The sequence below is a fragment of the Hyalella azteca genome, unplaced genomic scaffold, assembly GCF_000764305.2.
Source record: "Hyalella azteca isolate HAZT.00-mixed unplaced genomic scaffold, Hazt_2.0.2 contig13248, whole genome shotgun sequence".
In the NCBI taxonomy this organism is placed as follows: Eukaryota; Metazoa; Arthropoda; class Malacostraca; order Amphipoda; family Hyalellidae; genus Hyalella; species Hyalella azteca.
Genome location: NW_025943177.1, coordinates 66,284 through 191,035, shown reverse-complemented (window position 1 = coordinate 191,035; position 124,752 = coordinate 66,284). Strand labels below are relative to the sequence as shown.

The 124,752-nt window shown below is 40.1% G+C and overlaps 3 protein-coding genes across 5 annotated transcripts; 2 read left to right on the top strand and 1 right to left on the bottom strand.

Moving 5' to 3' along the window:
- Nucleotides 1-3,149: 3,149 nt before the first annotated feature.
- On the top strand, nucleotides 3,150-20,581 carry LOC108672888 (protein unc-119 homolog B). Its single transcript, XM_018160643.2, has 6 exons — nucleotides 3,150-3,359; nucleotides 11,838-11,915; nucleotides 13,506-13,619; nucleotides 15,090-15,213; nucleotides 16,252-16,424; nucleotides 19,088-20,581. The coding sequence occupies exons 1-6, from the start codon at nucleotides 3,248-3,250 to the stop codon at nucleotides 19,207-19,209; spliced, it is 723 nt and encodes a 240-aa protein (XP_018016132.1). The 5' UTR covers nucleotides 3,150-3,247; the 3' UTR covers nucleotides 19,210-20,581.
- A 1,539-nt stretch (nucleotides 20,582-22,120) lies between these two features.
- On the bottom strand, nucleotides 22,121-65,127 carry LOC108672884 (ras-related protein Ral-a). 3 transcript variants are annotated; one of them, XM_018160638.2, is made up of 8 exons: nucleotides 64,909-65,127; nucleotides 39,423-39,560; nucleotides 38,390-38,693; nucleotides 33,400-33,536; nucleotides 32,573-32,644; nucleotides 31,742-31,919; nucleotides 29,394-29,543; nucleotides 27,042-27,099 (listed from the first exon to the last, which is right to left on the bottom strand). In XM_018160638.2, the coding sequence occupies exons 1-7, from the start codon at nucleotides 64,929-64,931 to the stop codon at nucleotides 29,427-29,429; spliced, it is 969 nt and encodes a 322-aa protein (XP_018016127.1). In that variant the 5' UTR covers nucleotides 64,932-65,127; the 3' UTR covers nucleotides 27,042-27,099; nucleotides 29,394-29,426. The 3 variants fall into 3 exon arrangements, with proteins under 3 accessions (XP_018016129.1, XP_018016127.1, XP_018016128.1); XM_018160639.2 differs by having other exon boundaries at nucleotides 38,390-38,690; XM_018160640.2 differs by lacking the exon at nucleotides 29,394-29,543 and having other exon boundaries at nucleotides 22,121-27,099.
- A 30,712-nt stretch (nucleotides 65,128-95,839) lies between these two features.
- Nucleotides 95,840-112,711, top strand: LOC108672886 (serine-rich adhesin for platelets). Its single transcript, XM_018160641.2, has 11 exons — nucleotides 95,840-96,233; nucleotides 96,563-96,696; nucleotides 97,088-97,247; nucleotides 97,599-97,736; nucleotides 98,309-98,420; nucleotides 98,880-99,084; nucleotides 99,818-99,966; nucleotides 100,479-100,609; nucleotides 101,135-101,318; nucleotides 103,819-104,041; nucleotides 104,929-112,711. The coding sequence occupies exons 1-11, from the start codon at nucleotides 95,952-95,954 to the stop codon at nucleotides 108,908-108,910; spliced, it is 5,700 nt and encodes a 1,899-aa protein (XP_018016130.1). The 5' UTR covers nucleotides 95,840-95,951; the 3' UTR covers nucleotides 108,911-112,711.
- Nucleotides 112,712-124,752: the final 12,041 nt, after the last annotated feature.

Below are 124,752 nucleotides of genomic sequence, written 5' to 3'. Positions count from 1 at the left end.
GCCAAGACCTAGTGTTTTTGCAGTATTTCGACACGCAAATGTATGACGTCACCATTTCAACCATCAATGAACGCATGGAACTAAAACAAAGCTTAATATAAAGGAAAAACTAGAGAAGTGACGGAATTACCTACGATGTTGGAATATACCGCGTTTACCCTACGCATTAAGTTAACATCAGTGCGTTAACATAGTGTGCATTTGAGGCGGTCCCTTCTAGCTTTCTATCGCTGATTGGATTCCAGTGGCTGTGACGTTGCACACGTTCTAGCGATGATTGGATCCCTGTGACAGTACGTTCACTACGTTGGACGCGTTCAAGCGTTGATTGGATTCTTGTGACTGTTACGTTGGATGCGTTCAAGCGTTGATTGGATTCTTGTTACCGTGATGATGCAAGCGCTGTTTTTTTTCAATGAAACAGCTGTGACATCTTGCAGACACTCATCAGTGATTATGATGGACTGAAAGTGGAAGTGTGCTGGACGTTCCAGATTTTTGGGTCATGCTTTCTGATTTGCTATGTTTACCCGTTAATATATTACCCCTCTGGAATTCCACACACAGCATTTATTAAATAAATGCTGGACAGTTACTGTCCAGCACAAAAAAACATTTAGGTAGACACAATTATGACACTTAGAACGCTGGAGCTGGCCGGCAACAACAAAGTCCTTGGACACCCACCACCTAACATAAGCAGCACAGAAACACAGCTCTCTAGACTGGAGAGAGTACACCTAGCCAGGCTTCGCTGCGGCCACCACCCCTCACTACAAACATACGCAAACAGAATAGGCCAGGCAGACACAGACACCTGCCCCTCCTGCCAGAGAGCTCCCCACACAATCACTCACATTCTCCTGGAATGTCCGCTCTGGCAGGACCTCAGACCACACCACCACATAACCTCGACCCTACAGCTCTGGAGCGACCTCCTGTCAGTGGTGTCGTACTTGCGCGAGGGGGGTCTCTCGTTAGTCTCGTAAAATTGAGACCGGGGAACCACAACAACAACAACAACCTCACGGTCACCCAAATCAAAGACACACGTAGGCCGAGAAGCACACGTAGCATACAAGAAAATTGTGAGCGGATAGAAAATGACACATCATTTAAAATTTTAAATTAACCCTCTACCGCCGTATGACACTCTCCGGGGACATAACTTTCAATTTAACCCTTTTGACAAGATGTTTCAGATTGCGCATGTGATTTCTGCTTCAAATTTGACTGTTGACTATGAGATAAGAAACTAATCAAAATTAAGATTATGCTAATTCTCAGTTGATTATAAAGGCCTGACTCCTGAAAATCTTTTTCAGGGTCATCACACCCCAAATCGATCCACAGAGGATCGATTCTCACGCAAAAAATCGATGGATCCTCAAAAAAAAAAAAAAAAAATCTCACGCAAGAAAGTCGTTGACGGAAAAATCAATTGAAAAATACCTGTGTTTGCAGGGAAGTGAAGGTAATTTACCTCATCATGAAGTTACGATTAATGCCGTTTCGGTAACGATGGAACTGATTGTGAGTTCAAACACTATTCTTGTATAGTTGATGATTCAAATATTCATGCCAGTTTGCCAAGTTTATCGCTAAACATTGGGGTATTATTGCAGATTAACTACATCCAAAAAAAAGTGTTTTTTTTTTAATTATATGTTTTTTGGGGTGTAGATTACGAATCTGAAATCCATTTTTGGCGGTCGGCATCGGAAAACCGATTTTTTTGCAATAATACCGATCACACGTAGCGCACGACATCTTGAATGAAACTTACCCGTTGCACTGCAACGGGTAAAGAAGACGAAAATGTTACCCGTTGCACTCTGTTACGTAACCCCCATGTTAGTAAGTCGCGAAAAAAATCGGTTTTCCGATGCCGACCGCCAAAAATGGATTTCAGATTCGTAATCTACACCCCAAAAAACATATAATTAAAAAAAAAACACCCTTTTTTTTGGATGTAGTTAATCTGCAATAATACCAACATTGGTAACAGTATAACTATAAGTCACGAGCACCTTTGGGGCCGTGTCCAAAATTGACTTGTGTTCACTCGTATACGGTATACTGTACACGACACGTGGTGCTGCAAGTAATTCTAACTTTCTATCGGCTGTGCATCCTGTTTTAGTTTTAATGCGAACATAAAACCTGCCTTATATAGTGTAAGTGTATCATATCATTGAGGTTTAGAGAGCACAACGAGTTTTCACCTGTCGGAAGAAGACTTTTCATATAGTCCTGTAACTACCTCATTGTATCCCTGCAAGAGAGACTTCCCAGTAGAAAAATTTCTTCTAAATAAACTATCTATATTGTGTAGTATGCTCGAGTGACAGTTTTAAGCTATAAGTTGTGAAAACTTGTACTGCTCAAAACAGGCTCATAGTCGCAACTAATGGCATTGCTCTTCCATGCAGATTGTAAATGGAACACTTTCAGAATTGTATTACTAGGTTTCTGTTTTTATATATTCAAGGCAGGGAGGAACAGTGGTAAAAGTTAAGGAGGACTATAGGATTGGAAGAGCGAGTTGCGAGTTCGATCGCAACTTCATGTGACAGTTCTGGTCTAAATCGGTGAGGTAGCAGGGTGGCTGAGAATAGCGAGATAGAAGAATACTTAGAATAGTGGGTTTGAAATCCTACCAACATGTAAGAATTCTGCAATGTCTAAAATCGGTGACAAGCCTGAATGGGCCTTTTCTATGCTGAAGGAATAATTCCTATTCCAGAATGATGATGGCGCTCATGCATTAGCACAATTTAACCTTGAAAATTTCATACCATCTCAAATATTTTTATTAATTGTTGGACTACCTTGTACCGTTGTGTTTGTTGGAATCCTTCCAGTATTTTTTATACAATCATATTCATTTTAATCGTAGAAAGAGCAGACATCGCTGTAATCCATTCGAAGGTATATCATATGAATGACGTTTATTTCGAGAAGCATGTGTTGGAATGTGTCCAGTTTTGAATATACATGTTAATTAAGGTAGAATTAAATTTGACCTGAACAATTTTACGTAAAAATTGTATTTCATTTGTAAAAAGGCTGTTTAAAGTTGGTTTACGTTTCCAGCGACCGTGCTCTCGGTATCTATTGCCGATGGGGTTCGAGCCACACTGTTGAGATTCCAAATGAAATCCAAACAGTGCCGACAGTGTTGCTCACGCTGGGTTATGTGATGGTGTGTAGCCTAAGCGTTCGTACGTTCTAAACTCTCGCAACAATGAGCGTTTTGACTGCGGATGCAGAAGGAAAGAAGTCTGGTGTTAGAGGTGCAAGTTCGAGAAGAGATGTACCTCTGTATGACAGTGGAGAATCCATGATTGATCGTCAAGGTATTTAAACGCCTTTAATATCACTTCATGTCGATATCTAGCCTTGCTAACTACTAGAATGCTTATTCTAAAATCGAATTTTTCTAGCGATTCATGTTGGTATATCTTTTTAGTCACCAAGCTCGTATACATGACTGCTAGGATGCACATATATTACAAAGTTATATTGATTTGTGTGTGATCACTCATTTTCCTGCGCGTTTAATTTTTGTTTTTCTTTCCCTTTAGGTATAATCTAATTAGTATGATTATGGAAGTCAAAAATTGCATTCAAGATTATTAAATTAACACCGACTAGATTCTAACCAACCCAAAATCGTAAAGATATTCGACCAAACGTATCAAACAGTTCCACGTCGACAAACGTGATCAATATGTCAGAACTTCACTGCAGCCGCTGACAGGCGCTCGAAGAATGGCTGTAATGTTACGTGAATGGTGGAAGTCACGAACAAGCAACGATTTGTGGCCATAAAAAGATATTTAAGCTTGTTATAAATCATTACACTTTTCTTTTACTAGTTTATAATCAATGAAAATATTAGTTGAAAGCCGTTCGTATGGCGTTGGCACTGAGCTGATATTTTTTGTTGATCTTTGCCTAATTTGATTAATTATGCTTGGCACCACCCTCTATGAACGCCTGATCTTTTCTACGTTTCTTGAACAAGTTAACTAGTAAATTCTTTTCATTGATTCGAAAAATTAATTGCAATTGGTTTTACATTTCATTGCTCCTTCCGATTGGCTTGAAGGTATTTTTTCGACTGCATATGCTGAATAAAGAATAAAATCAAAATATAATGACAACGATTAATAATTTTTTAAGACTAAAATGGTGAATACTTAGCAGCTTTATGTGATTTTGTTCAAATCTTTATTGTATCATTCAATTGGATAATTTGGATTTGTAGTGACTGCTGACGACAGGAGGTAATGGCTAATGGGACAGAAACATTTGGGTCGGACGTGTGAGTTTATTATAACTTAACACTCCGCGTTTGGGTGAAATGTATGGAATATTCTTGTATTTCCGAAGGCAAGTTTGGCTGCAGTGATGTATATGTAAGTGACAATCGTGTAAGGGTGTATACTTAAATTAAGCACGCATATTGAGTAATTCATACGAATCTAAACACTCTTGGTCGTAAACTGCACTCGTAGTTGGTAAACTAATTTGCTTCTAAATACTTGAACTATAAGACGACGCAGAGTCAGAGGTAAATGCGTTTCAGAAATCTCTTCTTGCGCTTGGCTTTAATACGAATTGAGACTATTTGGACGAGTCTGAGGATCAGTAGCAATGTAGCATTTTCTTGCAGCTTCAGACGTAGCCTTGCATCTAAACTAAACTGTTTTATAGATACAACAGATTTGGCGTAGTCGTAGATAAGCGACGACTGTTGTGGTCACATCTGATGTCAGTCACGCAAACGGAGACGCTGTCCACGCTGCGCTGAAGGTGAAAGTTAGCTAACGCGTGTTGTACGGCTTTGCTGTCGCGATTCTCAGGTTTTCTCCTCTAATGTCGTAATTTTTAAATTTTCCGTGGAGAACATTAGTGTTGTATTTGGTTCATACTGTTTTTTTAGATTTGAATTGTGAAACTTTTGTTTTAAATAGCCCGACTATTTTGAAAATTTGTTACGGCAATATTGTGCACTGATGCCTGGACTTTCATTGGTCGACAATGACGCTATTCGTATTGACTTGAGACTGAGCACGCGTCAGTGGACCTGACAGTGCTAAGATCATGAATGGATGCAGTGGAACTGCAGTGCTAAGATCATGAATGGATGCAGTGGAACTGGCAGTGCTGAGATCATGAATGGATGCAGTGGAAATGGCAGTGCTGAGATCATTGTGAATGCAGTGGAAATGGCAGACAGTTGGCAGTGCTAAGCTAATAATTATGAATGCAGTAAAGCGATTTTAGCTGCGTGTTTTCGGTCGAGCCAGTCATACTTTACTTTTGGATTTGTCTTTTTAGCGCATTTTCTCATTTATGGTAAAAATACACTATTGTGCTCGCCATATCCGTCTCTCCGTCCGTCCGTGACTTCACGTTTTCCTGGACGAGAAAATGCGCTCTCTGTCACACACTGCTGTGAGTACTGAGTTATATTTTTTTATAATTGAAAAAAGAAATTTGAAAAGTTAGATAGCAGTAATAAATTATTTGCGTGGTGAGGGCGAAATATCGTAAATTAATGAATCGAAAAGTGGAGTCACGAAGGCTTTCCTATTTACTGCGCCATCAGCTACCTAGTTTTATTTAATCATGAAGATCACGACTACGCCTTTCAGGTAATATAATTATTGACTGCACATATGTTGTAGGAATCTCACGACGAACAATAACATACGGCTGCTGACAGACAATGCAAGTGAAACGCAAGTTTCTGCTCGGCGGTTAATCGCCGAGTTTCACGAAACGTCGGCTAAAGAGCACCACAATATGTATGCTATATCTTTTTCCGTGCACTCTGTCCTGCGTTCCCACGTGGGAAGATAATTTGCATGTTCACTTAAAAAAGCAGTTTATGAGCAGTAACGGCATGAAGCGTGGTAGTTCAACTGAGGGTTCACTCTCATTCGATAGTTGATACCTTGTCCAGATGATAGTTCTTTTTGATTGATGAATGCTGCAAGACTCATCGAAGTTGATTGCTGTATGCATGGCGTGTCGGTCTATGTGTAAAACTACTACAGGCATTCAAACTTTTCATCGCTCTGCGACAGTATCTGCAATGGACTCCACAAATTAGCTTCACGTTATACTGCTCACAAATATTAAAACAATGTCCAAATTTGACCTTCAGTTAAGCTCGACTATGGCGTAACCGCGTTTGTGTGGTGCAGTAACTGTAGGCAACTGCGTCTTGCCTTAGTATCTCCTTGTTCTTCACGAAATTATTTATTCTGTTTATTCTTTATTCATCATCACGTTTTCGGGTTGAAGTAAGACAGCTGACGGTCCTTTGTTTCAGCAGGATCCTGTATCTCGACATAGATTCGATTTCTTTCTTATAGAATCTATTTCTTTCTTAAATTTCTCCCAAGCTCCTGTTTATAGCTTGTTGGTATGCAAAGAACAATCCGTAAGTGGTGACGCTATCAAGTATATGCTTACAGTCTTATTACCATACCGCTCTCAAAGAAGCTGCTGCTGAAGCTTTTAATTGGTACCGAATTACTTTTTCATGAAGATATGGCGCCGAGGTTATTCACGCTTGCAGAACAGGATGGGAATTGTCGCCACTCCTAAAGCTTATCTTAAAAACGCAAAATAACGCTTGCGATTTGTGATCTGATGCCCCCGATTTAATGTCATTCGACAGTTTCGTGGCAGTCATAATAATTTTGAGTCTAAGTTCTGACAAGGGCTTCTTATATATCTAATTTTGAACCAAAGGATTTATACAGTTAAAGCTACTTAATGAGTAGATAGTGATAGATAACTTAACTTTGCAGGGTGAACATCTAGACTAATCATTTTGCTTTCATGGGCGTCTCTATAAACTAACAGACATCTATTTTGCAGACCAAGGACTTCTGTGTCTAAGATCTAGATTTCTGCTATTGTTAACGAAAGCCTGGTTATTTTAATTCATTAAGAAACGGGCCTGCAGAGAATTCAACTACCGTAAAATGGGGTAACTTAGACCATTTTTCTTTTTTTTACAAAAACCCCCACAACTCAAAAACTATTTGACATAGAAAAATTTTGTCAATGGGCATTAAAGGCCTAATACTGAGGCTACATAACACAATAGAAAGATTTAAAAAGTTTGCATATCTAATAGGTTAAAAAATTAAAAATGTGACCCACGAAAAAAAGCTATTATTTAAAGCCTGCCAGAGTACCTCCTGGAGTTATTTGGAGTTATTTTACCAAAAAAAATAATTGATTTTACCACCCGGTCTAAGTTACCCCAAGAGCTGGGGTAACAAAGACCATCACTTTTTTTTGAAATTACATAAAGACTATGAGAGGCAGGAGCCAGCAATTTATGGTGAGTGAAGCTAGAGTATAGACCTGTATTTTGCATGTTTCAATTCAAGTTTAATTTAGCTAGTAAGAAAATGGCATCATTTATAAGAAAAAAGTGGTCTAAGTTACCCCATTTTACGATACATGACTATTTTTCAGCCATTTCCCAGTATAGACCCGCTTCGTGGTATGACTCAGAAGCACCTAATATACAAGTGCAACTAATATAGGCATTCTTGCCGTGATTGGATGTACATTGTGCACATTTGCGTGCTTTGTTGTTGATGCTATCAGATTGTTTTGATATCAAAATGATGAAGCAAATCGCGCTAAGCTATTTTGAAGAGACGAAGCCCCTGCATCTATCACCACGTAGCCATTGCCTTTGTCGATAGTCACCTAAACACTGAAAATCTACGTAAAATTCTGCTGCCGATATGAATATCATCGAGCAAAACTTCGATAAATTTGAATTGTGTAAATACATAGGTATATTTTTTTAAAGGTACCTATCAGTCCTTCTGTGGCTTGCACCCAAGCATTTTATGCGACATTAGTGAAATATTAGATGCGTTGCAACATGTTCATTGTCTTGAGAAAACCTGTTTATTAATTTATTTTGGACCTTGTCCAAATCTGTAGGGATCGTTTAATTTAGTCACTGTGTGATTAAAATTGATGGTTTCATCAATTAAAAATTGCTACTGGTTGAAATGGCTGTTTCACAGTCTTCTATAAAAATTGTAAAAATATTTTGTCATTAATGTCAGCTGAAGGGTGTTGTACATCCTTTGACGTTATCGCCGGAAACGCAACAGTAGGTCGAATTTTCACTCGGCCAACTATTAAAGCAAAAGTCTATCGCAGCTGTTATTTCTAAACTTATAGAAGTATTTTCGGTAATATTTTAGTGTGTTTAACAAGGCACAGAATACCACTTGCGCTCACAATTCGAAGGGATATGAAACGCAAGTGTTAAGACTTAAGCGTATATAACTATAGTGTGAATACTGATTGCCATCATGTCATCTTCAATTTTGAGTTGCGTATTTATAACATCACCTCCCTAATCACTTACGGAGACGATAATCCTTAGCAAATAAGATTAATTTGTATATAGTTACCGCGGGGATGCCTTTCTCTCGGTTAATGATCTGCATACCGGTATTTAGTTTTGGACACTTACCGGCTTGAGCAAATGCTTTGGCAGGGCGCTCCCGGAAAACTGCTGTACTTAATTAGAAGCTCGTGCGTTTGCCCGTAACGATTAGCATGCGATTACATAGTTTTCATTTTTCAATCGTAAATTTTGAGACAGTCGTTTTTTCCTGTGCAAAATAGCATGACATTTGATCATGGCTATTATTTATTTAGGTGCATATTAGGGCAGCTCATTGCCAGGCACCGAGACTGGGCTGGAGGGTACCTGTGCCGGGGTGCAGAAATATGTGTATTTTGCCCGTGTTGAAGTGTTGAAAAACATAGTATTAAACATTTATTTTTAGTTGATAATCTATATGAAATGAAGATCTACTAATAAAGTCGCGTATCGCCCCGGAGTAGAAAATGGAAAGTTCACTGAAAACGTCTCTCGAACAATTGTTGATCAAATGATAGGACGCTGGCTTGATAGGACGTGGAATGGTTTTCTAATATTAAATAATTTAGTATAAATGCTGGCGTCAATTTATGGTAAATCATCCGTCGTCTTTCGGCAAGCATTGTGCGACACTTTTACGGTAAAATCTGCGGAGTATTGCACGCGCGACTCCTAAGCGGCCAATAGTCTGTAGGGGCTTCCTTGAGTCGCAATACTAATGTCACGCGGTGTGCTGGTTAGTCTGGATAAGCACTTATTTTTAGCACACGTTTAGGGTTTCATGCACGTTGAGCCGGAACACGTATTGCTCCTTTATGTTTAACTAGTAATATCGATTGCTAGAGAGCAGCGACCGAGTTTCGTTCGCCCTTCTGCTCCTCTGGCCTGAGTGATCAATAAGCGGCCTGCACGGTCGGCAACCATTCACTGCTGGATCATAAGGTCAACTACACCATCCTTTATATATTTTTAATTAAAATTACTGATCGCTGTATTAAAAAAAATATCGAGATAAATTATAAAGTATAATAACTTCGACTATAAAGAGAACACTTTGCTTTTATTAAAATGTTAGTTAATTTGTGTGTTTTTGGTAAAAGAATACCGCTCTGGTAACAAAAATAATATTTACAATTCTAAAAATATATATATGTATACACGAGTACTTTCAGCGGGTCGAGTTACAAAAACAAGTACATAAAATATGTAGGGTCTGTTTTATATAATCAACTTTTCGTCCTTCTCGTTTTATCTAAAAAGATTCCAGTTGATAGCTCATTTAATTGCCTGACTTTTGCAGCTATTTATGTTAAATTCACACAGATAACAAAGCGCAGTCAACTCGGGGAACTGCTGAGATGGATGCAGAGAATTCAGTTATTAGTTGAATTTTGGTTAAAGGCAATCATTTCCAATATGATGTTTGTAACGCCGCTGTGTATGAATGCCGTTGTACTCTAGGAAACCATGTGTGAGGTTGCGCTGTGAAACTAATATTGCAATAAAAAAATTATATTGGAAATGGATCTGTTTTTGTTCAAAAAGAAAAAATGGCAGCATAGATTTGATTGTGGATCAACACCAGACTCTCAAATACGGTGTAAAATGCGTTCCACACGACCTCCATATGTCACGCAAAGGTGCAACTGCGTTGATCTTACTTATTAATTGATCTTAATTGTTTTGATTAACACAGTCAAGGCTGTTTTAATTGATCTTAATTAAGACAGCCTTGTAATTATAGTTAATATAAATAAAGATTTTAGGTATTGCTGAAGTCCTTGTTGACTCTGCTTTATTTGCTAACTAATTGTTCAGCTGTCTCTGTCAAGAAGCATCTTTTCTCATTTTCTGACTTTGGGGTAAAAATACCGCATTCAAAATAACATTCTAGCCACGTTTATTCTGAAAAGAATTAGATTCTGGCGCGCTTAAATAACCCAAATCCTGCGTCTGCGGGGACATGATGGTTCTTCTCTTTTAGTGAGTCTCAGTGGCCGAGTTTTTTATGTCCTCTGCGACGGTGTTCGTTCTTATGCCTCTGCATCTTCCAGCCCGTCCTCATAAAGTGCTACAACGAGCTATACGATGACGTCTCTCTGCAATTTGTGCGACCTGGAACGTGTTCGCGCTTTATGCTTTCTGGGCCCGCAGTTGCGGACTCGTTTGGAATATTTTCTGGGTTTTCCCACGGCGGATTATTGGTTTTTAGTTTGCTACCACAATCTTGAAAAAATGAGGCGCGCGAAATGTCTGTTCGTAGGATTCATGTTCGTCGTTTGGTTTGTGCGGTTTTTTAAATGAGGAATGAATGTTTCGTTCCATGAATAAACTTACTCGAGGAAGTATTTTCCATAAAACATACAATAAAAAAAAATCTCCGGACTTTAGTCGGAAATTTATTATTTAATCCTAAAATTTACACTAAATTAAATGAAAACAAGATCATAAAGGATTGCTTGCTATTTTGGTTTGTCTGCAAGTTTAGTTTCTTAATAAACGTTACGTTTACAGTGTAGATCATAATGAGATCGTTGCAGTTTTGCATCGTGCAGTTATGACATGTATTCTACTGTATATACTATTATAATATTTCCTTAGTGAACTTTCTCTTTGGTCTACGCCGGAAACTCAGGAGTAAATTGAGCACGATAGGAGGCCACCATGTAGAGGTGTCACGTTTTTTTTAACAGTGCACGTTTATGAGACGCGATTCACAACACATGGATTGCGCTTGATATACTCTTGAAAACAAGATTAAATTGTTCGTCAAATTTATTTATGTGTCCAGTCTCTCCTAAGTTGAACAAAGCATGGCTACATGCCCTGTTGATTTGAAATTTGATTTAGACTTTTCGACATGAATTTTCATTCAGAAGTTTCCGCTTAGTCAGTTTGATAATTTTAATGTTTCTAACATTCTTGTAGAGAAAAATTGAAATACAATTTTCTGTGATTTTTTTAAAACTTTTTCACGCTTGAATTATAATTCATGTACATTAATTGTCCATCCGTATTGCAGAAGCAACACAATCGTAGAATGAGCCGCATACTAGTAGTTAATCTGATAAAGCGTATCATCAAATAGACTCCCATTAATTATTGTTCGCTCGCTATGTTACGTAAATTATTTTCAAAGAAAAACTTGTTTGAATGTAGAAATTTTGAAAGAAAGGCCAGGTCATTTCAAATTTTATTTCTGATTAAAGTCTAAACTTTAAGACTCTCCATTCATATAAATCAGTAGGTTCTGATTTACACGTTATCTATTCTAATTATATACGTATTTTTTTTAGAAATGATTTGTCATTTCTAAAGTATTTTTTTCAGAAATGATTTGTCATTTCTAAAGTATTTTTTTAGAAATGATTTGTCATTGTTGCAGGTGTGACGGAGGAACAGCTCATCAGCAAAGGGCGCATCACTCCTGAAGACGTCCTGGCGCTGCAACGCGTCACTGAAGGTAAGTGGCTTTGTTGTCCCGCGCCATCACGCCTCAGAACGCTCTATACGTCAGGCAAAATACCAACATTATTCAGGTTATTCATTATTATCATTGTTATTATTCAGGTTATTGAGTGTGGCTGCATTCTGATGCATGGTTCTTCCCATACTAAAACGAGTTTTAATTCACTCATCTCTTTTGAATTTCGAAATCGACTTCCTTGAATCAATTGTTGCTTTTAGAATTATGCGTGCACGAAAACCTGCCGTTACAATAATTTACGATCAATGGATTAATTAAATCTCGAATAACCTAAAACTCTAGAAGTCAAGAAATTTCGCACTAAACATAAATCAACACATTTCGGTGACCAGCTTCATCGCGGGTTTTTTAAATTAACACGTGAATGAAAATTTGAAGTACGGTGGAATACCGTACGAATACGCACTGTAGATGTATACGGACGAATTGGGTGGATGCACGTGAAAATCACCGTACGATTTCTCCTGTCGCGTTGCTCGGCTACTCATGTATAGAAGTTTTGTTACGTAATGCCGACGCAATTCGATGCGCACCATGCACGCACATGTATGTATACTGATAATTTTTGCCTACAGAAATTTCGTTAATTTTCTTCCAATACGATAGTTTACCGGTATTTTTTGGGGGGAAGACGGAGTTATTAATATTTGCTAATATTGAATATTATGTTCATATTTCCCTGTCATGATCCAACGGGATGAAATAAATGGCTTCGAAAGATGTCTTCCTGGGATTAAGAAGGTCGAAGTTCCGTATTCGCGTGGCAAGATTGCCTGGTCAGCAGTTCTTTAGAAATGATCAGGGCCAGGCAGACGTTGCTGTATGCATGATGAAGCAGCCGCGCGCTCTGCTCAGCCCATCAAAACTGATGCGATTGAGTTCCTTGGCTGCCTGAAGGTTGTAAACTTGTAATGTACAGATCTGTCCAAATTATCGAGAGAGAACCTCGAACGTCTTCTTCTTGCTCAACGGATCCTATTTAATTATTCTGTTACACTATTACAGGGTTGGTAATGAACAATGTAGCATGTGTATATCCAGGAGCATCGATTTTTGTCTTCTGGTCTATAAAGTGGAGTAATTAAGATATGCTGAAGTTTTCATCAAGCTATCAATTAGTTACTAAATTAACTTTCCGCATAAAAATCTCGAATTTTTTATGCTAGGACTGTAAATACACCATGACATCATTTAGGCTTCGCGTAGGTACCCTTCTTGTTTTAATTTGTTGACGAACCTCTCTTCTCAAATGTGTCAAATTCTAGAAAGTTTTGAACGCTTTTAATGGTTTGTCCTCTTTTTTAATGCCTATAAATATTTATTTATTGCCTATTGCTTTTATTATTGTTATTATCCATCAAAGTAAATAATTCTACCTAATTTACATTGAACGCGGTTATCATATCCCTTATCTGTATTTTTAGCGCATTTTCTCATCTATGGATAAAAAGGCGCTATTGTGCTCGTCATGTCCGTCCGTGACTTCACGTCACGGACGGACGAGAAAATGCGCGCTCTGTCACTCACTGCAGCGAGTACTGATCAAAATTTTTTAACGATGTCCAGACTACCTCTGCTCGCCTGACGCCAATATCTACGACATCGACTTCACGCGCTTCAAGATCCGCGACATGGAGACCTCAACTGTGCTCTTTGAGATCGCTAAGCCGTCCGTGCCTGGTGAGTAATCGCTAAGCCGTCCGTGCCTGGTGAGTAATCGCTAAGCCGACCGTGCCTGGTGAGTAATCGCTAAGCCGGCTTTACCGTGCGTTACCCTTAATCTTAACTGCGTTCGCGATTAATATTTCTGGCACATTTAATTAGCACTGTCTTCTCGTAGTGAGTGTATTGTTGTTGCTCCGTGTAAGAATAACCTTCCCTGTAACATTTATTAACGAATGGTAAGCGTTTAGTTTCATAAGAGTAAGCACGTAGTCGGCACTCGTTAGGATCGGGCACGCGAGCCCGCTCATCAAGTCGGTCCGACATGATTAAAGGTTTAGTTCTGTGCTAAGAACTTGGTGGTGGGGCTGAGACCTTCTGACCTATTCCACCATCGACTGACCTGCATCAGGGTGATGCGTTTTACCCTCATTATTTTTTACGAAGTTCTGATTTTATTTATAGAAATGAAAGTCGGAGGAGCAAACATGTAGCTAAAAGTTGCCGGAATATAAATTGAAATATTGAGATATCTTTAATGACTATACGTTATAAACAATAAAATCTAATAATCAATTGGCTTATAATGCCAGCGGGTAGTTGAAAAACGTTCCTACCAGTAAAAAAATTATTGGGAAATTTAATGGAATTGTAGCTTCAAATGAAGAAGTTTGTGTATATCTCATTTGTCAGACTGCCATTAATAATAAAAAATTGTACAATTGAATACAACAAACTTTCAGAATTGAATTTCCTGCCTATTATACTACTTTTAGCGAATTTTAAATTGCAAAAATTTTGAATTTTTTTGAAGCCTTAATCAAAACTTGCAAGTATTTGGCGCTACTTCTTGCAACGTTCGTAGCTATACGATTTCCCTCTACTTTCTACGACGATGGATCATATTCAATTGTGTGTTTCTGCAGAATTGGCAGTGTTTGAGTAAATTCCGAGGATTTATCCACGATCTTGTATCGGGCGAAATATGTACGAGATAATAATGCAAATTTTACACAGCGATAAGCCTGATACTTTCTAAAACAAGGAATCGAGTACAAATGAGTTTGCAATTAACTAATTTTCATTATTCATTGCTGTATCATTAGAAAAATAATTTCTTTCACGTGGCTCATGTTTCTAGTGAAGATTTGTAGCGCTTGCATTGGAATACAATCTGTTAATATTGCTCTCAGCTTAACTTAAAACTTGAAATAAAACACATTAAACTTGACGTTTAATGGGTCTTATCCTGCATACGACGTTTGCTTGTTACATCCTTGCAATATACGAGTACATAGATCGATCACTCCCGATCAAGTCATTTTGCATAGTTAGCATGATTCTCACCTGCTCTGCATTGTATTTCGTGTCTGTATTTAGTTGACGCAATTTGATCATATTGTATCCTTGTATTACCTATCCGATCCTCTATTCAAGAAGATCAATTTACTATATGAGATCAGGGTACTACATATGCACACCCAACAGATGGGGACTTGTGTGAGGGGGACGAAGGTGCCCCAGAGGAGGAGGAAGCTGACCCCAACGCTGGACGCTTCGTGCGGTATCAGTTCACTCCGGAGTTCCTCAAACTGCGGACCGTCGGAGCCACGTGAGTTGCGTAGTTCCGAGTCCTGAGTAATTAACCCAGTGACGTATGTGATGATGAGAGGCTGTTTATACTTGCCAGAATGAAGAGTTGCAATGCCGAGTATTATTTCTTTGCCCAAACAATCTGGAGTTACAATTTTTATATAACTGTTTTCTTTACCTCTCAGAAAAATATAGATCGAGCATATTTGTTCTATTCTAATTCATAGTCTGCGCCTTGTTTGTGTTTGTGAATAATAAGCACTGCAACTAATTTTATTCACGGTTGCTAATACTACTGTTAGAACTATCGAGCTGAATTATTTTAGCCTTGTAATACAGCAGGTTACGTCGAAGCTCCACTATCGTCGCTCTTTATTGTTGTTTAATTATGAAATTGCCGTTCCTTTTCTACATTGCTCTTAATCGAATTAAAATTAAATAATATGTGTAGTGAACAGTGGTTCATCACGAGTTTCATATTTGTTATTGAAGATCTGATCCATCAAAAATGGACTAAGAATCATCCTATTCTCCCTTCCGTTTTTGTTGTTGAATACTGCGAGAAAAAAAACGCGTGTGCAACTCTTTATAGCAAAATTATCCCGTTATTAGGAGCAAGGGCTGCTTGTACTTTTTTTCTGGTTAGTGCTGCGCCTGAATTAAGAACATGCAGTTTATCACAACCAGACTTCACGGGCATCCAACTCTCGCGTCTTCTTATATGAATCCTAACCATCAGTTTATTTTTACTTGCAGCCCACCTTTTAGTTTGTTGCATCTTTAAATTAGCGATATACGTACTTATGTTATATTTTATATTTCAACGAAGTTAATCTTAGACGCAGCTTTTCAGAGCTGTCAGCCGATGCTATTTTGATGCTTTTATATTTTTTGTCTGGCAATGTTTTTAAAATTAAATCAGCGGTTATTGGTGCTAACTTGAAATCAATCGTACTTTGTTGACCTATTATCACCAAGTACATAATATTTCCCTCCGACTAAAATATTGATGCATTTTGTGCGGTGAAATTCATGGCCGGATTTATATATTTTTCAGTGTGGAGTTCACGGTGGGCTCTCGTCCGGTGAACAAGTTCCGCATGATCGAGCGTCACTATTTCCGAGACCGACTGCTAAAAATGTTCGACTTCGAGTTCGGCTACTGCATCCCGAACTCTCGGAACTCTTGCGAACACATATACGAGTTCCCTGCCATACCTCCGGATCTCGGTGAGGAATTTTTCTTGTAAATATTCAAAATAATGTCTCTTTTTGTCACATTATGAAAATTTGCTGACTGCCCTCGTTTTGATGAAGGTTCGTCAAAATTTAGAGTTGTTTGTTTAATAAACTTGTTCGTATAACTCTGTCGCACGCTGATGTTAGTGTTGCACGCTGATGTTAGTGTTGCACGCTGATGTTAGTGTTGCACGCTGATGTTAGTGTTGCACGCTGTCAGTTTCTTTTCGGTCGCTATCGTAGCAACGATCGATTGCGTGCCTTGGAGTCCGCTGCTCATCGACTGGATGAACGTGCGCTGCGAGCTGCCTAGGGTAGCGGTGTGTGAGTTGTGTGTGACTGTGTGTGGTAAGTCGTGTGTGACTGTGTGTGGTAAGTCGTGTGTGGCTGTGTGTGGTGAGTTGTGTGTGGCTGTGTGTGGTGAGTTGTGTGTGGCTGTGTGTATCTGTGTGTGATGAGTTGTGTGTGGCTGTGTGTATCTGGATGTGGTGAGTTATGTGTGGCTGTGTGTGTGTCATGTGATGCTACCTGCGTGTGAGTCATGTGTGACTAGCTGCAAGCCATGAGTGGCTCTGTGTTATTATTGTGTAGCTAGTTATGTGTGTCATGTGTACTCGGCTGTGTGTGATGTTCCTCGATCTCAGTTAGCATCTTTACAATCCCCACAAAAGCGCAGCCGTAGGCTACAAATCTAACGCCTAAACTAGCCCTCTGTTCACCTGCAACATGCAATATGCTCGTCCTCGGATCTAAGAAACCGCAGCTCACGCTAGAGCGCCGTAAACCTGACCAATTCCATGTCAGACTGGCTTACTTTTTCACATAAACCCATCACGGCCTTACATCCTCGCTTATCTCTCTACTTTCCCGCACCCAAAAATTTTCGGAATCTCCGGAAATTTCTGTTCCGACAATTTTCCAAATCTCTTTGAATACGATGAGAATAAAGTTAGAGTTTGAACTGTTGCTCCTACAATTTATTTATTATTTGTGGACTATATTAGGGCATTGAATGGGTGTTTTTTCATGTCTTTATTTGTATAATAAAGCAATTTTCACATCACCAAACTCACTCTGCAGGTACGAAAATGTAATTTACGAGAAAAGTTAGCCCTACGATGGAAGCTTGATGTGAATCCAGTTGAGGAAGATGTCGGCTTCTTTTGAATATAAATGCAATCGATAGATTTAGTGAAGACAAGTTGTTATCTCGCTACCGATCCTACCCATGGACCATGCAAGAAATTATGGCCAATCATGAAGCGAAATGTTAATGCGTTTGGTAGACTTCTCCCGCTGACACGTCAATGGCAAAGGTCACACAAACTCTTAAAGGCCGTTCCTTCTTTCCTTAAACAAGAATAGATCGATGGCGACACCTAATGTGACAATCCTGAGGTAAAGCAACTTCAAAAAATTCGGTGTCCATTTTTCGTTGTATCGAATACACTATAATTATTGCTTCTTGTCAGGCTATTATCTAGGGTCAGCGTCACGCTCTGTGTTCCGATTAGAGTCCAGCAACCACCAATTTATCTTGGGTCTTCATTTTCTTTAAATATAAATGATTTTAGTTTGTGTAGAGTAGGTAAACTTCGTAACTAGGCTAGATATTATGCACCCGCATTCTGCACCCTTGTTCACTGCTGTTATCGCGCGTGCACCTGCTTGCTTATTTACCCATTTTGTCATGCATGCACCTGCTTCTGTTTACTCGCCCCCGTCCCGTGCCACACCTTGTCATGGTAACACCTGCTCGCTCGCGGCTGCGTTCTCTCATTCTGCTGAGTGCTCCGCGGGCTCTAAGTATTAAACATATTTTTGCGAAAGAGAGTTCGCTGCACCCGACACAAACCTCCCATGTGAACTAGCATGACTTCAGTATTTAGTCCTGCAATTTGCATGTGACCCTCACTGCCAGTTAGAGGTACATTTATTGGCTGTATAAACGAACGTCTCGTGCTTGCAGAATCTTGCGTATCTTAGCTTTATTAACGTGGAAAATCTTTCGCTAATTTAAATATTAAGCGTAGTTTCCGTAGATTATTTACGAGTGCGATATTCATTTATTTCTCATTTTACTGATATTCTGGTACACCGGGTACTCTTTTTCTGAAAACTTAATTAATTTTGTGTTGCAAGCAAAATTTCGTTGTGAAACACTTGGCAGAACGCATCTGGAATTTATTCAAAGCAGAAGTAGCCAAGACTAAGTAGCTCAACAGCTGAAGCGATTGTATTAGGTTCTCATGAAGAGCCCTTTTTATTTATTCTTGAATGACTTGCGGCATTCGTTATTAGGAATCTGTTGTATGTTCAACTGATTAGGCGAGAATTTAAAGGGACATTAAATCAACTCGTGCCATTTTCTTTCATGCCAAACCATTTTCGTGTGAAGTATTTGGGGCGGTCAAATATAAGTCGCCATGTCTTTGATAAAATTCGAAGCAATTGTTGCCTATATAATCATAAGTAATTTTGCATCTTTAATTCGGCATCTGGAAATTAAAAAACTTAGGGCATAACATAGCAGCTGTCAAAAACTCTTGCAACCGTTTTTAAGAAAACAAAACTAGTATTGCCGCCATAAGATTTAATTTCAAAAAGGAATCTCTTTCGTATTGAACAACAGACTATGGATTTTGTTTGTGCAGCTCAAGATATGATCGACCATCCATTCGAGACTCGGAGTGACAGTTTCTATTTTGTGGACGATGTTCTGATCATGCACAATAAAGCAGACTACGCCTACAACGGAGGTCTGCAGCAGCCATGAGTCACAGACATTGGGTGTCTGCAGCTGCCTTGAGTCACCCACAGTGGGGTCTGCAGCGCCTTGAGTCACCAGTGGGGTCTGTAGCAGCCTTGAGTCACCACAGTGGGGTCTGCATCAGCCTTGAGTCACCAGTGGGGTCTGCAGCGCCTTGAGTCACTTTCTGCAAGTGCTCGTGTAATAAACTCCGGCACAATTTCTTCTGTAATAATGTTACGTGTGGATGATTGTGAAAAATATATATTGCGATACCTTGAAGTTGGCCCATCGTATTGCCTATCTTATTCTGCGACACGCTAACCGATGAGAAGAGTATTATGGATTTTATAAATGAAGATATATTTTTTCGGATATATATTCACCCGTTAGTCGGTCTTTCCCTCCGTGTAGTTAAAAAATACGAATTATACAGGACTTAGGTCCCAAAAATACCTCCCACCAACTCTCAAATTATTTGTCACATGATTAATTATTATTCAATGGTTTTGTAAGGTTCTATTTATATAAAAAAGGTAACTATTATGTTGAAACTCACACGATGAGATCTTATTGCATTTTAAAGAGAGATCTTATTAAGCATATTAAAGAGATGAGGTCTTATTGCATATTTTTGCGGTAAACTAAAATTGCCTACGTATTAAAATTAAATTAATTTAGGAGAAAAATCATTTTAACCCTGTATGGAGGGCTTCGAAGAACAAATCGAACAGTTTGGTGGAGCCTGTATCGCTATACGTATAACAGTGACGTCGACAATTTTCTCGTAGAGCTGTTCAGCCAGAACCGCGATAATTCAAGTGGCTTGTTATTGTCTCTACTGTTTCACTCGTCTTACTTAGGGTAAACTTCATTTATTGTCAACAATAGTAGTGTGTAATATCCTGATACTTGCTCTGGTATTAGGACCTGCTAATACCAGAGCACACGATTAGGACCTACTTGCACTGCACACGATTTGCAATTAATGCACGCTAGCGGACTGATAGAAAGTAGCCGAGTCGTTCAATTTATAGTAATTCAAATAGCGTCAGATGATTTATTTTAGAATGATCGCTTGATTTCGATATTTATGTTGTACAAGTTGGGAATCGTTTACAGCGAACGTGCCTGGCTGTTATGTCGCCCTCATGGACATTGTGTTTACGCTGCTCAAGAATTACTGCCGTCGGCTATGAATGTCTGTTTCGTTTCTGCACGTGCACGTTACTTGTCAACTTTCGCTGGTTGCGTCGAAATCTTTGCGGAAACCTTGTATTGTATAGAGCGCTTTACTTTTAATTGTTTGTAGTAATCGACCCATGATTGTTACTTAAGCTACAATTTATTTGCTTTGGTTTACTGATAATCCTTTCTCAAAATAAAAGAAATAAATTTGTCTTAAATTTTACGAAAGATTTATTCATGATATTTGATGTTTTGAGTTGATTATCCAAGAGTCGAAAAAGTTGGATGGTCAACTTAAAGCGACGAAAATGTTATGGTTCTATATTTATTGAGCTCGCTTTAATTCACATCTCAAACAAGCGACAATCCTGCAACATATGATCAGCGAACATTAAATGCATTAATCACGTATGATTGATCTAGGATTCACAATCCATGTCACTGAATTTCAAGGCAATATGAATGAGAAGGAAATGTGATATTTGACTTAAATAAAGAAAATACATTTTATTTCGTTTTCAAAAGCTCACGATACATTTGTTCCTACATTTGTCAAATACCTTTCCAGAAATAAGTTGTAACTTACAATGCACATCGTTGATAGTTTTGAATTACGGTGCTGTAGCCATGGTTGCAAGTTGGCATATTTGTATACGTAGTATGTCCGGCCACGTGTTGTTGTAAATCGATAAGTAACGCAGTGCATTACAATAGTTTCCCCGTTCATTTGCTATTAATTGATCATCGGTGCACTTGTACGCGCACAACAGTTGGGAACAACTGGTTTATGGGTTTAAAGTTTTGTGTCAGTGTGAATTTGTGCTCTCTTTAAAAACATTTAATTAATCTAGCCTTAATCGATGGGTCCACGGTAATATAAATAATTCGAGACATAAATTAGAAGTGAGGAAGTTAATATAGCTATGAATTCATTAAGCCACGATCTTGTAAGGTAAAGAAGAATAAAGGCATGAATAAAATGGTGTTGTCATCTCCTCTGTAAGACTGTAAGTTAATGATAAGGGAACCTTTTACGAGTCGAAATATTTGTACTGGCTGCATAAACTCGTTGGTTGCGGCTCCGTTTGATCGCTACCAATAGCGAACCCACGAAACGATAATTCGTGTTGCTTTAGGAAGCTCGGTTCTATATCAATATCGAGGTATAAACACTTAATGACCGACAAAAACGGTCTATTACCTCGCTGCGATAAGCTTCAGCTCTCCTGCTCTGATAGGCACTCGTGCTTAAAAGAAGGTCGTAAGTAAATTTTCGTCAAAAAAGAGAAGTAGAACAAAGAAGATATTGCGCCGCAACAACCTGCATGTCCCACGACACCAGCATGCACACTCGCTGGCCCACGGAACATCGGCGCCATGGGCTGGGCCGCTCGGCTCGACGCAGACGCAGCACTACGCAGCTCTCCATGACGCAGACGCAGCACTACGCAGGTCTCCATGACGCAGACGCAGCACTACGCAGGTCTCCATGACGCAGACATCCTATGGAGTCGCAACGAACTAAATAATTTCACATGAAACGAGTGGCTGTTATTATGATACCAGGAAGACGCAAATAATATTTCTGCGCACGTATAATATCCCAAATTAGAATAAAAATGTTCTCTTACAAAGAACACTTACGAATGAGAAGCACGAAGTCAGAAGGAGAGGTTAGCGGCCATAATGCGCAGGCAAGGCTCGGAGAACAGATGCATGAATGTAAATAAAAGGATATCGAGAAAACAAATGACGTATTTACACATTTATTCCTCCACTTTTTGATATTAGGTTCAAAATGGCAATATAGCATAAAAGACACAAGCAACACCATTACAAATGCAGCGTAACACACGTAAAAAAGTTATTCTCCGGCCCCGTAGCAGCGATGTTTCCAACAGAACAGATTACAAGCTATAACTGAGAGCTATATACCTGCACGCTGTGATGGTATAAGCTATATCTCGTAGCTGAGAGCTATAAAGAAATAAAATAAATGAAACTTTATAAGTTGAAAGCGCAATACCAGAGACTTCCAAAGGTTCGGGAATTACTTCTATAAAAACATCAATTCCTGTGGCAAAATGACTTGTAAAACGGCTTGTTAATACGTCCGAAAGGTGTGTTTTTTAGTTATTCTAACACATACAGCCAACAATTAGGCATAATGGACAGATAATAAACGATTCATAAAATTATATAAAAAATAAAAATCGCATACGGTACCAGCATTAACTGCCTGACTCTGAATCACGACTACGAAACATGAATGAAACTGAATATCAATGGGCGCTCAGGCTAGCGAGTATCGCGCGGTAGACAAGCTAGCTTATTTCCTCCCATTTCCTCGCTCTGTACTAATTGATGAGTCAACTATAACATAAGGATATATATAAAGGTATATGGCTTCAGCCAGTTCATAAACAAGCATACGCCCCTGTAAACATACGAAAAACAACAGAAGATTGTTGCGTATATCTGACATGTATGCGTTTGAAACCTAATCTTTGCTGGTAATGCAGGTGAATGAGCTACAGGGTCTAAACTCCAGGAACGTTGATAACGTGGACTGAGTTTTATTTAAAGCATCGTGGCACTTACAAATGCTTCCAAAAATAGGATGGCGAAAAAGCTGTGCTTGTTCAATTGAACTTAAGGCACCGGAAAATATCGATTATTACGTAATGAACCAAACAGACCAAGGATCTGCATAATTGTTATGAGGACATAGATTGAAAAAAACAGAGGCGTAAAAAAACAGTACAATAATAATCTCCAACACATATGTTCAACCTGTTAGGCATCCTAAAAACACTTGCAGTTTAAATAATATCAGATGGCTCTTGCAACACGAAAAATAGAATCGCAGTTAAGGGCTAACTGAATGAAAAATTACAATTGGGAAATATCAAATCCTTGATTGTCAACATATTTCTGAACAAATTTCGACTGTGAAACCTTACTATTATGATGAAACGTTGTTACGTTCAGAGGAGATGGTTGTACAATTTCATGCAACAACGGAGGAGAATCTCGGCTTCAAGTAGGCAGCAGACAGAAATAAAAAGATGACTAAAAAGTGCAGCAGTCATTATGAAGTTTCAGTTGGAAAATTTCCGGCGAAACTTTCAGAATTTAGGATTTCCATTTCTTCCAGATTAGAGCCCAAATAGAATTAAAGAATGCGACCAATACATGGGTACGTAAACATGGGCACCTGCATGGGTTCACTCATCAATATTAATATATTATAATAAATAAGAAGATAGTTAAAGCTCAACACCAACGCCAAAATGTCGCTCGTAAAAATGTTTGCACCATCACATGTGCTTCGATTACACGAGTCAGCCCTCGCTACTCACCGCTGGGGCATGCCAGACTTTATCGCTTTATAATAATCTTCTTTAACATTTTCTGTTATATGACTGGGTAAAGTGAATAAACATGGAAACAATTGGTGGCGATGGAAAATTTTAAAGTCGAAATTAGCTAAACAAGCGTAGGATTAAAGCAGAGGTAGAGCTCGGGACACTCGTGAGCACGATTAGTGGAATCATGGAATGGTTCATTAATGGCAACGCAGAAACGACGAGGAAATCGAGACGCCATGAAAAACTTAAGATTTTGGTTATTTCAAAGGATACAAGAAATTGTTCAGGATCGATGAGTGGTATCCATGGAGTGATGCTAGCGATTTGTTCACCACTAATGCACTCCATTCGTGCAAGATCGTGTACTACTTTTCCACGGACCCAACATAGGAAAAAATTTTTATTTTTCAGTCGAGAAGATCAAGAGAACCCTGGCAATCTAAGAAATACAGCAGCACAACGTAGCTCTGATGATCTAAAAAATGAAGCCTAATTATGAGCAGCGAGTCAAATGAGGTAAATGTGCCGGAAACCTTACACTATAATAGTTGGTTGAACATTTACACCTAATGTGAGCAACCGCGAGTTGATAAATGTATACTTGTAGCGGCTTTGAGTTAACAGTTGCTATTGTCCGTTAAGAAAATGGGTCGCGCGTGTCTGCAGGTTCGGAATAAAGAGGCTAAGAGAATTAGTAGTAAATACATAATCACTATTATGAGACAAATACTAGCAATAATCAGATCTAACTTGCACCTCAAAACCATGTAAGTTCCATCATGAAGCAGTCATAAAATACCACATTACAGCAATGTGTATTAGAAAAACCTTAGGTCTTACTTCGGCAAATGAAATTCAACAAGAAGATGGAGCTGGAAAAATCATGGCTTCAAATAACTAAGAAGTTACGGAATAAACTATGATATTAGCGAGCTATTGACTTCTAATGATTGGGGATTTGGCTATAATATCTGATTCTTTTAGACGGGAGATTAGACGTTCGTGTTTCGGGCTCAAATGTAGAGCCTAACGTTGTTTTCCTACATTTTGCATACGTTTACACAAGAGTTTTCCGCTTAATATTCTAATATTTCGCAATGCACAACTGGAACATTCACGTTAGAGGAACTGTGCAATAATACAAGTCGGTGCGTAACGATATTAATAATAAATAGTATATATATTACAGGACGCGAACGTACACAATATATTTACAAGGCAGATGCCGCGGTCTACAATTCACATCAGGCAAGCAGATCTCCCAAGACTGTTTCAGAGAACTGGAACTTGCGAACGGAACTAAACAAGTTCAAGGTCTCCCGCTTTTACTTGAACAAGCAGAGAACTTCAAATCAACAAGCTCCTAGGAAAGTCGATTAGCTGAAATTATAACATAACGTTAAATGGAAAATTATTCTCTATGAGCCGATTGGCGGAAAGAACTAATGGCAGATGATGTTTTCTAGTATATGGGGTGGAGTTACTGCAACCAGACTGAAAAATATCACCACGAGTCCTGAATGTTAATATCTACGGCTACTCTTACATGAAATTTGCACTGAATAAACCATCCTCTTCAGCTCTCCCTCCAGCCCATGGCTTGATACTGCAAGATGTCTTCAACATTGCTTGCTTCTAGTCGCTTAGTAGCAAGTGCCATCCATAACTACTGATTTTTACGCAAGCCAAGTAACATCTACAGTTCAAAAACTCCAGTGGAACTTTAATATAGACTACTTATTGCCTCTCGAAATGGTTTCAAATGCATTGACAATTTTACTCGTAGATCTTTGCATGGTTCCCAATATCTTTCTAAAGAGTCAGGTCTGCGTGAAATTACGCTGCGTCCACAGCACCAGCAACAACTCTGGTGTAATTCAAACCAAAAATGCGGCGACAGATACAACAAAACCTCAGGACATCTTACGAGTTAAAAACTAATAGAAAAACGAACTTCATATGGGTGACTTAGGGACAAAATATACTAAAAATCAATGTAATTCAAGGTAATATAATATACATACAAGTCCATGCAAAAATTTCCTCGTGTAATAAACTAATCCAGTATCGCAGCTGCGGCAGTCATGACATCAACATAAGGATGCAGCCTCGGTAGGAGCAACACAACACAAAAGGATCTTCATTACACAAGTATGAGTTTAGGATACCTATAATGTTGGAGGAAGACAGGACAGGGCGTTAGAGATGTGTTAGTCAGAGTGAACCTTATTATTAGATATGTTGATTCTGATAGCAGCCTCTCTCCCACGTGAAGTGTTTACTGCATTTCAAAGTGTTTTTTAAATGGTTTAACATATTTTTTCGATTTGGCATAAGCTAGCTAACCTAAAGACCTGTAACGTAAAAAAGTAACTTCGCGATAACAAAAATTATTTCCTAAGAAGGATGCTTGATCAGGAAGTATGTGTGGCATCCCCGTCAGCCGACATGTGATTAGCTCAGCAAACCCAGCCCTCGAGAAGCACAAATTATTGTTCCAAGAAATCGCTGGATTAAAAATGGATCAAGTCGATGGCAGGCATTGCACAGTTACGATCATTTAGACTGGCTAATGGAAATGTTAAGGCAAAGTCGATGGTTTGTTTCAGTTAGGCAAACATTACGAATCATGACAACGAAGTCTGTATTACGTTTGAAAAAATTTCACCTCGAGGAAATAGTAGTTTTCTAATCTGATACAAAGCGGCAACACTTCATCAATCGATCAAAGAAAAGAACTACAAGATCAGTTGTACTTTAGAAAGTGAAAGCACCAGAACTGTCAATCGCAATCAAGAGCATTTGAGGCAGTCACATTTTGTAGCACGTGAAAGTACTTGTTAGGTGGCAAAATGATAACAATTATACAAGGGAATATAGCCTGATGACGAACAGTCCCTGAAAGAAACGTAGAACAAAGTTCCTCCATTTTAAACATAAAATTCAGGCAAGGCGCTTTTCTCAATGAATGGCGCGATTGTATTGGCGCTAGCACAAACATGATTTAAACGCGACAGATTAATGATATAATGTAGTATGATTTTATTAGCAAAAAAAAAAACGTTGTATCTCTCAAGGCAGTTTGTGCCATATTTATCGAAAATAGTGCTAGTTCTCAATAATGAAGTAATAAAATTACAAGCATCCTTAACATTGCAGGAGGAACAATAATCTTTTCTCGTAGCTTCTTGCAGCAGAAAACAGTGATAAGGAAGCAGCAGCAGCAGCAGCAGCAGCAACAGCAGCAGCAGCAGAATTACGAGACGCAGCAGCACTTGGTCTTCTTGCTGCTCTCCTCCGCAGGCGCCTCCGTCTTCTGCTTGCTGCGGGAGATCATGCGGGCGAGGTCGTAGAAAGCCTGCCAGCCAAACCCAACATTAACGTCATAACCGTCGTATAGATCATGTCAAACCCAGCATTAACATCATAACCGTCGTATAAAAACTATATAGATCATGTCAAACCCAGCATTAACATCATAACCGTCGTATAAAAACTATATAGATCATGTCAAACCCAGCATTAATATCATAACCGTCCTATAAAAACTAAAAACTATATAGATCATGTCAAAACCAGCATTAACGTCATAACCGTCCTATAAATCATGGCATCAAACAATTGACTTCGAATATCCCGTTAAGTATGATTTATTAAGCTGATAAGGCGTACAAATCTAACACGGGTATAGGAAGTCAATTATAGATGATTTATAAACCTAATCAACTTAACCCTCTACCGCCTGACATAAGTAACCGGAGCAATATTGTCACAAGCCTACTTCACAAAAAGGATACGTTCTAGTGAGCGCAAAACGGTTGCCGCCACGTACAACAACTTTAAAATGTTCTCTGTTGCGTACAAACGTCCTCATGTTGCTACACTCAATAGTTTACATATAATTTAAGTCGAAAGTTAAGTTCCCGGAGAGTGACATCCGGCGGTAGAGGGTTAATATATCATACTTAACGGGTATTAGAGGTAAAATACCCGTCAAGTATGATTTATTAAACTAATTGACTACAAATACCTGTTAAGTATCATTTATTAAGCTTCTGCCAGTCAAACGCGGACATTAATTACACCAAATGGTTGTCACTTCATAGCATTTCTCACCAGCGTTGCAGACACCGGGCTTCGACTGTTAGTGTATTTAGGTAGCATGCATATTTTACTGGAATTTTCAGATTAATAGACTGATTTCTTCAACATAGTGTGGGGAAGATGATGTCAACAAGCTGTAAAAAACAAATAAAATAATTCTTAATAAGAATCGGTTCAATATCTTAAATACTACATTCTTAATACAACCACATAACCAAATGCGGAATAGCATGCAAAAGCCACACATATGTGAGACAAAATAAACGCAACTCGGAATAAATTAAACATTAAAGCAAGTTCAGAACACATTAATGAGTAGGGAAAAGGGTTCTTGCGTGTATAATCACATGAAATTAAGCTTTAAAGCAATCAGCCGTTCGTCATAGCAAGGGCCAATTTTTAGGAAATCCGTGATTAATATTAAGACAATGACATGAATATTTACAGTAGAAATTAAAAAGTATAAAACAACAGATTATACCAGAGATATGGACATTTAGAAAAAAATCGACGAATCTATATACAGCTGCTATTTGTCCAGGAATCATTAAGAAAAACGTAGACGATAGGAGCAACAAAATAATGCAAGGGAAGAAAACAGAGCTCGGGGCAAGAGGACTGATTAAGAAGACGTCAACAGGCACGATGAGTGCGCGGGTTCTGTTGGACGCTCGTACGAAGCATCATCGGAGAAATGCGTGGCTGGTGGAGCTTGGGGACGGCACGGTAGATTGTAATACGAGGCTTTGATGACACAATTTATGTTGTACTTTGATCTGCCCCCGAAAATGTTTTACACTATTCCAGACCGTAAGCTACAACGAACAGTAGACGCATCGATTAAATAGCGGATGCAGCACTTATCCATGCCGAGTTGAGAAAAATACTCGAGCAAAAAAAAAAAAAACATGCAGTAAAAACGCAAATTTGCCGCCTTAATACGAATGCAAACATGTTTCCTGTAATAACGGCACGGTGTGTCGGTCTACAGGAATTTTTGTTTGCAATGCCTCGTGCTCCTCTGATGAGGGTTGACAACAAATCCACGGCAGCACCAGAAGGAAAGCGTTCTAACTTAGCTAACGAAACTATGAGGATGCAGCACTACAGCATTAGCTACACACGGGGGCAGTTACAGCTACATAACCAAGAGATTGTTCTGCATACGAAGAGTTACAATGGTACAAGATGGATGGATGCTACAGGCGGTACAAGATGGACGGATGCTACAGGCGGTACAAGATGGATGGATGCTACAGGCGGTACAAGATGGACGGATGCTACAGGCGGTACAAGATGGACGGATGCTACAGGCGGTACAAGATGGACGGATGCTACAGGCGGCACAAGATGGACGGATGCTACAGGCGGCACAAGATGGACGGATGCTACAGGCAGCACAAGATGGACGGATGCTACAGGCAAGGCAAAGTTCTACACAAGACATGCAGAGGTGCAATGATGATGCAGGTCGCAGGTTGCTGCCTATTCTGCAGTGCAGTGCACTTGGTGATGCTGAAAGTGAAAAGAGTGTGCACGGTGATGTACCTGGCATTGCAGTGGGTGCAGTGCTGCACCATTTTAGAGTATGGTGCACTTGATCTTTTTCCGCTTGGCGGGGTCTTTGGTCTTGCCGTTGGCGGTCTTCGCGGCCTCGAGCTTGCGGGCGCGGATCTCGCGCATGAGGTCGAAGAAAACCTGCACACCCCAGCGGGGGGAGGGATGAGGAAAAAGGGGAGGGATGAGGGAAGAAGAGGAGGGAGGTGGAGGAAGAAATGGAGGGAGGTGGAGGAAGAAGAGGAGGGAGGTGGAGAAAGAAGAGGAGGGAGGTGGAGAAAGAAGAGGAGGGAGGTGGAGAAAGAAGAGGAGGGAGGTAGAGAAAGAAGAGGAGGGAGGTGGAGACAGAAGATGAGGGAGGTGGCGGAAGAAGAGGAGTTGAGTAGAAAATAAAGAGAAGGGAGGTTGGCAAGATGAAGGAATCGATAAAGGACGCAGAAGTGTCATGAACATGAGGGAAAGAAGACTGAAATATGAGGAGCAGAGCAGAAACATGATATGTTGATGACGATGATGAGAAGCAATGGCGCGGTCTGAGCTGCAAACATGACACTTTATTGATGAACGAGGGAAATTACGAAATTTGAGGGAGGGAAAGTACGTAGGTAAAAATTCACTCTCCAGACACGATATAGTGTCAGATGCTGAGAGGCTGGCAACTAGACTTCGGTGATCATTTTTCGGCTGGAAGCGATGTCCTTATTTGGGTATCAGGAAAAGGGCACGGAAAAAAATTGTCTCCCGTTATAACTCCATGTTATACTTAATAAAATCAACACTAGTGCACCGAAGAGTAAAAGCACGCGGAATCGGGCTCAGTAACATTAATGCAGACCGATGATGTTCTGCCGTTCACCGCAATGCACACGGCAACTTACAACAAGAGCGCGCGAGATCAAATATAAGAATAAAAACGAAGAGGTTCATTATCTTCTGAAGACAACGCTGAGTCAACGCTCAGGAGCCCAGCTACTCTGCCATGTCTATACGACACAAGGCAGAATTAAGTAAGATTGAAAGACTCCACCGTGAGACGGGAAATGTTGAATGGGACATCATCATACATGATGAAAAGTGCATGAACTCAGGAGAATTGTAGTTATTTTTAGGAAAGAAATGATTTATGAAGGACTGGAGGAAATTGGTGATAAGCAATGAAACGTCGAAAAGGTGAGATATTTAAAAAGCTGATAAGGTTAGAGAAATATACAAAGAGTTGACGGGTAGGAGGAAATAGCAAAACCAGGAAAAGAAAAATATGATACCAAAATTAATAGAATAAAAGACAATTCTCTAGCACGAATCTAAACACGATAAAGTAGAGAAATTAAAAAGCCTACATAATAATTACAATATTAAAGACTGCTGGCCAATCACCCTGAAGAAAAACCTGCGCACCCAATTAAGAATATTTTTGCCTTGAGCTTCCTGAAATATTTACTGCAGGAGTTTTGGCACACGCAGGAAAAAGCAGCAAACGATAACTAACGTAAAGCGAGGACAAATAATCACAACAACGAAGCCAAATCAAGGATTATACGAAACATTTTGAGGTAATGATCGAGCTGAAATTTAAGTCAAGTTATTATCCAGTTAACAAAAATAAGGAGCATTTGGCCATTAATTTGATTGAATAATATAATAAATAATTGACCTCACCAAATGGAATGCGACAGAAGTGGAAACCTTAACACCTTTAAACCTTTATGTAAATGTCAATGAATACCGTGAGATTGAAGACCTAAAATTATGCCCAATAATAAGGATAGGTCAGGCTGAGGAGAAGACCTCAGGCACCAGAAAATCTTATGGCAGAACTAAAGCAGGTAATAGTGACTGTGTTGTGCATATATGTGGGTTAGGTGCACCATAGAGACCACCACGCCGTGAGTGTAACACAACCAACACATATGCACTAGTACCATATGAGTGCCGAAACATCATCATTACATTAAACGAAGCCTGAGAAGCCCAGCTCCTGTATTTATACATGGATTTCCTTTGATCATTGCAGTACAGGTGAACTTAATCGAGGCTTCACCAGACGCTTCCTTGCAATGCCAAAGTATCCAACCCCCTACCTGTGCACCGATGTGCTAGCATCGCGTTCACTGAGAAAATTAAAATAATCACATTGTCCAAACAGTGACAATAAGATTCTCTCAACTTTCCTCCCCACTGAACCAGCAAACAGTGGAAGTAGCACTGAGACGCCCTTTTACCGCACCAAACTGCGTCAGGATGACCCATGAAAGAAGATCAAAGAGTGCACCGGGGGCATGAGTCGCAATAATTCCTCGGAGTATACGCGAGGTGTTGACGAGCCCTGAGCACGTTACCTTGTCGACGTTCTCCCTGGTTTTGGCGGAGGTCTCGACGTAAGGCACGCCCCATTGCTCGGCCCGCGCCTGCGCCGCCTCCACGGAGACCCTGCGTCTGGATGCTCCCAGGTCTGCCTTGTTGCCCACCAGCAGCAGCGGGATGTGCTCGTCGTTCTTCACGCGCAGGATCTGCTCACTGGGGGCAAGGGCTTGAATTGACACGAGAGTGAAGGTAGGGGCGTGCATGGGCACGAGAATGAAGGTGCTCTTGTACTCTTGGCTTTCTTAGAAACTAAAGTTCATAGGAACGAAAGTTCATAGAAACGAAAGTTCTTAGAAACGTATGATGAAATTTGAGTAGAAGGCCATAGGATGAAGAAGCCAGTTTTTTTACTGGATTATTACGAAGAACAGTATATCATGGCATTGTTATACGGAAATGAGTTGGTGGTACATTCGTGAGGCTGGACAGTTTTCTAACCTCAGAATTGGCAAGACTGAGTAAATAGGTAAGGTTTTACAGTTAAGATAATTTCAGTTGCAGTTAACGAAAAGAGATTGTTACTCGACATGACACGACAGAAGAAGTAATCAGAGAGAGGGTTCCAACATGGATGCTTTCATTACAGTTTTCCATCCACACGGGCCAACATGGACTACCTTTGCGTAATATTGGAAAAGCTCGTGTCAAAGAGCTTTGTCACGGAAAAGTCAACTCTCTGCACGCAACCATTGATATCAATGTTTTCCTTTATGATTTTCACTAAATTTTTATATTCTGCAGGACATTTCCCTACCTAAATATTTTAGACTAGTTCAACGGAGTACCTAGCTAGCATTGATACTGACCGGAACTCCTGCGAGGCTTGGAAGGAGTCGTCTTCTGTTATGGAAAATACGCACAAGAAGCCTTCCCCCGATCTGCCCAAAATTGCCGTTGTGAGCGTGCGATGATGACACGGTTTACAAGCATTGTCTTACCTAGAATCTAATTTGTATCATATAAAATCTGCTATATATCAAACAAGGCAAAACAATTTGGTGTAACCTCAACGCCAAAGTGCACAATCAGGATTTATTGTGACATTTTGGCCAGGAATTGGAGTAACTCTGAACTAAAAATTCTGCACTGATGAGTAAGTTAACCGAGTTAAAAAAAGTTAGATGGATCACCAGCTTGATTTGGCAATGTGAAAAAGTTTATATGAGAAGGCTAAAGTGAATATAAGAATAAATAAGCGCAAAATTTGGCCATAAAGTGTCAATATGTAAATAAATGTCAAAGTAAATAAAAATAAATTAAATAAATCAAAGTAAATAAAATAAAATATTTTATGGCCAAATAAAACAATTTGGCCATAAAAGTGTCTCCGTGTGTCCTCAGAGTATTAGAATAGGCTCGCCTCAAGTAAGCAAAAGATTATATTATAAAGTCTATATGTATTGCTGAATAAATCTGGTAATAGGGCGACATGAAATCCGTTGATGGTCAAACAAGACAATAATGAGGCCCGCAGGAGAGAAATCAACTTCAGGAATGAGGCTTTCATTATAATTTTTCAGGAACAGGGAAGGAATGAGGCCCGCAGGGGAGAAATCAACTTTAGGAATGAGGTTTCCTTCCAATTTTCCTGAGGCCCGCAGAGGAGAAATTGGAAGGCCGTGGAGCAGCGCACCTGAAGTAGTTGTCCCTGATGGCGGCGTAGTCTTCTTGGCCCGCCGTGTCCAGGATGTCGATCTGCACCTCCTCGCCGTCCAGCACGACTTTCTTGCGGTAGCTGTCAGCCTTCGTCGGCTCGTAGTCCTCGACGAACTGAAAATTTACAATAAAATATAACATCAATAAAGACAAACATTAAAAAATTAAAAAACTTTCTGTGTCGATAAGAAAATTCGTCGCACTGATCTATCTTTGTCGGGTTGACGTTCAATATGTCTTGCCGCCCACCCAAAAAGGCCCATAAAAACTTTCCTTTTCAATTTCATGGGTTCCACACCGCATCGTAATAGTTGAAAGAAATGTCAATTTTTTTGTGACGTAATGTTATATATTGGCAGGCTGTCCATTGGGCTATTGGCAGACTATACAGTGTCTATTGGCAGAATATGAATTGGCTATTGACTGACTGTCCATTGGGAAAGATTTTCAAATTGCATAGCCAGAAAAAAAAACGCAATAATTGACACAACTAACGCCTTACATCAGCCTGTACTTGGGACTCATTGGGTATTGTTACTCTAACAGCTCCAAATTAACAACGCAGATTATGAGAAACGTTCACCCTGTATTGACTAGCGGATGAGGATGCATAGGCCATATACAGCGAACACTGGCAAGGGTTTGTCAGCGGAATCTCGTGTTTCATTAACAGGCATTTTCTGTGTAATTCATTCACTATCGAAATACGCCTTACTTTAGCATGCCATGAGTTGAATGCTGGTTTCACGCACGACCAATCAATTAAAAGTAGCAAGTGAAAGTACTCTAAAGCACTGACCATCCAACAGCAGCTAAGCTATAGACAAAGAGGCCAAGTATGCTTGTATTCACTTGACAAATTCCATCATCTGTTTAGCAACTCACAAAAATATTTCTAAGGTTTGAAAAATGGCCTGGCCGCGAGCGTTTGATATGCATAGCAACATTATTCCTGATCAATATGCCACATCCCAATTACTAGCGAGTTTTATATGCACGGCGATATGAGCAGATCAAGCTTTCCTCACTCGATGCACTACGCCACTAAATAACAACTCGCTCGTGTTCTTACAAGAAACTGGAGCGCGCCAGGGCATTGCTATACAGCAGCAGAAAGCTCGCGGGTGAGGAGCAGCTGCTATGGCTACAGCGGTTAAAAAAAAGAAATAATAATGAAGCTTGACTGGTAGTCATACAGCCAGGGTAGCAGAACTGTACAGCAAACACTCAAGTGTCAGTGCAGTATCACAGCAAAGACAAACCCCCGACTGATGCAGGGAATAATCCATGGTTCTCAGCAAGTCAAAACTTGATAAGAAATAATAAAAGCTGAAAACATCCCACTATGACGTAACGATGACGCCTTAAATCAGTGGCGTTATTTTAATATAGAATATCAAAGCCGGAAAATTGTTGTCATATGGCTGGTTAGGTATGTCTTCAGATTGCTACAAGCAATATTAATAGCAAGCATGTAATCGAATTAGATCCCTTCGTTTGAATCAACGAATAAAACTAACTCTCGCAGCCGTAAATGCTGCGGCGCAGTCACTCGAGTATAAAGCTCTAGTCCAGGCCACTTCGGCGCCTATAAGTTTTCAATCGATAGATAATTTAGTTTTGCTAAAGTTAATAATACGATTTATTTTTGACAAAATGTGAAACGAAGTAAATGGATCATGCAGGCGGTCCCTCCACACGTAGGATAGCACAGGATGCTCAAGCAACAGCTAGTCCCCGGAGGCCGTATAGCTGGCAGCACGAGCGGAACGCTAGATAGCGATGAGCCTGGAGATACCAGGTATAGCTGCTCGGACAGACGAAATTTTATTTCCTCAAAGATCTTCCTAACATATTTCTTTCGAACAATGGTCATATTTTGTGCCGTGAAAACTTCAATAATAAAATTTAACACTGATAATGAGTGACAATGTTATTAAGACTTTATCCACATTAAAATTAATTTTCACATTCATAAAGAATCGATTGATGCAAAGAGCGATAAAATTTAGTTACTTGGTAGATGACATATAAGAAACTCACTAAATTAGCCCGAGTTGAGATGCAAAGTGCGATCCAAGTTTGTTCAAGCGCTGAAAATAGCTCACCAAAGTTACTGTAGCATGAGGCTGCAAGACGAAACCTGCCAACGATTTCCACTTGAGTGAGCTAGTATTTCACGCAAGCTATTTCGATTCAACAAATGCAATATAAAACAACAAGAAGGAATTCGAAACCTCGTAGATAGCCAACACATAGGATAAGTCCATGCAGATATTAACATATAAGAAGAACTGAAGAGGCTTTTTTTCATATTAAGATGCACTTCATGTTACTAAAATATCGGAAAACTCGTCTTGCTATCGAGAAAAGCACTTGTTTAGGAAACGTGCGTCGCAGAATAGTAAAATTGGCATTGAGTTAGCTAGAGAATGGTTAAGTTAGTTAGCATTGGCATTGAGTTAGCTAGAGAATGGTTAAGTTAACGCTGACGCAGCACCGCGCAGTCTTGCAGAGCCTCACCACCAGCCAGCGGGCGGCGTTTCTAGTGCACAGGAAGCAGCGTTCCAGATACACTTACAGGCACTGAGCAGGAAGAAATTTGCAGCAAGAGAACAGCCGAGGGGAAGAAGAGTCTGTTACATGGCTTCCGTACTTAGTGAGAATGAGCACACGACGCGAGAAAACAATGCTGATAATTATTGTTTCATCATACAATAAAAGCCCTTTACACAAAATACGGTGTCGAAGTATTCGAAATAATTCACAATGTGACAATTTACACACCACATTTGAAGCGCTATCGAGCAGTACGATATTATCGTATAGTGTACATGAGAACCAAATTACATAAATGCTTATCGCATTTTGTTTAATTTTGAATATACGATAGTTTCATGAATACCCCTAATTTTTGCACTGCCAAAAGCATCTCAAGCCAATTTCTAGCACTGCAAAAGGTTAATTTTTAAAATATAAAGAAAATATGAGCGTGTATAACTAAACGTGCTCCTATATTCACAGATTAATTTGAGTGATTGAAGCAGACCGGAACGTAAGCAGTTCGCATTTTGTCATAGTGATATCCTTTTCATTTACCACTGATGAAGGCACTACATTTGAATATTGATTTCATTTATCATAGATGAAGGCACTACATTTGAATATTGAATTTTCATTTATAATAGCTGAAGGCACTACATTTGAATATTGAAACGTCTATCAAGATTGTCAGTCAGTGGGCGCCTTGGCAGCGGCTCAGCAACTCTAGCCCCTCGCCACTCCACGCGGCGCTCCAATAAACTTTCACTGCGCGAGAAGAGAGCGTATCTCTGATACGGAGATGAGAGGAGCTCTGGGGCGTGACGCGCATCACTGCTAACTAACTTCCTCCATTCATGGTGAAGGCTACATTATATGACTACATAATATGACTACACTAGATGACTGCTACATTATACGACTACATAATATGACTGCTACATTATAAGACTACATTAAATGACTGCTAAATTATACGACTACATTATATGACTGCTACATTATACGACTACATTATATGAATACATTATATGACTGCTACATTATACGACTACATTATAAGAATACATTATATGACTGCTACATTACGTTTATGACTGCTAACGAACTTACTCCATTCATGGTGAAGGCTGCATTATATGACTACATTATATGACTTCGTTATATGACTACATTATATGACTTCATTATATGACTTCATTATATGACTTCATTATATGACTGCTACATTATATGACTGCTACATTATATGACTGCTACATTATGTGACTGCCAACTAACTTCTCCCATTCATGGTGAAGGCTACATTATAATTAGCCAAGTGACGCTGCACTCAAGTGTTAACATGAAGCTGAAGTCGGTTCATCATCTAGATGAATAAATACTTCTCATTCATCGTGAGGAGATGATCTCAATACAAAAATGGATATAATAGCGGAGATGATCCATTTATGGATACCAATAATACTGCAGAGAAATTTCCGTAGGAATTATGATGTCATCGCCGTGTTAACAGCTGCGCGTTACATATATAACCCAGTGAGCAACGATAAAGGATTGGCAGTAGGTAATGCCACATGAACTGAAGTAGCAGGTAGTGAAATAAATTTGTTTGAGTTTGTAATTTAGTGCTCAAGCTAAAATAAATGAGAGTGTTATAATCGGGTACTTCTCATTACTTTAGCAAGAATTCCATTGCGGTGAAGGCAGCTTTCGTCGCACAGTTCTGGAGACGCTCGCTGACAACGCGACCGACGATGCGTTAGAAGCTATACGCATGCAGAATCAGAGCGTAAAAAGCAACGAGAAATATCGCGAGTCGCCAAATAAAGCGAATAAAGCTTCAGTTCGCACAATATTGACGCATACACAAAGCCTGGTCAATGACTTGCTGCCTAAAGTTCCACCGATCGAGGGTTGCATACATTATTTTTATGTTATTATAATTATAAATTATCTGCCCCCTAACATGCAACATATGCTAATTATGTTATATGCTGACCCTCAGACAGGATCAGTCAATACGCAATCTAACGTAATTAATGTGGTCCTCTCGTCTCAAATAGTTAGGGTGGTTTAATTTAAATAAAAAAAATATCTGTCGGAGGAGGCTGACTATGTTCAAAATGCGACGATCGCGTTACGCGAAATAAACAATATCTCCTCATTTACTGGGTTCAATAACTCCCTCCGCACCAGCAACAAAAAACTTCAATAAAATCGACCGACATTGCTCTGTCTAAGGGGCTAAGTGGAAACACGAAGAACGTCCGAAGTTAAGAAATACTCGTAAATTTCTTGGAGAAATTATACGCTACTATGCAAGTTCACACAAAATTACGGTAACCACAAAGTTCTGTGGAAGTAAATATATTATGCAACACGTCAACTTTTAACTCTGTGCAAGGCATTAAAGGCATCCTCACCTCGTCATACATAAACTGCAAGGTGAGCGCCGACTTGCCGACACCTCCCGAGCCGACCATGATGACTTTATGCAGCGCTGGCGGGGCATTGCTTTTCTTGCCCCCACCGGACATTGTGGCGGTTTTGCTGTTGTTGCTGGGGTGTGGGGAGCTGTGTGGTGGGGACTTGGGAGCGTTGTTGTCCCCAGCTGAAGGTTCAGGACGAAGAGACTCAGGCAGATACTGTGGGATGGTTTCCAGGAGCCACGTAGTCGCTCGCACTACTGGTGCCTTGACGGCGGTGATGGCTTCACACGCCCACCTGCTCCAATTATTATCTTATGTTATATTATATCATACTATATTGTATTATATTATTACATTATATTACATTATAAGAAAACCGCGACTGAAATCAATACTAATTATAACTGTTTAGACATCATATATATCATAGAAAAGCTTTATCATTCAAGAAGGTCCGTCACAGAAGTCATGTTTTTGACATCCTCTCAATGGCTTATGGTCAATTCCAGTCGTACGAATTATAACTTCGAAAAAAATTTATTTTCGCGTTTATAAATTCACTTTCATGGAAGGCGTCCTTGACAAAAGTGATATGGCCTGGTGTGATATAGTTTATAGTTAATCGATGTCTGATCGCTTGGCCACGTTCGTCAGGTGATCGTCATTACGGTGCGAAGCGGAGTTATTAAAACCTGGCAACCCATGTATTGAAATCCAACCACAAGAAGCATTTCGTAGAATTCGGCCCCACTTCAGAAAAGAATGAAGTTGGTTGCTTTAGCAAGTATGAACGTAGCTCACACACTGTTAGAAAAAAAGGTCCCACTGGCGTTCTAGTGGCCGGTCGCCCCGTGAAAATTAACTGTTCCGCCATTTTTTTCATATGTTTTACGGATTTCTAGTGTTAAATTAGAATAAATACAGCGACACGGTGTTTCTTTTCACGTGCCGACCGGCCACTGAAACGCCGGTAATACCGTTAACGGCAATTTTTCCAACAGTGCAACATATTCATAGTTGTACTCACTTGTGTACAGGAAGAGGCGAGGGTTCAGACCGGGGGGGAGGTGAGGGGTAGTACACACCAGGTGTACGGCCGCTGTACTTCGTCGAACTCTTGGCGTCGTTAGGGTCACCCGACACGCGCACCACGCTACGACCCGAACTGCTGGCCAAATTATCGGGGAGTTGAGACATGTTGCATGATCGAGACAAGAAAACACGGTAATGAGCACTGCGGTCATAATGAAATGGGAAAATACTTTTACTCGGACATGTTGTTGCATCATCGAAGGCAAGAAAATGCACTGCGTGTGATGTACACTGCGAGTTCCATTTGTACTGAAAAAAACAATTGCATACAAATAGTCGCGGCTTGCACGCATTCACATTAGAGTGTTATTGTAATGTGCAAACGTGCAATTTGATTAATAAAAAAACTAAGCGGTGGTCCTCAATTCCAACAAAATAATATTTTATAGCCACAAGCAGCTATACTGACACTGGGAGCGATGAAAGAATATTAAAGATGTTCACTGCAACATATATTCCTATTCCTATGCAACTTAAACCTATAGTGAATATTCGCATGTATTTACTGAACCTACACACGAAACAAGTTATGCTTGATGTTGCTCATACTCTTAACGCAACCAAGAGAAGGCGCTGACGAGTGCTGATTTCGAGATAATCTCATCTGGTAAGACGCAACCCTGCATGGTAGTACCTGCCTACATGCCCTCCCTATCTAATGGGCGATCACAATTCATTTCCTTTTCTTAAACGTACGAATAAAAGACTTTTAGCCTGAATATGCTACCAAAGCAGATCATGCGGCAATGGCAATGTTTTTTTTTTATCGCCAGAAAGATCTTAGTTTCTACAAATGTCAATATGACTGTTAGTTCAACTGTTAACTAAGCAGCGCTTGTGCGAGAGATAGGATTTGTGAAATATATTGTCAGGTGATTACTATCTGACGCATGCACAAATTACATCATAACAGATCATGATTATTTTGATGGACGTGAATGAGGTTCCTTACCGGAAATATACGAAAGATGATCACAATGGCCAGCTGAATAATCACACGTTTCTATAATGTGTCCTAGAACCACTAAATATGACGGCATCACTTCACAGTTGCTTAGGAACGCCTCCAGTTCCCACGGCTTCGTGGCAAGCACTTTCACTATAACATCGTCCACATACACACTGGGGCCGACCATCTCCAGCCTCGTTACAAGTACGGAAAAATAGGTAAATTCAAGTAAAAAACAATATATCGAGACAAAAGTTGTCAAGGGGATGAAAAAAATACAAAAGATTTCTGTCGCCAGTGACAATTGGCTAGAAAATATAGTCTGCTCTGAATATGCAGGCCGTGTTCAAAGCATTGATGGTATGTGATGCATAGTTTTCCTTGCTTGCGTTTGGGCGTCACCTGTACTCAAATTATATTCCTTATAATAACTTTAGTGAAAACATCAGGTAAATTAATTATGAACTAAGAGTTTCGTTCAGTTCCCATACTCGTAATCTTAAACAGCAACAGCTTGGAAGGTTGGTTACTCTTACACACACGTGTTCTTTCACTGAATTAATTCAAGGAAAGAATCACACAAAAAAACGGATTTATAGCAAGTGATAACCTGAGTGACAGCTCTGACGGGTTCGAATAAGAGTAAACACTTGTACATGATCAAGTATTAACACTTGTACATATTTTTAATTCTCACATCCACGATCATGATGAAATTACAGCGACATCAGCCGCGACATTGCCGACAAGAATTGCAGGCGCGCGGAGCTAGCAGAGCAGGACGCAAGGATCATTAATATAGGCGCAGTCGATGCACATCTCATAACCAACCACTGAACCGTTAGTTCGGCGCAGCTGGTGCACATCTTACAACCCACTAGTGAACCGCTGGTTCGGCGCACGCGACTAACATCTTACAACCCATTGCTGAACCGTTGGTTCGGCGCAGCACCCACTATGAACCGCTGGTTCGGCGCACGTAACTAACATCTTACAACCCATTGCTGAACCGTTGGTTCGGCGCACGCGATTAACATCTTATAACCCATTGCTGAACCGTTGTTTCGGCGCACACGGTGCACATGTCACACCTTGCGGTGCACATGACATCAACCTTGATGAAGGTTTGATCGTGACGAGGAGTGCGGCTTGCAGAAGCATGAGAGGCTATTAAGAGCATGACAAGACAAAAGTGTGTCGAGAAGCCGATCATTGGCATGACAGAACACGAGCATTGTGCCGAAAAGCCGACAAGACAGTTAAAGCATGCAGACGATTAGCAACTAGACAAAAAGACGATCAAAAGCACGGGTAAAGTCAGAGTCAAGACGAAGACGATTTCTTGCATTCCCAGCAAATTTGTCTTATAACGAGATAATTAATTTTCGAGAAGAATGATTATGTAAAATGGCGCAGGCTGCTGCAAATCACTAGTACATTTCCAGTTATACGCTCATCAATGCTATTTCCATACAATCTATCAAAAAATTAAGTTGCCAGGAGCCCGGCAGTGCCACTCTCCACTTAGTCTCTATGTCTGCTAATAACACTATACTCTTGGGTGATAGTAAGAAGTGTTCCAGAGAACGGGCGCGAAGAATTAAGGGCGGCGTGGAGTGCCTGAGTCGCAACCTTGGCATGCCGTCAGGATCCCACGCTGTCACAAAAATGGCAACACACATAAATGCATCTTGGTGCACAGCTACACGAGGGCTAAATGCATCTTGGTGCACAGCTACACGAGGACTAAATGCATGTTGGTGCACAGCTACACGAGGGCTAAATGCATGTTGGTGCACAGCTACAGGAAGGCTCAATGCATGATGGTGCACATCTACTTGAAGACTAAATATACGAGGAAATACAGCTGCACGAGACGTACGTTGAACATCAACTCGTTACGTACCATATGACAGTTATAAGGTAAAATATACAAAAGTTTAATAGTATGTTCGAGGCACATGTAATAGTAGTTGAATGTAATAAGCGTCGCCGCCAGACTCGAACAAAAATGCAAGTATGAGTTTATACATGCAAGTATGAATTCATTAATTGCCGCAGTCAAGATGCAGCGGCCTGAGTTCATAATTGAAATAGATGAGAATAACACAATTAGCAAAGTTACCGCATGCATGTCACGCTACCTGTTCTTTGCTTGCACTCGTATGCTTCTGATAACAACAAAGACTCACTGCAGCGCTTTTGGATCAGAAGAGAAGAGGTGGATGAGATCCACTTACTGTATTGATGCCTCGAGTTTGCGTTCGGCGATGTTGAATAGCGTCTTATAAAACAAGTCATGAAAGCAAAACTGATGTAAATAAGCACCCACGAGTTTACACGCCCGCGCTCGTCGCGAGTTTTCACGCCAGCGTTAATTAAATGACCAGTATAATCTTAGAAATTCTTTAATCAATATAGAATCGTTACTAAATATACTGGTGTTAACTGAGAAAATCTGTATTTTCTTTGTATTTGGACGTTATGCATCTGCAACAGTGGATCCAGTAAAGACTGCCGCAGCAACTTCCCCGTCACGAGACCCGATCCGATAAATCTTTCACCGAGCCGATGTGCTTACAACAATCATTCTAATGAAGTATTGAGCTCCCACTACTAATTTACTGGGAAAATTGAGGCCTTCACTGCTGCTTACAGCTGCTGTAGTCACTGCACAGTTGCTGCAGTCACTGCACAGCTGCTGCAGTCACTGCACAGCTGCTGCTGCAATCACAGCACAGCTGCTGCTGTCACTGCCCCACGGAGGCAAGCGCCGCATCTCGCCCCAGGCACGCGCCATCTGATGACCGCTCTCAGCGCGGCAGCTCGTGGTAGCCCTCGCGCTCATCAATTTAACGGTTCCCAATTCCATACTATACAGTGCTTTTAATTTCAAGTTATCATCTACAGTTGAGCAGCTGGCCCAAAGGAGGGCAAATAGACGGAACACGTCCAACGTTACATCCGACGACGACTCGGAGACGGAGGACGACGAAGGCGGCGCATCAGCGTGACTGGGGACTAGGAAGTCCCGAACTCATCATAAGGCTAAGGCATAAGGTTAAGTATTAATTATATTAAATTTTTTCTACTACGATCGTGACAATTTAGAGACTTGCCTATGAACTTTCATTACCGTAATTGATTCTGCAGGGATCGAGCGTTTTTCCAAAGTTAATCCCAAGATTTTACTCCTTTAAAAAAGAAGACTTGTCTCGTAAGTGTCATGGCGCTCTTGTCTTGCGGCAAAACCTAATGGGAACTTTGATCGAGATCAGCTTCCTTACGAAGCACCAACCGTCACCAACACAAAGCAGCTAAGCTCCACCGCAAGTACTCACATAATCACAGCTACTGAAAAACACCGAGATAAAGGCAATTGTAGCTTCGATCAAGGAGACTACACGTAATTAACTGCTATACTTAACCTTGGCCGTTAGCTCTCACAAATGTCGCTTAGCGCTTTAGTGTCAAGTATTTACGCCCTGAGGAGAACAGCATTACGACTTGACGAAACGGTAGCACCTGAAAAGGTCAAATTAAATGACACAAAACGAAATAACTTAGGAATTTGTCCGTAGAAGACCGAAACACTATTCTTTATTGTTAAGCTAAACCGTTTCATCAACTTGAAAAATAAGTGTAGCTTCATCTAGCTCAGGCGTACACACTAGATCAAGTCAAGGGCTATAACATGACGTATGCAGTATCATCGGCCGAATTTCTCGTTGCTCGAGCGCTGACGCAATCAAATAAGCGAGTTGATGGAATACAATAAATTTCAAATAGAAATTACTTCAAGGAGTCGCAGTGCCTTTAAACACTTATAATGGAGAGTCTATGGAGAGAGCCCAGTCTCGCAGACGTCCTGGCATCAACAGGGATGGGATGGTGCTGCTCAACACCCAATGCTGCAGGAAAAAGTTGGTATAATGTAGGAAATAATATAAATCAGGGATAAAAAATAATCGGCTTAATGGATGAAATAATATAAATCAGGGATAAAAATAGTCGGCTTAATGTAGTCGCGGTCAAATGTGCTCTATTTCTGCTGGCAATTCGCAACTAAATGCACGGTTGTGGTCTTGACACAAATATCTTTGGTGCATTACAAGCAGCAGAGCGATCGTATTTTAGAGGCGACAGTGAACAAATATCGGTTACTTCTCGGTGTTGAGGAGGCAGATATAGAGGTGGAGCAATCACGCCAGGTCTTAATAGTGAGAAGCCTTCGCTCCAGAGGCTCTGTGTCTCTTAATAGTGAGAAACTCTTGCCCCAGTGTCGCTTAATGTTGGGAAATATCAATGATCTCTCCGACTCCCTTTCACAGTTTTTCTTTCCCGTGACGCCATCGATTGTTCATGATCCCGCCTGGCGCCCCGTGTATCACGCTTCTTTCATGATTCCTAGTTAAGTGATCCGTCAAGATACCGATCAACTGATCCATCATTAAGATGCCGGTTAATTGATCCGCCAAGCTCCTGGTCAATTGATCCATCAAGCTCCTGGTCAATTGATCCATCAAGCTCCTGGTTAACTGATCCATCATCAAGCTCCTGGTTAACTGATCCATCAAGCTCCTGGTTAATTGATCCATCAAGCTCCTGGTTAACTGATCCATCAAGCTCCCGGTTAACTGATCCGTCAAGCTCCTGGTTAACTGATCCGTCAAGCTCCCGGTTAACTGATCCATCAAGCTCCTGGTTAACTGATCCGTCAAGCTCCCGGTTAACTGATCCATCAAGCTCCTGGTTAATTGATCCGTCAAGCTCCCCGATGATCCATGAAGCCTCGGCTTAATGTCGTTAGTCACTAGTGATTCGTGGCCAGTTCATGAATGCAGAATGTATAATAAAATATACATTAACGATAAGCAGGTAAGAGATCAATTATCAAAATAGTATTTTTGCTTGGTTGGCACTCATTCGAAAACGCGTTTTACTTGCATATTTTAATTGAAACATATTGTTGGGACTTCCAGTCTGCATTTCTATAAACAAGACTCAAAGTGTAAATGTATAGATGTCATCTCTTTGCTCACCCAGAGGCGACTAAAGACTTTTCTTGTCTTATCATTTCTTTTTCACAGCGAAAGACTGGAAATCAAAATTAGAAACAAGGAATTCATATAATATTCATGATAAACATCACACACTCTGAATTATCGCACCAAATATCTGAACACAACAAAAAACTTAGTGAAGGCTGAATAACTTATTTCCTGGTATCCTCGCGTATGATTTTGTATCCTCGATAACCGGAAAAAGGAAACGGAGGAAATTTAATTATTTACATAATATGCGTACATAATGGAATTCATCTCCAAGTGTCCCTCAACGGACGAATTGTGCGTTCTCCAACACGTAAATTTTACGGAAATGGTCTTCGGCGGTTAGACAGTATCCCGGAAGAAGTTAATTATTGAGAAAACAAAATTTTAGGCAAGCACACGTAGCTTTAAAGGGTTAAGAAGTCAATGCAAATCGATTAAAGTAGTTGAATGCATTTTTAGAGAAAAATAATTAATTTACTGTAATGAAATATTTATTAGGGCAAGAGAGAGAGTTGCTTCCAAGATTGCCAATGAATCTAAGTGCAGCACAGACTCAAGAAGCAGACCGCAGGATGACTCTAGGCTCTGTTGCATTTTATGAACAGGAATTGAACCCGTCATCCGGCCTCCAAGATTTGTTTACGTCGCTCGAAAAGTCTAAGAGTGCCGTTCAAAAACAAGAAAAAATCTTAACGACGTCCATACAGGACATCGTTGGCCAAAGCGACCCGCAATTAAATCCTGATAAAACGAAGGCCAAATCATTCGTAAGAGAACAAGCGGCTTAACAAGGAAGAACAACGTTTGAATGTTGTGACAAATATAGACTCGTGGAACACTAGTGCGTACCAGATGATATTGCCCATTGCTTCTCAACTACTTAAAAATTAGGCGCAAGTTACTGGAAGCTTGGTATGCATATCAAAAGTTTCATTTTGATGTGAGGGCACTTTAGGCTACATCGCCGACATCATGAGAACTTCACATAAGAGAATAAAAATAGAGAACTGCTAATAATATCAACCAAAACTCAGACTTAATTAGGTCAAGATGAACGAACACAAATCTAATTTTAGATCGGAAAAAATCAAAATAGATTGGACTCGAAAAAGTATCTGCGAGAAATTCGCGAAAAGAAAGTTGGACATGAGAAAAGAGCTCAGCGAGAAAATAGGCCAGTCCATAGGGGGAGAAAAAACGGGATCTTCTATATCACTCGCTGGCGACGGAACCTGCAGGCTTTTATTGAATGTGGCATGCCTTCAGTATAGAGTGATCGGGTCCACGGACCCATGTCGATTAATGAATGAATGCAGCCTTCATTCATGAATGCCTTTAATGAATGTCGCATGCAGCCTTAAGTATGGAGTGGTCGTGTCCACAGACCCATGTGTGGGGTTCTTTAATGAATGTGGCATGCAGCCTTCAGTATAGAGTGGTCGTGTCCACAGACCCATGTGTGGGGTTCTTTAATGAATGTGGCATGCAGCCTTCAGTATAGAGTGGTCGAGTCCACAGACCCATGTGCAGGGTTCCTGCCTCGTGATTATCAGGAAGCACAAAACGCAACGTCGAGACTCGAGTCAGACCATTTTAGTATAGAGATATTAAAATTGTTCTTCCAGTTACTGGAGAATCGTGAGAAAAGCACGAAAAGAACGTACCTAAAACTGACAGAGTGAAGAACCAATAGGCTAAAGTTAATTTCGATCATGTTTAATATCGGCTGAAAATTTAATTTATTGTCCCGAATATTAATAAGTTAAAAATCGAGCGCCAAGCAGACAAGGAACAAATTTGGCGCACCTATTAACTGAAATGAACTCTTGGAATTGCAAGTAATTTCAGGTAATTCTCACCAAGCTCGGCTTATTTTTTAGCACGAGATGATGAAAGCACTGACGAATACATCTGTCATTATTGTGTTCACATTTCAAGAAAAGCAAACAGGTACGAAAAATGTACATTTTCCTCTTGATATCAAAAATCTGTGTCGATACTGGGAAAAAGTTACAGTTTGTATGGAGCCCAGGAACAATGAACGACAAGAAATGAACTATCTGCGAATGAAACAGAAGAGTATGCAATCTCTGAGACATAATTGAGTGGTAGGAAGGAACAATGCGCGCGTCACGCTTCATAATTTGTCCAAGAAACAAAGGTTCCCACAAGAAAAAGCCAATACAAAGCGCGTTTTTCTACGTCTTCAATACATTTTCTTCGAACTGAGATGAAGAACTGAGCTGTTTTATTGATAGAAATGAGCTCCCATGCTTGAAACAATTGAGATGTTTTTACCGAGCCTGGAAACACACTTCTCATAACTTTCTAGATGAATTCTTGTTTTTGAATGAATTTTTCTTTTAACTAGAAAAGTTGACTCTTCGTAATGCACTTTAGAATGCATTAGAATGCAAAATTATTCTTTTTAAATGCTGTTAACGAATGATCGAAAACTTTACCACATAGAGGGTGCAACTTTAATTGCATGGGTGAAGACTTTCAGTAAAAATACACAAGAAAAAAAGCGAAATCCAGATGCAAATTCGATAAAAATATATTAATTCAATTTTATTTGCGTTATTGAAATTGTTATAAGTTGGGCAGTTGGAAAATTGTCTCGTGCAAATCGTCATTGTATTGCTTAATAAATAAAACCGCCACGAAAATTAATCGACACAGCGAGTCTACGGTCCAAGGAGTTAACCAAAGAACAATAGATGCAACAACCAAGTGTAAACTGCAACAATAGATGCAGCAACCAAGTGTAAACTGCAACAATAGATGCAACAACCAAGTGTAAACTGNCTCAAGTGAAACATTCAACAATAGATGCAACAACCAAGTGAAACATTCAACAATAGATGCAACACTCAAGTGAAACATTCAACAATAGATGCAACAACCAAGTGAAACATTCAACAATAGATGCAACACTCAAGTGAAACATTCAACAATAGATGCAACAACCAAGTGAAACATTCAACAATAGATGCAACACTCAAGTGAAACATTCAACAATAGATGCAACAACCAAGTGAAACATTCAACAATAGATGCAACACTCAAGTGAAACATTCAACAATAGATGCAACAACCAAGTGAAACCTTCAAGTTCAAACGTGAAAATGAGAGGCCTTCTTCACAGGCAAACGTTAATGCGAAAAATAAAACATTCGAAATATGGATTTTTAAAACTCATTTATAACAATCGATTGCACAGTTTTTGACTCACATGCACATTTTGCGGAAATTTAAATTCAAACTCATCTATTTTCATATTTTTCAAAATAAAGGAATAACAAAGTTGCCGGGCATTGTCGAAAAACGTTAATTTCCATCTGTTCCTCAATTTGTACTCAACGAGCCCATCTTTCGTGAACTCTTCAATTATGTACAACTTTTGCATCCAAATGTTGCAGCACATTTCTGACGCAAATGTAACAGGCAAAACCAGTGAAGCTAGGCGAGGTAGCGAGTAGTTCATCAAAAACTTGCCTGCAGGTGTGAACAAGTACGCAAAGTGAGTGTTAGACGCAAGTCACGGCCAACGCTGTGGTCGGTCATAAGACAAGGCTGCAGCTCGGCGTATCGACGCAATCAAAGCAGGCGTCACGCTTATATACACTCGAGTGTATGTGCATTACAGGCACACTATAAGAGTGTGCTCTGCATGCTTCAACGCGCGCACCAATGTAAGATTGAAACGTGCATATGCAGCTCAGGGATCTTCTCTTAAAAAATAATGTTGGTAGAAGAGAGAGAGTTATTTTAACATATCGCGTATATAATTCCGTCGTTCAATATTTTCAAGGTTAGTGTAGCCCCACTGTATGATAGTCCAAAATTTAACGTGGTAAACACAGAAATATACGCTGAAATATTAAGAATATGCATTTACGTCAATTTAAAATAATAGCACCGCACCTGAATTCCGAGCAATGAAAACACTCTACCAATAAATACACCACCTATGAATGAATTTTTCATACAGCTTTTTTAAAATATAGCTCAAAAGACTTCGACTATAGGCCGAGAATACACCACCAAAAAATACTTTAAATACACCTCTAAAAAATAAACTTCGCGTACACTACCAGACTGAAATTACATAAGCGATAGACTTTAAATGCATAACAATTAGACTTCAAATACACACTCCACTATTGGACTAGATAACGTAAACATTTCACGATTACAACCACAGTTAGAAACAAAAGACCTACCTCACAAAAATTTCAGATATACTCTCAAAATCACAATTTTCAGAAGTCTTATACAAGTGAAAATTTGTGAGATGTCCGTGTGTGCGGACAGTTCTGACCACGATGAATGAGCCGCACAACGCGAGCACAGGCCAGGTCGTTTGATACTATGAGGAGAGCTTCATTTTTGTTATGAATTTGGTTGGAAAAAAATCATTATTTGCGCGAGTCTGCTATACAATGCATGAACATGAGTCATGATGAGAGACATGAGTTCTGAGTAATCTATCTCGCTCCATCCCACGTTTTACACAATACGTTAATACAGCAGCTACATCTTCATCTAAATTGAGACTTGTCAACATCCCGGGATGTCGTAGATAAGCAGTACACACAAAAGACCTGAGATTGTTATCAGCCCTTCATGCAGGATACAGCGTTAGCGGCACTTTCATACTCCTAATACGACCAAGTCATACCACTTATTCAGGGTTCAGCAAGAGAATGTGACTGTAGGAATGAAGCAAAAATTTCAGGAATTACGGCCTCGTCAAAGGGCAAAGATAGTTCAGAGGATGACAAGGAGATTTATCAATTAAGCGATGTGTAACTTGTTTGATGTTAAGCGAGCAATTAGATTTTAAACAAAATGTTAGAGTCTCTTTGCTATTTCAGCAGAATCACGATGGTTCATAAGGTAAAAATAAACCAAGCCTAGAAATGTGCATGAAGTTTTTGAATGATATGCAACAGCTGCAATTTCAAATTTAGATCCAACTGTTCGCATAGAATTTCGCCCTGATGTCGCTATGTCCTTGTAATTTTATTCAAAGATTGTTCATTAATCAACCAAACTAGAACTCTAACTCGCTTCGAGTACCCATGCATCCAGGCGTCTTTCTGTAGCAGTAGCCTTATTAAATTAGAAGTTTCCCCGCTCGCACGCAAGGCCATGTTTACCTCTTAATTTGATTGCTTATGTTGCAGACTCAAATCCGTGACAACCTAAACATGATTAAGGACAACAGAATGTTGTCATACGGAAGCTAAGCTTAGCAGAAGATTTAGACTGAGCGTAGAAAGCGTGCAGCGGTCATGGATAATAGGGTCAACAATTGTGGATTATATTGAATGAATGAGCACAAAATAATGTGCGAGTGGATCAAAGAATGAATACGATATAATTAGGAGCATTGATTTGGTCTCTTTCACAAATTGAGAAAACTTGAGTAGGGCCGAAGCCTAATAATAACAAGCTGGTCTCCTTTTGAGAGGCTTCAAGAAATGTAAATGCACGTCGCATGCACATTGCTTTACCTTCGTGTTCACATAAGTAAGGTAAGGAAGAGTTATTTAATTAGTTTAAATCATTTGTTCTTACAAGGCAATATAAGAAAGCATTACTGTCGAGTGAAAATGACACTCAGCGGAGAACTGTTATCGGTTAAAATTTTAAAATAAGGCTCCACGAATTGTCAATGGTTAGGCCGACATTCTATGATCCGTCGAGTCTGCCGTTTAATGTACGTTATCTGCGATACTGCAAAAGTGATGCAAATGCAGTCAAGTGATGCTAATGACGCATAATATCATCCTACTGATACATACACACCATAGATTCTACAGCTGATCCAAGGTAGTACCATACTTTGAAATGCCTGAAGGATATCACGATTATCAGTGGCAAATATAACGTGCCAGCACTTAGCAACATTCACCTGTCACAATAATATCTAGTTCTTCTAATCATGAAGTTTTTAAATGATATGCAGCAATCCAAAGAGTGTTTAGGATAATTAATCATTGATAACAAAGACGTCTAGTAAGAGTACTAGAAGTAATGAACTGATAGCAGTGGCATCCATGTGGAATGTCAGCAGTGGAATGTAAGTGACATCACATGATATCACAGTCAAGATGGCCGGTCCTCGTTAGCTATTTTAAGAACCTTAAAGGCAATAGTGTTATGCATGAAAACAAATTACGTTGCTTGATTTAAACTTTTACGAGGGTTTTATTGCGGTGTTGAATAACTAGTGTTTTCAGGTTACTCAAGAATAATTAAATGCAGATGTGACAAAATACCGAGCGATTTGATGTAACACATCTGGGCCCATACTTTCAAAAAAAGTTAAGAGATCCTAAGTTCATCAGCCAATCATTGACGGCCTTTCAAGCAAAACCCACCTATAATAGACAAGAAAACAGAGCGTAAGTACTTACGTTCACTTAGCTAATTTTAAAAGTATGGCCCCATGTCGATTGTGGGCAACTCAGCAGTGCCGTATAACGCCCGCGTTAGCTACAATGGCAGAGGGGCGACCACATACGCAAATGAACACCGCATGAACCCGCTGCCCGATTATAGGACGTGCGCGGGAGTAAGACAATCCTGGGAACAAGGTTGTGTTGGCAACGAAGGAGTAGGAACGCTGCAGTACTGCAATAACACTTGCCTGCTCCACAGCAGCGCAGAGAGCAGGAACAGCAGCAGGCGTCTCAGGGAGACAATACAGGGTAATTAGGCGTGAGAGTTTCCCTACGACGCGTGTCATGCGGTGCGTCGAGCGTGGCTGTAGAAAGCATCTTATCTCTAGAGAGCTTAGATAGTCAGAAAGATTTTATACAATTGTGATCTTTCATTTCATTTCTCCAAAGGAACCAGAGCATAGATGATCTTAGTTTAGAAAGTAGCAGGTTATTATTAAAACTTAACGATACTATCCAACGAAATCTTTTATAGAGAATATCAACTTTGAGAATATCTATATCAAGTTTGCAGCTACATCATGAACCTACTGTAGTTTACGGTGGCCAATCTAATGACCGTATTTCGTCCGATCTCGTCGAATTCTAACAACCTTTTAACACTTCTATACTCGTTTCATGTATTGAAAAACTTGGAATGGTTTGAACGACCGCAGCCAGTGTACGAGGTCTCGGTCAGGTTTGGTCATCGGCAGCTCGACCCCCCGCGCGGGGACTGCAACGAACATTAAGTAATTATCTCTTCGCAAAACAACCACAATTAAACGCATGAACAGCAGGCGGCCTCTTACTGCAATAAAATTATCAAATAGGCAAGCACGAATGTCAAGTTAATGAATTGGGACAATTACCTCCCGAAAACCTCAGGAGAAGTTAAGAACTACCTCAAATACTTAAATTAGTTTTAATAATTATGGCCAAAAATCGCTCATTAAGGTTTCAAAACGATCTCAAAACAAGACACCTCAGGAAAATTCACAGAAACATCTATCACGAAATATATTTTGATCGCTAAACCATAAACGCTGTCATACGTTTCTTTTGCCGATAACTTGGACGCTTGTCGGTGGTGACAGTTAACGATTGGACAGACTGGACTACTTTCTCCATAAAATATCATGCAACGAAGTGACCAACATATCACTACGTGCATGTTGTCAGGACACGCACCCCGCCCGAACCTTGGTAAGAAATTCAAAAAATCCAGAACGGACACAAAATTAATGATTCCAAGGAACGAACGCGCGTAAGAGCAACGTGAACGTGCGCCGAGTCCGCATCACGTGTTAGAGACGTGACGCGCGTAAACTCTATTTTAAAGCAGCTAATTGCATAACAAAACACTTCTAACAGCTTATTACTTATTTATGTCGTTTCAGTTATTCATTGAATGTCAGAACGAAAAATAATACACGAAATTTGATGCGACTAGATAAATAAAACAAAGTCCACGAGAAAAATTTGAAATGCACTGAGGAAGCAACTTAAATGAGAGAAGGAAATTGAATTTACGAATGAAATAACTCCTATAAAGGAACTATTGTTGATTAAACTCGCCGAAGCGGGCAGATAGAGTAATGGGCTGCAGGTACAGTACATGAGAAGGCCTGGTCTCGCAATGGAGTAAGGGGATGTACAGTACATGAGAAGGCCTGGTCTCGCAATGGAGTAATGGGCTGTACAGTACATGAGAAGGCCTGGTCTAGCAATGGAGTAATGGGATGTACAGTACATGGGAAGGCCTGGTCTCGCAATGGAGTAATGGGCTGTACAGTACAAGACGCAATGGAAAATCTACCGCAATGTAGATACAAGGACTTCCTGAACCTCAAGTAGCGGCGTGCCGAGGTTCTAAACGCAAACCCATGCTTGGCATGGGACGACATGCATGAGGTTGATGTGAGGTGAAGTAAACGGCGTGGATTGAGGACATCTTCTGTCACAGAGCTTTGAATAAATATGCTCCTCAGTTTAACCGGTACTTAACAGGGAGTGTGACATGCAGAATATAATATAGGATAGCAGAACTATCCACCCTCCCTACTACCACAACAGCAGCTTCTCTATACAAGAAATCTCAGCTCTAATAACCTTTCTTGGCATTGTTTGCTGTTAATTGTTGACATTTTGACAACCTGCGGCAGAGTCTCAGAGATAAATAAATATCCTGGAGACAATTCTGCAACAAAGTTATAAGAGAAGATATGATACTGAATATTTTGCAGAATAAACATACAGGGATAACGAGTACGTTTAGCGAGACCGGACACGGCTTGCGATGGCGGAACAACCTGCACAGGGCCCATACTTTCAAAAAAAGTTAAGAGATCGTAAGTTCATCAGCCAATCATTGACGGCCTTTGAAGCAAAATCCACCAATCATAGACAAGAAAATAGAGCGTTAGTACTTACGTTCACTTAGCGAGTTTTGAAAGTATGGCCCCAGAGGTTCGTTAGAATAAACGTGTACTGTGTACAATGTACATGCAAACGAGCCCAACACACACCTCGCTTTGTAAGCCTGCAAAGTATAAGCAACGAAGGCAATTCGTAGCGACTGCACCTTTATCTCTTGAGCGCAAATAAGAGGCCCAGATAAATTGAAATGCATCATTTATGTAACATCGTACAAAACATTTCAAATACAATTAGAAACGCAATAAAAAACAAAACAGGTTCATTTCTAATCTTGGCGATCTGGGATTGAATAGTTCAGGTCTAATTTAACGATTTAGTAACCATAGCGTTAGAGATTTGAGAAATTTTTGCGAAGATTAAGCTTGATAACAAAGTATCATGTGAGAGGCAAGCCATATACAATAGAAAGCTATAGTTCAAAGGATTGCAGATAGAGCAGAAAATGTTGAGGGCAAGAAATTATCAAGAAATAGGAGGACGCACTGCGGCTGCACACTTTTGGTATAGCACGAAAACAAATATCCAAGAAAATGCAAGACGAGCAGCAGTGACCGCACCCATCATGTCCATGACGGGCGCCGCACGCCTCGCCGCAACACCGACCGCAGGACCAGGGCCTATACTTCCAAACAGCTGGCCCATACTTTCAAAAAAAAAGTTAAGAGATCGTAAGTTCATTAGCCAATCATTGACGGCCTTTCAAGCAATATCCACCAATCATAGACATGAAAATAGAGCGTAAGTACTTACGTTCACTTAGCCAGTTTTGAAAGTATGGCCACGGTCACCTAGGGCAGTCTTCAGAACGATGGCAATAATGTTACCAGTAACTCGGGTATATACATGAGTACGAGGCGAGACCATATAAACTGTCTCCATGGATGATTCATTACGTATAACTTGTATAAGAATGATAATTGTGCGAGAATCTGGAATTCACTATACCAACACATGCAGCAGATGAGCCACATTAGATAACACCAGCAGGCTATGCGGCAATAAGATGCGGCCAGCGAAGAAATAAAGTGCCCATACCGCGGACACCGAAGAGTAAAGCAGCAGCAAGATGTGGCCAACGAAGAGTAAAGCAGCAGCAAGACGCGACCTACGAAGAGTAAAGCAGCAGCAAGACGCGGCCAGCGAAGAGTAAAGCAGCAGCATGAGGTGTGACCAACGAAGAGTAAGGCAGCAGCATGAGGTGTGACCAACGAAGAGTAAGGCAGCAGCAAGACGCGACCTACGAAGAGTAAAGCAGCAGCAAGATGTGGCCAACGAAGAGTAAAGCAGCAGCAAGACGCGACCTACGAAGAGTAATGGCCAACGAAGAGTAAAGCAGCAGCAAGACGCGGCCAACGAAGAGTAAAGCAGCAGCAAGACGCCTCCAACGAAGAAATGATGCGGCATCCCCAAACGGAGCGGGCTGGGTGGAGTGAGTCATGGCATGGACTTGTGTCGTGCATGAGTCATACAGCTCGAGCGCTATACATTGCATGCTAAACGTGATCACCAGAATTGAGGTGGTCTTTATGTAAAATGTTTCTGCCTTCAAACCCAGAATAAACACACATTTGAGTTTAAAAGAAATAAGGATCAGCGAAAATGGCAAAAATTATTGGTTTTACCCAAACGCGGCTGGCTACTTCCACCTACTTACTTTACAATGGAATTTAAAATTGATATTAATAAAAAAAACGACAAGCCTCAATTCATAAAACTACACGAAACATCCGTCCAAACACCAAATGCTTTCTCGATAAAAGTAGGTAGAAAAAAATATCAAAGCAATTCAAAATTTCACAAATGAAAGGAAATATTCTAGACTTCTAGCTTTGCACGTGAAATGTACTCAAATTCATGCATGGTGCAGCAGAGCTGCATGACTTCTATGCCTCGCTATTTGCCACACTCGCCTGTTCACAAGCGAGGAACAAACAGCCAGAGGTTAACAACCAGTGAGCCGTGACCTCCACTTAAATGAGACTATCGTTACAGCCATTACAGTACAGCCGCTGCACGGTCATTGCAGCAAGCCTGAGTTCTGAAGCTGCGTAACTGAGGGCGGGTATATAGGAATCTACGACCGAGACTACTTATGTTTCACATATATTTAAAGCGTACCTATCATATGTATTATATATATTTGAAGCCTAACTATTAATTATTCGAACAAGAGAGATGAACGAAGTTTGTATCTCAAACTGAAGTTATTCAGAGACAAGAAACCAATCAAGATTTGCGCACAAAATCAATTCAGTTCTCAACTGCAACTCAGCGTTACTTGTTCTAAGCTTAAAGTCGCAAGTTAAATGCAGTTCCAGCCTCAAAAGATAGTGGCAAGCTTACATTGGACGAGCAAAACTGAGATCACAAGAGAGTTCTCCTCTGTGGTACTGCTTCAGAAGGACCCATTGGTACTTCAAGTACCAAAGTCATGAGTCCATCACAAACTATCCTATTCAGGGAAAACTTTATCTCAACCTCACCTGTGGCCTCAATAAAAGTAAGTAGTTGAGTACACAAGTAAAAGTACACAATAAAAAGTAGTTGAGTTCGTGACTACATCAAGCAATCACTGACGGATTTAATGACTCCGTACACGAGCAAGTTTTCATTGTACGTCCCTGAAGCTTATCTGAACAAGACAACGCTGCAACCATGCATGACACGATGTAATCACGAAGTGTCAGTGATTGCAAATTTGTCGATAACAATTTCACTATATACCAGCCAGCAGTATGGATTTGATATTGAAGGATAAAGACTTGCGTAGACTTGGCGTAGACAGAATCATTTCCCAAGCTGAACATGAAATTCAAAATTAACATAAAAACCGTTTTGTCTAAACTCACGTTGAGTGAAATGAAGGAACAATATTCCTCCGTTATGCTCATCTTACATTTGCTCTGAATGGAGTAAATTAAAATATCATGAACTTTAAATGCAGTTCGACCAGCAGAAGAATGATTCTACTGCAATTATGAATGAAGTGCAATAACTAAGAAGCGGTTCAAGGCATCCAAGAGCACAAATGATCCGGACTCGATGAAGGTCGAAAGCAAAATACCAGGCACGTTACTCGCATAAAACACGAATGTGACTAGTGGACATGATAGTGACTGAAACCAACAGATATTCATCATCGAACAATCCAAGAATCTTAAAGAATGCATCAATGCAGTGTAGCAAGCGTACACAGCAACAGCATGTGACATGTTACGGGGGTGTTAACACGACACATCTTCACCATAAGAGGCTCTCGCGACACTCGAGATCAGAAGTCGGCTGTTTAACATAAAGTAATATAAAACAGCTCAGTCTTTCCATGAACGTTTTTTACAAGTTAATACGGCTGTCAACAGGCATTGTGAATAAATAAAGCTGCCTACTATTGACACTCGCCCTAATTGGCAGGGCAGCAAATAATTTTGCCCTAGTGTTATGTTGTAGAGCCGCCCACACTCATGAACTGCGTGAGGTGACGGGACGATTCTTTCAGTAAGTAGTGAGGTCTTGCCACTGCTATGCTGACTGTCGCTGAACTGCATCCGTTTGGGAAAATCAAGTGCAACAAACAGTAGTGATGTTTCAAGCATATATGTACAACGTAGAATTTACTTTTTGAAATTTCGAACGGTACCTACACACTATAATCATGATCAGCTTTTCGGTTTACAAAAGTAGGGGTTTAGTTTGAACCGAAATTATTCAGCGTCAGTTGAGCGTATGAGCGCCCTGCAAGCTCGACCTCGGCGTGAGGCGCGACACGACGTGTCGATCATTTTCCTCCAGAGCGTGAACACTTTCAAGACCAGAGACGGCATTTAAGAGGGAAATGAGGCAGCGCTCGAGCCAACTACCGTGTAATTCTATGGTAATGTCGAGGAAATTGTGAAATAGAAAGTGAACAGAATATTGAAGCGAGATGCCTGTCAGCTCGTGCGCGTCCGGCGTGGTCGGAAAGAAGAGTATATCAATCAAAGATGAACAGGGTACTTCAATGTGATTAAATAATACAAGAAACATTTTTTGCGCAAATAACTCGTCCCTAACAATAAATTAAAAAAATAATAATGAAAACAAAATTATTTAGGACTAAAATTGGGACAGCACAATAAAGGCCTACTGTGCAGCACAGCGTCTCCGTAGGACCATTTTACAGAGCAGTAAACAAGTACAGACCAACAGCACAGCTAAGCAGGGAAGTTGAATTAAGTCCACAAAATATGATGCCTTTCCTCTGTCTGCAGTTGAAACCTCGTCGTAGTCGTAGGAACAGAGGGAGAGGATAAGTCGTAACAGGAAAAGTAGTAGGAGGAAAAGTCGTAGGAACTAATTTCTTAAGTAATAGGTTTAAATATAATCAACCAAGTCACTCAAGCACAAATCAAGATATGTCTGAATGGCAAATTATCTGTGCGTAATACCATGGGTCTAACAAAGTTAAATGTATCAAAAAAGCAGGATATTTTTATAGAACGCATACGTGCAGAGTTACTGAGTAACCATGTTTGGTACGTCAACAATGTTCCGAACGGAATGCTGTGTCAGGTGACAGAAATAACGATCCAGCATCATAGTGCTGCCTGCAGCGGCCTCTGAAAAAGCTTACAACGCCAATCAACTGAATAACAGGTGAGACTGATAGCACGTAACAGCCTGATTAGCTCTTTCCGGTCAGCCTTGTTGACCAGGAATTGAAGCCTGAACATTAACGCGGTACAAGCGCGTATTTTGCTGACATTGAAACTGCAATTGTTAGAAAGATTCATTATTGCCTTCCTGGTAAGTCAGAAAATCTAAAAGCAAGTTGCATTTCCTATCACACTGCCAGCCAGGCAGAGTTCCTCGCAGAGGCATCGACGGAACAGAATTCCATAGCCTTGACAGATGCATTATTAAGGAGTAGAATACATCTTCTTTTTCAATTGAAAAAAATTGAATTTCATGCAAAGTGTAAACTGACAAAAGCGATAAACAGCGCAATAGCTTGATAACCTATACATCCTTTTCTTAGCCAAATGAAAACGCAAGAATGGTCAAGTAAGTTCAAATACAGATACTATCCAGTTTATATCATCATTCCTTCATAAAAATTGATGAAATTTAACCCGATTTCATATAAAGATGAATTTACGTCACGAGGAAAAGGTGGAATAAAGTAGGCTTGTTCTGAGGGACGTTATTTTTCGGTATACCGTTAGTTTATACAAATAAATGAAGGCCATGACGATTCTTTCTGATTCACAGGTATAACGTGGTTAATTTAAAATACAAAACTTTCTAAGAGGAACTGAAGAGTGCCTCACATCAAATACTACACATCACTAACCTAACATCAAAATCAATTGTTAATGTCGAACAGTAACGGATAATAGAGGAAAATAGTCGCCGAGGTGGGAGGTCATAGGTCAGACGCGCAAGTCTAGCTACGTGAACTGGAGCGGGAGACCAATGGATGTTGCACCTACAGAGATTTGATTTCATCAAGCGAGAAGGCTTGAAGATTGCATTATAGTAACAGCTGTGGAGTGCAATATACAGGCTTTACCTTACTACCACCACACTATACAATTGCCTAAGCACTCAATGAAATACAGCACCCGAGCGGTTACGCGCTTCGTTTAATGGGATCATACAATGGAAGTTGTTTTGGGTAATCATTTGGAGTAAAAAACATCAAAATAATGGAGCCGGCAGTCTCTAACATATTCTAAAAAGTTAGTGTGTAACTGTTTGCAACAAATTATGTGTTGAATAGAAAGACAGCTACGGATAAACTCTAGAATGCATGGGCGGACAAGGTTCTACACTCATCCCTAAGTAATTCTAAGCTTGGTCAATTTTGGTCTTACATGCAGAGTTAACTACAGTCACACAGTCATGGCGCCTCAAAGCCGAGATTGACAGCGAGATCAAAATCTGGTATAAACAATATAAAAAAATTATAGGGACGCGGCGCAAAAGTTATTTCTTGAAGCAAGAACACCAAGACAATGCGTGAATAGCGTGTGTTGCTCGTGAATAACGTGCGTTGCACGGTGGGAATCCTTTTCCGTCTTGATAAAAATGGTAATCTGTATAAGTCTCAATTATGTCAAAAGTATCGTTTGCAAGTGATGATTCATTCAATTCTATACAAAGCGGTTTTTTCACACAGCAAGAGGAAGTGCAACTTGTGGATGTTCTTAGACGGATACAAGACTGTTGCACACATAAGGCAAGAGAAAATACATGCAACCAATGAAATTTGAATTTAACATCTGAATTTCTCTATCCACCTGAACAGTCTAAATAAAAGACAATTTAATTCTATAGCAATATTCAGTTACAAAAGCTACAGACAAGCTTACAGTGTCGCAATGTCCTACGTGCACGCAGCAGCACCCCCCAATATCCGTTACTGCGCGTCACGAACAAAAATTGACACCGAAATCAGTACCCTGTAATTACTTGCACTATAGAGAAAATACAGAAGGATTGGCAACGCTCATTTATAATGGACAATTATTATTATTAGTACGTGCCTCTAAGAGTGAAATGGCAGTCTAAAAATAAGGCGTACGTTCTGTTTGAAATAGTTCTACGGTGTCGTCAGAAGCGAAGTAATAACCTCAGAGCACCTGTATACGTGGCGCTCAGAGACGAAACGATTTTCGAATTGTTTAGCATAGTGGGTAAAACTATCGGAGCTACGAGTTCCTTGCATGAATCGCACCAGAGTGGTTCCAGTTAGACGGTTTTAAAATTGAAAGACAATATTGAGATTACACGCATGTAATTCAAGGAAAATTCAACCCAATTATTTATAGTTTATTCATTGCTCAAGACTTGTCCAGTTATTCGTGCGAATCGTTAATTCATAAATCAAGTCACAATCCAAAACACAGGAAAGAGCAAAACAGTGAAGGAAGTTCTTTGTACAAACAAAGACTTTTTCTCGTTCAGATTAACGCCAGATCTGCGCCTGACTTGCTCAGACAGGCAAGTTCTTTGTTATCGTCAAGGTAAGAATCGAAGGCGAATTAGAAGTGGCCATTTAGTGAACGCTAATCCCAAGCCGTTCGATCAACCAAGCAGAAAAACTACGTGACCTCAAACGCTGCAGGCAACGCAGCATACGAACAATTTCCCCCCTCCTTATCATGCTACAGATTAGGCGTTCACAGATTTCAATCGGACGCCATGAGCATGAAGGCTCAGTAGTGCAATGGCTATTGCTGTTACATTGCAGTCAAGTTGCTCACCTCTCAAGAAGCCTCGATTGATTGCAAATCATTGAAATTGCTGGGTTTCTTGTAAAAGGTTGTTCATTGAACTGTACCTATATAGTTAACCGAGTTCTAACGGCTCGTGCAAGTACTAATACAAAAAAAATTCGCTCGCGCTGCCCATTGAAAAAATAGCTTTATACACGTACAGATAGCAATTATTGCCTTATCAAATATACGGACACTCAGAGAAGTTCGCAACTTTTCAGCCCTCAAATTTCAGTACAAATTTCAGTACAGCTGAACCAACAAATTTATCGTACACGGCAACACAAAACGATTCCCTTTAAATTGCAGAGCTATTAAGCGTTCATCTCTTCACACCCCCTACTAATAGATGGTCAAATTGAGTGCGTATGCAGCAGTTCAAAGCTCAGCCGCTGCGAGGACAAATAGCAACAGTATTTACAGTCACATAGCACACGGCAGATGAGCGCGGTCTTGACGCACTTTTAAAATGCACTTTTATCGAAGGTGCATCACGCACGTTATTAGGAGATCTCTACCCAGCAGGAGTACACAGGGTTTTTCGGTTTCGACGAAAGTGCGGAAGAAAATAAGAATCTTGGTAGCCTCAATATCCGACCTCACAAATAACACATCACATGAATGTAACAATCGGAATTTTTTCCAGCTCCAGAAAATATTATATTTAACTCTGTGGAATCGCACGTACATCTCCCCATCGATATCATATTTCAGGCTTGGGATACGTGGATAAGCAAGACGACTGCATAGAATTTATTAATGAACTGCCTAAGCGGCTTCACTTCCAAAGTATATGAAGCTATTATATTTGACCAGGAGCATTAGGATGATGAATGCGATGAAAGCAGGCATACAAATCATAAGTACACATAATGCACGTGATCTACAAGAGCCCGCATTCGATTTAAATTCGCCAAACCGCAGCAGGTGAAGGTTGCGTCCAAAGCTGTAGGAGGAAGAGTCCAAATTAGTATACAATGGTGACTATCCCTGCCAGTAATGCAGGAGAACAGGGTTCGATTTCCAGCGTAGAGGGCAAATTTTTGAGCCATTGTATCTCAGTGATAACGATACCGAGATGACAAGAGCTAGCCATGAGTTCCAGCTTTAGACATGCAGCTCAGTTCATACCGCAGTGTCGCACGATAAAGACCGAAAATGGTTCATCAATTCGGCAGCAAACGGAGCCTAAAATGAACTCCTGGAACATGTTGCCTAGCGATCCCTAATAATATTTTCTCACGAAGGTCGAAGAGGGTGGCTCTTTAATTGTTGTTCCTGCCACTGACAGTCTTGAACATGCAGGTGGACGAGAGAACATAGCTCGTTCGCAGTCGAGGCATATTTTGTTATTGACAAAAGGTTCAGAAACCGAATCGTTTTACGGGTGTGCTCTTCAACTTAAGCAACACATGAGAGATATTTCAAAAATGCCTTAAAAATAATTAGATCAGTTAAAGGAAAATTTAATTATAAGGACACCTGCTGTAGTTTCGCTTTTATTAACTCTGCGAAAAAGTAAGTTTACCTTAGGCACCTGGAATGTTCAGGCAACTTAAGACACGAATTTTAGTTTCAAGTGGGTTTCATACCTAGACATTAAATTAATACGACTCATAATTCACTCAATGTGGTTCTAAATGAACGGTAGCTCTCATAAATTATAGACGGCAAAACTCTCACAAGTATCGCGCCCATTATTCAGGGAAACCTTAATTGCACGCAAAGCAGATAAGTCAACATGAAGCAAGCACACGGCATTGCATTTATATATAAAACAAAACAAATTGAGCAAACAACGGCAAATCTCTAAAAACAGTTAAGAGAGCGTCAATAACAAAGATTTTTTTCAATTTCTAGCTACAAGACGCAAATTGCCCATTAGCTTCACGACGAGAAGCAGATGACCACACATCGTCACGCTTATGAGCGACTCGACGTCTGGTAAACGCGACAAGAAAAGCGAGAGCACTCATATGATGCATGCTAGATTTCTGAGTCCAGCGAAGCTTGCTGGATGCCAGAAAATGCAAGATGCATGCTGGATGCCAGGGAATACAAGATGCATGCTGGATGCCAGAGAACACACGATTCCTGCTGGATGAGTATGCAGAGAATAAAACGCACGGCAGATGCCAGAGCCCACAAAATTAATGCCTGAGTTAACATGATTGCACTATATGCAGATTCTCCATCAGAACACAAGACGCGTTCACAAAATACAACAAGAGGATCTCAACACGCTGTTCAGGACGGTGCGCTCTAGTTCGCGCGCAATCTCACTGTACAGGCGCTTAACGGTACACAGTTTGCGCTCGTCAAGATGTACAACGCTTAACTGTCAGGCTCGAGGCACGCATAAATAGCATTGAGCTACAATAATAATCGAGGTGTGTGTCGACAAGTCGAGCTTGTCATGAGATCAGGCAGCTGTTGTAAGAGCCTTATTACTATGTGTAACGTCAACGCCTTATTCGTCCTGTTTCCGTGATTCACTCATCAGAAGAAGTTTTATCAATAGTAGCGGCACATTAATGACTAAATGCTTTTCCCGATACCATACATAAAAAATATAACTCAGTACTCACTGCAGTGAGTGACAGAGAGCGCATTTTCTAGTCGACGAAAACGTGAAGTCACGGACGGACAGACAGACGGACGGACATGGCGAGCACAATAGTGCACTTTTTCCATAAATGTGAAAATACGCTAAAAAGGTATAAATTGCTAAAATCAATGGGTATCTGCTATTAGCATCGCATGTATGCAAGCGAATAAAGAGAGCAGCCAGGGTTATATTTCTTCGCAAGGTAACAGACTCGCTAGGCAGACAGCACAATTAGCAAGTGCAGCAGCGTTACCGTGCAGGTAAATGCTAGGTGGCCAGTGATCATTATAGCGGATAACTAATTAGCATGCTCGAGCATCAGGCTTGGTTGCAGCGCAGATGTCATCACCGTCACAAGTAGCGAGCTTAAGAAAGATCCGGTAAATATTGAACTTCTTCTTGCGAATTTCAAGTCAAAAACTTCGGTCAAAAAGTGCGCGTATCCTTAACTTCAAGACTTTAGGGTTCAATGACATTATTAGCGAGCGTCATAAACTTATAGATTACAAATGTGATGATGTTTGCACATCGGTTGCATCATCTTCCTTACGAACAAAAGCATATTAACCAGTAGTTCTTGCCGTGATGGGCTGAGACCGAACTATAACGCTATTATCACCGCAAATTTACCACAATAAAATATTCTGTGTGCAATTAACCCACCTCATTTTGTGAATGTATTTCATTTCTTCTAGGACGCGGATTATTAGAGCAAAAGCTGATAATTAGCAACAAGATTCGTTGCACAGAACTTTCACATCCTATTAGGCAAACATTTTTTTCAACACATTTGTAAACGTATAGGATATTGACGAGTCCAAAGAACGTTGGTCCAAGTCACGACAGACGAAGGAATCTGAGCACGCACCTCTCACCATGAAGTCTGACAATGCACTGACATGACCGACCCGTATACTATAGCCCCATGTATAAACGCGCCTTTACATCGTGCTACGCTACGGGGTTTGTAGGCGTGACGATGCGCGCCAAAGCCAGGAAGATACAACAGTAGGTGAAACAAAGCCATTAAATGTCACAGGAAATGAATTATTTACCTATTTCATAAAATGAATAAAAAATTCATAGGCTCAATAATTATAGAATGAGTCACGAGGTTTATTATTACGAAAGTAACAAGCCTTCAGACGAGGTCATAACAAGGCAACATTTCAGCCGCACTAACCACAGTAAACTATCAACACTGAAGACGATACTGGCAACTACGGCGCATATCGTAGAACAAACCATGGCAATCTTGGTTGCTTAACAAAACCAAACAATCACAACACAAAACGTAGATGAAATGATAGGCTATCATGAATAAAACTTATAATGACAAGACATCGAGTTTACAATATCAGCTTTCATTGCTTATTGACATCTCTTTACACCAGGCGAGTATTTTTTGTACACGTTTTAATCAGCCGAAAACATTAGAAAACACACAGGAGGGACCAGCGTTCACAGTGCCTGAGTACATATACGTACGTCGAACATTCCAAGAGGTTCCCACTAAAATAATGCAATTTACGGAAGGGTTGACCAGGAACTGTCTTCTATTTGTGCCACCTGATAAGACATTTTCAACTGTCCAAGTCCATCTGAAAAACTTAACAATAATATTAATAATTCTTTACAAGTCATAATGGAAACAGAGAGCACGTCGACGATCAGCTCGTCAGTGACATTGCGTCGGGTCGACGGCCAGCGCTGATGAAATGACGTCAACCGTACTCCTTATGACATCATCCGTACTCCTTGTGACGTCATTGCTACGCATTATTACGTCATCGATACTTTTGTGGTGTCATTGCTACCCCTTATGACGTCGTAGGTATACTTCTTATGACGTCATCGGTACGCATTTATATGTCATCAATACTCTTTGTGGCGTCATTGGTGCTCCTGATGACGTCATCGGTACACATTTAGGACTCTTTCGGCAATGGCAGAGTTCCTCCGTTTCCACTTTACCAAATTTTTCATGCCACAATATGTACATTGCTTACAAACTAAGAACAGACTTACACAGCTTTATACTAATTTTCAAACACACTGGAATATTTCTTTGAATTGTTGTGAATATTATGCAAAAATAGGTTGAATCAAACATGAAAAATGTCTCCTTCAATAACGGCCGCTCGAATTCTCCCTTGATTAGCCGTTTACCCAACACGCGCAACAAACACTGAATTCTCCGAGCGTTCGCAAGGTTCCTGCCAATAGAATAATAGCAGCCGACGTTCATGAGCACTGTTCGTAAATCCAAATGGTCGCGGGCAAGTGTTTATAATAACCGGAATGCAGTATTCTAACGTTTGGAAACCGTGTACGCAGAGAAGGCTTGACGGTGTACATGAGACGAGAACAGCAATTTTAACTAACCATCACAGAAAAAAATATAACTCAGTACTCACTGCAGTGAGTGACAGAGAGCGCATTTTCTCGTCGACGAAAATGTGAAATCACGCACAGACGGACGGACAGATGGACAGACAGACGGACATGACGAGCACAATAGCGCCTTTTTTCTATAAATGAGAAAATGCGCTAAAAAATAAACAATTTGATGTGCACCAAAGTAATGAATGGTACGCTGTTCTGCTCATAGAGCAAATGCGGCACAGCAGCCATATACGGCACAGCGCCTTCCTATGCTACTGGCAACACCGATCTGTTGTTCGACAGAGACTTCGATCATAACGAATACATCAATCAATAAAATAACTTTTTTGGAATCAGTAGCTGATACTTCGATTTTGATTTTTCTGGTTTCAAAATAACATGTAGTGCTGATATTTAGAAATAGTTGATCAAATAAAAAAAATAAAATACTTTCGTTGATCAGAGGTAATAACGCCGGCCCGCTGCACGTTAATAATAATTAGTGTTAATAGATATTGAAGCCCAGTAAATGGCGTTTACATTTCTGATGACCACACCATAAACGGTCGGCCAAACGTTGTTTTAATATTAAACTTCCGGTACCATGCTTAATACGGCCGAGTGCGTGTATAGCCTGCGACACAATCGCCTTCTAGAAATCAAGTACCGATCAAGGAAACGGAAACTTTTCAGACGTTCATATGAGCAAGCATTTGAAGGTCGTGTTGTGAAGTTATGATCCTGCCGATGTATGTGACAAAGAATTGCGAGGGGAGCATTGTTTCGCGGCAAGTCTCCAACGCAATTTTCTCGGTAACTTGGCGCACGAAGCCAAAAGAGTCAAGGACGTAGCGTAAGCGACGATGAAGCGAAACTAAAGATCTGCGCAACTTAATCGAAGGAGACGATTGTGCAGCAACAAACCTTTGCACCGAAGCGGTGACTTGACGCAGAAATATCGGTGTGCACAACCGCGCAGTGGCCACCGCAGCAATGCATATATTGTTAACACTGTTGTTCACATAATCATCTCAAACATTCCTGGACTCATCATTACAAGAATACCAATAATTTATGCGCACGGAAAGAACTACCAGCGACTCTTAGTCCAATTTGGCACATAATCCGGTTTGTTTTTGGTAAATAATGCATGTCGGTTCAAAGGTCATTTCAATCAAGGCAATGAACGTCTCCAAAAAATAACCGAGATGAATTACAATTAAACCATGAAAGTTGTTTTAAAACAGGAGCATTTATGAATTAATATTCGAATGAAAGGAGCGAGGTCAACACTCCGAAAAGAGACGGCCCGTTGACAGTAGTTTGAAGCTGCTACTCGAATTCACATTCACAATTCTTCTTCTAAATATAATCGATTTTAAATTATTTATACTCCAGCTACGCTTACGTTTCCATTCAAGATGGGAAATGAGAAATGAGTGACGTCAACGTGAACGGAAAGGCGAAAGCTTCATCTGCGACACAATCATGAAGAAAGAATAACAAAGTCGCCACTCCAACATCATTACAAACTTTCCTTCTCGGTGAGTGAATTACGGTGTCGTGCAGAAGCGCATATACCTAACAGGTTGCACCGTCGCCACGAACAGCTGGCATCGTCGCCAATAACAGACGGAACATCAATAACAGTTTAATCGATTAGATTACCAGCTTGAACATGGGACAAATGGCTCCTCTCCAAACCTGCTGTGTGCCTTGATTGCAGAAGCAAATATTAACGAAATTCTTAGAGAAATCAATTTATGGCGATGATTGCAGCGGCAAGTGTACCATGCTAACCATTATTCTGTAACTGAAAAATACGTCACATCCCGGCTTCGATTCACACGGTACTTGAGGACGGTACTACAAGTTTCGAACAGAAGGCTATGGACAGAAATTGGTTGTCCGTAGACTGGCTTAAGGGGCTGTGCTTAAGACAACTGATGGCCAATGGAATAATCTAGAGCTTCTTGTTTCAGCCCTCAATCATGAAGCAAATTTTTTTAATAATAAATTTACGCACTATACTTATCGATTGTTCAAAGTGAGAACAATCAAGTCAAGGGCACCAGTTCGACGGAGCATTCAGATAACGGACAACAGTATGGGTTTGGCGCGGCGATAAGCTGCCTAGCATAATCTCAGCTTACTGGAGTTAAGGTTGGGGTTGGGGTGGTGGATGATGGCTTACTAATTGAGGTTGGGGGGCTAGCATTTGTGTTGGAAATCGACTTTAGCAAACGAACACTTCCGGGTTTGTTAATACCTGCTATGAAAGAATATTTTGCACAAAATGTAATTGAACTTTTATATGTTGGCAGGATCTGTTAATAAATAAACATATTTGTATCATAACGAGCACTGCAAAATCCCCAGAAGGCTATTAACACACAAAACAGGAGGCTCTCAAACCAATTTACTTCGAGTCTTACAAAAAATATTGATAGAGCAAATGGCCGCCATCAGTTCACGTATCAAGCGTATGTCCTGGCAAGTCAATCGTAAGTTTGGTAATGCACATGATAACAAGATAATGTTTATCCATCTAAACACGTGACTCGTCAGCTGAAGGTGAACGCACCAAACACCTAATAACAGTAACATTGACGGACAATATTCACTCAAGAAAAACGTAGCAGAACATAGGGCCTCAATAGCTTGAATTCACTCGAACAATACGATCTTCGCAAGCAGCACACCACCACAAAGACGAACAAGAAACTCATTATATTGGAACAGTTCCGCTAGGACTTCTACGTAGCAGATGGCTTAGTATAGTTCAACAGACAAATAATAAAAGCTTGCAATAGCGTGTCCGTTCTCGTGCTAGCAGGATATACATACACAATCGAGTCTCGAGTTCGCTTTCTTAGGGGAAATCAAGATCGCATTCAGGCGCATCGAGTGGACTGACGTACAGAAAATCGGCGCACTGCATGAAATAAATGAGACCTTGTCTAAATAGCGATGCATTTTTGCCCTTCTGAGGGTAAAAATATCCCTCAGAAGGGCAGGGTAAAAATATCCCTCAGAAGGGCAGGGTAAAAATATCCCTCTCTGTTTTACTTGGAAAAGGGAATATCAGTGCTATGTACATAAAGCTTCTCGCTATTTGTACAATATATCACATTCATTTAACTGACAGTAGGGCACCATGAGAGAGCCGATGTAGCCTGTGTTCGGCTAAAGATATTGGCCGATGATATGACGATACAGAAACAACAGCGAAGTGGCCGAGCGCGAAATGAGGAGGATGGTAGCTTATTCTGCCGCAACGGCGCATGGAGTAACGTTACAACGGTGCAGTGCAGTGACGTTACAACGGCGCAGTGCAGTGACGTTACAACGGCGCAGTGCAGTGACGTTACAACGGCGTAGTGCAGTAACGTTACAACGGCGCAGTGCAGTAACGTTACCACCGCGCATTGAAGTGACGTTACAACGGCGCAGTGCAGTAACGTTACCACCGCGCATTGAAGTGACGTTACAACGGCGCAGTGGAGTAACGTTACAACGGCGTAGTGCAGTAACGTTACAACGGAGCAGGGGAGTAACGTTACAACGGCGCAGTGCAGTAACGTTACAACGGCGCAGTGCAGTAATGTTACAACGGCGCAGTGGAGTAACGTTACAACGGCGCGGTGGATTAACGTTACAACGGCGCAGTGCAGTGACGTTACAACGGCGCAGTGCAGTGACGATACAACGGCGCAGCGGAGTAACGTCACAACGGCGCAGTGCAGTAACGTTACAACGGCGCAGTGTGTAACGCTACAACGGCGCAGTGCAGTAACGTTACAACGGCGCAGTGGAGTAACGTTACAACGGCGCAGTGCAGTGACGTTACAACGGCGCAGTGCAGTGACGTTACAACGGCGCAGTGGAGTAACGTTACGTTAACGTTAGTGGAGCATATAATCTAAATGCAATGCAAAGAGTAGCGCTAAGGCAGGAACTCTGACGCTAAATCAACAGCGCCAAGCTACGCAGCAGCAGCGCGGCGTGACGCCCCAGGTCGCGGCGATGGACGCAGGAGATGCGCGCGGCAGGACCAGTTTTTGCTGCGCCCTGCAAGGGCAGGGAAGAGGCGCTACGGAGAGCGTATTCTCCAGTCTCTGTCAGGAGACCTGGGTCACCCAGCCTGGTCATCGTGGAGGTCAACTACAGACGATATTACTGACCTTTTAGACGCCTTGAAAAATGGACTCTTCTAATACACCAGTCAGCTTGAAGGGAAGATTTCCTGGTGATCCAATGGATTTTCGAAGGAACCTCGGAACAAAAATGCAAATAATCAACAGAATTCGACATCGTTGGCCACTCTGCAGGATAAGCTAGCGTCTGGATGCTCTTACTATGACTTTAGTTGAAACAATAACAAACTGAGTTCGAATTCGAACAATTGACATAACAGGTGAAGGTGCATGATTTTAGGAAGGTTTGTTTCATTATTCGTTTGTGCATCAGCTCGGTCATTCATTAGTTTGTCCTCGAATAGTCTGCATTATTTAAAAAATGTACTTGAATTGTTACGAGCTTATTCCTAGCAGGTCATAACAACAAGCTTTTCATAGTAACGCTTTACGAAGCCTTCGCGGCACCGCACCACGCGCTGGGCAGGCAGATGCACCTCACCCTTTGATCTGATCAAGTAAATGTCAAGGGGTGACGAGAGGCGTGTCAAGAGACCCTCGGCGTGCGCATCATCTTTGCATACAAGCACAGACAAGATCTTCAAGGCCTTAATTAATAGTCGAGTGGAAATATCAGTGTGGGCTATTTCTGAAAATGTTGTTTGTATAGTCTGTCGAAAAGTGGAAAGAGTTGACTAGGGTCTCGGACGAGATCGACTCGACCACAGATGACGAGGGAGAAGATGAGCCCGCGCCATATTGTTGCATGATTAACGCTTGGATTCTAACAACGTTCGTTAATTTGAATGAACACTCAATTGTCTCTTAACAAAAATATTGCCTACGCTTAAGGAAACTCAATTTTTAAGGCTAGTACATTCACATTTTTTTTTACTGACAGAGCTATGCCAGTTCCTAAGAAAATAAACCTTGAATTGAAGTTACATCGCAAACTGCATACGTAAACATCCATGGTAAGAAGCTTCTCAACGTCAACCTGCATGGGACGACATTACATGCGATCCATGACAAAAAAATATTTCCTAATCACTCGTGCTGCAGCCTGCATACCGGAGGGATGAACGTATCAAAGTGATTTGAAAAATTAACCTAGTAATTCTTTTGCGAATCCTAAAACAAGTAACATAAATTACTAAACATTCTTCAATTCAACATAACAAGTAACTTTTAGTATCACCACCACCGCAGCGGCAGTATCACCACCCTTGGCTTGCGTCAGACACAGGACTGCTGCGCGCGCTACAGCGCCTCGGCTGACGTATCAGCGCAATGCGTATGTCGGTGCTGATCATTAGTCTTGCGCAAATGAACGGAAACGGAGAGGTCGTCTAGAAATGAGTATAAAAGGTAAATGGGCAGTTCGTTATTTCAGCGTCGAATGTGGAAAACAGTGATCGAAATATAGCTATGATCTCAAATCGACATGGAGGAAGGTGCGAAATAGGTTAGGAAGATATCGCCGTGCATTAATGTTGATAAGACTGCAAAGACTGCGATCACTCGTCGCAAGTTGCATTTCAATTGTGCAAGCGGTGAAATATATTGAAGGAGTATAGCGGCGTTGGGCTACACGGATGCCGCAAGTTTGCACACAATCGTGTTCTTGTGCAAGCCAAGTCCTTCTCTTGCCTCACTCGTCCTCGTCGCCCCCACACCCGCTATTGTTCTACTGCTAAAAATAATTATTGGTGAACATACAGCAAGCACACCAGCTCCTTCGCGCAATACATCACTTACACCACTTGATCATGGCTCCTCCATGTTACACATCACATACTTCACCACTCTATCAATATAATAACACATAATCAACATTATAAACTTAGCACAATATCAGCCACACTTCATGTAGCTCCTGTTCAACGGTTCCTAGTCTTCACGAATTGCACATCATCGCGGCTCAACGGCTACAAGTTCCGTTTCGTTACCGACGCAGCAGGCATTCGTGCGAGGGCAGAAGCGCTCAAAAAGGTCACCACCTTCCAGAGTTGAGCACCAGTCACTTGTTGGCCTTGAGGAGTAGTCACGCTCAGTACACTAACAAGGCAAGTATTGGGCTACTGAAGTTCTAGATCCACGGAATAGATGATGCTTCGCAGTGTTGCTTGCAAAATATTGAAGAACAATGTAGCCATGACGAATCGCAGCATCAGTAAATTATTATTTATTCATTTTCGAAGCTGACGTGTCAAGGAAGCAGGTAGTTGCGCTCTCTGAGGATGTTGGTGCTAAGAATAGCGCAAGACTGGGGGTCCAGTATTGAGGGTTAAGAAAATTCAGTGCTGGCACCGCACCACAGGCTAGAATCGGGTAAATATTTGCTTCTGAAGAAAAGGAATACTTAATGTTTTTTATATTAACTAGGCTTTGATAATTTTAATGATTGCTGACGCATGTTGTCAGTATTTTCGGTAGCGGTTCCTCGAATTAAGAAGACGAGACGAGACAGAAGGTTGCAAGCCAGCGGCTGTTCAGCGCTTCATCGATGTCATGGGCAGTCGTTCACGAGACACTTCCTATGCTTGACAGTTATTAGATCTCTGAGCGATTCGGCCCCATTTAGCGATGTAGCGCAATCGTCTTGTATTTAGCCCACAAAAATGTACACCGTTCATATGAATAACTGACTACCTATAAATACTAACAAAAAAAGATATCGTCTTCCATCAAAATATTTCTTTAACTGCATTAAAATGCAATCAAAAATGAAAGAAAAAGTTCACTTTGAAAATCGTACGATGTAAACAACACGCATATCTTTAAATTGAAAATTGATCGAATCTTGTTTAATAGAGAAACAAAGAGCCAATAACTCAACATAAATAAAAATTATTGAAAGAATTAATAAAATTTCACCGCAGATGCAGAGTAGAAACTTGTAGCAAGGTAGTACAAATGAATATAACTTTAAAAATCAGTGAGCATTGGCACTGGAAAACTGTACTTTTATGGTAATTCAAGCATGCTATTAATGCCTAAATATTTTAAACCGAGTTAAGCCACACCAAACAGCAACAGATGTTCATCTGCCACAATCTGCATTACAAAATAAACTACACCTTCTGGCAATAGATATTCAACTACCACCACCAGCATTGCAAAAAAAGCTACACTCTTCCAAATGTTTTGTTGGTGGTCTTGTAGTAAGTCATGTCAAACTGCACTATCAATGCATTCCTTCTAAGACCAAAAATTTAATAAATAATTTATCACATGCTCAGCTGCCATGAAAGTGCCGAGTAATGTTCTTGTTGCTATTTCTAAATAAAAATGAGAGTTGTGCATGATACAGTATATGCACTTGGCAAATGAGCTCAAGAGCTTCACACCAAAAAAGTTGGAAAAGTTGGGCTGAAGCCACCAGCACATGACACAAAAAAATCCTGTGTGTGCAGACATTATGTCGCATTTGCCTCCAAAGATTCAACTGCAGCCTGACAAGTAGATTTTTTCACACTAGTCTACTAAGAACAGGATAAAAGCACAATAAATTGTCCACAAGCATGAACTCTCTTATCTAATTTACCATTGCTTCTGCCCAATTTCACAGGTTTCAAGAATATTATGAATTTGGGTCTGTAATATTTTAGTGAAAAGTAAGACTTTCAACCTTGCACCATTGTAGTCTAGTCAAACAATTCTTGAAAGGCCAGTAAGTTGATAAGTTACAATACAGAGTCTGTTTTCCTAAATTAATTTACGGTACATAATGACAAATGAAAATTTGTTTTTAATTCAGTTGATTAACCCAAAACCAACTATGCCCCCAGCCATTGGACTATCAGCCAGTAGGCAGGTAGAGCTTCCTTTCCTAGAAATGCAAGACAGGAGGACCATCCATGTGACATCATATTGCTTGGGAAACAAATGTGACATGAACGTAGAAGTTGTACCAGCAAGTAATATTTTGTCATTGAATAATGAACAACCTTTAAATGTTTAAGCAATCATGTTATTATCGTGCAAGATGTCATAAAAAGTACTTAGCTATTTATGGTTATTGAATACATTTGTTTCTGATATTGTAATTTTAAAATGTGGAGATGAGTTCTTAATACGAAGTTTCATATTTATAATATTCAAATGTATTTTAGGAGTGTAACTCAGCAGTAAGGGATGAAGCACCTGCTTGCATATCCACATTAGATGAGGAAGAAGCAACTGCTGCATGCATATTGTCTATGGGAGCCAAACTAGAAAATTGAGCAGAAAACACCCATGAGCATATTAATAAAAAAAAAACAATGTGCAAGAAACATTTATCCCTGTCACATGGCTCTTGCCTGTTTTTGTATAAAAATTCAGAAAAGAACACATTTTTGCCTGCAATTTTATAAAATCAAGCCAAAATGATTGTTTTTACCTCTGATTTTTGAAAAATTCTGCATAGTATTCTTAATTGGTGCAAATGCAACCACAACAGATATAGTCAAATGGGGTAAGACAGGATCGCAGCCTTCATGGGGTAAGAAAGGACCGGCCCATTGCATGCATTCTAATTGTACTGAATTTAATTTGACAAAAGAATATGTTAGAGCAATCATTGCCTGTCATTTCAGTGTTTGTTTCAACCCTCTTCTGCAAATAATTAATTTTTGATTAATTTTCAAAGAAAACCTATGTAGAGAAGGGTCACAAAATAGTTAACCCTATTTGGGAAATAAGCTGTGTCTGGTTACAAAAAATTTTTTGGCCAGGTTTGTGGATGTAGGCAGGTAACCTCAAGTAACAAGCAACTTTTGAGACATACTAGGCATTCCTACCTGCTATCATCACTGCCTGACAACTATTCTAAAATGGGGTAAAAAAGGACCGGACATGGGGTAAGACAGGACCACTAAATGATCCTGTTTTACCCACAAGTGGTCCTATCTATCCCCACAAATGGTCCTGTCTTACCTCACAATTGCCACAAACAGTCCTCTTTTACCCCATAGTTAATCAAAAATAGCTTTTAAATGAATATATCATTGTGCATAGGTATACATGGAGTATTTTGGTCAAAGTATTCATCTTCTGCTTAAAATGACCATTCTAACTTGTTAGCTTTTTTAATTAGATAAATTTCGCATAATATTGTGAATTGCATCATGGGGATGGAGAAAATAGGGATGTCTCTTCCCATTATAGTGAGCTGCAGAACAATGTGCAAGAGTGGTTGGGGAAAAATCATTGTGTGAAACATAAAAAATAATTATCACAATTTTGTGAGAGGGCATGGGCTATGTTTGAAGAAGTGCACCACAAATGCAGTTAGCAAGAAAATGCATGACGTCCGACTCTTGAGGTATTATCTATTGGTTTTATTACCAATTTGATAAATTTTCAGACAAGGACACTAATGGAATATACATGTAGCATTTGGCAGTGCTCTACAATGAATCAAAGCCAACCCACTATTACTATGCTTAACAAAGTTTTCTTGTGGCAAAAACTCCAATGTGACTGATATTACAGTTGACTTCCTGCAACACAAAACAGTAACAAGTGGTCGTTTAATCAAATAATGTGTTTCTAGATGGATAATATTGAATATCAGATTTATATTTTTACTAAAAACCTTGTAACATAAGAATTACCTGTTGGTCCTTTCTTACCCCAGCCTGATCCCATCTTACCCCAATGGGGTAAGATGGGACCAGCTCACTTTTTTTAATCTGTACAGAAAACTGTGTTGTATGCAACAAGTCTGAGTTGTAGCGTTGAAGCCCAATGCATAACCACACCTTATGACAAGTTTGGGATTTTTTAGTTATTCATGGTATAGATGCTACATGCCTGTTAGTGATTTCGGTCCTGTCTTACCCCATCTGACTATACAGTAAATACAGTAAAATAATTGATGTAGGTTTCCAGGCTTTATCCTTGCAGTGAAGCACGGCACAACATAGTTTGAAGACGCCAAATGCATTGCTTCAGACTCCAAGCTGCAATCAAGACAGATGGCAGTCACAATTGTCATACATACATCACAAATTACAATCAAAATGGTTGATGCTCAATGATCGGCACATACATCCATCATCCATGCATTACAATCACTAAGACCAATTCACTCTAATTGGCAATGAAATACAAGCTTTACAATTGCTATAACCAATGCTTGATGATCAGCACAGACATATGTGCATCATGATTATGGTTGTTGCAAGTGACACACAAGCAATCAAAACAAATAAGAGATACATACAATGATGGTAGTGTCAAACTGTCAATAGATTGATCAATAGTTTGTGATCAGTCATGGTCACCAATTTAAGTTTAAGATGGCTAATGGAAAGCTTGGAAAGATGCTGATATCTTGAGGCTTGAGCTATATGATCATACTGTACAGTACAGCCTGGGGGCTTTATGATTATAGATGCAGTGAAATTAGAAATTTTTTTATAAGCCAGAAAATAAAGCCGCAATAAAATTAAAAAACTTCTAGTACCCTTACAAATCCCTTCTTGGTTATTGCATGAGAATCTCAAATTTTATTACTCTAGTTCCAATTTGGAAAACTGGACAAAAATTTCTGAAAATTATTGTGATAACAATCATTTCAAAAATTGATTTATATAAATCTTGGATAAAATTGGTTTTCTTATTTTTATTAAAGAATTTAGGAAATTGCCATTGCATCTGATGAAATTGGCCAGGCTCACTGGCATTTCTGTCTGACTCATGGGTGGCTTCTGTCCAATTTTTCACTTATGCTCGTCGCTCAGTCCTGTTTAGGACCCTAAATTTACTTATTGGATCTGCATAGTGTCCAATCTGGATTTCTAGTATATTGGACAAAATTTTCTGAAAATCATAGGAAAAAACTGTTATTCTAGGTAACAAAATTCAAAAAATTACCAGCAAGCCTTACCATTTTTCTTATTTTTCATGGAAGAAATTAGACAAGGGCTCTAAAAACAGGTGAAATTGACATCATTCATGTGTTAATGTGGCTTGCCAACTTTTGCAGTCTCTCCAATTTTGTTGTTTGGCTTTGAAGTGGAGAGGAATTATAGACTATACTAGTCTTAGGTATAGACTAGACTCTAGAGCACTGAAAGAATTTTTCACTCTAAAGTTAAATCTGTAAATTTATTTGAATTTAATGGACAACTTTTTTAAACTTAGTTTCAAAAACTCAATTAAAAACATATTCCAAAATTGTCCCTGTAAATTGAATTTTATTTTTGGAATGAATAAGAAATCAAGAATGTTTTTAATTTTTTTAGGCATTTCAAATTCCATCTATATTTTGGCACAGGCACACTGACACATTTTATGCACAAGAATGACAAGATTGACAAGAATATTATTCAACAAACCCTAAAATTCCAGGTTTGTTCATCATACAACTTTAGCAACATTACACATAACACATCATGTACGACTAGGTATTAGGTAATCAAACGATTCGACATATCTACTGCTTCATGGTAATTGTATTCTAGTAATGTAATGAAAACTCACCTGAAAAATTATGTCACTCAGAGACAAATTGAGATTAGACGCATAAGGTGCAGTTCCATCAGCTGATCTTAAATTCTTTTTAATGACGTTTATAAAACACAAAGACACTTTATGTTTTAAACTGAACGACAATTGTCATTTATTTTGGGTACAGGAATTTCGAAAACACACCTTTTTTCATTCGTCACCGAGGCGATAAATTCCTTGTTTATTACTCACTGTATGGAAACAAATGGTGTTGGAGCCTCTATAAGTTAATCTAGTCTGACTTTCTGGATGTTGTCAACCCTCTGAAAGCAAACGTTGATCGAACCACATTCAATTTTTTTGCAATACAATGGTGCAATAATAATTTATTATTAACAAATTTTCAAGCTATGCCGCATGAATGGAACCGGTAACTACAAGTAGCTACTCCTATCTCCCTTTTATTAACTTGCCTATTTGGAACAGATGATGATAATATATTTTCTTAAAAATGCCGTAAATGACCTCACTCAATCCACTTGTCGCACTTGGAGTGTGTTATGTAATCTTAAATTCTCATTTATTATTGCAGAATTATTCGGTTACAGTTATCCGTGGCGTGCTTAACTTGAGCTTAACGAAGACTAGCACTCAAGCAGGCGTTTACCTAAAAAAATAGTGATCAGAACCTTGATCACAAAATTCTGTTCTTGTGTTGTAAAATCTCCACCACCAAGCAATATGGGAATTGTCAAAGTTTCATTGCTCAGCAGAGTGTGCATCCTTAGCCGATATTCAATTCTATAACTGATATCAACTTAAATATTTTTATCATTATTCACATTTACAGTTTTAATTCAGACATAGTGAAAAATTTTGCACGTCATATCACCACTACTGAAGACATCGACAAAATAAAGAGGTGTAACTCAAGTAAAATAATGTCATCAACGGGACAACGATTATGATGTAAATTAGATGGATTCTGAGTTTATTTATGTCCTAATAATGGCCTAATACTTCTATCACATGTTTAAAAACGCAGTTAAAATGAATGCTACGAAGGCAAACGATCAGAGTATACTTTTATTATTACAACACTTCTCTTTAACTTCGCTTCTTGTTGTTTGTCTGCTACAAATCTTGTAGTCGAAATTTAATATACATCTACTTATCCTATAGATCTGAAATCTTGCTCACATGTGTAAAGTTGGAGACAATGCATGAATCAAATGTCAAAATAAATTAATATAAAAATTAATTTTTTTAATTTAAAAAAAATTGAAAAAATAATTTTGTCAGCTACAAATCTTATAACTGAATATTTGACACACTTTTACCTGTCTAATTGATCTGAAATTTTGCACACTTGTGTGGAGTCAGAGGCAATGCATGAATCAATTAACAGAATAATTGATTTAAAAAAATTATATATTAAAAAAAATGAAAAATTAATTTTTTCAATATTCGAAAATTAAATGAGAAATTCATTGTACATCTGTAAGATTGGAGACACTGGATTCTTTGGAAGTGTTGTCTTTAAAAAGTAATTTTTAAACGTATATTATTGATGTTACTGACGAAGCTATTTTCTTATAATAATAATAATGGTGATAATAATAATAATAATAATAATAATAATAATAATAATAGTAATAGCGGTTTCAGCGTTTAGTCGACTGTAGGCCTGTCGTCGATTCTTAGCATCGCAGAACATTCACAGCTTGTTGCGGTCTCGAACTCGCAACTCACTGCTACAATTCTGCTGTGCTTAATTAACCGCCCGGCCTCCTTGCCGATTCTGACCAGAAACTGGCGCACAGAGCTGGGATCGAACCCGCGCCTCTCTGCTCTAATCTTGGTACTCTGAACTGTAACCACTGGGCCACCCATAGAATAGAATAGAAGTGTCGGCGCTGAAGAAAAAGGCCCATGGCCAGTTGCCGATTCTTGAACTTTTCGTGACTTGATTCACAAGGGATCCGGCCTTTGGAACCCGATCTTTCCATAGCTGACGATTGATTGAGATAGCTGCTGGACTTATTGCCTGGTCCGTAATTTGTTAGGCATTTTAAGACTGAACATATGATCCTGCATAGCTTCGTCTAGTCTGTTTTTGAAGATGTTCATACATGAACCACATGAACTTTCCGAGCAGCAAACAACAACAATTTGAGCTTATTTCCTGAGCCGTAAATCTCACAGGAGGGAGCTGATAGGAGCTTATAGAGTAAAGGGGTTAGGTTTCGTCTGAATCTGTAAGTTAGAATTACCCCACATTCTGCCCCGCATAGCACGTAACTCGAAAATGAATTAGGAATCTAAAAATTTTCACAGATTGAAACGACCAGTAGGCAGTTTTGAATTTTCCTAAGCGAATCTTTTTTAGGCCTGATGAATTTTTTAAGGCCATCAGTCCCGGCCGGAAACAGTTTATGCATGAACTGATATTTGTCGGAGTTAACTTTATGTTCTAGTGAAGCAGATGCTTCAGTTTTATTTACGAAATTACTTAGCACCATACCATAATCAAGATTATGCTTTTTGTTAAGAAAATCCTAGATATAATATTGTAATCTAGTTATTAAATTTTGGAGACTCTATAATGAATATTATTTATTATTATTGTTTTTATTATTATTATTATTATTCTTATTATCATTATTATTATCATTATTAATATTATTCTTATCATCATTATAATTTAAGTCTTTGTCCCTCAATTAAATAATTTCATGACAATACTATAGCTTTTTATTCGCGATGTGCGAAATCATTCATCAACCACGAATTCATTTCATGAGCCGCAGAGAGTTGTGCCTAAGTCGTATTACGGTATTCGGACACCCTCAGTAAGCAGCTCTAACTAAATTCCAAGGATGAAGCATATGAGCGTAGAATAGATAGTATCAGTGATACTTCACCTACTTTTGTCTGGTGCTTTCATTAAAAAAAGCTAAATCTTATTCAGGAATTCCCTTTTCGTCGCTGTTCTACTTCAACCGTATGTTACTTCAACCGTAAATACATATTACCGTATATTATTCAACACATAAAAACACCCACTGTTTTTATGTGTACCCAACACTGTTATAAGTGTTGTTCCAGGATGTTTGTTTAGGGAAGTATGTTGCCTATTGCTGATTTGAACCATGTTGCCTGTGAATTAGCGTGTAACTGGGTTCAAGTAGAGTCGAGTCAATTTAGCATAGTGGATGCTTTCCTCGCATATTACCGCATGATTTCGCTGTTTACAAACATTTTATCTTAATTTCTTCACTCTCATATTTATTTGCTAGGCCGCTAGGGTCAGGCGCTTCCATCTATTTACTAAGTTACCATTATTTAGTTAATTCTATTTCTTCTATCATTATACTCGAAACTTTTGAATGACACATCACAACTACTGAAGGCATTGATCAAACAGGAAGGGGCAACTCAACTAACAGATCGTCCGGTGCAGTACGGCAGTAATGATGTAAATGGTATTGACCATCATAATTATTTATTTACAATATTAATAAAAAATAACCCTATACGTACTACTCTCACAGGTATAAATGTTCAGTCATTTGACATCTTAATCACAAGTGAAAGCTAGAGAATCGTGGAGCTGGGTGGATAGCTAGAGGACAGCATAGCCCAAGTCCACAGTGTCATATACCTTCCGAGCGTAACGCAGCCGGGCATCTTCACGGCTTTTGACACAAAGCGCTCACCACAACAGCGCCGTTCAGTCATAGGCCGGAGCGCATACAGGCCGGAGCACAACTGGCCGGGGCGCAACAGGCCCTACCGCAACAGCTACTCCTAACGTAACCTAACCTAACCTGCGCCGCATGTTGCGGTAGGCCCTGTTGCGCTCCGGCCAGTTGCGCTGCGGCGCTGTGGAGCAGTGGCTGTGTTGTGCAAAGCGGATTTACTGTTAGCCGGAGTTACCCACAGCTCATTGGTCTGAGGCTATGTGTAGATATTGCATGCTGATGGTTGGCGTTGGGCCCAGGGCCTGTTTACGAGTCAATTTTGTTACCCACGGCTGCGCTCCCGTGGAGCAAATCTTGACGACAAAAGCGTCTGCCACGTTACACCGCAGCCCGCCGGGCCAATCATGAACTCGACCGACGTGAATGTCGCGCGGGCGCTTCTAATTTCAAGGGAGGCTTTTCAGGAGGCCTTCAGACTCCTAAAAAATTCTAACCGTCCCATAAGTAATTTTATATTCATTTGATAAAATTATTATTAGTAGTTATTACAAAAACCTCGGCATATTCGATATTATGCGGCATGTATTGAAGTTTAAATAATTAGTCAAACAAACAGTCATTATTAACTTATGTATGAGGTATTACGTAGAAGTATTTCACACCCCCTCCTTAAAGCCGTGAAAAAATCCCTGTCTTGCCTGGTAAAGTGGAGGCTCGAGCGCGAAGTCTCGCTGGGCGGAGGAGATCCACTGCTTATAATTTGGGGGGACCAGGACGAGCGGAAAATTCTTGTGATCAATGTTGGAATGAAAGTCTGTAGGTATATAAATATCCGCACAACAATTAATTTTGTTCAGGTTCTGGAAATACCATGGATTACGGTCACCCTAGCATATTAAAATAATGGATTAATATGAGATAGTTCGAAAATATTTATCTATTTTACTGTTAGTTTCTAAATTTCGAAATTCTTCGTCTTCAGGGTCGATTATGCACAGGATTATTATTTTGGGGTTTTTTTATCCCCATCACAGCATCACCAAGTTATATGACACTGGAAAGACCAGTGGGAGCCACGCGGCTGAGTGAACACGTCTCCGTTCCTGCCTCCAGGACAATTCGAAATATCCGTCATATTGCATCACTCTGCTTTGCTCGATCACAAAGAATCAGACAAAAACATTTAAAATAACGGCTAGATAGGCTAACGATAATAACACAAAGTTTGATGCTACTGACGAAGTGTTTTCATTCTTTCGTCCTGCAAAATCTCTAATGTTGCAAATGTATGAATCTACATTAGTTAGCCATACAAATTTTTCTTGTCGTCAGTATATCTAGACCGGTCATCACAAAGAATCAGATGGAGGTATGGTTTGAAAATTTGATGATGTCTTTTAGTATTTTTGAGGTTGAAAAGCCACGACGAGAAAGATACTATAATAAGATAGTTATATTATGTAGAGCTGGAGAATGACTCAGCGAAGTGCTGTTTCAAATAGGTAGACCTGTGGTCTACCTATTTGAACCTATCCTTTATCACCTTTATACCTATCTATGGACTACCTACCTGAAAGGACCTGGTAGACCTGTGCTTTCACCAGAATTCACCTCCACGGCCCCGTTTGCCTGCACCCAAATAGGCTCCATTCGGCCTGTATAATGAGTCTCCAGCCCTCTACAAAAATTCTTGAGTCCCTCTAAATAGTTTAATGTTCATTTGATGAGAATATTATTCTTATCATTATTAATTTCAACAAATTCAATATTATGTGGTCCGAATAAAAGTTTAAATAAGTAATCATATATCAAGTCATTCTTAACATAGATATGAATATAAATATGAATATAAACCGCCGAGCTTGCACAGCGGTTACAGTTCAGAGTACCAGGATTAGAGCAGAGAGGCGCGGGTTCGATCCCAGCTCTGTGCGCCAGTTTCTGGTCAGAATCGGCAAGGAGGCCGGGCGGTTAAGCAAAGAAAATTTGGAGCAGTGAGTAGCGAGTTCAAGCCCGCAACAAGCTGTGAATGTTCTGCAATGCAATACTAAGAATCGGCGACAGTGTTATTATTATTATTAATATTATTATCCTGTTCTTGAAACTTAGCGACGGCCCTGCCCCCGCCTGTTAAAGTGGAGGCTCGAGCGCGACGTTTCGCTGGGGGGGGGGGAAGATTCTTTGCTGATTATCTGGGGGGTTAGGACGCGTGAAGATTACTAGCGAGCAATGTTAACTGAAAGTCTGTCGGTAAGTCAAGTCAATGTCCGTTTAACCGGTAATTCAGTTCAAGTTCGTAAACAATTATCTTTCCCCCGTACACTGACATATTATAATATGAGGAGAAGGTTGAGAAAAAATCCGGGTTTCTCTTTGCACTAGCATATGGAAATATGAGCAGAATTAATAGGCGGTAGATCTAGAATATTCATCCATTTTATTGAGTGTCTAAATTTTGAAATACTTCCTTTTCGGCGCAGGTTATGCACAGGATTAATATCGATGTTGGTGTCTTGGTCACCCCTACCATATCACCAGGCATTTATTATTATTATATTATTTATTTTATATTATTTTATATTATAATTATTATATTATATTATATTATATTATTTATTTTATATTATTATTATTTTATTATATTATATTATTTATTAGACACTAGGAAGACCTGGGAGCCACCCGGCTGATTGACCGGGTCTCCGCATCGCGCATGGATGTATCGCGCGCATTATATATATTATCCCAGGGCATTGATAATATATAATTATATTGCATTGCAAATTTCAAGCAGATCCGCTCAGTTTTGAAGTACTTATGAGTTGTTCAATTGCCTAATAATGTCGTACATTCGTTTTAATTGAAAACGAAATAATGTAAAAATCTGTAATTTTTTCTATCGCAGAGTATTAATAATATATACTTATCTTCCAAATTTCAAGCAGATCCGTTCAGTAATGAAGGACTTATGAGTTGTTCGGTTGAGCGAAAAGTCATGTTATGCGTTTGAGTCCGCAGGCGGGTCCGGAGAACTTTCGATTCGGTCACAGAGACTCAAGCCAGTATTTACTTGAAAAGAAGTGACCATGGCCGTGATCACAAAATTCTGTTCTTTTGTTGTAAAATCTACGCCGCCAAGCAATATAGGCACTGTCAGAGTTTCAATGCTCAGAACGGACTGCATCGTTAGCTTACTTTAATTTATATAGTGGGTGCCATCTATCAAATTTTTGTTATTATTTATGTTAACACTTTCAAGTCCGACTACGTCAAAACTTTTGCATATCGTATCACCACTTCTGATTTCGTTGAAAAAGTATAAAGGTGTAACTCAAGTAAAATAATGTTATTAACAGGACTACGATTATAATGTAAATGAACTGGACTCTCAGTTTATTTATGTATAGTAAGAAATAATGGCCTAATCACAGTATCACAGGTTTAAAAATTCAGTTCCTTGGCAACGTAATCACAAATAAATATAACACATCATACAACAAATTTTAACATTTATGCCTGCCCCGTATATATTATGTGGCCTGAACCAGGACATGCGCAAAATTCTGGCGATAAATGTTAATAAATAAATAATAATTAATTAAATAATTAAATTAAATAATTAAATAATTAATTAATTAATTAGCTTACATTCTGACGCATCTAACGGTACCAAAACCATCTCTGTACGTTGATTTATGCGTTCACGACAGATCGCGAAAGGATTAGGGGTGGTGGAGTTCCTTAACATTTAATATAGGCCTAAATTACCGGTAGCACACTTAAATAGCTAGTCTGAACACGCTGTGCTTCATGCCGCCTGCAGTCATATGGGATGGTTCTCGTGCCGTCGTTCGCACCAGCCTTGACAGAAATTAAGCTCCAATATCGTGTAGTCTTGCAACCTCACACCCTTGAATGTCTTTTTCGAGGCGCACGCAACTTTGTTGGGCCCTACTGAAAAGTTAACTTATTGTCACTGCAAACCTATCTCCTCCTAGAGTTTTGAAGCTACAGCAATGAGACATATACCATTCGATTCGCAATTGAATTATCTAGATATTCGTCGTAGCTTTTTTTCCAATTTCGTTATAGTTTTGAAAATATTTTGAAAAAAGGGGGTAGAAAAAGGGGGAAATGGAAAAATTTTCGAAAATTTTGCGAAAAATACTCCCCCATCCACAAAAATTCGAAATTCGAAAAAAGCTACGACGAATCGATAGATGTGGTCCTTACGCATCGAATGATATGCGTCTCAATGTTGTAGCTTCGAAATCCTAGGAGGAGATGGTTTTCTACAGTACCCCCTTTTTCCGTTTTTTAAGAATTTCACGTTTTCTTCATTTTTTTCGAAAAATTCACACGAACAAAAAAGTCTTAGAATTCTGTTTTACATACAGTGGGGGGAAATAAATATTCGTACACTTGAAAAATCGTATTTTAATGTATGTAAGTACACAAACTGAACAGGAGAAGTGATTTATATTATGTATAGAGCGCATTGTATTCAAAAATAGCATCAATAGAAATTAAATCTCAATGCAACGAAAATTAATGCAACATGTTAACTTCTTCGGGTCAAAAAAGTATTCGTACAAAACAACTTTTGCCTAATATTCCACACCAGAACATTCCAGAATGTACTAGAAACATGTAGCACGTTCCAGTAATGTAATCAGTAACCATAGTTAACGTATTTTGCAACTACCAGATCATTCTGCAACTGCCCGTAGTACAAGAAGGTCTCAAAAATGGCTAAAGGTAAAAATGCATTGTTTTTTGTTGCATTGAGATTTAATTTCTTCTGATAGTATTTTTGAATACTATGCGTCTCTATACATAATTTAAATCACTTTTCCTGTTAAGTTTGTGTACTTACATACATTAAAATACGATTTTTAAAGTGTATGAATATTTATTTCCCCCCACCGTATCAGTACCAAGTGTCAAAACGATCCGTCTGTAAACAAAAAAGTTTTTTCAGCACCCAGACGCTCCCCTTAATTGTAAGTCACCCGGTAAGTGAAAATCCGTACGACCAGTAATTTAGTTATGTTTCGAAAAATATCAAGGTTTCCCTGTTCAGTAGTTGATTAATAAGCGATAGCTTGATAATACTTATTAATTTTCTTACGAATTTTCAAATCTTGAAATACATAGTTTTCAGTGTAGTTTATGAACAGGATTAATATCGATGCGTCTTTATCACCCACACAGCTTAGCCAAGTTATAGACACTTGGCGAAGACACATCGCGAAGTTTTAGACATTTTGCTTTCAATTGCTTGTTGAGGGAAAGATGTTGCCTATATAATCAGCCTAGTTGGCTATTGGTGATTTGAACCATATTGCTTATGGATTAGCGTGTTACTGGATTCGAGTAGAGTCGAGTCAATTCAGCATAGTGGTTGCTTTCCCCGCATTACCCCATGATTTCGTTTTTTCAAACTAGTACTTCAATTTTATTTTCACGCTCGTATTTAATTACTAGGGTCCGAAGCTTCCACCTGTGTACCTAGTTACCGTTTCTCTAATTTTTTATTATCATTATTATTTTAATACTCGAACCTTTTGCATCCCATATCACAACTACTGAAGAGAGTGATAAAACATGGAGGGGCAACTCAACAAACAGATCATCCTGTACAGTTCGGCAATAATGATGTAAATAATATGGACCATCAGAATTATTTATGTATAATAATAAAAATGACCTTATACTACTATCACAGGTATAAAAATTCAGTCATTTGGCATCGTAATCACAAGTGAAAGCTAACGAACCATGGAACTGATCCTGACGACAAAAGCGTCTGCTACGTTTCACAGCAGCTCGCTTGGCCAATCATGAACTCGACAGGCGGAAAGTATACACTTTCCCGCTTTAAATTTCAAGAGGCTTTTTAGACGGGTTTCAGACTCCTGCAAAAAATTTGAAGACCCCATAAGTAATTTTATTTTCATTAAATAAAATTATTATTAGTTGTTATTAAAAAAACGTCGGCATATTCGATATTCTGCGGCCTGTGTCATAGTTTAAACAATTAGTCACACAAACAGATATTATTAGCTTATGTATGATCATTAATTTTAGAGGTCTCTTACACCCCTTCCTTAAAACCCTGAAAAATCCCTGCCCCGACATGGTAAAGTGGAGGCTCGAGCGGGGGTTCGCTGGGCGGAGGAGATCCACTGCTTATAATTTGGGGGACCAGGACGAGTGAAGGATTCTAGCGATCAATGTGTAAATGTACGTCTCTCGGTATGTAAATATCCGTACAACCAATAATTTTGTTCAGGTTCTGAAAATACCAAGGATTACCTAAACCCTAGCATAGTAAAAAATGGCTGGATTAACTGGCGATAGCACGATAATATTCATATACTTTACTGTGAATTTTTAAATTTTGCAATTCTTCGTCTTCAGTGTAGGTTATGCACAGGATTATTAATAACGTGTTTTTTATCGCCATCACAGTATCGCCAAGTTTTAGGACACTGTAAAGAATTAGGAGCCTTGTGGTTTGTGCCTGAGGGAACAGGTCTCCGTTCCTGCCTCCAGGACAATCCGAAATATCTGTCGTGTTTCATCACTCTGTTTGTTCACATGGAATCAGAAACAAACATTTAAAATGACAGCTGGATAGATTAGCGATACTAACCCAATTTTTGATGTTAAGGACGAAGTGTTTCCATTCTTTCGTATTGCAAAATCCCTATTGTTAAATTTGTGTGAATCTATTTAAGTTAGCCATGATAATTATTCTCGTCATCAGTATGCCTAGACCGGACATCACGTATTATCTATTCGTAGTAAGCTTCATAATTCAGTAATTGGCTAATTGCTTTAATAATTTTGACGCTGAGAAGCAATTAAAGGACGTCTTCAGAATGTAAAAGGTATATTTCGTCGAGAGAGGAATTGACTCTACCAAATGCAGATTCAAATATATAAAGATGTGATGCTTCGAATCACCGACATGTGGAACAGCCTCCCCGATTACATCGTTGGCGCTCCAGGTATGAACGCGTTCAAGAACAGACTAGATAAAGCTATGGAAAAATATATGTTCAGACTTGAAATGCCTAGCACCATATCGAACCCGGTGGGAGTCGAGTAGCCATTTCAAACTATCGTCAGTCATGAAAAGATCCGGTCAAATGACACGATTTTAGATCTTCTGTGAACAAGGCACGAAAAGGAAAAGAATCGACGACAGGCCACATCAGGCCTACACTGCAGCGCCGAGATCACTATGTTATGTTATATCCTATGTGCTTTCACCAGGATTCACCTACACGGCCTCGTTTAACTGCACCCATATGCTCCAATCGGCCTATTTAATGAGGCTTCAGCCCTCTAAATAATTTAATGTTCATATAATGAAAATATTGTTATTAATGTCAACAAATTCATTATTATGTGGTCCGAATGTAAGTTTAGATAAGTAATCATACATCCAGTAATTCCTAACTTTGATACCAACATAAATCTTAGAGTGCCGAGTGGAGGATTAGAGAGTGCCGAGTGGACTCTTAAGAGAGCCCTGCACCCGCCTGGTAAAGTGGAGGCTCGAGCGCGACGGGAGGAAGAGATCCTTTGCTGATTATCTGGGGGGACTAAGACCTGTGAAGAATTCTAGTGAGCAAAGGTAATTGAAAATCTGTCGGTAAGTCAATGTCCGTCCAACTGGTAATTCAGTTTTCAAGTTCGGGCACAATCAAGTGTTATCTGCACAGTAGCATCTTAAAATGCGAGCAGAAGGTTCAGAAAAAATCCAGGTTTCTCTTTACACCAAATGTAAAGTTTACTTCAGTTGTAAATGAGTAAATGCTAAATTAACCCGACCTACACGCTGCTATGAATTTTTCCAGGCCTAATCTTATTAAGATCTGATGAGATATTTAAAGGCCAAGAGAGCCTGCTGAAGAAGGTTTATATGTAAACTGACAATTTATAAGAGCCAACTCAATGTTCTAGCAAAACATATGTTTACGTTTTACTTTAGGGAATTACTAAGCACCTAACCATCATCAAGATGTTAGTTATTACTAAGAAAACCGCAAAGATAATAGCCTAATAGGTATGGTGAGAGCCTAGATAATACGGTGGCCCAGTTGTGACATTTCAGAGCAACAGCATTGCTGCGGGGAGGTTCGGGTTCGATTCCAGCTTCCTGTGACAGTTCAAGTTTAAATCAGCGAGGTGGCCGGACACTTATTAGCTCAGTGATGGAGCAGTGAGTTGCGTGTTCGGGAGCCGCAACAAGCTGAGGAAAATTCTGCGCTCGGCGACAGGCCAATAGCCTAATCTGCAATGCTTATATCGCTAATTTGTATTTTATCATTATTATTTTCATGATTTTAATCATTATTATATCAAGGAAGCTCAAATAATTATTACATTCTAATAACTCTACATACGATATTCTACTGCAATTGTAAAATTTCTTTGACTCTTAATAATTAATTTAATGACAATATTACTTCTAATGTACATGCAATCCATGCATGCAATAGCTTCTCACTCCCGTTGTGCGAATTTGTCGGTCAATCGCAAATTTAATCCACGAGACGCGGAAAACTGTGCCTAAGTCGTATTACGGTATTCGGACACTCCTAGTAAACAGTTGAAAATGGCTTCCATGGGGAAAGCATATGAGCCTAGATCGTCTCGGCAATTCTGTACCTACGGCCGGGGCTACGGTCCTCTTATTGGTTGACCTTAGTCGCTAATTAAATGCTTATCTAGACACCACAAAAAGAAGTGATGCGTTTTATTGGCTTGAATTTTATTTTGTGCTTCCATTGAGAAAAAGGTTGAAAAATCTAATTTTGCAATTCCCTTTCCAGGTTTTCCATCGCTTGTCTAGCTACTTGTAACTTGTTCTTCTCCCTTTAAACTACGCCACTTCGGTAGTTGACAACGTTAGTTCAGTAGTAGTGTAATGTAACTTGTGTTACTGTCATTAGTTTTGTGCAGGAGGCAGCAGCCAGGAACTTATGTTGAGTGGTCAGCTTGGCGCTTGCTGATATTGACATCAGACATGAACCACTCTGCCTATTTCAGGCTATTTGCTAGTGGATTTCCTAGTGTGCATGTGGAACTTGATTAAAGTATGGCTGGTTAATCCGATGTCAATTTATTCAATGGACTCTTTCCTCAGGCTCCCCGCTCCAATCAGGATTATCTGTCTCATATAGTTGGAAGCTAGTATGGAATATATCTACTTGGCGAGCCGCGACTGAATTTTTCGAGCCGTGGTTTTATGGATTTGCCAGCCGTGATTCCATTTCTACGAGCCGTGATTCTATTTCACCAAGCCGTGAATTCCATATCTCGGCCATGAAAAGCCATTTACGAGGTGCGAATGCAAATTTATTTACAAAGTTTATGCACGTGCATAGTGGCAAACCAGAGCTTTTTTAGAATCAGTTCATTTTTAATTTTTTCATTTACTCAAGATTTAAACCAATTTCTTAAGTATTATAATGCTGGTATCCAGGATACTTTACTAGTCTACTTATAGGACTCAAAAATGAACTTGAGGGAGAGTCTAAAAAACTCTCTGCTTTGCCACTATGTCGTAGTGAAGTGTTTTGAGAGTCATGTGAAGGCAACAGAACTTACGTAACACATACGTTTTTTTTCATAGTTTTTCATTTCTCGATGCGTCCTTAAAGTGTCGGAATATATCGCGTTTACGTTACCCTACCTATATTGTGGTTTCACTGGTTTGCAAGTGCCAAGTGAAAGCAATCCTTTCAACAGTGATTTTGATGAATTATGGTGAAAATAGGCAGTTTTTCTTATTTTTCATAGAATAATGTGGAATAATAATATATGTTTAAAAATTTCTTTTTAAAGACAACACTTCTATGCTACCTAAAGAATCCAGTGTCTCCAATGTTACAGATGTACAATGAATTTCTCATTTTATTTTGGAATATTGAAAAAAATCATTTTTCAATATATAAATTTTGTTCAAAATTATTTATTCTGTCAATTGATTCATGCATTGCCTCTGACTTCACACAAGTGTGCACAATTTCAGATCAATTGGACAGGTAGAAGTGTGTCAATTATCAGTTATAAGAATTTTAGCCTACAAAATTATTTTTTAAATTTTTTTAATATAAAAAAAAATTAATGTTAAAATAATTTATTTTGTCATTTGATTCTTGCATTGTCTCCAACTTTACGCAAGTGTGCAAAATTTCAGATCGATAGGATAAGTAGAAGTGTCACAAGGAATTTAAAAGCAAAGAAAACGCCAAGAAAATTCACCATATCGATATTGAAAACGTTTCGGAGTCCAGCTCCATCATCAGTTCGACTAAACTAAAAATGAATAAAATCACTTTAAAAGTCAAAATTCAAAGACAGACATAAAACCTAAACAAGACCTAACATTATATCTGAATAAACAGGACTAGTTATGAACCTGTCTCTTATACACATCTAGATGTGTATAAGAGACAGCNAATGTAATCGAGTCAGGCATTGCCAACCTGGTATCAAGTTTTGAGCTCTGGGTGCTATTGGAAGCACAGCAGTTTCTGCTTTAGCGCATTGTCTCAATTGTCACTGCGGTGGAAGGTGTTATGTAGTAGGCATTTTGATCCATTTTCTCATATAAATGTGAGAATATATTACCTTTCCAGAATTCCACACTGGCTTGCATGACCTAAAGATTTCAATCAAAGTACCTAAATAATGTGTATTAATTCATTGACAATTTGTCTCTAAGTTGAACACAACAAATTAACCATCAATCATGATGTTACTGTAATAAGTAGATCAATCATGATGTTAATAGAATAACAATGCTTTATAGAATCTATACTACCACGGCATCTAAAAATTAAATTGCTCAGCTGCAGTATGCTGAAAGGATTGCTTCACAATCTAGAAAAGGAACAAAGCCAGAAAAGCATTGTTACTTCATGTTTTTCTCCATATTTATAGCTGTCTCTTATACACATCTAGATGTGTATAAGAGACAGGAGAAATGTTGAAATAATATGCGTTTAAAAATTAATTTTTAAAGACAACACTTCCAAAGAATCCAGTGTCTCCAATCTTACAAATGTACAATGAATTTCTCATTTAATTTTCAAATTAAAAAATTAGTTTTTCAAATTTTTTTAATATATAAATTTTTAATATATAATTTTTTTCAAAATTATTTATTCTATTAATTGTTTCCTGCATTGCCTCTGACTCCACACAAGTGTGCAAAATTTCAGATCTATCAGACGGATAAAAGTGTGTCAGATATCAGTTATAAGATTTGGAACTGACAAAATTATTTTTTCAATTTTTTTAATATTCAAAAAAAAATTTTTTTATTAATTTTTAAAATCTTTTATTTTGACATTTGATTCATGCATTGTCTCCAACTTTACACAAGTGGGCAAAATTTCAGATCGATAGGATAAGTAGAAGTGTATTAAATTTTGATTACAAGATTTGTAGCAGACAGACAGACAAACAGACAGACAAACAAGAAGTGAAGTTAAAGAGAAGTGTTGTAAAAAAAGGATATAGGAATAGATAAAATTAGTCATATTCATGAGCATTTTTATCTAATTAATTTTCCAGTAGGCAAGATGAAATTCTAGGAATGTTTGTTAATATATTATTTTCAAAACACCTTGGCTGCGGCTGGTTATTTGGTCCAAAAATTTAGGTAAGATAGAAAGGAAGAAAAATGGAAGGAATTGAAGTTGCACTTGGAAGAATGAAAGTTGCATGCAGGATGACATTCTAAAAATTATGGCTCATATGTTCTTTTCAATCTACCTCCACCACTTTTTCAATCCACCTCCACCACTTTTTTAATCCAGAAATTTTAGATCTCCTTGCAGCGGTCTAAACCCGTCGTGAGGCTCCTTGCACTGGTCTAAACATACTCTGCTCAGGAAGAACAATCTGACTACTTAAGCCCATTGCAACTCCACCTAGAAGCTTTGTAATTGATTAACATAAAAAAAATGAAGATTTGAAATGTGAAATTGCTTAATTACTTCTGTTGGTTGCATGATGCCGTCAGTGATTGAAAAAATTATGTTGACTTACCTCATTGGTTGCTCAGTCATGAGTCATCTTTCCTTGGCTTCTCTTTTGAGCTTTCCAGTTCATGCCACTGGTGCAAAAGAATGTCAACACTATCACCATCAAAAAATGCATAATATCGCTAAAAAATATGCACCATATCACAATGAATAATATGTACACTGCAACAATCAAACCTCTATCACAACTTCACAAATGCTACACAAATTCAAATCTCTATCATAACTTAAGTCTTAAGCTTGCTGTCAGCTACGTCAGCAGTCCTGCCCATTTTGACTCATGACGGCTGCTGCTAGAGTGCTAGCTGCCAGCCACCACTAGCTTGTTTGATTGCCAAAGGCACGCTTCTCACCTAACTTCCTGTTGACTCTTCCTTGCATTTCTGGATCTCCTCTCATTGATTTCATACATATAGATGAGCAGAGTGATTCAAATTATGTTAATAAGTTATATTGGTCATTTTTTAACAGTGCAATTAATACAGTTTGCAATCATTTCTTATGAATTAATTTAGTGGCCTCTTGGATGTCAGGAAGACAATTTTACCTTCATTCCTCTGATGCTCAATTTTTACTGGCTGTAGCTGTAGAATTTAACTAAATTTAAAAAAATATTAAGCTTAAATTAAGTTGAAAAATTAATTACAAACTTTAAATTAAAAATTAAATTTCATTAAATTAAATTATTTAATGCACCTCATGGTACATGCCAAAGTGCTCAATGATTTATTTTATGTAATAATTACTGCTGCTCCTAAACAACAGATATTTTCTAAAATACACGATACATTTGAAAATTTGCAATGGGAGACGAAAGCATTCAGTTCTAATCTGAAGTGAAGTTGTTTAGACATAATAGACAAAATAGGGCAAAAATCTATGGGGGTTCAAATTTTGAAACAACTTTCCATCATTTAAATCTCAGTGTAGAATGTGGATCAAATTTATTTATTGTAGAATCGAACTTGACATTACCAAATCAAGGTGTGGGACCCTCCTCTTGGCGATGGCATCTGGTCATATGTTAACATCAAAGCAAGATGTTGCCATGCGCCACAAAAGATTTTCAGTTTATCCCATCATTTTGTGATGTTTCAAAAACTTTATTGGTGTTGGTGAAAGCGTGAGAATTTTCTGTGAAAATTGACATAATTTATTTTTCTCTCTAGAACATATTCATTGCAAAAATTTGTCAGATACTGATAAACAACTAGTGAATGTAATCGAGTCAGGCATTGCCAACCTGGTATCAAGTTTTGAGCTCTGGGTGCTATTGGAAGCACAGCAGTTTCTGCTTTAGCGCATTGTCTCAATTGTCACTGCGGTGGAAGGTGTTATGTAGTAGGCATTTTGATCCATTTTCTCATATAAATGTGAGAATATATTACCTTTCCAGAATTCCACACTGGCTTGCATGACCTAAAGATTTCAATCAAAGTACCTAAATAATGTGTATTAATTCATTGACAATTTGTCTCTAAGTTGAACACAACAAATTAACCATCAATCATGATGTTACTGTAATAAGTAGATCAATCATGATGTTAATAGAATAACAATGCTTTATAGAATCTATACTACCACGGCATCTAAAAATTAAATTGCTCAGCTGCAGTATGCTGAAAGGATTGCTTCACAATCTAGAAAAGGAACAAAGCCAGAAAAGCATTGTTACTTCATGTTTTTCTCCATATTTATAGAGTTTTGAAGGGAACTGTTGTATCTACTCAAGCTTGAAAACTGGTTTAAATTGGTTAACCTAAGACATTTCGTTTAATTTATCATTTGAGTTCCATCAAATGCTATTGATTTTATTCCACAGTGACTGCTCTTAAAATAACCTTATTTCTTTCCAGCCTTAGCTAATTCATTATGTCTATTTAACTGAAAATTTTTAGTGACTCTAAATTGGTCTACTTAATCAAATTCAATTGATAATAATCAGTGACCTTCAAAATCTGTAAGCAATGAAGGCTCCTGCTCTGTGCACTAGTGTCAACAGTGTTGTTGGTGCTGCTGCTGCTGTCACTTTGGCTCAAAACTCAACTTCATCTTCATTTAATGGATCCAGTAAAAGCAACAGCAGTAATAATTGTGCCATAAGCAGTAATATAAACAAAAGTAGCAGTGATGATCCCAACACTAATTGGCAGCATGAGATGCTCATGGAAAGACTGCGGACCAAAGCTTCTGCCTCACTCCTACGGCCATTGCTTGATTCGACTAAGAACATGCGGCAGTTCATCCTTGTGAGTTTTTGTCTAAATAAACACATCCCTTGTGGGTAATCAACATGAATTTCATATGATGAAATTTTTGCCTCATTTTGCTAATAATCAAATTTCAGCTGTGTAGATAGGAAATTTTGCATTCTAAATTTTGTAGCAAATTTCCTGGAAATGTAGTATATATATCTAAAGGCATTGAAAGGACATTTCTTATTCTTGTTTGTCAAGCATCAAGAATCTTAGTCTATGTCTATACCTACTGAGCAAGAGTTCAATTTTTACTCACAGCTTGTGCAATAGAAAAGTAATTTTTTTAATGTGATGCCTGTAATTAAAGACACATATTTCAGAACAAGCAACACCTCATGGATGGCAGTGACCGCATCAGTGCTTCTTCTTGCCTTGATGACCTCCAGCAGAACATTCCAGTTACATCACTTGAAGCAATGGTTGAGAGACTGGAGGCCACTTCCCGCCAGTTGGGGTTAGGAAAATTATTTAAATTCCTGTAAAGATATCTTTTGACACCACAACACATATTATGTATCTACCCAACCAAGTCTTTTAATAGGTACAAGGTCCAATGTGGGACATTAGTACAGATTTTGACACTAGTTGTTAGGATTAAATAATTGTGTTTCTTTTATGTGAAGTGCATTCATAATAATGAGTGATTTTTCAAAATGTTAAATTTTAAATTTTTGTTTGTTTGTTAGTAGATGATGCAATAAAATTATATTTCCATTTCACTTGGCTATGTGATCTTGCACATACCATTTTAGTTTGAGAAAATGTGTGGTCTAATTGTGCAGATAAATTACATTTTTGCTAACCTATATTTCACCATTCAACAATTGTATTTGTTTTTCTTTCAGGTTGAAATTCACCGCTTCACCTATTGCCATTGGTGAAGTGTACATATCATGTGACATGTTCTATGTGGAAGTCCTGCTGGATCGCGGTGGTGCCACTAGAGATGTTCGGGTTGAGTTTGCGGGAGAGTCCACCAATATTGATAATTCTGAACCTGGACAAGTGAGTTATTTCTCTCGCTGCCCTTCTTATTTACCTATTTACTGATTAATTTTTAACAATAATTAAGATTTGTATTGGCATGTGGAACTTTTAAATAAAAAGTGAATATAGTTTCCTGGTAGTGGCGTTAGGTAATTGCCATCATTGATTGGTAAAAGATCAAAATGCAGGGGAAAATGCTTCTTTAAAAATGGTGTGACCTGAATAAGCCAGAGTTTCATGAAGCAGTGATGAGTATTCAAAATAGTTGCCATTTATTTTTTATGTTTCCTTTAAGAGTTATGTCATGAGTTATGTTAAGTTTATTATATTTCCCTTTTTATTTTGTATTATTACTTTGTTATTTCACAGTCATGCCCTGAGCTGATAGACTGCCTGAGTCGCTGTGACTTCAAGGAGTTCACGACTCATCTCAAAGGCTTCCTTGCCATGTACACACTCAGCACCAGTGACAAGAAGGCCAAACTCCAGACCCAATATGCCCTGAAGGTGATTAATGCCTCCTACCATCTTGATTATTTATCTTGTTGTTGTTGCTCTAACGGTGATTAATGCCTCCTTCTTCTTGATTATTTATCTTGTTGTTGTTTCCCTAAAGGTGATTAATGCCTATCTCTTGATTATTTATCTTATTTATGTTGCCCTGATGGTGATTGTCTTCTTGGCAAAGTTGCTAAGTAAACAGAATTTTTTTATTAAATCTCTGGAATTTCAGACATTTTGTGTTATAATGTGTGTGCATGTCAGGTATCATAAAAATAATTTTAATTATGCATATGATTCATGGTGAAATCTGTAAGCAGTTGAAAATATGCTAGTCAAATCTATTGTTTGCTATTTAGTCTCTTCAGCCATTAATGATCATGAAGATTCCTTTGATGTGAGGTTGGATCATCAATCCTCTTGCTACTTTGGTTGGCAATCATTGTATGCTCACTAAAACCTGGTTACTTCAATTTTGCTGACGTGGTTTCAGTATCTATTAGAGGCTGCCTTTTGGGAGGAAAACCATGACCAGTTTGAGCTCTGCAGACGCTGCAGCTAATGTATTATCTCTGCAGGCGCTGGAGACGGACTTGTCAAAGCTGTTTGCGTTAGCTGAGGAGACCATCGGGGACCTGTGTAAGCTGGTGCTCAAGAGCCCTGTGGGACTGCTGCTGCCGCGCCGTGGAGGTGCGTTCTTTGTTCATTCTCTTCATGATCATATATGTCATATTTATTCTTCCATTATGGCAAGTGGAATATGCCCACACATGAATTAATAGTGTTATTTTATTGGATATTTTTGACTGGTGTTCTTTTCAAGCTTACAAATATTTATTATATAATACTATTGTTGCTTAATTTCTCACACCATTAAAGTTTTTGGACCTTCCAGAGGAAGAATACATTTGCAAGTAATTAGTTCTGCATTTGCTAAGTGAATGAAGAATTGGTGCTAACTTCGGCATAAATTTATGAATTAATTTCAGTTGTTCTAGTAGAGGTACAAGCCTTCTCTTCTTACAGTAACCCGCAATTATCTTCAGGCTGTATGTGAGTATGTCACGTATGCCACACATTCCCGTTGTGTACAGCAATAAGCGTTACAGTGCTATTCATATTCAATGCCATTCATATTCATATTGACAGGTCACAGCATGCGGCTGGTATACTTCATCTCCCCGTATGAGCTGCTGGACACTCGAGCTGGACGGTCACTGCCTCTCACACCCAGCACTGTGCGCACGCTCGAGTTTGGGCAGCACGCACAGCTGCACATCATCAGCAGCACGACGCTGCACAAGCTTCAGCACACAACACTCATGCAGACCACCAAGGGATCTGATGGCAAAACGTACGTGTCGCGTCAGTCAGAGAACTTCTGGCCAATTCTTGTTACTGGCCGCGAGTAACTGCTTGTGAATATATTTCACTCACAGGAGTCTTGATGTGGTCTTGTTCCCTCCCTGCTCACGTGCACCTTATTTCAGTCTCGTTTCTTCCCTGCTCACGAGCGCCTCATTTCAGCCTCGTTTCATCCCTGCTCACGTGCACCTCATTTCAGCCTCGTTTCCTACCCACTGCCTCTCCCAGCCTCATATAAGCATTGCTCTGTGAGGCTTCATATGCACGTCCACGATTGTCTGTGGTTATGTTGCTGACATGCTAGTGCTCGTGACTCTGCTTTTCTACCGTTTAAAATTATCAAAAGTTTCAAGAAAAAAAATATTGTATACACCAAAAGCAGTACCTACCACAATGATTTTCCACTGTTTAGCACAATACTGTTAAGAGTTAGTCTGTATACGTCAAGTTTCTGCTCCCTTCTCTCGTTGGTGAGTCACATGATTTGTGGATGTAGCTCCATGATATTATTAAGTTTTAATCTGATTTCCAGTAACCAAAACCCAAAAAACTTGTGTTTGCCACGACTGTTACCTTGTGAATATTTTGCGCAATGTGGAAATTTGTGTGAACTTTTGACCAAGGACTGCACTACAAATTATGTGTTGTTGCTTCTAATGTGCTAGTTGGCAGGTTCGTATGAATATATAATGTATGGTTAATAGCTGCTCATATGTTCGCAGCTTGCCATCGTTCTCTGGCCTGACATCAAGCAACAGCACAGCCATGCAGTCCGTGTTTGCTCTGAAGCTCCCCAAGCCTCTGCCTCTCTCTCTCACCCTCGCCAAGTGCATCGCTGACATCACCGGCATCACGCTGCAGGACATCACTGGTCTGTGCTGCAATAAATGCTAACTTTCATGCCTCTCAAAGCGGTTCCACTTATTCAATGTTTTTATTAGTGTCATGGTCTCGTCTTATGTATGCCATTTTTTGTACGTCATGAACTTCCTGAAATAACCCTAATCGATGATATCTGATCGCAATCACTCATCAAATATTCTTTCTAAAACTTTTGCAAGTCTAATGGTTGTGCAAGATCATCAGTTTGAATTGTTTAATTAAAAGTTAAGACTTAGGTTTAGCTGATACTAATTTTAAAATCATTGCCTTCTATTAATTTTGCCCATGTAAATTTTTGCCCTTCACGTGGTTTTGCCAGAAAATTACTCTTTTACCAAGTTGCATCCCATTTGAGGTTTTTGCTATAGCTATATGGTGGCACACAGTAAAGACCTTTTTCTGATTACATTAAGCCTTAATTTTGTAGATATATCGCTTTTAAAAAAATAATCTTTTGCCGCTATTTGCTGGACAATGAATTATAATGCTTAATGCGCGCAGGCACCGACGTGACGGAGGCCGCAGGTGCCATAGCCAACAGCTGCAGCTACAGGCAGCTGCTCGAGCTGGTCGTCTTGCAGGCTTCAGAGGACAAAATATCCCCTTCCTTTCTCGAGAAAGGATTGAATGTTGTGAGTATTTCAAGCTAAAATCTTTAATAGGTACACTCGGTTGCTAATGTTGCAAATAAAAACTGTACCAATAAAATGAAAACTAATGGGATTAATTGCAAATATGAATGAATGATAAGCTAATATTGTGACTCACCTTGACAACGATCAACAAAAAAGACGAGTTTTGGGATTAATTTTAGTTTCTTTTAAATGGTGGCCATAAAGTGTGTCTTAATTCAATGGAGTTGTGAAAAGTTTTAATGAATACAAATGAAAAATTTACCGCTGGTGGACCATAAGCATTTTCCACAGACTCTGATTTATGAAGGTTAATGATATGGAATACGATAATTTATGTTGTCAGTCAAGTGACTTCATTTATGAAGTGTTTGTGAAGCTTCCGCCTGTTACTATTGAAATTTACAATGCTTCTATCTATGATTTAGGAATTTAAAACAATGATTTGGCTAATGAGGCTGAGGCTCACTTTTAACTGGACAGCATTACAACTTAACAAACTCATTTTGCTGTCACTTGCCGCAGACGCTGCCAGACCAGCAGCATTGCTACTACTTCCCCACCCAAGGCTGTCACTTCCCCGGCATGCTGGTGAACAGCATCCCCTTCACCCACCCCACGCACATCACCTCCATCCTGGTGCTACTACGCGCCCAGGCAGCCTTCAACACCCTTATCGCATCGTGCGTGCGGCCCAACAGCAAACAAGGTCCTGCTTAGCCTTAGTAGCTCGTAGTAAATTGCAGTGAATGATGCACAGCGCCTTATATTAAACTATAGTGCGCCTATAACACCGTGGTGGTAAACGATGCACAGCGCCTCATAGGTACCGTATTCAGCTATAGTGCGCCTACAACACCGTGATGGTAAACTATGCACAGCGCCTTATATTCAACTATATTGCGCCTACAACACCGTGGTGGTAAAAGATGCACAGCGCCTTATAGGTACCGTATTCAGCTATAGTGCGCCTACAACACCGTGATGGTAAACTATGCACAGCGCCTTATATTCAACTATAGTGCGCCTACAACACCGTGGTGGTAAAAGATGCACAGCGCCTTATATTCAACTATAGTGCACCTACAACACCGTGGTGGTGAATGAGCTCAGCACCCATTGTTAATTATTAAACCACTAAGCTTCTGCAATAAATCAAGTACAACGACCAACATAGACTGCCCACCGATCATTCTAGCTACTTTTACAACTACCTACTAAGATGCTCTCTCATCTAAAGTGTAGGTCTTCGTACGCATGTCTTGGCTCCTCTCAGTCCTCTGTAATCATAAAAGATTTTTGATCATCATCATCAATGTTCCTGATCGCCTTACCACGACTCGCAGTAGCTGACTTTTAGTCACTGTTGCTGGGTTAACTTGCTACGTTGGCAGAATGCAATAATGTAAGAGAAGAGGCGACGTATCGTGCGAGTGATCTCTTCTAAGAGCCTCGCAGATACTGTTTTGCTCCCACTTATTCCTTCTGCTCGGTGCGATGTTAAGGCTTCATGTTCATAGCCGGTTCACCGCGCTTGCCGTTTGACGCGTTCTGGCGCAGGAATTTTGATCTGACATAGGATTTCGTGATCGAGTCCTTCTCAGCTGCGGTGCTAATGACTAATGGCTAGACGTAGAAGCTACCAAGTGCAACAGATGTGTCACTACCTTCTTACGTACCTATCTATAGCTTCCATGTTGCTTACCGTTTTGTACAAAGCTCGATTCTGGATTGCCTGTGAGTTCAAGCTACAATATTGTAATATCTTTATGTATATCAGGTTACCAATTGTGTTGAGAACAGGATTCCTTTATGCCCCCACGATGTCTCTGTTCCTTTTAAGCTACTTGCAGTAGTATATTTTACTGGCGCTTTAGCAGTTGAGCTATGCGTTGTTGTTTCTCTTCAGGGAGGTCTTCTGACATTTATCTATGTTTGTCAGAAGTCCTATGGGATTTTGCATACCTAGGGGCGTGGTTCCTGAGCGCTCACCACGAAGCTCGCGGTGTCTGACTGCAGGTTTCAGTTGTGGGGCAAAGTTGTCATGTAGGCAGGATTCCTGACATTCCACGTGTCTGTTTCTCTCGTGCGGGCGGCCGACGTCTCGTGTAAGTGACCTCTTGTAGGAGTGTCATCGTTTCTGTTGCTGTTCACCTGCCCCCTTTCAGAGGCTAACGTTGCTTGTTTCGAGCCAGCTTCAGCGAGCTGGACACTTGAGACCTCCCGCCCCTTGTGGGTGATGAATTATTATAAAAAATTCTCAATAATCGAAACCTTCCGTCTCGCTTGCGGTGTTTAATTTCGACTTCAGGTGCTAAATACCCTGATAGCTGGAACGCTTGTAAGCAGTTATACTCGTTTCTTACGCCGACTATCATGCTCGCTCGGGGCTCCGGTGGTGGTCGAGAGAGGGTCACCGTAAGAGGAGGTAGATGTCCAAAGGTAGGGAGGGTGGCCACACGTCTGCTACCTCCACTGGATTGAGGAGACGCTGAGGGTCGTCGAAAAAGGAGAGGCAGACAAAAACGGTATAAGACGACAGGGAACTGCAGTAGCCCGAACGAATCTGAGACCGCGCTTAGCGTTAGGATCGGGAGCAGCGAGACCTATTCTGAGGCAGTCGGGTAGAGCATCCAGGACCACGTTGTCCTTGGCGGTCGACGCAACGCGAGTGGAGATCTTTCTACAGAGGGACCTCACTCCCACTAGGGGTGGGGGGTCTCCAGTGCCCAGCATGCTGAAGCTGTCAAAAAAGAAGTAGCGTTAGTATCTCAAAGAGAAGTGGCAAGTAGAGACAGATGAATAGCAACAGAAAATGGCGCTCGAAGAAGAAGTAGCGTACACGAGACGACGGCCGCCCGCAGTAGAGAAACAGACAAGATGAATGCCAGGTGTCCTGTCAACATAACAACTTAATCCCTCAACTAAGACTCGCCGTCAGAAATCGCGAGCTCCGTGGTGGGGCGCTCACGAATAAAACGCCTAGGAACGGGAAATCCAATAGGATTTAGCACAGATAGCCGTCAGAAGTTCACCCTGAGGGACCTTGAAATTTATTAATTATCTAGTAAATATCTCGTTACTCGTAGCATTCAGCGCGTGACTGTTGTTCCTGAGTCATTCTGTTATAAACCTAAACTTATAAATGTAATTTATGGTGTATTATGCATAAATTTCTCCCTATACTAATTTAAGGATACTCTGTGCAGATGCTGATTCAGCATATATGTTCGAGGTGACATCATTGAGTCACGAGTTTATCTCGGTGACATTCGAGCATCCCCAGGACGAGAGCACGGCTACCGCTGAGATTGAGCTCACAGACCTCTGCAATATTCGGTGCCGTCTTCACACGCTCGCCGCAAACCCTGCCAATGGAGCATCAGAGACTAGTCTCTGCTCCGATGAGTTTGCGACCAAAGTCTTGCAAAGGTTAGAGTTTTCTTAAGCCTTACTATCAATGGTACTCGAGTCGCCACTAAGCAGAAAATAATTCATTTATGACTTCACTTGACACGACGCTCGTCAGTAAAAACTGTCTTTAGAACTTGGATTTATTTACTTCGATTACCTCATATTATCTAGGAAGCTGTTAGTTAATAACTAAGTTTTTTGTAATTTTTTTCTGTTCTCATCCATTCTCGTGTCTATTTATTTTTCGCTTGCTATTGAACTTATGTGTAACGTGCCCTCAGAGTTCGTTTGAACTAGACGCCACGATAACTGCTTCGGAGAATAATAATAATAATAATAAATTTATGAAATGGTTAGTCTATTGAATACCGGAGACAGTTGTGCTGCTTCAACTCTTGTGACGCCGTAAATTCATAAGGTCTATCCTAACGCGTATCACAGTACCTACTCTGTCGGCGCATTTCCCGTACCAGAAATTTCAACTTTTAGTGGTGGAATCGTGAGAATGGGAGGGTAGGGTTTGGTTTGTAAAATGTCGACATAAGGGTAGGATAAATTATTTAAATTTGATGTTTAAATTGGTTTTTGCAAAATTAAGTTGTATGATTATGAAAATGATTCAGGTAGAGGATAACAGGATTTCGGATGTCTAAAGCGGACAAAATTTAGACAAATTCAAGACAGATCTCAAACTAATCTCACACAAATGTCAGACTAATCTCGGACACATTTATTTCAAAGCTCCGAAAATTACATACAAAATCTGGAAAACATCATGAGATTCATGACAACGGGATTCTCTTATTGTTTATATTATTTATGCCGAGTTTACTGTGAGTATGCTCATTGAAACTAATGTAAGTACCCAGCTTAAACGTCGTTTCAAAAATCGTTCTTTTGTGCAGATGCCTCTCGATACCGGTGACTATGCGCGCTGTGATGCGCAAAGCCATGAAGGAAGACGTGAAGGACATGTTGCCTCAGTGTGGTGACTCCGTGGTCATGAGCGGTATGCCCTCTTCTGGAGCTCCTGCAGATTTCACCCAAAATAACAAGTTTGTTATGAACGACTACGATCGGCGCGGTGGTGCTGCCAGAGCTTCTGGCAGCACAATGGGGACAGGACAACAAATTCGAGTTGCCAGCTCTACTAGCCCTGTTGTAGGTCAGCAGCGGCCTGCCGGTGGTGGTGCTTCTCCAGCGATGACTCAGCGTTCCTCTAATGCGGCAATGGGAGGGAATTTTAGTGCATCTTCAGGAACTAGTATATCCAGCGTGGGCTCAACTGTTGCGTCAGGGCCGGCACTTGGTAATAATTTTTCGACCTCTAAGACTCCTAATTTATTTCCGAATTTGTCGTATACTCAAGTCAAAACTGAGCCAAGTCTTGAAAAAGCTCCTTTCTCGAACTTACTTCCCTCCGCCCAAAAAACGGCAATTTCACAGCATCATTTTTTAGATGATGTGAAGGCTGTTAAAGTCCGAAAAAGAAAAGTTATGGACGTTGATCGGAAAGGTGGGGGAGGAATGTATGGAGATGATGTAATTGAGTTGGATGATCCTCTAAGAGATCCCTTGGAAATTAGTGAAACTAAACCTGATGTTGACAAAATGCTTGCCTACGGCGTTGAGAGCTCACGTCGGAAGATGGATAAACTTCCTCCGAGTTACGAAGCAAGCACTGACACTCGCAACCGCCGTGACGGTAAGATGGAAAAACTTCAACATTTTTTAGCTAAAAGGAGAGCTTCCAATGATTCAACTGCGACTACGGCATCTTCATCTGCATTGAGCGACGCTGGCTCGTGCGACTTGGCTGCTCTCCGTGATCAAGTGTACGGTCCCGGCAGCGCTTCAACATTTGCTCAGTTCAACCTCGTGCCCAGTGACGACCACATCACGCCTGATGGCCGCGACATCACAAAGAAGAGCAAGAAGGCGAGAATAAACGAACCTCAAGTCGTTGAAGCTAGAAAGTCACCCATTGTCTTAGACCTGACTGAGTCAGATAATTCTACAAGGAAATCGTCGAACTCTTCTTCAGGTCGCATCAGTGGAGGAACGTCAACAAGCAGCTCGTCGGCTGTCGTCAACTCCTCAACTCTCCTCAAGCGACCAGGCATTGAAATATTTCCCATCCCTGGAGCAGCTACTCCCATCTCAATTCCTTCGTCTATTACGGTAACTCCGGTCATCAAATCCTCGTCTTCGTCATCTCTTGCTTACTCGTCCGACGACAGATCCAAAGAGCGGAAAGACCGAAAAGACAGGAAAGACTCCGACAAAAAAGACAAGAAGAGAAGGAGGGAAGACTCTCCTAGCAGCAGCAGCAGCAGCAAGAGTAAAGTGCAAGTTATGAGTAACTCGCTGAAACATTCATCATCTCTTCCGTCCATGGATAAGTTCAGGTCTGACAGCAGCAATAAGAGTAGCAGCAGCAATTCGGGATTGAGTAGCAAGCCCAATACTCCTCCTTATCAGTCGCCATCCAAGAATAGCAGTAACAGTAAACTTTCATCGTCACCTAACATTTCAAAGAGTTCATCGTCTCAACATTCTTCTAAACTGACCTATAGTCCAACCCATAAGTCGTCAAGCAGCAATAGTGGCACCAAGACAATCTACAGCCCATCGCAGAGTCAACACCATGGCAGCAGCAATAGTTCTCCGAAGCCTGCCATCAGCCCAAAGCAGCAAGGACTCTCACCTAAGCTATCCAGCTCTGGAAAGCCTAGCCTCAACGCTCTCAAGACCTCCACGTCTTCACCATCATCTTCCTCCAAATCAAGCCTCTCACCCAAGAATGCCAGTGGAACTACTACTAATAGCAGCAGTATGCCTGTAAATTGCAGCAGCAGCAGCAGTAGTAGTGTCGGCAATAGCGGGATCAGCAAAAACACCAGTAGTAGCGGTAGCAGCAATACTAGCGGTATCGTGAGCTCTATTAGTTCCAGTCAGTATGGAGCAAGTAAAGAACGAAGTTCAAGTTCTAGTCCTGCTCGTGCTCAGGTTTCGGGCCTACCAAATATTCTCTCATCCTCTAGTAGCTCTAGTCTGCCCAACTCGTCATCTAAGCCCAAGTCTTCTTCGAATTCAGCAAATATATCCAATTCTGGGTCGACAAGCAGCTCGGACAAATCTAAGTCATCAAATTTCGCTGACACCTTACCTAAGCCACCTATTAGCTCAACCACGTCTTCAGGTCAGTCTTTTTTTGTAGCTTCTAACTCATCAGTCGCGAACGCATTACACGACAAAGCTTCTTTTTTATTGGACAAGGCCAAAGCTTCTCCCCCTAAGAACCGGAAAGGTTCATGTTTGAGTGATATCGTGGACAAGTTGAGGGCTGGCGTTTCTGGTTCCACTGACCCCATTGTCATTGGGGAGACCTGCAATGACAGGAAAGAAATCACCAAAGTAGGGGCTGTGAATGATCTAAAAAAAGATCCTGATAAAAAGAATGATTACACTCTGAAACCATTAGATGGTCTCAAACTGAGTTTCAATAAATCCAAGAGTAAGGAACTGAAAGAAAATCAAATTAAGTCTTCAAATATGGCTTCAGTCTCGCCGAACTCTAAATTAAACAAGTCCACCTCGGGTTTGAAGCCTGGAGTGGTAAGTGGTCCTGCGTCAAAGAAAGTTTCAATGTCGAATTTGCCTCCCATACCAAAACTGAACAGCTCCACCAACATCAACTCAACGGCCTCGGTATCTCCACTGGCTTCTCCACTCGTCTCTGCAGCCTCCTCAAGCTCGTCATCTTACAACTCAGTGGCAGCGCAACAAGGCTACTTTTCCCATTACAAGGAAAGGGTCAAGGAGAAACCTTCATCTTATGATAAAACTTCCAGCTGTGATAGACCCAGATTGAAAGACATGTCGTCTCTGTTGTCATCTCCATCAACGTTATCATCCAAGTCTAATTCTGACGCTCGGCGTGAGCCTAGTGGTGCGGAGAAACATCTCGGTGGGAGTGTTAATAGTAGCAACAGCAGCTCGAATGCTTCTAGTTGTGCGTCGAACGCAACTATCAACTCAGCACAATCAGTCGGCAAATGTAAAGATGATTTCCGAGCTGATAGCCTACAGAGTAAGAAAGCCAGTGATGGAGATAGTCGATCCAATAGGACTGGATATCAAAAATCCTCCGAATCATCAGAGTGTAAAGAGAGTTCATATAAGGGAACTTCAGTGAGCAACAAGCCTACAGACATGATGAGCTCATCTGGATCTAGTATGCTGATTTCGTTGCTCACAGGCCAATCTCCCCCGACGAATAAAAGTAATGAATCTTTTAGACAGAGCTTGAAGTCGGGATGCGAGGAAAACGACACGAAATCAGGGCTTGCTGGTCTCGAATATTCTGCTACCATTAAGTTGAGCTCTGCTAACTCATCTCTAGCCACTAAACTCTCTTCTTCATCCGGAGATGATTCATGCAAGCTGAATGAACCGGAAAAATTGGTTAACCACGTCAATTCTGCGCCTACCGTGCCTGAGACTTTGAAGTCTTCAGGTACAAGTTCAATTATTCTTCCTAAGGCCTGCCTTGTGAACAACAGTAACTCCATTGCATCGTCGAATGCATTCAACAACTCGACCTCATTATCTGCGGGACGCGCAGTTCCCCTGAAAGTCGTTCCTTCTTCTGACAGCCTACCCCCACCACCCCCACCTCCTCCCCCTAAGCCCTCAATCAGCCCTAGTGCGAACTGCGTACCTCCTCCGCTCTCTCCTTCCGTCTCAATTAAAATCGTCAAGTCTCCAGCGCCCGCCTCGTCCCCATTAAATATGATATCTCCCTTGTCGATGTCCTCTCAGCAGTCGCCGTGCATTATTGACGACGATCTCATGGATGAAGCTCTCATGGGTCCTCGCAAGTGACTGAGGAACAACCTGTGGCTTGCCCGTTGTCTTCAGGCGAAGGTGACGCGGTGCCACGGCCAGATCTGCGGACAGCGTTGTTGAGGAAGGCAGGCTGAGCGGCACTCTCATGTATCTTCAGTATTTTTGAATCTAACGTGTGATCTTATTGCACCGCTGGGCAATGAATACGCAAAGTTAATGTTCACTTTTTAAACGTAGCTAATATGTAAGACAGTTCCGTCAAATACATGATTGTGTATAATTGTTGTGGAGGTAGAAACCTCGCTATTTTCCAGGAACAGTCTGTAGCAGATACACATCTCATTTCAAACTATTGATTGATATTCATTTCATTTTATTTAAGTTGTCATTCCGTTTATTGAACCTAATTTTGACTTTGCCATTTGTAACTCTGTTGAAAATTATTTCCCAGCTTAGACATCATCGTACCTCAACGTTATTGTGCCTTTTGAGCAGTTGCGCGGAGATGTCCAGCATTAATTGTTGGGCACTTGAACAAGACACAGTTGCTCTATTTGTAGGGCGCGGATAGCAGAGATAAATTGATCCGATTAGCGGAAAACAATGACGCATTCATCGGTATGCATCGTTTTCTTTGTGTAAGCTCACCAGTATTTACTCTCGGACTAGGTTAAACGCGTAAATCTAGCAAATTCGCACTAAATTTGGTGCCCGCGCTGAATGGTTAAATCGTGAAAAGTAACAATTCTCGTGAGGCTTATTTTAGCTGATTATCTTTATTAACAATAATGTTGAGAATTATTGCTAGATAGAAATTAAGGAGTACAAATCTTGTGTAAGGTGACACCGCGTTGCGTTTGTTCGATTTCTCGTGCTTCGTGAGTACTTCGCCTCGTGTACATTTGGGTCGCTCCGACGCATGCCACAATTGCTGATATTTTCACTCGAAGGATTTTTATTTACCTTAATTCAATTTTTGGCATATTAATGTAGATCATTTTCCGGAGATCCTATCTTAATTTATTGTCGTTTTTTCTGTTGTACGCTGGATTTAGAAGCACGTTTAAATCCTGCTGCTCATCCCAGCTAGTCTTGCGAGCCTCCATCTGCCCCAGGTGATGTCAATTCTTCATGTTTCCTCCAGCTGGCAATTCTTTACATTTCATAGGTCGACTTATGAGCGGTTAAGCTCTGTCAGTTCTAGTATTTTAGTATTAAATAAGTGCGCTTCTGATATTCTCCTTAGCAATGCGCAAATTTATTATAATTATTTCGACATTTTTTATAATTATGCTAACCGTAAGTAGTTCATCAAATTTCGTAGAATCTTGTGAAATGCACTGGCCTTCTCACGTTCTATCTGCCAAGTTTGCAAATGTCTATTTTTGCATGATCATTCTTTACGAGAGCAAATTATTCTTTTTTGTCGCAGCCTTACACACACACTTGCAGCCTTAACCGTCCATGCATCTCTTCTGCATGAAACAGGTGATTTGTTCATGCAGATCATGCATATGCGATCGTTGATCTGATGACCAATGATCGAAACTTTGTTATTCCCAAATTATAGTTCACGTGTTGACGCTCTGCTCGCTGAAAGTTTTAGTTTCATGCACAACCTGACAACACCACCAAAGATTATTTAAACATGTAAACCGACGCATTTTATCACTCTCACTTCAGGGTTGCTAGTCTATGTTCATGTGTGCTCCACGACACACGAGACTTCAAGGTGTAGGGAGAGCCACACTGTTCATCAGGCATTGAGCGTTATTCATGATGCAATAATATGTACGATTTTTAAATCTCACTACGTTATAACTTTGTTTATACCGTGTATCATCGTTGTTTTTAGCACTTCCTTGAGTGCGCTCTCCTCCAAATATGTTTGATATCTTGTGGTTTAAGTTGCTTTGGTTTGAATATCGTTTACTTGGATTATCTTCAATGATACCGAAATATTTAAGGTGTGACTTTAGACATCTGGTTGTAGATAAATCGCGATCAAGAGGTGTGAGGTACTAAGCACAGTCACTTGATGTTCAGAACTTGTAATTTGAATCAGTGCTCACTCTTATAACTGACGACTGAGCTATTCGTAAATGCTTGCCGTCTAGCGACACATTTTACGGTCTATAAACTTGTTTCCTGCTTGAATTATAAAAGTGACTAGTCGGTAATAGAGAAATTAGGTATCGAGGAGCACGTAATTGCTAGACACAATTCCTTTCATTGCTAAGATGTGATTCAATACATGACGTAGAATATGAACTTGACAATAAAAGACAAGTGAGCAAACAGAGGAACGCGTTTGTTTGGCAGATTGAAATTATTAGCTTAATACATTATGACCATTTAAGAGTTTTTTCGAAGAAATGCACCGCACTTTGCCTTCGGACTGTCCTGTCCCAAGGACTCCAGTTATCTTAGATAGTAAAAGGCTAGGGTAAGCTACATTGTAATCGTCATTTATTTGGTATCTTTCTTTTCGAAAATCCAACTTGAAATTCTAAAGCAAAGTTGGCGAGTAATCTTTGTATTGGTAATGATATTTTTAATAAGTTATATCAACATATGTTAATATTTTACTCTAATTATATTTAAGGTCTTAGCTTTGAAGTTTTATCGACTAATAATTTCGAGACTTGCAAGGCGGGTGCAACTCACGTCGGTCTGCTTGCGCACCTTTCGTGTGGCCTGTACCGAGGTACTTATTAAAGCCTAGTGTAATCACTTGTTTATCGAAGTGTACATATTTGTAAGTAGAAACATTGAGTGAGCTATAATGTTAATTTTTAGCTAAGAACAACTACATAAAATGGTGCGGAAGGCGCCGTGGACTGCAATGATTTAGAAATAGACTCGTTTGCTAGAAAAAATGAGCGTGATCTCTGCTGCAAGAGCATCACTTCTGATTTAGCTGATGAAGATTGTGTTTTTCCATTCCATTATTAATTTCAAAGCAGTGCATGTATATATGATTAATGATCGAGATGAGATAGTTACGGGAAATGAAAAATTAGATTATTAATACATTTTTTGGGTTGTTTAGATTTACTTTTCATTTCACTTTGAATGAATTTCTCATTATTGCTCTTGTGCCTTAATATCTTACAGATTTTTGCTGGCCAAACCGTTTCTGCTCCTATTTCCAACTAGGAAATCCTTGTGTTGAATTAACTGCCTCATTTGGCGGGTTTCTCATTTAATTAGGCTAATTCCAAGAGTTTGTTAGTGTTATTTTTGTTTCTATTAAATCTCGCGGCAAATACGACTATTTGTTACACCTACCGCAATTGCTTCTACTTGAATTCTGACCAGAAAATTAATATCCTTCATTTGCTTTTCTGGTTGATGTGTATTGAATTGCATGGTTGCCTGGTGAGGTCAACTCGGAGGACTCTCGCTGGGACGCAATCGTATCGTAATAGGATACTAATATTGCTAAATATATCAACAGGATGTTTATCCGTCCTCTGGATATTACCGTGGGTGGATGTCTTCTTTGATATGCGTTCTTCTATGGAAATAACCCATGGTCTTTCAGGTCAGAACTTCTACACTGACCTTTTTTCGAGTCTTCGGCCCTTGGTTTGGATTGCGATGTGCCTCTGCTCTCTTAAAATTTACTGTGTAGACAATTTTATACTCGGCTCGTGGAAACAAATAATTTCGAGAGCTCTTATTGAGTGCATGTGGCCTAACGGTTTGCACGCACAAATCGTTAGATTATCTAAACATGTTAATGGTCTCCATGCGTATATGATGGATACGTTCCTGCAATGCCAGCGAAGAAGTTCAGATTTTTGGAGAAAGGATGCGATTTTGGCTAACGGAGATTTGTTTTATTTCACCCCCGTGCATATCATATTAGTTTGTTATTTTGGCTAGCACATGAAGCTCAGTGAAGTTTGCCTTTTGGTATCGCCGTCGGTTTCAACAACAGAGTCGAGCAATTCGTCGTATTATTAATGAATACAGAGATCAAAGAAGTTTTTTTTTGTATACGAGCCATACTCGTAACGACGAGAATGAAACGATAGCCATAAGTTTAAAAAAAAAATTGCCATCGATTTTTTGTTGACAAATTGGGATATTCTGAGGAAAAACCAGGAACCTGTTTTTAATACATTAGGGAGAATGAAACTCGAAGAACGTGATAATCACTTTATACGTAGATTTGCAGTTGTAATTTATTGAATTTGATCCTTCGGTTATTCAGAAGATTCCGACGATCAAATTCGTTTTCAAGTACTGCGGCACACGGTTCAATACTACACCTACAGTAAGGACTATATGCTGTAAACAGTGAAGAAAATATAACATGACATCTATGAGACGATAAATACTCTTTAAAAAATATGACGTGATCTGTAAATAATTCGCAGGAGGACGCAATTGATAATTTAAACACAAAACCAGAGTAAATTGAAGTACAAATAAAAGGAAATAACTTAAATAAAACGGCTTTCGATGAAAAGGTTATGTAAGCGTGCTGGCTTTTCTATTCGAGTGTAAGGAATCAAATATGAAATAATAATTACACTACATTTGGAGACAACTCAGCTTAGACACCTATTATGAAGTGTTGCTGTGCAGCTGCATCACACGGTTGAGCGGTTGTTGCTGTGCAGCTGCATCACGGTTGAGCATCAGGTTACACAATCCGGTACAACAGATCTTTACGAGATATTTTTTTAACAAATGATTAAAACTTCGGTTATTAGTCTACATTTACTTACTCGTGCTTGTATTAAAATTCTGCTCAATTACATAGTAGGAAATTAACCTCCAATGTTGATTTAATCGAAACTCAAATCATCATCTAAATCATGTCTAATTACCAAAGAACAGCTGGGTTCTTTTTATATTCGAGATAATCTTCCAGTTTGAAAAAGCTAATTTCAGTTTCATTTTTGACACCACTCTGTCGGAGACTTACACCATCTTTCAATATAAGTGCTTCATCATTTTCTACGTTAATAACAGGGTCATTGGTTTTATATCCAAATGCTTGCGTTTCAATTTTCAGAGTATCATATGGATACTTTTTAAATGGAGGGGGAATTCCACCAGCACTCTGTAGTCTCTTCAATGCCAATTCTTTGAGGTCTTCAGTGGTGGCATCCAACGACACGCCCTGCAACACGATGTTCCTCAGGTTCCGGTGCTCGAATGAACGAATGAACCGAATGGTGATTGTCGCTGACATTTCTGATTCATCACTCATCGTGATTCTTCATTTACAATAATTATTTGTGTTTAAACAAACTTATCCTTGATCAAATATTAATATTTTAAAAACACGAATACTGATGGATACAACTAATTGGTTAAGATGATTTCGAAGTCGCGCATGAACCTGCAACAAAAAAAAATAATTATAATAATAATGTACAGCACTGGAATTTTTTAGTTGCATGAAAGTTTGCAGCTGAAATTCAAAACCTCCTATTTGGAAAGAGGAGTGTCGAATTTAAGATGCGAAATGATTACCAGTAGAAAATATAAATCAGAATTGTTAATGACGTAACTTGTTCGCAATTTTCATCGTAGCACACATAAATTCATCCCAACCTGCATCTTAAAATGCGCTTTTGGTCATGTTAATCTATGAAAACATTACAGCCATCTGAGCTGAAGTATCAACGGTACCGATTGAAATATCAACAGTACCGATGAGTCTATTTAATCCCAGGTCATTTTCGGGAGGGGAAGGAGCAAAATTAAATTGAGATCATGTTACAAAAGAAGGAAACTTGCTTTGGAACAGTACAGAGTGATGATTAATTATGGTGTATGAAGCAGGGCGTTGTTTCTGGATTACTCATTACGATGATCTGATGCATATGATCAAAAATGCACCTACAGCGTCAGTTATTAATTTCTGGGTTGAGCAGGAATAAGGGCATTCTCCAAACACACTTGTATGAGTCACAGAAACTTTAACACGGGTTAGTCGGTTAGTAAAGATCGCCCGAGCATTCTAGCGCAGTGGGCAGTGTAACAGTAAGTGTTCAATTGTCTCACAGGATCCGCATGAGCATAAAGGGCTATTTACAAGATTAAAACGGGCCAAATGTAAGCCCGTTGTGATCGTCAGTCCTGAAAAGATCCGGTCAAATGACACGATTTTAGAACTTCTGTGAACAAGTGCAGCAAATGTCAGTCATTCATTCGTTTAAAATGTAGTGCTTTGCCGCTATATTGTCTCGTTCGGCTCGATCAATCCAGAGTTTCTTATGATTGTAAAAACTGTGTTATGAGTATTTACAAGAACTTCAAAGAAATCAAAAATAAAATTAACGCAGCCATGAAAGAAAAACCTAAAACGGTGGGTCACGTGCTCGGGGGTGCTGGCCACCCCTCCTCCCTTACAGATAACTGTACCCCTGCCTCTTCCCATACGCCCTCACCCACCTCTTCCCATACGCCCTCCCCCACCTCTTCCCTCATTCCTAACCCTACACCTACTTCCAGCTTTACACTTGCCCTTAGCCCTTCCAGTGCCCCAACTTCTGATCCGATCGACATTCCTTCTTCTCAATTAGGCCCATACACTCCGGCTACCGCACAAACCCATGAGAATGGCGACTTAGAAGATGGATTGCCATCATCCCTTCTAGCTTTTCCAACCCTGTTCGAGATCTCGGAGTGTTGATGAGTACTGAAGCCACGTTCGATGCCCATATCGAGGAAATAGTCACGCGCAGCCGGCAAAGGATGGGGTGGATATGGCGGACATTTCGAACGAGAGAAGCAGCACCAATGATTACACTCTTCAGAGCCCTCGTGCTCCCCAATCTTGAGTATTGCTGCCAGCTTTGGTCGCCACTCCAGGCGGGTGCGGTGCGGAAACTGAAGGCAGTGCAGCGTACCTTCACGTACAGGATCAGCGGCATGAGGGAGCTGAACCTGAACTACTGGGGAAGGCTGAAACACCTGGAACTGTACTCACTGGAGAGAAGAAGGGAAAGGTATATCATACTGTACACTTGGAAGATGATAAACGGACTGGCTCCCAACTTTGAGAGTGAGACCTCCAAAATAAGGACATATTACAACGCAAAAAGGGGGAGACTGTGCAGGATTCCCCCATTTAATAACCGAGCCGCGGCCAGCCAGAGTACAGACTCTTCGTGAGGGATCACTGTCCGTGGTAGGACCGAGGCTCTTTAATGCCTTGCCAAAAGCGCTGAGAGGAGGGGAGTTTACCCTTGCAACATTCAAGAGACAACTGAACAAGTGGTTGAGCAAGATCCCGGACTGTCCAGTAATGGGAAACTACCATCAGCAAGCGACAAGCAACAGCATCTTGCATCAGCGTGCCCAAATGAGGGCTAATAGACGGAACACGTCCAACGTTACATCCGACGACGACTCGGAGACGGAGGACGACGAAGGCGGCGCATCAGCGTGACCGTGGACTGCGACGTTCTAAACTCATCATAAGGTCATAAGGTAAGGTCAAGGCACGAAAAGTAAGAATCGGCGACAGGCCACATCAGGCCTACTCTTCAGCGCCGACATCGCTATGTTATGTTCTGTTAAATGAGCTCTGACTCCAGCATGCTCAGTTCGGAGCCTGGTCAAAGCTGTCTCAATGGCGCGGTTACTATGAGAGGCCCAGGGCCATAATCCTACCTCATCTATAATCAAAGTGATAAAGCGGCCCTTCCCTGATGCAATTACATCATCCGTCCATAATTGATGCCAGCTGGTCTGAACACTATCCTGCAACTGCCTTACCACTTCCTCTTTTGGGAGTGAGGGTGCGGTGACCAAGCAGGTGGGCATCATTGTCTGCCCGGTTGGCGGCCTCATTGCCCTCGTTACCACGATGGCCTGGAACATACTGCATGGGCACCACATGAGAGGGCATTAGTGACGATTTTATTTTTTATATCAAATATTAGGCCTAGGTAGGAAGTAAGTTATCTATCTCTTATGAAGCAAATAGAGGATTGTGAATCAGTGAAAATTACAGCATTTTCTGACTGAAAGAGGTTGGTTTGTGACCAACTCAAACTCTCTTATTGCAAATAGTTCAGATTCAATTATCTGAACATCGGGGGCGAACTGCAAGTTCCACCCCCATTTGGAGAGAATTACTACTACAGCTGAGGTAGAATGGTTTGGAGTGCTCACACGAGATCCATCTGTAAATATTGCTGTGTGGCCAGAATATTTAAAATTAACAAGGTCCTGAAAAATTTGGGCAGCAGCTCCTGAAGATGTGTCTGATACAGTTGAGGGAGAGAAGTCAACTGAAAAAATAAATCCAGAATTGATCCAGGAAGGAAATGGGGAGATAAGAGGAGAGGTGAGAAGATGGGGAACTGGGATTTGTGGTGAAGAAAAGATAGCCCTGAGGTGAGGGACAAAGCTGGTTAGTGTTGATGTCCTCTGTCTCTGTGGCATTAGCAAAGAACAGATCTGACACAACAGGATACTGATGCAACTGTATGAGGCAGAGGTATTACTTGCACATTACTACTTTGCAGTGGACAGATAGATGAGGGGGAATACTAGACTCAACATCCATAGTAGAGACCAAGTTTGTTTAATGGCAGCCAAGAGCTATGCATAAACAGTTGTTTTAAATCAAATTCAATTTCATGAGATTTGTTAATGCTACAGATGCATAGAAGGCTGCTCCATAATCCAATCCACTTCTTATAGGGATTTTGTACAACTTTATCAGTAAAATTCGATCTGCCCTCAACTGACTGCCCAAGATAGACTGCAGTAGGTTTACAATTGGGATACAATTTAATTTCAGGGCATTGATGTGTGGTTCCCATCTTAGCCATGGGGCATCAAGAACCACTCCTAAATACCTGTACTGATTAAAAAACTCCAGGACAAAGCCATTGAAGGACAATGGGATAAAATGGCTTGTTTATCAGTAAACAGCATGCATTTTGTTCTGGCTAGATTCAATGTTAGTCCCCATAGTTTGGTCCAAGCATAGAACAGTTTGGTCCAGTTGAGACTGCAATCTCACTGCAGCTGTAGCAATGTCATGGATGCTGGCAAAAGAAGCAACGTCATCAGCATAGCTCGCCACACCCACTCCCCGCACTGATGGAAGGTCTCTCATCATTATGTTGAACAAAAGTGGTGAGAGAATAGCTTCTTGAGGGATGCTTGACCTGATATGTCTTTTAGAGGAGGTGTGGCCTTCCAACTGCACCTGAAATGTGCAGCCTGTGAGTTGAGCATGTAGCCATCTCAACTGTGTGCCTTGCATCCCACACTGGCTGAGCTTGTACAGCAGGACTGTATGCCAAACTCTCTCAAATGCATTATAAAGATCACAGAATACCACCAGGAGAGTTAACCTGGTGAATAGAGCAGTATGGATTGTAGCTTCCAGCCTTGCCACTTGGTCAATAGCAGCAAGCTGGCAGTGAAACCCTACCCCTGAGATGCTCTAAAAAATCCCCTCTACTCAAGAAAGAAGCTCAGCTGTCTGTTTATTAGGAACTCCAGCAATTTGCCATGCATGACATGAGTGAGATTGGTCTGTACTCACTCTGTAGGATAAAACTGATACTAGGCTTTTGGCAGGTTTAGGTATGGGGACAGTGGAGGGAGAGAGCTTGAGCTTTACCCAGTGAGTTGGTCATAATATCACAAAAAAAAGAGGTTGGGACCTATGGACAAATGGTGTGGGAAGAATTGTGATTCTTCCACAATTGGCTATGGGAGTACTGGATGTGATTCTGCTTCAGTCAGGCATGGAATATATCTACTTGGCAAGCCCGCCGAGCCGCGACTGGATTTTTCAAGCCTTGGTTTTATGCGTTTGCCAGCCGTGATTCCATTTCTTTGAGCCCTGAATTCCATATCTCAACCATGAAAAAGCATTTATAACCTGCAAACTTATTATTTACCAAGTCCCATGCACAGCACATATTTCCCCTATATTTCTAATTTCACCCTAAAAACAGAACAAGTGATAATGCAGTCATACCGCTCTGACGTCATGACGTGACCTCAACTACGCAATCTTCAGACTTCAGGGAAACATTTTTGGTTGACTTCAATGACTTGCTATTATCAATTATGTTTTGCGTGTTATTTTGGTGGGAGTCAGGAGCATTGAAGTTAGTGAAGTATATATACTACGGATTGTGGAAGTTACAAATTTTATGAAACCACACGTTTGTGAAGTGCCAACTGCGATTTTTTCAACCAAACAAAAATTTATGACATTAGAGCCATGACTGTGAGATTTCATACCAACTGAAATTATATGACATTAGAGCCACAATATTTCAGAAAAAAATAGTAGGTCTTTTCATAGTGGCAAAGCAGAGTTTTTTTAAACTCTCCCTCACATTCATTTTTGAGTCCTATGAGTAGACCAGTAAAGTATCATGGATACCAGCAATCCAGGATTGTCATACACAAAAAATTGGTTTAAATCTTGAATAAATGAGAAAATTAAAAATGAACTGATTCTAAAAAATCTCTGGTTTGCCACTATAAATCTTTTCCAGCCCTGGCCTTCAGTAACTCCTCCATGAAAGATTGAGAGGCCAGGGCGCAGAAGGTAGAAGCAGCGTCGCCAATATATGGGTTTTTAAGCCCAAAGCGTTGCCGACCATTTTCAAAATGTGTCGCGGCTGTTGCCAGGTAATTTTTAATGAAATGCCATTTATGCTGAGTAAAGAATAACTATTTACAAGCCACAAACTTTTACCCTAAAAAACAGCCCAATTGTACAGCAAGTGTCAACTGAACATGTGATGATGCAGTCTAATCGCTCTAATGTGACCGTAACTATATTTTGTTTACACTTTTCTGGCGAGAACTCATCGCAACTGATTTCCGGATAAGCTTTACTGCATCCTGATCCATCCAACGTACCGGAAACCTTACTTTTTTCTAAATAGTTGGCCAAAGACTGACAAATATAATAAATGCAAGAATTACAATCTAAATGTGTTGGTAAGATCTTCTGAAGGTGTAAATTTTGCTACTGAAGCATTGCCAAAGATCTTGCAATATTCATTCACTCTCTGCACAGTGGAATTGAGAGGCATGAGTCCCGTTAGACTCTTTGCCTTTTTAACTTATTAATTTAACGTTTAACCTTTGGCTTCACATCACTTGAAAGTTGAATGCTACTAGGTTAGGTTGGTACTTGGTTGGAGAAGGGTGCAAAATCAAAACTCTCTTGGCCCTCTTCGCTTCAATAGCCTGGGCTGCGGGCACAGCTTGGTGTACACTGTCCACCATGTGACCACTGACACTGACCAGTGACCATGACTTGATATCCTTAGAGGTAATAATTGCCTTAGTTTGTGAAATTGTTAATATGCCATAGTACTGGCAGAGATAATATGATCTGTCAAGTTTGCACCATGTCCGGCCTTGCATAAAACCTGTCGTGCACCACCAGTGACCACCAGGCCGCGGATTGAATCTATGACTTCTGGCAGTTCCGGGCATTGTTAAATTGCGTAATTTTACGTTCAACACATCTGAAGTTAAGGCCAGTCCACACGCTCAGTTTTCACAACGATTTGTCTGCGCAGTTTCAAGTCGGAATGAAATCGTTGCAATTTTTAGAGCGTCCGCACGGACACTGTGCCGACTTATCCAAGTAGTTTGCTCAGTTTTGCATGATCTCGCCATGGAGATGTCTCGGACAAATTTACGGCCGGACTTGCAGCCGGTCTCCCCAAATTCGGTGAGCATGGAATATCTCCCAAAGTACTGAACGTAGCTAGATAAAACTTGGTATACGTATTCATTAGGACTTAGCGGTGATGTTTAGCTTGTGAACATTTTTAAAATTTCACCTTCATTTGTGAATTAGATGACGATACGTGCCGAAATTTGCAGTGAGCATGACATTTCTTCTTAACTACTGTACACTCAGGGTGTACAGAATTGAATGAAATTTAGAATATAGAAACCTAACCTCCCAACGGCGATGCTTAGCTCCTGACAATTTTTTAGATTAGATAAAGCCGTATAATTCGCAAACGAAGGCAAAATCGAAAAGAATTGTCATGTGCTAAAGCTAAACATCACCGTAAATTTGGCCGTAAATTTGTCCAAGACGTGCCATGGAGCAGGCTGGAATTCTAAGAATGGAAGTTCACTTATAAAAAAGCTTTCCACCCAAGGTGAAAAGCTTTCTGTTGATAGTGTGCTCTGCCATGTGACTGACTATAAATGTAAAGATGGATCATAAGTGGACAAACTGTTTCAATTGTATAGTACATCAGGTTTGTTATAGAATAATTTGGATGTCTCTTGTTTGATAGATATTTTTTATTTTTATTTTATTTATTGGATTTTTAGAAAATTTTCCAGGCCCTTTGTTCATAATGATCAAGTTTTAAGTTACGTATTTAGTTAACCAGTACTGAAGCACATATACCATTTTGATTTGGGGGCGGGGGTTATGGACACAACCAATCACAGCTTGAAAGCTAGTCTGGAAAAGTCCTATTTTTGTCTGAAATATCGCGGCTCAAATATCATATAATTTCAGTAGGTATGAAATCTCGCGGCTCGAATGTCATAAATTTTTGTTTGATTAAAAAATCGCGGTTTGCACTTCGCAAACATGTCATTTCATAAAATTTTCAACTTCCGCAATCCGCATTGCATTACCGTTCCCGCCAAAAATATCTTGCAGAAAAAACATAAACATTGTAATGTAAACAAATCAACAAAACGTTTTGTTGAAGATCGCGCATAGTTGCGGTCATGTCAAAGCGGTCAGACTGCATTAACGTGTGCTGAACTTACAGTAGACACAAATTTTATTGTTGCCGTTCGACTGTTTAAGGGTAAAATTAGAGATTTGGGGTAACACGTGCATGGACTTTGTAAAAAAATTTGCACCTCGTAAATGGCTTTTCATGGCCGAGATATGGAACTCACGGCTCGGTGAAATGGAATCACGGCTCGTAGAAATGGAATCACGGCTCAAAAAATTCAGTCGCGGCTCGCCAAGTAGATATATTCCATGCCTGCTTGAAAGCATCCCCATCAACCAATCACAGCTTGAAAGCATCCCCATCAACCAATCACAGCTTGAAAGCATCCCCATCAAGTCAACCAATCACAGCTTGAAAGCATCCCCATCAACCAATCACAGCTAGAAAGCTAAATAACATTACAATTCCATTAATGATTAACCAATCACAGCTGGAAAGCTGAAAGGGGCTAAAATCACAATCTTATCAATCAATCACAGCTGGAATTCTGGAAAGGGATAGGATATGTACATAATTGACTGAAAGTGTAAAGTTCCTGGCCTTTCCAAGCTTTCAGGTCCTGCTTTCCAATGTGCTATGTGTACTGGTTAATTTAATATCCCTCTAGAATTCCACACTGCCATGGAGAAGGCAGTATTTTGATAAATTTTGGCATTGTCAGCCTATGTCAGGCTACCGTCCACAGACACACATTCCAACTTGTCTGCACAGACACAGTTCATCGAAATCTATGCTCTGGAGCTCAGATTTTTATGCAACTGCGCAGTTTTCCCGCCGGCTTCAAAACTGTGCAGTTTTCCCGTACACACGCAACGATTTAACTGCAACGATTAGAACTGCGCAGACAAATCGTTGTGTAAAACTGGGCGTGTTACGTGTGGACCGGCCTTTAGCCTTTAGGTTTCCGTTTCAGGTTGAGGTAGCATAGTTCTATTCCAAAATTTAATTTCCTTCAACGAGTGGCCGTTCGACCGTGGGCTGGTTCTAGATATGATTGTCCAGAAGTGTTGATGGTTACGTTCCGGAAGGCAGGAAATTCATGATGGTCCATTCATCCAGCAGAGCATTTTTTTTTTTTTTTTTTAAATTGATTTGTAGGCTTCGGGTATGCCGGTAGCACACCTCCCAGCCTGAGCACAACTGGGGTTTTGGACACTTCACTTCACTTCTAGATCTCTTCACTTTCTAGCACCTCCATCAGCCAGTGCGGCAGTGAATTGTGAAAAGAAAAGGTACAATTAGGCTTGGTAGAATATTTACAGCCTGGTCACCATGTTGCAGTTAAGCAAATATTGACCAAGATGTCGGATGGCAGCAGTGCGTCTCCTCATTGGGGCATCCCCACCCAGCAGAGCATTGGTGATCTTCGGCAGGAGACCCGTTGGCCCAACAAGGTTTGATGCTTTACCGAAATCCGTCGTGTCGGAAATATGGAGCAACTACGCATTTTAGGATTTTTTTTAAAAGGCCTCCCACACTCACCATTCCAACAAAAAAGGGAATTGATTTTATTAATTAAAAACAGGGAATGGTTTCATGTCAATGATCAGGGCCCCGATCTTAACGCCTCTGATGGTGGCCTACACCGACTCCGAGGGTCACTGAGCTGTGACGCGAGCGAGGAGCGGGCCCACGTCGAACTTTTCTCTGACTGCTGTTAGNAACCTTGAAAAACACTCTCCGGCCCGAGGCACGCCCGAGGTACGCACGGGCTGCATGAGCAGCAGCCTCGCACCCACCCCTGGTGGAGAACCCCAATTGGACCGGCCGAAGTGCTTCCCCTATTAACGGAGACAATGGCCATGCTCCAACCTTGGTAGCCAAGCGACGCAAGGTGTTCCCAACCGCTACGGGGCGAATACCCCCGTCTTTTTTCCGTAGGGCGCACAGAGTGGCTCCATAGAACACCGGTCTTGCAAACTCATGAACCCGCCCTCCAATCACCAGGTTGACGAACCCGGTAAGGGAGGCCAGTAGCCTCGCGCCCGCCTCACCCGCCTTCCGCGAAATCAGGGCCACCAGATGACCCGGGCGGAGCCAGTCCGGGCCACCCGCCGAACTCGGCCCGAAGGAAGCGATGGCTTTCCTCACATCCCCTTCCCCTACGATAGAAGGAGGTGGGTAGTCCTCTCCTGCAGGTTCAAGGAGAGATAGGTCCTCAGGTGCTGGAGGATGCTTCTGCCGGAGCACTTCTCGGGCTCTATCGTCCCTCGGGGCAATATCATCCGATGATGCCAGCATACGCACAGCCCCCCTTATGTCACCATCGGCCAGCCTGCTGGCCACTCGCCTTCCGAGCTCTTGACTTCCGTTTCCCGACTCCCGCCTCACTCTTTCTTCTGGAGCCACCAGATGGTCAGATTCAATAAATGTTAGAATCTGCCTCTTGATGAAAGTCGTTAAAATAATTACGAGAATTATTTCTCAGAAATCCTAATTTGCTGAGTATTTTTGATGCTAGTTGCACATAATACAAAACAACTACTGATACTGAAATTGGTGCACGGTGTTGCAGTTTGAAGTCGATTCTCCAATAAATATAAACATGAGTTAATTTTCAGTTCGCTTAAAGATTGCGAAAAATGCGCAAAATACATATAAAAATTAATTTTAAGTTCAATTTCACTGTATTGTGTCTATGGTGCAGGGGAATTCAAAATAGGAAACGCGAATGTAAGTGTTGAATCTACTTTAAACTGGCATCTTGAGCTGTTCAAAGGCTCACCTGACGGTGAGCCTGTATTAAATTGAAACGGTTAGATAATGCCCGTGAAAAGCAGGAAAGTTAAGGTGAAAAGTATAAAATAATCATAGATGAAAATGTTACAGACAAAAACATGTTTACGCGATTGGTCTGACTACTGAATATTTCATCAGATGCATTAGTTTACTAACAAATTCCATTAAATTCGGAAGAATTTTAATAAATTCTGATGCCCGTTTACAATGCATTATGTAATCATTTCTGTAACTAATTGAAAATCTAGCAGAGCGCTTATAACGTATTTCTTTACGAGATGACAGCAACGTGTTGCAGATTTATTGCCCAAATTTATTAATAACTTCTGTTTCAATGCTAGTATATTGCAAATAGTACAATGAGAGTCATAAAGACGTGAGGATTATCTC

Excerpts from the sequence above, each read along its gene's own strand:
- LOC108672886 (XM_018160641.2), top strand. The coding sequence starts at position 95,952 with ATGAAGGCTCCTGCTCTGTGCACTAGTGTCAACAGTGTTGTTGGTGCT. Across the intron at positions 96,234-96,562 it reads ACATGCGGCAGTTCATCCTT|AACAAGCAACACCTCATGGA; the intron begins GTGAGTTTTTGT and ends CACATATTTCAG. Across the intron at positions 97,737-98,308 it reads AGACCCAATATGCCCTGAAG|GCGCTGGAGACGGACTTGTC; the intron begins GTGATTAATGCC and ends TTATCTCTGCAG.
- LOC108672888 (XM_018160643.2), top strand. The coding sequence starts at position 3,248 with ATGAGCGTTTTGACTGCGGATGCAGAAGGAAAGAAGTCTGGTGTTAGA. Across the intron at positions 11,916-13,505 it reads GCTGCAACGCGTCACTGAAG|ACTACCTCTGCTCGCCTGAC; the intron begins GTAAGTGGCTTT and ends AACGATGTCCAG. Across the intron at positions 13,620-15,089 it reads CGCTAAGCCGTCCGTGCCTG|ATGGGGACTTGTGTGAGGGG; the intron begins GTGAGTAATCGC and ends CACACCCAACAG.
- LOC108672884 (XM_018160638.2), bottom strand. The coding sequence starts at position 64,931 with ATGAAATACATTCACAAAATGAG. Across the intron at positions 38,694-39,422 it reads TCGCCTCTTCCTGTACACAA|CAGGTGGGCGTGTGAAGCCA; the intron begins GTGAGTACAACT and ends TAATAATTGGAG. Across the intron at positions 32,645-33,399 it reads ATCAGGGACAACTACTTCAG|ATCGGGGGAAGGCTTCTTGT; the intron begins GTGCGCTGCTCC and ends AATTTTGGGCAG.